Below are 126,133 nucleotides of genomic sequence, written 5' to 3'. Positions count from 1 at the left end.
CAAGATGACACGTGACTGGTCATCTCTGCTCCGTCCACAATGCAAAGAACCTGGTTTATGTTGCTTGTGTAGCTCCCATGCCCCGAAGGATGCTTGGTGCCCAGACAGCAGTCATGGGTGATTACCTCCATGACTACCATGCTAACTGAGAGCAAGGGCTGTGACTGCTGTGTCCCCCTGGCACATAATCAACCAACACTGATTGTTGAGTAAGTGCTTGCGATGTGTCTTGTTATTACTCAGTTAGAGGGTCTGATGCCACCATACCTCCTCAGGTGTGTCCCTTTAGCTTCCTAAGAATCTAGGGGTAGGGAATTAAGAGGTACAAACTATTATGTGTAAAATAATCTACAAACATGTATTGTATAGCACAGGGAACAGAGCCAATATTTTAGGATAACTATACATGGAGCGCAACTTTTAAAAATTGTGAATCACTATACTGTATACCTATAACTTATTTAATATTGTACATCAACTATACTTCAATAAAAATTTTTTTTTGTAAAGAATCTGTTTCTGGGACTTCCCTGGTGGTCCAGTGGTCCAGTGGTTAAGAATCTGCCATCCGATGCAGGGGACGCGGGTTCAATCCCTGGTCGGGGAACTAAGATCCCACATGCCGCGAGGCAACTAACCCCACGGGCCGCAACTACTGAGCTCTCTGGAGCCTGCTCACCACAACTGGAGAGAAGCCCACGTGCTGCAAGAAAGATCCTGCGTGCTGTAACTAAGACCCAACACAGCCAAAGAAATAAATTTTTTTTAATTAAAAAAAACACAATAGGTCAAATAAGAAATTAAAAAAATAATAATCTGTTTCTGTGAAAGGTAAGGGGTGTTTATTTTTAATCTCAAGCGTATCCTTGAAGGAGCCTCTAATTGATGACAGCACTGAAGGTTCCAGTTTGCTTTTATTCAGCTCTTTTCACCTACAAACTATGCATCATGCTTATCGGATGATGGCTCCTTCAGAGCCTGGGCTTTCTGGAGGAAATAGACATGTTCAGGTATGTGAGAAAATTGCATGTCCTCCATCATTTCTCCACTCTTGATTCTCCCATATAAATCCTACATCTTTTTGCTATAAAGATTTTATATAAAATGGGGAACATTGAAAACATTTTCCTGCTTAGATCCTTCCAGGTTTCAATTTTAAAATGCATTTCTAAATAAATACTTTCAACAATATGAATAAGCAGTACTCAGGCAACTCACTACTTTGTAATATATTCCAGTGCATAAATAAGATTAATCCCAGATAATAAATTTTAAAGTGCATAGGAAGTAACTATTTACGTCTAAATAATGCAGGGTTTTGCCATGGTTTAGGTTTGGAGCCCTGAAATCCTAGGAATTGGATGCAGCTGGGTTGCAGAATTCAAATCTAATTATTAATTGAGTTGTAGAAGTGACTACATTAATCTCTTTTGTAGAAAAAGAGAAAATGTCATTGCTAGAAAAACTAACATGTAGAAACGATGAAAATGCAATCCAGTGGTTTTCTCTTACCAGGCAGATTATTGAGAGTGTTTCTCAAGTGATCCAGCATATCCAGATGGCAGAGAAAGTCAGGGAGAAGTTATCATAGATAATAACCAGCTTATTATTTAATCAAAGGCTAAGCACTAGCTTTAACCTGGTCCTGCATCCTCTACCTGGGCAGATCTAAATACAGAGAGAGAGAGAGAGAAAAGAAAAAAGAAAGCTGGCTTTCTCTATAAGGACAAGAGCATTTCTTTAGATATGTCTGCAGAAAAAGCCAACTTTGTGATGTACCATCTCTAAATCACACATACACTACTTTTTATATATGTATATATACTTTTTGTTTTTTAACTAAAGGAAATGCTTAGTTGCCTGGTTGATTTGCAATCTGGTTTAAGCCCCTCAGCCATCTCCTTGCAGACTAGTAAGAACAGGTAAGTGACTGCACCGGTGGGCAGATCACATTTTAGGTGGCTCTGCTCTAGAAAAGCGTGAGCACAGATGGGAGGGTGATTAATTCTGAGGTGTGTAAACTCACTCTCTGGCATTTATGACATTTGGCCTCAGGGCAAGCCAGCATATTTCAAGAAATTGCAACCATCGAAGCCCTTTAAAATTATACGTTCCAGGACTTCCCTGCAGTGGTTAAGAATCCACTGGCCAATGCAGGGGACACAGATTTGAGCCCTGGTCCGGGAAGATCCCACACGCCGCGGAGCAACAAAGCCCATGCACCACAACTACTGAGCCTGCGTTCTAGAGCTCGTGAGTCACAACTACTGAAGCCCACGCACCTGGAGCCTGTGCTCCGCAACGAAGAGTAGCCCCCGCTCGCCACAACTAGAGAAAGCCTGTGCGCAGCAACGAAGACCAAAAAAAACAGCAGCCGTAGATAAATAAATCAATAAATATAATAAAGAAATAATTTTTTTAAAATTTTAAAATAAAATTATATGTGCACTTTAAAATTAAAACAAGCAAAATTAACCCTGCACTGCATGTTGTAAACAATAGGGAATTAATTCTTTGACAAATGAAATAAGTGTATAATAAACATAACAGTATTTTTTACTTATCAACTTTTGAGGACTAAATGACATTTTATATCAACAAGACGTTTTATCAACATCATCATCCTGTCAACATGGGCGCTACATTTACCAAGCATGGAAGTACCATCTTTTATTATATAATACAGAAGGACAAGGTTTCCACCAACTTGGCAAGACAGCCATGGCAGGCAAAGGAATGCTGCCCCAAAGATATTCCCAGATTCCCTGGCAACTGTGACTGTGTTTGCTTACTTGGTAAAATGAACTTTGCAGGGAATTCCCTGGTGGCCCAGTGGTTAGGACTCCATGCTTCCACTGCAGGGGGCATAGGTTCGATCCCTGTTTGGGGAATTATGATCCCGCAAGCTGCGAGGTGCAGCCTATATATATATATATATATATAGGGGCTTCCCTGGTGGTGCAGTGGTTGGGGGTCCGCCTGCCGATGCAGGGGACGCGGGTTCGTGCCCCGGTCCAGGGGGATCCCGCATGCCGTGGAGCGGCTGCACCCGTGAGTCATGGCCGCTGGGCCTGCGTGTCCGGAGCCTGTGCTCCGCAGCGGGAGAAGCCACAGCGGTGAGAGGCCTGCATACCACAAAAAAAAAAAAAAAAAAAAAAAAAAAAAAATATATATATATATATATATATATACACATATAAAACATGAACTTTGCAGAGGTCATTAAATTCAGGATCTCAAGATGGACAATGATCCTGGATTCTCCGGGTGGGCCCAGTGTTATCACAAGGGTCCTTGTAAGAGGGAGGCAGGAGGATCAGAGTCAGAGATGTGACAACAGAAGCAGAAGTTGGAATGATGAGCTTTGAAGATGAAGGAAAAAGCCATGAGTCAAGGAATATAGGTGACTTCTAGGACCTGGAAAAAGCAAGGCAACAGATGACATTCCCCCTTGAACCTTCTAAAGGAAATGTAGCCCTGCTGACATCTTGATTTTAGAACTTCTGACCCCCAGACCTGTAAGATCATAAATTTGGGTTGTTTTAGGCTACTAAACCTGTGGAAATTTTTACAGCAGCAATAGGAAACCAATACCAGAGGACAGGGGCTAACAGCACTGCTCAGCTAGACCCTGTTCCAAGTGCTTCCCACACAGTAACACAGCTACGTCTCACAGCCACAACATGAGTGGCTTCTATTATTAACTGCATTTTACAGAAGAAGAAACTGAGACAGAAGGAGTTAAGGTCCAAGATCCCACAGCTGGTACAGTCAGAATCAGTATGTGAAATGAGTCTCTTGGGCTTCAGAATGTGTGCACTAAACCACACACTCTATTGCTTCCTGAAAAGGTGAAAGGCTTCAGGGATGGACAGGAAGGGTTACAAGCCACATGTCACCCCTAAAGGACATTTTACTTTATAGATTTACCATTATCTTCCACAAAATTATTGTAGAAGACAAGGAAAGATGAGGACCCTCCTCTCAGTGTCTTTCTGCCCTCTGCCCAAGGGGCCGACTTACCCAGGTCACAGAATGGCCAAGTGTAAAAGAACAAACACATGGGGACAGATTACATATGAGATGGGTTATGAGCTGTTATTCAACAGAAGGTGCACACAATGTAACCCACAATAAGAGAACTTTTACATGCTCTTCATTGTCCTTTAAAATGTTTATTTCAAAGCTTGCTTAGTGAGTAATGATCACATTCTACTGTGAGAAAAAAATACTCAGATATATCACTTAGAAAATTGATGACCAGACTTCCCTGGTGGGGCAGTGGTTAAGAATCTGCCTGCCAATGCAGGGGACACGGGTTCGAGCCCTGGTCTGGGAATATCCCACATGCTGCGGAGCAACTAAGCCCATGCACCACAGCTACTGAAGCCCACACACCTAGGGCCTGTGCTCCGCAACTAGAGAAGCCACTGCAATGAGAAGCCCGCAGGCCGCAACGAAGAGTAGCCCCCGCTCGCCACAACTAGAGAAAGCCCGCTCGCAGCAGCAGAGACCCAACGCAGCCAAAAATAAATAAATAAAAGAAAGTTGATGACCATTTTAATAGGAAAAGACACACACATACACACCAGTTTAACAGAAAGTTTAGAAACTGAAGTTGAAAGAATGTCCTGGAAACTAGAACAAAAATACAAAGAAATGAAAAGTAGGAGAGGATAAGAAAGAGTGTCAAGCCAGAAGATCCAACATCCAATAATACGAATTCAAAAAAGAGTCAAGAAAATGGAAGAAAAGAAAGTGAAAAGAGATAATACAAGAGTATTTCCCAGTTTTGAGGCCTCAGGTATCTCAATTAAAAGGGTCCATTGATGGGCTTCCCTGGTGGCGCAGTGGTTGAGAGTCCGCCTGCCGATGCAGGGGACACGGGTTCGTGCCCCGGTCCGGGAGGGTCCCACATGCCGCAGAGCGGCTGGGCCCGTGAGCCATGGCCGCTGAGCCTGCGCATCCGGAGCCTGTGCTCCGCAACGGGAGAGGCCACAACAGTGAGAGGCCCACGTACCGCAAAAATACAAAAAAAAAAAAACAAAAAAAAGGGTCCATTGAGAGGTCAGGGCACTGAATGATAAATGACTCACCATGGCACACCATCATGAAATTCCAGCACTAGAAATGGAGAGGATATTCTGAAAGATTACAATAGAGGAAAAGTCAAAAGTCACACACAAAGGATTGCATTAGATTGCAATAATAACTGGATAAGAGGGCGAGAATCATAGAAGTGTCTTCAAAATTTGGAGAGAAAGCCACAAAGGGGATACAACCCAGGGGTCCATTAACTGATGAGTGGATAAATAACAGTGGTAGAGCAATACAAGGGGATATATGTGGCGATAAAAAGGAAGGAAATACTGATACACGCTACAACATGGATGAACCTTGGAAACATGATGGTAAGCCACTTACAAAAGACCATATATTGCACTTCCCTGGTGGTCCAGTGGTTAAGGGTCCGAGCTTCCACTGCGGGTAGCGGGCTTCGATCCCTGGTTGGGGAAGATCCTGCATGCTACGTGGCGCAGCCAAAAAAAAAAAAAAAAAGACCATATATTGTAGGATTCCATTTATATGGGTTGGAGGGGGGAAGTGTCTGCTAATGTGTATGGAGTTTCTTTTGGGGATGATGAAAATTTTTTCAGCTGGTGTCTTGAGGCTATTCACTGTTCCAAAATATCATTTCCACTCATTTGTCTGTTATAACTTTGCTGTTTTGTGTGCTAAAATCTCGTTTTCTAGAATCATCAGACTAAATGGAAATATCTTTTGGAATGGGTATATGTTATTATTAATTAACACATCAGTTATCAGTTAATACCTTACTAGAGTTTAGCTGCCTAATGATATATAAGAATCTCCCAGACCCAAGCTTGTCAGTCACGGATGCTTGTACCTACTCACCTGTCCTTCAAACGCCAGCTATGATAGTGGAAACAAGTCTTTCCAGGTGACCAAGGAAGGGGTCAAGACACACAAGGTAGGGAAGGCACACAACTCTCCCTGCAGTGGAGGTAACAAAGAGAACAATGTTTCTCTTGTTTATCTGTGCGTGCAAGGACATTTAAAAAATTATTTTGTTCATTTATCTACCCATCATTTTGCTTACCTGGATACAGGTATTCTGCCAGGTGCAGGAATAGAGGGGTGAACAAGACACCTTGGAGCCCGACATTATCAATCCCACTTCACAGAGGATGCATCCAGCTCCCAGAGCTTGAGGTCCTGCAGCCTTCAGTCAACAAAGAAGACATTCAGCTCCACCCTGTCCCCCTCCACCCTGGCCATTCTCTGTCTGCCACTTCACTGGGTCAGCCGGACATGAAAGATTAGAGGACCAGGAAATCAGATGGGGGGAAGTGGGATCCAAGTTGAATGTTAAAGGGTGAGATGGAGGTAGAGGGGGCCCAGAGAAACAGGTGAGAGGTCTCCTTCCTTCTCTGCTGCTCTCCGGCCATTTTCCCTAAACACTGCTCCTGGTTGGGGAAGATGAGCTCTTCAAAGAATGGAGGCTTATTATTGCACCAAGAGAAGGCGTGAATAAAACATTTGCACTGATTTTCAAGCATTTGAGAAGGGCGTGAGGCTCTCCCCTAGCCAAGCTTGCCAGCCAGGGATGCTCGTATCTCCTTGCCAGCCAGGGATGCTCGTATCTTCTTATCTGGCCTTCAAAGACCAACCACAGGTGGTGGGAAGGAATCCCAAGAAGGGAGGACAGAGGGAAAACACACAGCTCTCTCTGCACTGGAGGTAACAGAGAGGATGGGTCTCGTGTTGTGCCTGCAAACATTAATACACATTCATAAGAAGCCGGCCTTTCACAAAGTGCGAAGCCCTCAGTCTGTCATCAGCCGGGCGGGGAAACGGGGATCCCACCTGAGCCATCCTTCTTCTTCAGGATGCTTCAGCAACTGGGCCTCTGAGAACCATAAATAAAGACCACTGCGAATGGCTTTTCTGTCTGACCCTTTAACCTGAAATAAAAATAAAGCTTGGAGAATGTCATCCTGACTCGAGGTTCCTTTACGGGCTCCTCCTTCCCTTACCTGTTGACAGGTGCCTGCCAGACCTCACAGTTACCTTTGATTTAGCTGTAATGGCATCTCCACACTTAGCCAAGGTCTGCCCTGTAATCCTCTCCGGAGCTTAAGTCAATTTATATGGTAACCTGAGAGCCATTTCTTGACTCCAGATGATGTCACTGTCTGTTAACACATTACTGGAATGACCATGAAACTCATGCTTAGGGCAACAGAGAAGGAGATCACTCTCAAAGCCAGAGCTCGGTTCAAACAAATGTTAAATGAATTTTCAAAATAAAAAAGCAAGATTAGTTCCATACACCCTTTTGTAAACTTCTAAGATAGTTCAATACTTGTTTTCAGAGAAGTGGTTTTTCTGAATCGATAATCCGTACCTGAGAAGTCTAAATGCATTATGGAGATAAGGGTGGCAAATTTGAAAATGGGAGCAGAAAATTATGGACAGAAATGATCAAAACCTCCAACTGAATTTTAAACCATGTATTTGTCTCCACTCAAGCCCTAAAGTGAGTTTGCATTAATAAAAGTTACCCCCAGCATTTGTTTGAGCACAGTTCTGGCTAGAAAAGGATTCTAAGTTTATTTGTCCTTACTTTATTTGGGGTTCTGGAGGGAACAGTATAACAATTTCTTGTGTTAAACAGTATTTACTAAACATAGCAAAATTAGGATCATTTTGTTATAGGAGAGATGGACTATATTAATTAAGCCATGGACAGAGATGTGTGTGTGTGTGTGTGTGTGTTCACATTTTGCTTCGTTTTAAATGTGGGGCAATGATTAAAATAAAGAATCTCTGGCTTTACATTTTATAAATACATCTAATTCCAAAATATCAATGTTCTCCTTCCCTACTGTATGTCTCCTATTAATGCTGTAATAAATTACCACAAATTTAGTGACTTAAAGCAACACATTTTTTCTCTTACAACGCTGGAGGTCAGAAGTCTAAAACGAAGGTGTCACTAGACTTGCATTCCTCCTGGTGTTTTCAGGGGAGAATCCAGTTCTTTGCCTTTTCCAGCTTCTAGAGGTCGCTTGCATTCCTAGGCTTGCGGTCCCATCACTCCATCTTCAAAGAACATCACTCCAACCTCCGCTTCCATCTTCATGGGTTTTTTTTTTTTTTTTTTTTGACTCTGACCCTCCAGCATCCCTCTGACAAGGACCCTGGTCATTACAATGGGCCCACCTGGATAATCCAGGATAATCTCTCACCTTGAGATCCTTAATTTAATCACATTTGCAAAATCTCCTTATCATGTGAAGTAATATATTGCCATATTCTGGGAATTAGAGCCCTGGCATCTTTGCAGGGTCATTATTCATCTTATGCACCTACTATCACATGTATTTACAAACCTGTGAACTGGAAGTAGGGCTTCCAGAAGCAATAGCTAAGATGTAGACGAAGAGTTGTTTACGCACCTGGAGCGCTCTCCGTAGCTCACTGGAGGTACCGAGCTTTTCTGTCTGACCCTCAGCCCAAAGCCTTCTCCCCAGCCAGTCACCGCTGCTCTGCCCCTTGCTGTGGGATGGCCGAAAGAGATTGGACTTGGCGTGACGTTAAGTGAGACTGTTTAACAGTTTTCTGTGTAAAAGGCTAATAACGACATACACCCCACAGGGCCTCCAGCGGGTGAATGAGGTTGGTGCTAACAGTGCTTCATAAACTGTAAAGACTTTGTAAATGTGTATTTCAGTAGGACTCAGGGTATAAATTACATAACCAGAAGACTGTTAGAGGAAGAGGCTTGAGAGCCATCATTCCAAACCCTCCTGACAGATGCGACGTCTGGTGTTCGTCTGGCTTCACTGGTCACACAGGTCATTCCTGGTTGGGCTGTGGCTGGAACCCAGATATCCCAACTCTTGGCTCCATATTCTTTCCATTGCATCCTGACATCATGGTGATGTGCTCAACTCAGTACATAGCGATCCATTCACTGGGCTGCTCTCTCCAGGTTTGTCCTGTGTCCTCCTCCATTGTTACCACCAACCAGACTTCAGCCATCACCCTCCCGCTGTGTTGATCAAAGGGTAATTAAGGCGCCAGTGGGGCAGCCCCCGTGTTCTCATGTCCATGTCTTCCTCTTCTCTGTTTCTCACACCTGCTGTTTTCTTGATCATCTCTTCTCCAGCTCCCACTTTGACTATTTCAAATCCTTTACGGACTTCTTTTTTTTTTTACCATTTTCAGACTCTCCTTAGTTGTCTCTACCTCCAAACCCAGCCAACGCCACTGCATTTGTCACCTATAGGATGATTAGTTCCTAACAAACTTTGCATTTACAGAGTTCTAGTATTTACATGGCAGACTTTTTGTTTGCATTTGATTTTTTTATTAAGTGACAATTTACATACATTAAATTCACCATTTTTTTAGTGTACAGCTCCGTGAGTTTTGACAAACACAGATAGAGGTGTAACCACTACCACAGAAATAAAACCAATTCCTTCATGGATAGTGCTTTTAGTGTCTTATCCAAAAAATCTTCGCCTATCCCAAAGTAACAAAGATTTTCTTCTATATTTTTTTCTGGAAATTTTATAGTGTAAGATTTTACATGTAGGTCCATGATTCATTCTGAGTTAATTTTTGCAAGGTATAGACTGAGATTCTATTGTTGACCTTATATACTGTAATCTTGCTAAACTTATTAGTTTTGGAGCTCTTTTGTATATTCTTTTTTATTTTCTACATAGGTAATTATGTTCTTTGCAAAGAGTGACAGTTTAATTTCTTCTTTTCCAATATGTTGGGAAACATTTATTTTTCTTGACTTATTGCATTAGCTAGGACTCCAATATGACCTTGAATAGGAGTGGTGAGAGTAGACACCCTTGTCTTGTTTCCAATCTTAAGGGGAAGGCATGTAGTCCTGTACCACTGAGGATGGTATTAGCTATAGGTTTTCTGGTTGAGGAAGTTCCCTTATAATTCTAGTTTACTGAGAGTTTTTGTGAATACATGTTTAATCTTGTAAATGCTTTTTCTGCATCTATTGAAATGATGATATGTTTTTTCTTCTTTAGTCTGTTAATTTGATGAATTTATTAACTGATTTTCAAATGTTAAACTTTTCATTCCCAGAATAAACCCCATCTAGTCCTGAAGTATTATCATTTCTGAAGCATATTTTTGGATTTGATTTTCTAAAATTTTGGTGAGAATTTATGTGTCTATGCTATGTTCATGAGGGATATTCGTATGTTTTCTTTTCTTGTAAGGTCTTTATCCGGTTTTGATATAAGGATTATGTCACTTCACAAAATAAATTGGGAGATGTTTCATCCTCTTCAATTTTCTGGAAGAGTTTGTACAGAATTGATATTTTCTCCTTAAATATTTGGTAGAATTCACCAGTGAAGCCATCTGAGCCTGGAGTTTTCTTTGTGGGAAGTTTTCAGTTACACATCCAATTTCTTTAATAAATATAAAGCTATTCAGATTATTATTTCTTCATAAGTGGGTTTTAGTAGTTTGTATCTTTCAAGGAATTTGTCTATCTCTCCTAAGTTGTTAAATTTTGTGACATAAAGTTGTTCGTATTTTCTTATTATCCTTGTAATATTTCTAGGATCTGTAGTGATGGTCCCCTTCTCTCATTCCTGATATTTGTAATTTTTATCTTTCATGAATCAGGCTAGAGATTTATTAATTTTATTAATCTCCAAGAATGATTTTTGGTCTCATTGATTTTCTCTATTGTTTTTCTGTTTATTTTTGCTTTGAAATTTATTTTTTTTCCCTTTTCTCTGGTTCCTTTGACTTTGATTTGATCTTCTTTCTCTACTTTCTTAAGGTGGAAGCTGACTGCATTGATTTAGTTAGGTTGCTTGATGGAATACAGGATGCTCAGTTAAATTTTAATTTTAGATAAACAATAAATAACTTTTTAATTTATCTTAAATATTGCATGGGACATACTTATACTAAATTAAATTTTATTATTTATATAAAATTCAAATTCAACTGGGTATCCTGTATTTTTATTTGCTAAGTCTGGCAACCCTAACTTAAGACCTTTCTTCATTTCTATTATAGGTACTTAACGTTAAAAATCTCTCTCTAAGCTTTATCTGCATCATACAAATTTTGATGTTACATTTTTATTTTCATTCAGTTTAAAAATACTATCTCATTTCCCTTTTTGATGTCTTCTTGAGTTATTTAGAAGTGTGTTATTTAGTTTTTAAACAGTTGATTTGATTTCAGCTAATTTAATTCCACTGTAGTCTGAGAACATGTTTTGTATGATTTAAGTCATTTAAAGTTTCTTAAGACTTGTGTTGTGGCCCAGAACATAGCCAACCTTGGTAAATGTTCTCTGTGAATTTGAAAAGAGTGTATATTTTGCTGTTGTTGGATGGAATGTTCTATAAATGTCAAGTAGGTCAAGTTGGTAGATTGTATTGATCAAGTCTTCTATGTCCTTACTGATTTTCAGTCTCCTTGTTCTATCAGACACTGACAGAGTGTTGAAATCTCCAACTTTAACTGTAGGTTCATCTATGTCTCCTCGTATTTCTCTCAGTTTTTATTTTTGTTTTGTTTTGTTTTGTTTTGTTGCGGTACGCAGGCCTCTCACTGCTGTGGCCTCTCCTGCCACGGAGCACAGGCTCTGGACGCGCAGGCTCAGCGGCCATGGCTCACGGGCCCAGCCGCTCCGCGGCATGTGGGATCCTTCCAGACCAGGGCACAAACCCATGTCCCTTGCATCAGCAGGCAGACCCCCAACCACTGCACCACCAGGGAAGCCCTCTCAGTTTTTACTTTAGTTTTGAAGCACTGATATTAGATGCACAAACATTTAGGATTGTTCTGTGTTCTTGGTGAACTGACCTTTTCATCATTATGAAGTGACTCTCTTTATCTCTGGAATCTGAAATCTTCTTTATCTGATATTAATATAACCATACCAAACTTTTCATTTCAGTGTTAGCATGGTATATATTTTTCCATATTTTTAATTGATTGTATCTTTATATTTAAAGTGGGTTTCTTGGAGGCAACATCTAACTGCTTTTTATTCAATCGGATAGTTTCTGACTTTTCATTGTGATGTTTAGATGTTTATCCTCTATTTACATGTCAGACATTTAAAGTAGCTCTTTTGCCTGAAAGAAGGAATACCAAGATACATATATTGAACAGAAGGGCTGGTCTTGAGTACCATAAAAAAACAAAATGTTTTAAAGATCCATATTTCATTCTTGGCGTATTTATTTATTTGCATTTGTTCTCAAACTTGAATGAATAAAAAAGCACCAGGTTTTTAAATTCAATTCTTGGCTCCACTTCTGAAGGGTCTGATATGGGTCTGGGTCTGGTCCTGGAGCCTGTACTTTATGACACACACTAGCCCTCCCTCCGTCATCACCATGGTCATACCACCCATGCAGAATATTCTCGGGTCACAGCTGGAGGAAGAACACTGTGGAAAGCAGCCAGGTCCACTGAATGTACTATCATCTATTGTTCTTCTTTTGAGGTTACCAAAAATATTGAACAAATATACTAGGGTTTACCTTCTGAGACCCAGCTGTGTGACAGAATGAGCCAACTTCCATTTAACTCAAGCCAATTTCCATTGACATAAGTTGAACGTCTTAGGGAGGCAAACTTGTGCTTCCAGGCTAGATCACCATCCTTTAGCAGAACCTATGTCACCAAGAAATGGAAGAAAAGAAGGCAGCTACTAAACAAAATCTTAATCTAATGAAGACAAAAGGTTTTGACGATTTATTCAGTTGTAGCAATAAGAGCATATATAACCACCGGGAAGTATCCTGTATTCACCAACCATCTATTTTGAAACTATTCCCCCCCAACCCCCTGCTTTTTTGTTAGAAATTTTTTTGCTCATATGCTGGTTCCTTCCTCTGGAATGTCCCTTTTCTCTTCTCCCTTATCATGGCTCATCTGAATTCTGCCCATTCTTTGAGATCCAGCCTAAAAAACTCCTTTTTCACAATTCTGCCTCCCAGACTTACTATAAAGATAGGGTTGATTCAGCTAATTGGTCATTTGGTAAATTGATATTCAGCTAGTTGGGCTGCTGGGCCCATGACATTATAACAAATCAACAGTCTTAGAAACCAGATGTCAAATGAGGAGGAGAAATTTTTTTAAGTTCTCCAGTATTGGTTCCTTGGATGCTGGGATGGGTAGGAAATCCCACCTGCCAGAGCAGGTACTGAGAAGGAGCAACAGGTATAAGGAGAGAATACTGCCAAATGCAGAGCACTAAAGTTTTGTTTTTTTTTTTAAATTTCCTTGTGCTGGTAAATATATATGTAAATAAATTCAATAAGCTTTAACATTCCAGCAGCAAGGAATCATTCAGCATCTCCCACACCAGGAGTTCTCAAATATAGTCTCAGCCTATTTGGGACAGGAGTCAGGCACATAAACAGACGGTGCGGTGAAAATCCGGGGCAATTAGAGAAGGCTTCTGGGGAAGGTGGCATTTGAGCTGGGTAATCGCTAAAGAAGGAAGGATGGGCATTTGGGACAAAATGAACAACACAGAGGATTTTAAAAAAGGAAGAGACAACTGGTGAGGAAAAGGAATCGTTTTGGGGAATGAATGGAAGAGCTAGATGAAGTTGGAGAGGTGAGAGGCTGATTGGGACCAGACCAAGGAGGGCCTTACCTGTCCCAAGTTTATAATTTGTAAGAAGCCAGGATGCTTCCGGTTGGCAGTGGGAACTCTTCAACTCACTCAGGGTCTAAAGGGAGCCATACAGAGATACAGAAACAATATCTTGCGTTTGTATAGCAATTAAGTGAGAATTTGATTTTTTTTTTTTTTTAATGCCTGTTGAGGTTTCTAGGCCATTTCACCAAGGATAGGCAGTGATCCGTGCATAAACCAAGCAGGGCAAGAAGATAGATCACCCAGAGAAGGGGCTCTGTTTATCCACAAACACCCTGACAACTTGCAGTGATGGAAGAGGAGACATAGGCAAAATGTCAGGTAGAACAGGCAACAAACTGGCAATGCTTCTCATAACTCTCTCAACTTTGTTCTTTTCCTTGCCATCTCTCTGCCCCCTTGTGACTGCTCAGTTTTCTATGTGAATAACACTAATGCAGAGATCTTTTCAAAGTATTGCTTTGACCAGATGTTTATGTGCTATCAAATATAACCCAGGGAGTTTCAAATCCAGGAACAAACACAGGAAGAGAAAATAGGGATATCAGACTTTCCAAATGGTCTCGCTAAAATACGTGCCACTATGTAGCATCTCCCCAGCTGTCATTCAAACTATGCCCAATTTTTTGGTCCTCATGTAGTTCAGTGTACCTCACAAATAGTAGAGACACTCAACATTCAATAAAAATGGACTTCTCTTGGTGGTTATTTGAATCTATACTTGATATTAGGATTCTCCTCGTGGAAATGAAAAATGAGATTACGAAAGGAGCGCTGGAGAGAATGGAGCTCGCGTATTTTAAACATTGATTCAGATCATCGGTGAATAGTTTCTTTTTTAAAAAAAAAGGTTTATGAAGGCTGGTACCCAGACTGGAGGCTCTGCAGATCCCTATGCATTTATCCTCCTAGCCCCTGACCTTGTTCTCTGTTTTGTGTAGGTGCTGTTTGGGCCTGGATAAATCACAGCAGCATTAAAAGTTAGTTGGGGACATAAGTCAGTGTGACTATAAAAGAACTTGTGGGAAACTTCTGTATCTTCACCTTATGGATGTCAGTATCCTGTTGTGATATTGTGCTACAGTTTTTTGGGTTTTTAAAAGAATTTTATTTATTAATTGAAGTAGAGTTGATTTACACTGCTGTGTTAATTTCTGGTGTACAGCAAAGTGATTCAGTTATATATATATATAGTTTATTTGTTTTCTTTTTCAGATTCTTTTCCCCTATATGTTATTACAAAATATTGAGTATAAGGCTTTCCTGGTGGCGCAGTGGTTGAGAGTCCGCCTGCCGATGCAGGGGACACGGGTTCGTGCCCCGGTCCGGGAAGATCCCAAATGCCGCGGAGCGGCTGGGCCTGTGAGCCATGGCCGCTGAGCCTTCGCGTCCGGAGCCTGTGCTCCGCAACGGGAGAGGCCACGGCAGTGAGAGGCCCGCGTACCGCAAAAAAAAACAAAAAGAAAAAACAAAAACAAAACAAAACAAAAAAAATCTGTATGTGGTCAATGCTCAAACATATGACAGGGTGACCCGCTATAAGGGCACGACCAAGTTGCTTCCTTGGGTAAACTTCCTCCAACTTCTGGATAAAGTGAGTGGCAGAGGGAGACCTTAGGGAGAGCAAATTTCCTTCAGAGGAACCCTGCAGCTTCCCCAACAGGGACCAGTGTGGAGACAAGGCAGCCAGATCTGTCATCCACTCCCTTACCTCTCACACAGCTCCCCTGGACACCACCCTCATTTATTGATGGCAGCTAAAGTCCAGAGAGCTCCAAGAACGTCAGCAAGCCCACACAGCCCAGGAGATGTTGAAGCTGGCATCCAAACGGTGCTTTCTACACTTGAAAAACGAAATGTCTCAACTCTTGGAGCAAAAACATTGCCCTGTTGGCGGTACGGGGGTAGGAGGTGGGAGCACGGGGGTACATAAGGATCACACTCTCAGGTCCCCAGAAAACCATATCTACACATCAGAAAGCAATAGCGCCACGTTTCAGTCTACAATGAGTAGCTAATCACTTGAATCAGTGTCACCTTCAAATTGTAACAGCAAATATATATATATATATATATATATATATATATATATATATACATATTTTAATAGTGCTGTAACAGCAAATATTTTATTTCACAGTTGTACAGGGTAAAAAATAGAAACCTTGAGTCCTAGAGAGCCCATGTTTTTGTCTACGGACTACCACTTCCACAAAGCTACTAGTGACATCTCTGCTCTTTTCTAGGATTTCTGATTTCTAAAATTAGGATGAAAGTACTTTTGACAACCAAATTAAGAAGGGTGGGGGCAGGATTCCTGAGATAGGGGGTGAGGATTCCTGGGATAGTGGCTCTGGTTCCCTAGTGCCTCATCTCTGCTCTGCCTAATCTCTTTGAAATTAATGGGGCCTCAGGGCCTTGCAGTTGGGGGTGACACAAAGATGCACAAAGAGAGAATTTCAAATTTTACTGCGCTGTCAATGGTATGAAAACATAGGAGGCAGAAAAGATAAGAAGAAAGTTTTAAGGCTAGAAATAGTCAGTGGAAATCTCCTTTAACATTTCCCCTCAGCCTCCCAAGCCAGATAAAAGTCCTCTTTTTGCATAGGTGTATCTGTAGGACCCTCAATTTGTGGTAATCTTCATGGAGTAAGGGATAAAGAGGGGAGTTGTAACTGAGGGGTTAAATAAAATGCTGTGACTTTTACTTAAATTATAATGAAGACGATTTTCCGTAGTACAGAGATGCTGCATCTAGATTGATAACAAAAAACTTTCCACATACAACAACAACAACAAAAAATCAGAAAAGCCTCCAAAAAACTCCCAGCGTGTTTTAGAATACACAGATTTCATGGTATTTTAGAAAGAAATCACTTCATTCGGAGCTTCCTAAAGTTTTGGGAAAGGCAGCTGAAGAATGCCAGGGTGGGTTCATTAAGGAATATGGAGGGTAGATTTTCACTAGAGAGGAAGTGAGATGAGATGTCTGGTGAAAAGCAAATACTTCACACTTCAAGGTGGACTGAAATTTCTCTCTTGCCCTGCCCCTCTTCTCCCATGACCCCTAAGATCCGTGATGCACCTTAACTGAAGTACAGATCAAAGGAAGAGGGTGACTCTTGACACAAACTGAAACCATCCAGTTGCTTAATTATCTCCTGATGGGAAAGGCCAGGTCTTGCTTTGCTTGTCTATCAATGAAAGCAGGTGGTTGTCTGGTACTGGAGGCTTTAATTTCCAGGACAGGCTTATGTTACCTAACAGAGCAAAAGTGGACCAATGGGAGAAAATCTTGGACTTAATTATCCATTTTGGAATGATCCTTATGGACAAAAAAATTTTTAGGCATATATGGAATGTAGGCTCTACACTTTCAATTTAGAATCTGATTCTAGCCATGCATGTGCTTAGGTTAAAAAAAAATGCTCTAAATTAAATTGCCAAATTCCTTGCTTACTCTAAAAATAAACAGATTGTGTGGCAATGTTAAAGACATCAACCTAAAAAATTCTCTGCTAGTTCCCCTGGAGGATCCCCTTTGTGTCAACTTCAAGTTTTAGGGACATAAGGAGTTTCAGTAAAGGCAGCCCTGTTTAAGGATAAAAAGAACATTTCTACTTGCAAGGAGAGATACCCTATAAACACGGGTCCAGGTCCAAATTTAAGCCAAAGTCAGGGAGGCAATGTGGTAGCTGAAAAAAAGTGGGCTTTTAAGCCAAGCAAATCATGGGTCACTTCCTAGCTGTGTGATCTAGGGCAAGGTCCTTAAATTCTCTGGTCCTCAGTTTCTTCATCTGTAAATTTGGCATTCTGATCCATTACAGGATTGTTGTGAGGATTAGTGATAATATACATGGAATAGGCAGTGCACGATCGCTTTTTAAGTGACCTTGGGTAAAGATTATAACCACAGCATAATCTCAGAGTCACACCATATTATACCATATTATAGTTCATCAATTAGCACTATAATTATAAATGCAAGTCTGGTAAATTTGGAGATCATAAGAGTTGAGCTCTCGCATCAAATTTTGACCCACCCATTAAGTATCATGCTGTAAGTGAAGTGTGTGAAGCACTTTTAAACCCAAAGTCCCCTGCAAGTAGTAACCAAAAAAGATGACTATATTGTCAACAGTTCGTATCTCTTAGGTGAACAAGTGGGCTACTTCTGTAGCAAGGGTGGAAACTATCCCCCAACTGCTCCCTCAAATCGATCTGGTTCTATAGTTCTAGGACTATAGCAATACTGAACATATTGACATTTTGCAAGAAACCTACAAACCAATTCAAAGACAAAATCAGGTTGAAAATGAAAGATCTGCACATTAGTTGCAGTATCAGTTTAGCCAAATGATGTAGCTAAAATTTTGTTTAATTCGTGTTTTGGGAGATTCAAGGGCTTGTTATGGTAACATTTGTTTGCAACACAGAATATAAAAAAGGGAAAACTACTCTGATGATAAATAAACATGATGGTCGACATTTCATGAATGAATATACTGTGATGTGTGTGTGTATAAAGGGAGAGACAGAGAGAGAGAGAGAAAGAGAGAGAGAGTTATAAAATGCAAGTCAGAGGAACAACATTTGCTTCACAAAAGATTTCCCCATTTGTAAATCCATAGAACAACTCTTATCATTGGGGTGAATGGATGAGCCTCAGGGGCTCTGAGAACTCCTTGATGGCACAGATATGATTTTTTTTGGCATGTAAAATATACGTTTCTGGAGAAAGTGTCCATGGCTTTCATCAGATTATCAAAAAAAAAAAAAAAGGTGTGGAGGCACTGACTGTTGCATTAAACATTGAACTTTTAAAAACATTTCAGGGACTTCCCTGGTGGCGCAGTGGTTAAGAATCTGCCTGCCAATGCAGAGGACACAGGCTCGAGCCCTGGTCTGAGAAGATCCCACATGCCGCAGAGCAACTAAACCTGTGCGCCACAGCTACTGAGCCTGAAGTCTAGTGCCCGTGAGCCACAACTACTGAGCCCACGTGCCACAACTACTGAAGGCTGCACACCTACAGCCCATGCTCCACAACAAGAGAAACCACTGCAATGAGAAGCCCACGCACTGCAATGAAGAGTAGCCCCCCCTCACTGCAACTAGAGAAAGCCCGCACACAGCAACAAAGACCCAACACAGCCATAAATAAATTTTAAAAAAAAATTTCACATAGGTTTTTGTTACCTATTCAGGGGAAATGTAGTTAAAATTGACTGTTAATCATCCTTGTATTAGAGTTCATCAGAGCACCCTAATTTTAAAATCAGTAAATTTTCAGATCATATCACATTTTGACCCACCCATTGGATGCAATGTTGTAAGTGAAAAAAGAAAAAAAATAACATAAAAGTGCTTTGTGTTGTTGCTGACATGTAAGGTGATAAAAGGTGGAACAAACTCACTTTTCTCAGGCGATGCTACAGCACACTGATCAAAACCTAGAGAGTTGGGTTTAGACCCTGCCTCTGTTACTGCTGTGTGATTCTGGACCAGGGCTTGACCTTACTAGGATAATAATAGCTGGTTTTCATATGAGAGCACCAGGAGGATTAAATGGACAGTGCATGTGGATTCTTGTTTTTTTTTAATTTATTTTATTGAAGTATAGTTGATTTACATTGTGTTCATTTCTGCTGTACAGCAAAGTGATTCAGTTATACATATATGTATACATATAATCTTTTTCATATTCTTTTCCATTATGGTTTATCACAGGATATGGAATATAGTTCCCTGTGTTATACAGGACTTTGTTGTTGATCCATTCTATAACTGCGAGTTTGCATCTGCTAATCCCAAACTCCCAATCTTTCTTTTTTTTTTTTTTTTTGGCCATGCCACGTGGCATGCAGGATCTTAGTTCCCCAACCAGGGATCGAACCCAAGCCCCCTGCATTGGGATCATGGAATCTTAACCACTGCACCACCAAGGAAGTTCCCCAAATTCCCAACCCTTAACACGGTTTCTGGCTCAGAAGAAAACGCCCACAGATGTCTGCTGTGGTCTCTGTGGGGCAGGAGAGAGAAGAACCAGATGCAGAAGCAGCCGGGAATTTCCCCATTAATATTGCCCTTGAGCTCCAGGGTCTATTGAGCTGGGCGTTACCAGTTGTTTTAGGTAGAACAGGTAAAATTCACTAACTGGTATGTAAAATATAAATGTCCTTGCTAGAATGGGCACTGCCATCGGCACTCTTGGAAATGTGCCTCACTGTTGGCTTTCTCAGCTGAGGGCTGGAGCAGTGCCCCGGGCCAGCACAGAGCTGGGACCGACAACAGCTGCCAGAAGCCAGTAACTGAACTGAATTCAGTAGTGGTGCTGGAGGCCACGAAGCAGAGTGGCAAAGTCAGCCTGGGTTTGATACTCAGTGCCTCAGTTCTTTAGCTGTGCAACTTAGGGCAAGTTACTTTTTTTTTTTTTTTGGCCGAGCTGTGCGGCTTGCGGGATCTTAGTTCCCTGACCAGGGATTGAATCTGGGCCACCGCGATGAAAATGCAGAGTCCTAACCACTGGACAGCCAGAGAATTCCCAGGGCAAGTTAAGCCTTAATGTCCTCCTCTGTAGGATGGGCTTGATAATGGGAGCTCCCTCCCAAGGCTGTCGTGAGGACGAAAGGAAGTGAGACTTGCAGGGTGTTTTCAAAGTGTCTGGCACCCCATAGTAAAGGATAGATATTACGTGGCACGAGTTAAGAAGTGCTTACTGCGTGTCTGGCCCTGTGCTGAATTTTTTATCTGAATTAGCTCTTATAAAGTACCTATAGGGAATTCCCTGGCCGTCCAGTCGTTAGGACTTGGCACTTTCACTGCCACGGCTCAGGTTCAATCCCAGGTTGGGGAAAGAAGATCCCACAAGCTGCGTGGCAAGGCCAAAAAATAGAAAAACAAAATACCTGTAAATTAGGTGCTAGTAACTATGTTGCTACTTTACAAAATGAGGAATCTGGGCACAGAAAGTTTGAGAAAGTTGTCCAAGTTTAGACAGCTAGAGAAGGAGAGAGGTAGATTCATCTCCGAGCATCACCAGTGTACCCACTCCACTCCCAGTCCGGGTCCCAGTTGGCTCAAAAGAGTCCTATGTGCCCTCCACTTGCCTTGGGGTCCCCAAGTCCCCCCGCTTTTAACGTGGCGGGAAGCAGAGAGAGAGCAAATCCCTTGAGCCAGGAATCTGTCCCTAGATTACTCAGAGCTCACAAAATGTACAAAATGGACACAGAGCAGGGATATCTTAGGTTTGTTTAGCATCTTCTATGCGTGGGCACATAAAAACATGTACACAAGACATTTGTGCTCAAAAAAATATTTGTGCACATAGGTCATGATTCATTAGCCCAGTAATAGATTATTCAGTGTCTGGCTTCTAGTTATTCGGGGGCTCTGGTATTACTACGTGGGTTCAAGCCTGTGGATTGTGAGACATAAATACAAGGGACTCTGGATCCTGCAGAGTAACATTGATGAAGGATGATAAACACAGAAGGGCTTCCAAGAAGCAGCGTGCTTGGAGGAAACTAGAGAAGAGCGATGCTTTAAGCAGCTGCGGTGAGAAAGTCTTTGAGGAAAAAGAGAACCTGCAGCATTTAGGTAAGAGCCTCACTTCAGGGTATGGTTGGCCTAAGGCACTGTCTGAAGGAACTTTTGAAGGAGTTGCCTCAGAATTACAGGTCATGGGGCGGGGGAAGGGTAAGCTGGGACAAAGTGAGAGAGTGGCGTGGACATATATACACTAGCAAACGTAAAATAGATAGCTAGTGGGAATCAGTGCATAGCACAGGGAGATCAGCTCGGTGCTTTGTGACCACCTAGAGGGGTGGGATAGGGAGGGTGGGTGGGAGGGAGACGCAAGAGGGAAGAGATATGGGAACATATGTATATGTAGAGCTGATTCACTTTGCTATAAAGCAGAAACTAACACACCATTGTAAAGCAGTTATACTCCAATAAAGATGTTAAAAAAAAAAAAAAAGAATTACAGGTTAGATTCCCCACCCTGTTCTGCAGCCAGAGAGAACCTGCTTTGCCTCTCTGGCCCAACAGTGTCCTCTGAGTTAACGCTAGGGGACCTGGGCTTTGTGACACCAGCAGCCCAGCAACCCTATCTTTATGGTTATTAGTGGCAATATCAGTTTAAATGCCTTACCTAGACAGAGCCCTTCGTTTGGCCACACGGGTGGGCCTTGTCATTCCAATGAGATCAATGCTGTCAGAACTGGGGAGAAGGCTCCTGTCCCAGGGCAGTCAGGGGAGGAAGAGCATGTAATTTTAGCTGTTCACATCTCCTGGTCCTGAGAACTAAAAGAACTCACACTTCTGCAGAAACAGATCTTTTGCACGCCCTCTGATCTATTGAGTGATGTTATTTTTCTGGAAATTAACTTGACATTTAAGACTTCACAAGTAGCAAAGGAAATAGCGTTGCAGCAAGCCCTGAAACTCTCACCATCTTTATTATTTTTATTTTTTTGGCCACGCTGCGTGGCTTGCAGCATCTTACTTCCCTGACCAGGGATTGAACTCGGAGCCACGGCAGTGAAAGCACCATGTCCTAACCACTAGGCCACCAGGGAGCTCCCATCTCACCATCTTCTTTAAGTATTTATAATTTTGAAGCATACGTGATGTTGTCATGGATGGCTCTCCTCCTTCCAGCCTCAAAAAGGAAATAGCTTTAAAGGATGTGAAGACTTGACCACATTCCAAGGCCCTCCGAAGGCGTTAGAAGTTTAGAGTTCTCTGTATTCAGACATTCACATGGCTGTCTCATGGCAATTCAAACGGAACTTGGCTGATACATACTGCGGGGGATAAACTGGAAAGAAAATCAAGGGGGCCATACTCTGAAAATCAGGATATCGGTTACCTCTGTGGGGAGGGGTATCTGATCAGGAAGAACGTTGGTGGGGTGAGTCGTTTGCAGGGTTCTATTTCTTGATCTGAGTAGAGATTACATACATATGTTAGAATAATTTGTTAAATTGTCTGTGTACATTTTAAGCATTTTTCTTTATGTGAACTTTTTCACAATGAACTAAAGAAAAAGTTGCGCTACACGCACAGCCGAGCCTTCCTCCCTTTTCCACCGTTTCAGTAATTGCTGGTACCACCATCCATCCAGTTACCGAGGTCCAAGACCTGAGGGTTATTCTTGACTCTCTTTTCCTCCCTTTCCTCCACCCCTAGACCCATTCCAGCAGCAGTCTCAAAAGTTCTCTCCCTTCCCCCCAAGCCCCATACCTCCCCCATCACTACTCTGTCCCACCTCCGTCAAGTCTTTAGGGATAGCTGGACCACTTACATCCACTCTTTCTTCCCACACAAAGACCCTAAACTTTTTTTAAAAAACTGTTTATCTGAAATGATTGCAGATTCACAGGAAGTTGCAAAAACAGTACAGAGAGTTCTCTCCAGTGCCCTTCATCCAGTTGCCTCAGTGTTAACATCTTGTATAACCTATTGCGCGGTCAATACCAGGAAATTGACATGGATGTCATCCATGGAGTTTATCAAGATTTCACTAGTTTGGCCTGCACTCATTTGTGTTTCTTTTAAATTTTATTTTATCATTAAATTTTTGGCCGCTCCGCACGGCATGTGGGATCTTAGTTCCCCAACAAGGCATCGAACCCCGGCCTCCTGAAGTGACTGCCAGGGAAGTCCCGGACCGGCACTCATTTGAGTGTGGGATGTGTGTGTGAGTGGGTGGGTGGGTGTAACTCTACCACGTGTAGATTCATGTAACCACCACCACAATTAAGATATAGAACAGGTCCATCACCACAAGATCTTCCTTGTGCTATGCTTTATCGTCACACCCAGTCTTCTCCCCCTAACCCCTGGCAACCACTCTGTAATTGTCTATAACTCCATCTCTATCACGTTGTCATTTTGATAATGTTCTATGAATGGAATCATGCCGTATGTGACCCTTCGAGATCAGCTTTCCTTTTTCACTCAGCGTAATACCCTTGGGATCCATCCAAGTCATTGCGTGTATGAATAGTTGTTCCTTTGTATTCTGAGTGGTATTCCATGGTATTGATGTAACCTTTTAGAAACAGAACCTGTCACTTCCAGGTACAAGCAGGGCTTTCCCATTGCACTGAGACCAACATCTGCGTTCCTGGCTGGCAAGGCCCTCCCCGCCTGGCCGGCCTGCTGCCTTTCCCCTGCCTTCCCTTGCTACTTTCCCCTCCCTCTCACACACCATCCTTCTGTCCCTCCCAAAACCCACACAGCTTGTTTCTCTGTGCTGCTCACCTGGGATGACCTCCCCGACATCGTCTTGTCCTCCGGATCCCTGCTTAAGCGTCACCTCCCCAGAGGCCTTGCCTGCACCTTCCTGTAAAAACACTGCCCTCCTTCCCTGTTTTCCTGCTTATATCCTCCCTCGCACTAATTCTACCTGGTAACAATTGTCTTTCTTTGCTTGTTTAGTGTCTGTCGCCCACCCCCTAGCAGGGTGAGCCGTATGTAACAGACACTAACAAAGGAATGACTTGAATAAAGGAGTTCATTCGTCTCTGAGAGAGAATTCTCATCATTGATAATATACTTGTTTGTACCTGGCCTTATCCCAGAAGGATTCAGGGCGATTTGCAAAAACACAGACAACACAACAAGATACAAAATAATAAGTAGGGAAAATAAGAATAGGAAATGATGAAGCCAGGGTAGAGATGGCCCCCATCCTGCGGATGGGATGCAGAGCTGGCAGCCATGCAACATGTGAGAGAAGAAAAGAGGCACAGTCTCTCCTTATCTCTGAGCCGGGCACTGGGGCACCAAGCCCAGCAAATAAATAAATACTCCAGCAAAGGTAATTTCTGGTTGTGCTAAGGGGTAGGAAGAAAACGAGAGTTAAGCGTGGCCACAGGGTTTGCAGTGTCCGTGAAACTTAAAACAAGTCTGGTTTTGGATAAACAGCAAGGTCCTACTGTAGAGCACAGGGAGCTATATTCAATATCCTACGATAGACCATAATGGAAAAGAATATGAAAAAGAATGTGTATATATGTATAACTGAGTCCCTTTACTGTACAGTAGAAATTAACACAGCATTGGAAATCGACTATACTTCAATAACATAAATTAAAAAATAAGAAGAATAAAACAAGTCTGGCTTGTTTTCCTGAAAAACTTATTCCTGATTCTGAGGATTGAGGGAGAAATTTACCACGGGTCCTAATATTATTATTATTTTATTTTATTATTATTATTTTTTTGCGGTACGCGGGCCTCTCACTGTTGTGGCCTCTCCCGTTGCGGAGCACGGGCTCCGGACGCGCAGGCTCAGCGGCCATGGCTCACGGGCCCAGCCGCTCCGCGGCACGTGGGACCTTCCCGGACCGGGGCACGAACCCGCGTCCCCTGCATCGGCAGCTGGACTCTCAACCACTGCGCCACCAGGGAAGCCCTAATATTATTATTTTGATGTTAGTTTTTTGCTTTTTTTTGGGCGGGGGGAAACCTAGTATAGTCTGACCCTAGGGATATAATGGAGAATATAAGGATGAGGGCTTCTTGCCTTCTAGAAGTCTGTGTCATGGGGGAAACAGGTCCCAGGTACCAATGATGTCTCTCTCTCTCCCTCTCTCATCACTAGGTCCTGTTGCTTCTACCTCTCTCCTGCCCTCTGAAAGATTAAATGAGCTGCCCAGAGTGACACAGCTAGTCAGTGGCAACCGGGCCAAGAAAACAAGTGTCTGGATGGTTGGCCCACTTCCCTTCCACAGCATCCACCCCTGTCATCAAGTGTCAGAAGCTAAGCTATTCTAGGTTCAGCCTTGGCCAGCCATAGGCCCCATGTAGACCCCGCAACTTTTCCTTATCAGTTCAATTCGGCTCAGATGAACACCAAAGACAGCCTCAAATAAGGGCGATGATTCAGCAAAGACTAGCTTACCTGCTGAGGTGTGTATGTGTGTGTGTGTGTGAAGGGGAGACCCTTTCTGCTCCCACACCCCACCTGCCATCCTAGGGCTCAGCTCCTCCAGGAAGACTTTGTCACCATCGCCATCCCCATCGCACACTTATTCTGAGTTCTGAGTCCCTCCTCTGGGTTCCCGAAGGGCCCTGTGTTGGCCTTATTTCCCCGCATCGTCATTGCCTCTGGAAGATGCCTCTTCAGTGTCACTGTTTCACTAAATGCAGTTCGGGAAGCCCCTGCAACAGAATAATGTTCAAAGTGCAAGTCCCCTGGCCCTTCTCCAGTCTCCCTGAATCAAATTCTCTGGGGGTGAGTGATGCCCAGGCACCAGAATTTCTGTGAAGTTCCCCAGGCAGTTCTTAAGGACTGTGTCTTCATCTCTGTTTTATTCTCAGGTTCTGCTGGACTCTTTATATTCTCTTCATCTCTATTTGTCAAGCCATCAACTGATAATAAATAAGTAAATGTGTATGGGGGGTTATACGTGGACAATGTGTCTTGGAGTGTCATAGCTCTGAGCTGGCCCTATCATGATTTCTCTTTGCCAAGAAGCCTGTTGGAAAGTGCACAGATTTAGGCTTCAGGAAATGTCCTGGGACAGCGGAGCGGAGGGTAGATTGAGAGATCGAAACTAGAGGTTTCTTCAGCAATCCAGACGTAAAGAGCTAATGATGAGGACCAAGAAGTATTATGAGGATGGAGAGAGACGGGCAGATGGAGGGGTGGGCAGGAAGGAATGAGGTAGAAACAGTAGGACCTAGTGATGTGGGAAGAGGCAGGAGGAGGCACTGAACCAACTCTCAGGTTTCTGGTTTAGGGGACCGGTGAAGATTTTGTAGAGATCAGATGAGTCTAGGTTTGAGTCACCCACTTAGCTCTGAGACTCAGTCACTTCATCTATAAGAGAGGGCTTATTGCAAGGGCGAAAGTGCCATTAATAGGGTTACAATGCCTGTTGTAGCATCCAAGATACGTTTAGCTATGAATTTCGTTGTCATCACTACCGCTGTTAATACCAGAGAGGCACTAGCTATGGTGGGGATCGCTGAGGGAGAAGTACTCTCGGTGTGGATACGCTGAGTTGGGGGTGTCTGCCAGACATCCTCACAGAGACACCGGGAAATCTTGGATGGGGGTGTGAAGAAGATCTAAAATTTGGATTTTGGTTTCTGCTCTCACGGTCCTCATGGTGCCACCAGACGCGCCGTCAGCATGCAGAATGACACCGGCGAGTTTGTGGATCTATACGTGCAGCGAAGATGCTCTGCCAGCAACTGCGTCATCGGCGCCAAGGACCAACCGTCCATCCAGGTGAACGTGGCCGAGGTTGACAAGGTGACAAGCAGGTTCAACAGCCAGTTTAAAACCTACAGTATCTGCGTGGGCATTCACGGGGGGGGGAAGTCAGATGACTCCGTTCTTTGACTGGCCAAGGCCAAAGGCATCCTCTCAAAGAACTTCTGACTGAAGAGGATCGCGGATGTGGAATGTTTGTCATAAATAAATAGTAATAAATAAATTAATATAATGGGATTTTGTTGAGCCATTGCAATAGGTGACCGTGGTGAGGGAGCTTGAGCATAAGAGAGTGGCTGTAGTGATGGGCCATGGGGGTGAGGCCGGGAGGGGAGAGACAGAAACAGGAGGAGGCTGAAAATGACATGCGTGAGGACTGCCGTGGAATTGACGGAAAGTGCAGTGGTTTTCAAAGGAGGAGAAAGCCTGAAGGCATTGAGTTCATGGTTGGGGTGCAGTACTGGTGTTTAAGGTTTCGAAGGGGTGAGGGAAGACAGATGGAACCTTGAAGCTGACGCGGAGGAGAGGAGGACGTCACTGTGGAACGGCTGGTGCAACGCTAAGGCTGGGCTGTGGGATGGACCTTGCAGGGACCTAGAATCATGCCTGACTTGGATGGAGAGGGACAGAGAGGAAAACCTGTGCTCAAGTCTGATGGAAGTCAGGAGCTGGGCAGGTGTCTCAGGCACATTGGGGCTTTGAGAGGTAGCGCCAGGTGCTACTGACCTCAATGAGCAGGGGCCGTCTACATGGGCAGTCGACGGATGCTTCAGACACGCTATCGTGGAGCTGGGAGAAGGCCTTCCCTGCCTGGGGCTTTCTGGTACGTGAAGCCTGGAAGAATGAAAAGTCATCACTGAGGGCTTGGAGCCTGTGTCTATGATATGTTACAAATAAATATAGAGAGGAAATCTCGGAACTAAGGGTAATTTTTTTCAAGTTTTAAAACTTTTTTGGATAAATTCTTATATATATATATATATATCTGAGCTGTTTAATAAATGTTTGCTAAGTATCAGTAAATGGCATGTATCTACACACTACGCCTTGAAATTTTCTTATTTCTCTTCCTAATGTTGTTTTTGGAGTTGTCTTCTGTCTGATGTCACCAGAAGAAAGCTTCATTTATTTCTAATTATTCTCTACACCAGAGTCATGGAGACATAAGTTTACTGGACGTTGCAAAAATTCTTCATGCAAAGATATAATCAGTCATCATGGGATCCTGAAAGACTTGCCTATGGGCAAAATATTACCAAGGTCTTCCTCAGTTGTCCCCAAGCTTCAGGGCACAAAGGAATCTTCTTGAGTGCTTGTTTAACATGCTGGCTCCCATGCCCGACTCCAGCTTCCCCCATCAAATTCTGATTTGGAGGTAGGGAATGTGGTCTTGAAACTGTATTCTCAGCAATTACTTGTGACGGTCCAAGGACCACACTTTAAGATGCACCAACTTATCTTGAAAGTGTCTGTGATCAAAAAAGTCAGTCTTTTCCCCAACCTCTCGCTGCTAGGTTTGCGTTATGAAGTATGAGGGGGCTGACCTCAAGGTGACTGACCAATCTGTCAACACAATTCCTTGGGAAGATGCTCCGCTCGGCACCTCATTCCAACGTGATGGCACAAAGGCAGATCCTCTCACAGATTACACCGCCAGTGCCAGGTCAGGCAGGGAGGGGATGGGAGTGTGACTTACTGATCACCTTGCCCTTTCAACATCTAATGGCCCGACCCACCACTGACCCCAGACCCATGGCCCAAAAAGCATTTGAAGGAATTTAGGAAAGTTGACAGAGGTACAAGGAAACAAAATAAGCACTGCTAATTTGTTGCCTAACAGAAGTAACTGTTAGGCAAAGTAAGATCTTTTAGGGATAATAGTAGTCTTCTAATTCTTTGGGGGCATAGAATCGTCACCATTTCTATCTTCACCACCATCATCAACCATCACAATAATCAATACTTGCTGAGCCCTCGTAAGATACGTCTTAGATTACGTCTTAGATTTATCGTGGGAAGGAGACCCTGAGAGGTATAATTTTCCATTGCATTTCCAGGCCTTTGGGCAAAAGGATTTTATCGAGCCGTCTCTAAGGGTATCAAAATTATTCTTTAGCATCTACACAGAAATGATATCTCCTTCTCATAGACAGGAACGTCCTTCCATTTCAATTCATCTGCAGGTCTGTCGTACTTCCTTTAAAGATGTACTAGTGCTTCAATGTGGATTTATCCATATTTATTTAATCAGTCCCTGCCAATGTAGATTTCATTTGTTGCAGGTTTTTGCCATTTCAAGCAATTCCATAATGAACCAAGCCATGCCTATCTTGGCACATCTGAGTGATCATTGATGTGAGATCAACATCTAGAAGTGTAATTGCTAGGTCAAAGGGTATGGCCATTTAAACTTTTGGTAGGTACCTCTAAGAGTCTTCGAAAAAGTTGTGGTAGTTTATACTCATGACGATAGTGTATGAAGAAGTGCCTGTTTCCTCATGCCACTACTGGAGATTATACTTAAAACTTTTTCTGGCACTCTGATAGGTAGAAAACTTCATGTTTATTTGCACTCCTTTGATTTGCAGTGATGTGTTTATTAGTCATTTGTGTATTTGTATTCTGAGAAATGCCTAATCCTGTGTTAAACATAAGAAAAAATTTTAAAATATTACACAGGTTGGTTTTTATAATATTTAATTCTTAGAATAGTAAGCTTCATTACTGGGGAAAATGTATGATATGAGGGCACTGAATACCTCATTTTTCACCTATATCCCATAATCTGAGTCTTATTTTAATAGAATAGAAGCCAATAATCTGGATGAATTTTTTTTAAATGATTTGAGCACTGCTGAAATAACAATAAATTAAACAAATTAAGAATTGCAGTCTGAGCTCTTCCTGCTAGTCACCATGCTAGACATTGCTGTATGTTCTAGAATTGATGCTTCCTGACAATTCATTGATGTTGATCTGAACATTTCACCCTCACTTTAACGGAGAATTCTTTCCCTTTTCTACCGAGATTAGGGAAACACAAAGACGATTATAGTGATTCTTTCTGAGAATCCCAACCGTGGTACAGCCTGACCAAGATCCCGCTTCTGACTGGGAGAGGCAGTCTGGGAAACAGCTTGGATACTGAAACACTGGGATTTCCAATGACTTGTCAGTGACTTCCATCCAAAGACCATCAGGAACCCTCTTGGGACTGGACAAATTGGGTTCGTGTCCAGTTGCAAAGAGGGAGAAGACACACAAGGGGGAGCTGTCAGAATGGGGTGTCGGGAAGTATTGATCATAGAATTTGGGCTTGTGTTAGGTGATTTGAGGGAGGGTCCAAGGAAGCGGAGCTTTGCTCCCGATTGGACACCGTCAGGAAGCAGGTGCAACTCTATGATTGGGTATCTTGATAATTCCTGTCTATCAGGCAGGAGGATTAAGTTGAGACTAAAAAACAGGAGTCACTCATGAGCCAGGATGGAGGTGTTTGGTCAATTTTGTGTCCTGGACAGTGTTCTTGCTTTGTCTGTGTTGAAACATAATGACAGAGTGGTCTTGTTTCTGTCTTGATCCACTGTGGTCACAGGAGTCTTGTCCGATGTGTGTGTTGTGTGAAACTATTCACGTTTAACAGGAGGACGCAACAGCCCAGCCGTGGGTGCCAGCCTCCAGACCAGGGGCCGCTTTTCACTTTCTCAGGCAATTTCAGGACATTGAAAAGAATACCATCTCCTGAACTGCAGCATATAGGTTGCCCTCTTTAGAACCCCATTCTCTTTCTCTTCAGGTGTGGAGAGGCCATACAGCCCTGTAATGGAGAACGTGGACTCTGGCCCCAGGCAGCTGGGGCTGGAATCCTGCCTCTGCCACTTATTAGCCACGTGAGACCCTAAGCAAGTCACTTAACCCTTCTGTGCCTCATTTACAGAATGGGGACGGGGAATAAAAAGGATCTGTGTTGTAGGGTTATGGTGATGCTGTCAGGACAGTAACCAGCACAGAGGACGTGCTCTGTTGTTACCAGCATCCCTAACTGTCCAGCCAATTCTCTGCCCAGCCTGGCTGACTGTAGAGCCTCCAGCTGTTGTCATTTCTAGTGCTGTGTCCCATTCCCTGTCTGGGCTGCGCACGCGTCCGCGCTGGTCTCCTTAAAAAGTCCCTTTCACGGTGTTACTCTTGAGTGGCGTGTTCCACACTCTCGTTCATTGAGTGCCTCCCTGTTTGTACTATGTGTCAGGCATCGTGCTGAACAGGACCAGCACAGCATTTTACTCCTTTCTCCTGCCAGCCAGGCATTTTCAACCCCCAGCTGACCACTTGAGAATATGAGGAACTTACCCAAGGACACAAGGCTGGTAAGTGGTAGAGCTGGGATCAAACGCGAAATCATCTGACCTTTAAACTCTTTGCACTTGGCCTCCCGTCTGAAAGTCCACACTCTTTAGCGTTGTAGGCCTTCAGTGTCCTGCCCCAGCCTGCTCTTCCAGCTTGACCTTGAAAAATCCCCCAAACAACCAAAGAGAGTTGTGGAGGATCCAGCATCCACAGGTCTAGTCTGGAAGGCTGAGAGAACGTCGAGAGGCAAAAGACAGTTCAAACCTTTTGAGGAAGTGAAAAATGCATAACTGGGCTTCCCTGGTGATGCAGTGGTTGAGAGTCCGCCTGCCGATGCAGGGGACGCGGGTTCGTGCCCCGGTCCGGGAAGATCCCACATGCCGCGGAGCGGCTGGGCCCGTGAGCCATGGCCGCTGAGCCTGCGAGTCCGGAGCCTGTGCTCCGCAACGGGAGAGGCCACGGCAGTGAGAGGCCCGAGTACCGCAAAAAAAAAAAAAAAAAAAAAAAAAAGCATAACTAATGGAAATGTATCAATTAAGTGACAGATGTCTGCTGGAATGTCATAAATGTTCAGAGAAAAGGGATGTGGGCAAGCACGGGCGGACCGGAAGTGGTTCCCACCAGAGGTCAGAGAGTGGCTGAATCTTCAGAGAAGAGCCTGATTTGGGCAAAAGGAGGCTCTTCATTTAAGACTTGGTCCCATGGCCACATCTCTGCCATGTCTTCAGGCCCCGCTCTGTACCAGATGGTCCTGCCTCTGAACCCCTACATGTGCTGGTTCATTCTTCCTCCTTCCTCCCCTGACCAGGTTATAAAGTGCTAGACGGCAGGAACCTTGCGTTTGTCATCTTTTATCATCACTCCAACAACACACCCTTCCTATTACTATACACACAACAGACACACACACACACACACACACACACACACAGCGTCTAACACATGCCTCGCTCACCTAAGGCAGTCGTGTATGAAGCCAAAGGTCCTGCATTCTTATCCCAGTTTAACAATTTCCCTGGCTCTTTTGGTTTCTTTACTCAGGTACTATGCACATCCACCACTGTGTACCAATCCCAGGCTGGCCGATTGGCCGTCTGCCCTTGTACAAGTCCCTGGAAGCCTCTGGGCCTCAGCTCTCTCCTCTACAAAGAGCTGGGGGGTAGCCCAGCCAGGATTTCCTTCCAGAGGAGCATGAGAATCCTAAGAATTACCCAGGAAGCTTGCTAAAAGGTAGATTCCCAGGTTAGCTCCCTCTCCCAGAGATTCTGACACACAAGGTGGCAGCAGAAATCTGGGTTTTAATGCGCGTTCCAGGGGACTCTGAAGCAGACGGTCACGGCACTGCCCTTGGAGACCCTGTTCTGAGGCCTGGTGAAGGCATCCATGTGGGGACAGACCTCTCTGATGCACAAACACGACTTAATTTTCAGAGCTGTCCACTTGAAAGCTAATGACCCGGTTGTGAGCCCACAGGGAAAATCTAGAAGAGCCAGGCGGTGGGAGCCTCCAGCGTCCCCCCCCACCTCCCAAAGATGCTTCCGATTCCGATGAACTCCGCGGATCTGCTTTTGTTTGTTTGTTCTTTGCGCGAAGGGGTTTCTGTTTCTGCTGAGGGCCTTCCCGGCTCAGATACCCGGTTTGGGAAAAGCAGCGTTTGCTAAGCCCTCCAAGGCTCCTGGCTCCCGGAGGGGGATCAATATCCCCACCGCTCTAGGAGGAGGCCTTTGTAGTGTCGACTTGCTGTTTGTGCTTCAGGCTCTCAGGGAAGGTTTGCTCCTAATTAAAGGCGTAAATGCTTTAATCCTCGGCCTGAGGGCTTCCCAGAGCGCATTAGCCGAATTAGGAAGGAAATGGATTGTAATCCCTTTAATATCAGCCTGGAGGAACTCTAGGGCTTCTGGTTTGGGAGAAGAATTTCCTCCTGTGATTTAACAATATTAACATGCAGAATTTGCATAGACAGAAACTTGGGGCCCAGCTTTCCCTTCAGGGAAAGCCAAGAGGAGTTTCTCTCAGATGAATGAAGGTTGCAATAATTAAGCTCCTACAACATACCAGAGCATTGGGCGTGTCTTTCTCCTTTAGTTTCCCATCCAGTCTGTGAATATGTATTTTATCAGTAAGGAAATAAAGATGACTTGCAGCAACATGGATGGACCTAGAGATTATCATACTAAGTGAAGTAAGTCCGACAGAGAAAGACGGATATCATATGACATCACTTATACGTGGAATCGAAAAAAAGAAAAGATACAAATGAACTTTACAGAACAGAAATAGACTCACAGACACAGAAAACAACTCATGGTTACCCAAGGGAAAGGGGGGGGGGATGAATTGGGAATTTGGGATTAACAGATACACACGACTAAATATATATATAATAAACAACAAGGACCTACTGTATAGCACAGGGAACTATATTCAATACCTTGTAATAACCTAAAATGGAAAAGAATCTGAAAAAGAATATGCGTGTGTGTGTGTATAACTGAATCACTTTGCTGTACACCTGAAATATTGTAAATCAACTATACTTCAGAAAAAAAAAAAAGAAAGGGAAATAAAGATGTAGAGGTGAATATCCTCACGGAGGAAGGAGGCAAGGATTTTTTGAGAGCCTTTGGTGTGCCCTGTGCTTTGTATACACTATTTATTGAATCCTGTCCAGATAATCTATTTGTGTGTGCTTTTTTTTTTTTTTTTTTTTTTTTGCGGTACACGGGCCTCTCACTGTTGCGGCCCCTCCCGTTGCGGAGCACAGGCTCCAGCAACCATGGCTAGGCTCAGCGGCCATGGCTCACGGGCCCAGACGCTCCGCGGCATGTGGGATCTTCCCGGACCGGGGCACGAACCCGTGTCCCCTGCATCGGCAGGCAGACTCTCAACCACTGCGCCACCAGGGAAACCCGATGATTACCATTTTTGCCACGATACATGAGAAGGCTTTCCCTTTATAGGATCACGCTAAACACCAGTGCTTCCATAGGGAATCATGTTACAATGCAGATTCTGGTTGAGTCAAGGATGGGGAGGAGACCTGCGTTTCCAGCAAGCTCCCAGGTGAAGCCAGTGCTGCTAGGAGATAGTTCACGCTTGAGGAATGACGCTATACGCAATACTCTGCACCTTCCTTTCCACACATCATTACTTATAGATCTAATTATTTTTAATGACTGCCTGATATTCCATTGAATTGATGGATTATATTTATTAAACTATTTTCTTATTGGTGGATAGTCATGCTTTTCCAATGTCCTCCCAACAAATAATGCTGCAATAACTATTCATGAGCATGTATCTTTACAAATGATGCTTTGATTTCTGTAAGGCAGAATCATACAAGTGGGATTTCTGGGTCAAACCATATGGGTATGTAGTGTTAATAGATACCACCAGAACAGCCCCCTTCCTATCAGCAGTGAGTATGAGTGCCTCTTTTCCCATCTCCTCACCTTTGCCAATTTGATAAGATGGAAAATGGTATCTCATCATGGTTTTAATTTGGCTACTAGTGAGGTGAAGGATCTTTTTTATATCATTAGCTATCGGATCTTTCTCCCTTATCTTTTTTCCCATTAATTTACAGGAGCTTTCTGCACATTGGCCACAATAACCCTTTATCTAGCACATGCTTCAAATACGTTCTCTCTCGAGTTTTAAATATAAACATTTAAATGTGTAACCTGGATGTATTTTCCTCTAATATAAAATTCATAATACTTGCATTAGAAAATGTCGCAACGTGAAGAAAGGTTTGAAGAAGAAAAAGAAACTGCGTATAATCACACTGCTTAGTCAGTGACAACTTCTGTTGACATTTTGATGCCCAGGGTGGCAGGGTAACAGTTAAATCCTTGGGCTGTGGAGTCAGACAAAACTGGAGTTCCACCCACACCTACATTTACAACTTACCAGGTGAGGGGTATTCTAGAAAGTTATTTCATCTCTCTGAACAGCAATTTTCTTCATCTGTAAGAAGTATTAATAATGGTCACATCTTTGAGTGAACACAGCGCCTATGATATAGTTCGTGCTCTGTGAGATCTTTTATACGTATATTTTACTTATTTATATGCATATTTACAAATCATACACTGAACACATAATTGTTGCATTAACTATAAACAGTGCTACTCAACCTTAAAACCTTGTAAGTATTATTGAATGAACATACTATAATTACTGTTGTTCAACATCTGAGTTTCCAATGACGTATTTTCTCTTACAAATAAGGCTGCAGAATAAACTTTTTTTCTCCAATTAGGTAGAAAAAGAGAGATAGATCTACTGGGTCAAAGTGTATGAATAGGTTCTTGATACATATTACCGAACCGCTTTCTAAACAGGTGTATTTTTGAAATTTTATTGAAGTATAGTTGATTACAATGTGTTAATTTCTGCTGTACAGCAAAGTGATTCCATTATACATATATATACATCTTTTTTCATCTTCTTTTCCATTATGGTTTATCACAGGGTACTGAATATAGTTCCCTGTGCTCTACAGTAGGACCTTGTTGTTTATCCATCCCATATATAATAGTTTGCACTGCTAATCCCAAACTCCCAATCCATCCCTCCCCACTCCCCCAACCTCTTGACAACCACAAGTTTGTTCTCTATGTCTAAAAAGGTGTATTTTTAATATTAAGGGATCATTACTAATTTTGTTAGGTGTGATCATGGCATTTTGATTACGTGAGAGATACTTCATTTTGAAATATTTACAGGAGAGATGATATCTAAAATTTACTTTAAAATGCTCTAGCAAAAGAAACAGCATTAGTAGGATGAAGGATAATCAGTGAGACAATTTTAGTGACAAAATAAAAGTTGACCTGGGTGATGGGTGTGTGGAAGTTCATTATCCTACTCTCTCTACTTTTGTGTATGTTTGAAATTTTCCATTATAAAACATTAGATCAGAAAGGAAGGGAGGGAAGGTGGAGGAAAAGGAAGAAAAGAAAGGAAAGAAGGAAAAAAGAGGGATGCACTCCTTTTGACTACCCCTAGCCATTTATAAGTGTGTCTAATTCATAATATTCTTGTCATCCTCACTATCCTCATTAAGAAAGAAAAAGAAAGAATGAAAAAAAGAACGAAAGAAAGAATAAAAGAGAGAAAAAAGAAAGAGGAAGGAAGAAAGGGAAAGAAAAGAAGGAAGGGAGGAAGGAAAGAGAGAGGAAGACTGAAAGAAAGAATGAGAAAAAAGTCTGTTAGTTTGATAGTATAGCCTTTTTGATCTATGGTGAGGTTGAACAGTTTTGCAAATGATCTTTATCTCTTTATTGAAGTACAGTTGGTCTACAATATTATAGTTGATTTCAGGTGTACAGCATAGTGATTCAATATTTTTATAGATTAGGCTCCATTTAAAGTTATTATACAATGTTGGCTATACTCCTTGTGCTGTACATTACATCCTTGTAGCTCATTTATTTTATACATAATAGTTTGTACCTCTTAATCCCTTACTTCTGCCTCTTGCCACTCCCCCCTTCCTCTCCCCACGGGTAGCCACTAGTTTGTTCCCTATGTCTGTGTGGTGTGTGTGTATATGGATACAATGGAATATTACTCAGCCGTAAAAAAGAATGAAATTTGCCATTTGCAACAACATGGATGGACCTGGAGGGTATTATGCTTAGTGAAATAAGTCAGACAGAGAAAAACAAATACCGTATGTTATCACTTATATGTGGAATCTAAAAAATATACAAATGCATGAATATAAGAAAACAAACAGATTCACAGATCTTTATCTATCTCTTCATCAGTTGTAAAATGCTTTCTTGCCTGTGTGTTCCCATCTCCTTTATCTGTTACAATCCTTAGTGGATCTCCTTTTTTTTTTTAAACTATGCTATTTTTTTTAAATAAATTTATTTATTTATATTTTAAATTTTTTTGGCCGTGATGTATCTTCATTGCTCTGCACGGGCTTTCTCTAGTTGTGGTGAGTGGGGATTACTCTTCGTTGCAGTGTGCGGACTTCTCATTCTGGTGGCTTCTCTTGTTGTGGAGCACAGGCTCTAGGTGCCTGGGCTTCAGTAGCTGTGGCATGCGGGCTCAGTAGTTGTGGCTTGCGGGCTCCAGAGCACAGGCTCAGTAGTTGTGACGTACGGGCTTCGTTGCTCCACAGCATGTGGGATCTTCCTGGACCAGAGCTCAAACCCCTGTCCCCTGCATTGGCAGGCGGATTCTTACCACTGTGTCACCAGAGAGGTCCCTTAGTGAATCTCTTTTATCCATGGTGCCTTCCAAGATGTCCAGAAAAAAAGTATCTGTGAATGAAATTTCACTACTTCTCAATACTTGTTAATAAATAATATTTTCTTTCCAGTGTTGAGTCAGATCAGCTGACCATTTTGAAACATAGTTACTTCCACAAAATGACTTAGTTGAGGTAAAAACATTAATAACAATAGCTACCCTTTATCAATCACTTATCATACACCAGGCTCTGTGCTGCACACATCACGGGCATTATTTCATCCTCACACACAAATAAAGAAACAAAGGTTCAGGGAAGTAGGTTAAGTGCCCGGCCCAAGGCCACAATGGCAAAGCCAGAATGTGAATCCCAGATTTATCTGAGTCCAACCCCAAGGTTTCATTTTGGGAATGTCACGTGTCATTCTCTTTTTTCTGAATAAGTGATGGAAAGCCCCTTAATACCATCGTTGTTTTGCTCCTTTATGTCCAAATTTCCTTGATAAACCACCCATTGGTATGAATAACTGCCTGGACCAATAAGATGGGCCAATGCGAGTGGTCTTTCAGGAGCTCTTAATCCGAGGTGTTCAGGAGGTCATAGCCTTTATCTCAGCCTTACAAGGGGTGTGAGTGGCCGTGCTTAAGATAGAAAATGGATCACCCAGACATGCCTGGACAGCACCATGGGAGTGGAGAGGGCAAGAAGGTTAGCTGGGCCCTGGGTCCCTTGGAGCAGGAGAGGACAGTGGAGGGGAGCCCAGGAGGGATCTGCTCAAGAGACGAGGATGAGACCCCAACAGGCTGCATTTGAGGTGCTTGCCCCATCTTCCCACAGAGAGGCCCGAAGGCTGATAAACTGGTCTCTGTCTCGGCAACAGCCACTAGGGTCCCAAGATCCTGCCTCATAAATCTCTGAATTGGCCCTCTGTCCAGAGGCCACTGCAGAAGCATCCAGCTAGCACCCAGGAGCGCCCCCTGCAGGTCCTCCCCGTATTCCCCCCAGAGGAATCAAAACACACAACAGATTATTTCTCATCTCCCTGCATAACCACCCCTACGGATTGCCACTGCAAAGGCCCTTCGTATGTGGCATCAACCTTTCCAACACACACACACACACACACACACACACACACACACACACACACACTTCCCACCTCTGTGCCTTTGCATTTGCTGTCTGTCTGCTAGAAAGCCCTTCTGTTTCCCCCAGCTGCATTTCTGTCTCTTCCAAAAAGCCTGTCTTGATAATCTGCTGTCCCCATCAGTTTGGGTTCCCAAGTCCCTTCATTCCTCCATCCCTTAGAGAAGTGCTGTGAGGATTACATGAGTGAACTCCTAGAGCCTGGCAAACAGCGAAGTCTCAGTATGTAAGATATTTTTCATTTTTATTCTCTTTAGAATTGTTACTGTCTTATTTATCCCCGAGAGTATTTTATTTATCTTGGTGGCTCCTGGCACCTGGCACATAGCAGGTGCTCGATAAACATTGAAGGGATGAATGGTGGAGATGGGGCTTTCCAAGGGGAGGCACAGGAGTGAGGTGGCCCCGGGCCTGACCTCCGGGCATTTCAGCAGTTGCTCACCAACCTCTGGCCTCCAGCAGCATCAGGCTCCAGGCGAGCTTGTGCGTCCACCTTCAGCCAGGGAAGCTCTCTGCCCCTGGCCATGTCAGGTGAAGTTACCTGAGCAGACGTTCCCAAGGATGGCCCACAACTTTGCCCACTGAATTCTACTCTCTACCAATCAGAGTCATCTTTGGGAAGAGCAGATGGTGGGAACTCCAGACTGGGTTTGGTGCCCCCCTCCGCCCCCGCCCCGTGCCTTCCCAGTCCTGAAGCTAGCCTGGACTGTCTGACCAACGGACCCAGGAGAAGCCTGCTATGGGTCAACAGATATTTCAATATTCTCAGCAGAAGACTCTTAGCTCCTTGCCTAGTTATTCCTGGGGCAGAACATGCCTGGATGCCAACAGCCACCCCATCTGTCTTCATCCATCTGTGTTTTTAGAGCTCCCTGAGGTCCCTGAGCATAAGGGTAGAGCACAGAACCTGGAGCAGGGGCTCTGGAGGTACACCCAGTGTCAAGCCAGGCACATGCCCTATCTTACCAAATACCCATCATAACCATTGAGATAATCCAGCTGTGACCCCACTTTATAGACGAGGAAACTGAGGGATCAGGTGATTTTGCCAAATGTCACAGGACTTGAAGCTTGGCTTCTTTCTTCCGTGAACTCTCACTTCCATGAAAACCTTCAGTTTTCTCATCAGTAAAATGAGGATAATTACACCCATCTTACAAGATACAAATAAGAATGTACATGATAGCGCAGGGAACTATACTCAATGTCTTGCTATAATTTATAAGGGAAAATAATCTGAAAAAGAATATATATATGTATGTATAACTGAATCACTTTGCTGTACACCTGAAACTAACACAACATTGTAAGTCAGCTATATCTCAATTAAAAAAAAAATAGGGCTTCCCTGGCGGCGCAGTGGTTGAGAGTCCGCCTGCCGATGCAGGGGACGCGGGTTCGTGCCCCGGTCCGGGAGGATCCCACATGCTGCGGAGCGGCTGGGCCCGTGAGCCATGGCCGCTGAGCCTGCGCGTCCGGAGCCTGTGCTCCGCAACGGGAGAGGCCACAACAGTGAGAGGCCTGCCTACCGCAAAAAAATAAATAAATAAGCAGGTGTACTTAAGAGAAAAAAAAAGAATGTACACGAATGGACTTTTAAAATTTTTTGGTAAAAGTTAATAAAGTGTTTTGCTGCACTTGCTTGAAGACTTGCCACTGCCCGGCACTGTGTTCCCCATCCCCACCATGATGTCAACCTGATGGGATGTTTTTGTCATTCCTTGGCCTGGGGAGGGGCCCTGATCATGAGGCTGCAGAAGCAGGACTGGGAGGCTCCGAGATAATACTAACAGCCCTCACATGTGTATATTCTTCAGAGTTTACAAAACACAGCCGCAGATGCTCTCTCCTGCGATGCTCATTTCATCTCCAGGAGTTCTTACCCCCATTTCACAGAAGGATAAGTAACTAAGGCCAGGTGGGGATGCAGAGCCCAGGCTCAGATTGCCGTGTGTGCCCTCTTCTGGATCAAGTGGCCACCCACTGCTGATCGTGAACTCTGAAGACGTGCCTAGCAGGCGTTCACACCTGAGCACCTTGATAAAATGCTGATTCCTCAGCCCCACCAGGTATGGATGGAGCGCCACTGGGTCTGGAGCAAAGCCAAGCATCTGCATTTTTTCTCCAGTTCACCTGGAGGTTGGGTCGCTGGCGCTCTGAGAAGCAGCAGAAGTGGCTGCGGAGTTTCTGGAGGTCTCAGTGGCAGACAGTAGTAAACCTCTGCTGGAGATAAATCACGAAGTGGGTGTGCAGGGGTTGGCATGGAGGGGGTGGGGGTGGATCAGAGCAACACCTATTTTTTTTTTGGCTGCGCTGCCAGGCTTGTGGGATCTTTGTTCCGCCACCAGGGATTGAACCCGGGCCCTTGGCAGTGAAAACGCCAAGTCCTAACCACTGGACTGCCAGGGAAGTCCAGCACCTATTTAAATATCTCAAGAGTGTCTTGGCTAAGCAACAAGCCAGAAAGTGTGCATTAATTTCCAAACATCAAAAAATATGTATATTTCACTTATAAGAAGTACTTAGTGCAGTTAGACTCATAGAGACAGAAAGCAGTATGGTGGTTGCCCAGGGCTGGGAGAAGGCAGGAAGGTGATGATGAAAAAGTTCGAGAGACTGGGCCTTCCCTGGGGGCGCAGTGGTTGGGAGTCCGCCTGCCGATGCCGGGGACACGGGTTCGCGCCCCGGTCCGGGAAGATCCCACATGCCGCGGAGCAGCTGGGCCCGTGAGCCATGGCCGCTGAGCCTGCGCGTCTGGAGCCTGTGCTCCGCAACGGGAGAGGCCACAACAGTGAGAAGCCCGCGTACCACGAAAAAAAAAGAAAAAAAAAGTTCGAGAGATGGATGGAGGTGATGGTTGCACAAAATGTGAATATACTTAATGCTACTGAACTATACACTTAAAAGTGGGTGAAATGGTAAATTTTATGTTATGTGTATATTTCATCACACACACACACTATATATATATATATATATCTCAATATATATGAAAGGGAAGCTGTGGCATAAAACCTGGAAACTACAAATTTAAAAAATTAGCACATTGCCTACATAATAATTCAAATTTCTGCATGGGAAAAATACCATAAACAAAATCAAAAGGCAAAGAACAAACTGGGAAAATATTTGTAACACAAATGACAAAAGCATCCAAGTCCCTTACACACCAAGAAGAAAAAGGCCAACAATGCAGGAGAAAAATTATTATTATTAATTTATTTTTTATACAGCAGGTTCTTATGAGTTATCCATTTTATACATATTAGTGTCTACATGTCAATCCCAATCTCCCAATTCATTCCACACACACACCCCGTGGCTTTCCCCCCTTGGTGTCCATATGCATGCTCTCTACATCTGTGTCTCTATTTCTGCCCTGCAGACCAGTTCATCTGCACCATTTTTCTAGGTTCCACATGTATGCGTTAATATATGATATTTGGAGAAAAATGATTTTTGAAATCAAAGATTTACTCATTTAACAAATATTTTTTAACAGTATATGCTAGGCACACGTCTAAATGCTGGGAATACAGCAACAATAAAAATAATAATAAGACAAAGAGATTCCATACCAGATGGGAAAAATGACAATAAACTAAATAAGGGAAGTATATAATATGTTGGAAAGTAACAAGTGACCTGGAGAAAAGTAAAGCAAGCACAGAGGGTAGGAGGGCTGCGACCTGGGCACAGCCTAAATAGGTTCGTCAGAGCAGAGCTCACTGAGAAGGCAACTTTTGAGCAAAGCAGGAAAGAGGACAGAGACCTTCTCACGGGATGAGTGGGACCTACTGACCAGGCCAAGGCCCTGAAGGGGACGGGCCTGGGAGGCCAGTCAGGGCAGCAGAATGAGGTCAGAGAAGACACGTAGGACTGTCCACAGACCGCTGAGCCGTTGCAAAGGCTCCGAGCCTTATTCCAAACGAGCCGGGGGCCACAGGGAAGTAACGAGCAAAGGGATGACATAACCCGACTTCTGTTTTAAAAGGATGAGTTTAGGGCTTTCCCTGGCGGTCCGGTGGTTAAGACTCCGCACTCCCGATGCAGGGGGCACGGTTCGATCCCCGGTCGGGGAACTAAGATCCCGCATGCCGGCACAGAGCGGCCAAAAAAATAACAATAATAATAAAAAATAAAAGGATGACTTCGGCCGCTGGGTTGGGAAAACCCTGGGTTGGGCAAAGGCAGAAGCCGAGAAGTCGATTAGGATAATCCAGACAAGAGTTGGTGGCGACTTGGACCAGAGTGGCAGTTGCGAGGTGGGGTTGGTGGGAAGAGGTGGGTCTTGGGGGCGTGTGAAGGTCCAGCCAATGGGATTTCCAACAGATCGGGGGTGCGGAGGGCGTGTGAGAGCAGGAGAGGCAGCAGTGGGGTCTCCGGTTTTGGGTTTGTGCAAACTGGAAAGTTGAGCGGCTGCTCATTGAGTTGGAGAGGACAACAGTCAGAATGGGTTGGGAGGGAAGACCAGTTTGGCTTTGGAAATGTTAAGTTTGAAACTCCAGGAGGACATCCGATTGTGGATTTGAGGAGGTGGCTGGCTAGGCTGGAAGAGAGGTCGGCACAGAGGTCAGAGGCGGCTGGAGACAGAAACGTGGCAGTTAAGAGCCTACGGATGGTACTGCAAACCAGGGCACCTGACCCCATTGGCAAGGCATGGAAGTAGCCCAGGGACTGAGGTCTAGGTCCAGGCTGAGAAGTCACGGAGATGGGGAGGCATTGGGAGGGGGGAGGAAAACCAGGGGAGTGGGCGTTCTGTAAACCCTAAGAAGAGAGGTGTCAGGGAGAAGGGAGCTCTCAGTGGACCAGCTGGGCCAGATGCCGCCGCTGGGCCTGGAAGCATGAGGACGAAACTCTGGGCGCAGTCACAAGGTTATGGTGACCTGGCAAGGAGCCTGGGCGTGAATGGGGGAGAAGAGAGGGTGGGCAAGAGGGAATGAGGCAGAAGAAATGGGGGTGGGGGGAGATGGGCAAAGACATGGAAAGTTCACAGAAAAAGAAGTATGCATGGCTTTTAAACAATGGAAAGATACTGAACTTCATAATCAAACAACAGAGGGAATTCCCTGGTGGTCCAGTGGTAAGGACTCCGCACTTTCACTGCCGAGGGCCTGGGTTTGATTCCTGGTTGGGGAACTAAGCTCCCGCAAGCCACATGGCAAAAAACAAAAAATAAACAACGGGGGGGGGGAATTCTTTTTACATCTATCAGATCAGGAGAGATTAAAAATTGATACTATACTGTGGAAACCCAGAGAAGCCAACTGTCACCCATCGCTGTTAGGACCTGGTATTAGTACAGCCTTTCTGTTCAGTAAACTTAGACTTCAACCCAGTAATTCTGCTCCTAGGAATTTGTCCCAATGGACAGAGTCACATGGATGCTCAGTGATTATGTACAGGCATAATCACAGCATTATTATTTATAATAGCAAAGCCCTGGAAGAAATCCAAATGTCCACCAACTGGCCATCCATGGAACACAAGCTGCGATGGACTAGGAAACAGGAAAGTGAGTGCGTATCATCTCCTCCCACCCATAAGGCCTTCTTATCCTTTTGCGCTGTTGGAAATTTTAACCGCACGCAGGTACTGCCTTAAGAATTAAATTTAAAATAAAAACGTACACAGTGGGGTCACATCAGGTAGATTTGGAAGGGACTTTCAGGTCGTCTACCCCAGTGGGTCCCCCTCCCCCTGTTCCCCCACCCCCATCCACGGCTGGGCTGTATCCAGATCACCTAGGGGCTTGTTAAGACGCAGAACTGATGTGCAGAGTCAGTACCTGGGGATCTGGGTTACACTCCTCAGGCTGTTCTGAAACACAGGCAGGAGAATGCAGTGGGCAGTGGACCCACCACCGTGTACAATTCCCTGAAGAAACTGAGGGCCTTACAAGTGTCAAGCACTGTTCTGGGGGCTGTTTTCCCCACAGTGAACAGACAGGCAAGAAGGCAAAAGGATCTCAGGGGGCTTCCCTGCCCGTAAGAAGAGACACCTGATACAGTGATACAATAGCTAATATTAACTATTTTACAGAAATAACTTATGCGCTTAACAACCTTATAATGATAGGCACTATTCTTTTTTTTTATTTTTTAAGATATTCGCCATGTATTTCTTCTTTAGGTCTTTTTTTAAAAATTAATTAATTTACTTTTATATTTATTTTTGGCTGTGTTGGGTCTTCGTTTCTGTGCGAGGGCTTTCTCTAGTTGTGGCAAGCGGGGGCCACTCTCCATCGTGGTGCATGGGTCTCTCACTATCACGGCCTCTCTTTGTTGGAGCACAGGCTCCAGACGCGCAGGCTCAGTAGTTGTGGCTCACGGGCCTAGTTGCTCCAGGGCATGTGGGATCTTCCCGGACCAGGGCTTGAACCCGTGTCCCCTGCATTGGCAGGCAGATTCTCAACCACTGCGCCACCAGGGAAGCCCTAGGCACCATTCTTATCCTCATTTTATAGGCGAGAAAACAGAGACACAGAAAAGTCACACAGCCAGTGAGGGGCTGAGCTGGGACTAAACCCAGCAGTCTAACTCTTAAGGTTATAAACATGATGAAGTAGAAAGTATGTGGACTGACAGGGGCGGGGGTAGTGGGAGCACACCTCTGGGCCTGGTGCTCAGAGTGGACCCCTCTGAGACTCAAAGGACAGGAAAGACGCATGGCAAACTCAAGGCCGTCTGATGGGGAAGACAGGTGGGTGCGCTCATGGAACAGGAAGAAGGCCAGTGCGACTGTGGTGGCTGAGAATGAATAATTAGAGGACAGATGGAGTATCTGGTCACTCTAGAGCAGCACTTTTCCACTGGTGTGATTCCTTCTTCAGGTGGCAGGGAGCACACTGCCTCTTCCATTACACAACCGTTCTGTTCTTTAGGAAATCCTTCCTTGGGTTGATTTCCTCCAATAGCCATTTTCTCCTCTGTATTAACAGAGCCCCCAAGTTTTCTAGCTGGGCCACAGCCACCTAGAATAAAGACTACATTTCCCAGCTTCCCTTGGATAAAACGTGGCCCTCTGACTACATCCAGCCAATGGGCCATACCCAGAAGTGATGTGTGCATCTTCCCCTCCTCCACCCTGTAGTTTGGACAAACTGTGAGCCAGTTGGACCACGTGGGTGGGATGAGAAGGAGGCTGGATTCCTGAGGGGTACACAGCAGTCACATCAGCTCTGGAACGTCTCATGGGAAAGAAATACATCACCAATGGTTCTCCACCTTGGTTGCACATTAGAATCAAAGGTGGGGGACTTTATAAAAATACTGATGACTGCCCCCTCTTCCTCAATTTCTGATGTAATTGGTCTGGGATGTACCCTGAGCTTTCAGTATTTCAAAAAGCTCCCCAGCCAAAGTTGAGAACCCTTGTTTTATGTTGATCTGGGTTTGTGTGACACACACCTGAACCTCTATGCTGATACGTCCAAGGAGGTTTGGCTCTTAAAAGCTGTGCCGGTAAGATGGTCCCACTGCTCTCACTGGACAGGCCTTCAAATCCGAAATCAGGTGACACTCCTCCTAATGACACATGTTCAGCTCTTCGCTGGGATAAGGACTGACTAGGAGAAGAGTCATAGACTGAAATCCTGAGACTTAATCTGGGAGGAAGCCTTTCCAGGGGCCGAGGGCAGTGTGGGTGAAGGGAGCGAGGGGGTGACTAATACAGAAGCTGGGGACACAGCAGCTTGAGGGAAGCCCAGTGGTTCAGTCACTATTCCTGAACAGAGTTGGCACATGGCGGTTCTCCAGAGTTGAGGCTTAGCTGGGTCAGTGGGTGGAGGGCTTAGTATGCCAAGATCATGAGTTTGACTTTTAATGTGAGGATGCCCAAAACCTGTCAAGGATGGTAAGCAGGGAATAAATAGCATAGCCAGATTTGTGCTGTAAAACATTCTCTGTCGTGTCATCGTGAATTGGTTCAAGATTGGAGGTGGGGAGACCAATCTGGGGATCTGGTGAGAGGTGATGGAGACCAGTGAATGACGGAGACTTGAATCTGAAGTTTCGCTAGATGCCTCACACGGTTGATTTACTTTATGTTTTAATCCACCTGGAGTTCGGATTGTCTGCACTTACACTGCTTCCAGGCCAGTCCTCCCTCAGCCTATGCTTGTCCAGATTTTAGGGATCTGGACAAAGAGGTATAGCTCCCTCCAGAACTGCCTTTCCCCTGAGGAGTTGATCAGGAGATGTTGGCAGAATTAACCATGGCCCGGCTGCTTTTGATCTCGTAGGTGACAGCCCAGAGTTCCAATCTGCTCTCCAAGCTATCAGAATGAGGTCAGGCTACAGGAGGAATGTTGAAATAAATCTAAAACCTCACCCTAAAGCAACCATACTCCAATAAAAATTAATTAAAAAGAAAAACACTCACCCACATCTACCTCAAACATTAATTTGCATATGAATCACTGGGGGCTCCTGTTAAAATGTGGATTCTGATCCAGCCGGCCTGAGGTGTTGAATCTGAGATTCTGCAGTTCTGCCAATACTCCTGGGCCAGCAGCTATACTATGAGCGGCAAGGCCTGTTGTTCTCTGCCTTGGCTGCATCTGGGAATTACCTGGGAGCTTTAAAAAAAATCCTGGTGCCTGGGCCTCACAGACAGAGGGTGTGGTTTTATAGGGCTAGAGTGTGGCCTGGATATTGGTATTTTTAAAGGTCCCAGTATTCTAACCCGCTGCAAAGACGGAGAAAGCAGAGCTTTCAAAATCACCCAGGGAGTTGTTTTTTTTTTAAATGTAGGTTCTAGGATAACCACTCCTAAAGCTTTTGTTTCTTTAAATCTGGGAAAAGGCCTCCAAAGAAATGTGCATTTTAGCAAGCATCCCTAGAGATTCCGCTGCCAGTGAACAATGCTCAAACTGGAACCCTCCCCTCGCCCCCCCTCCGATGTTGCCCAAAGGCAGAGATTATCAGAATCAGATAGCTGGGATTGGACCCCCAGGCTCAGTCAATAGCTGTATAATAGCAGGTAAATCACTTTAAAAAACAAAACAAAACAAACAAAAAAGCTTTATTTGCCTTTCCCACTAAGATTAATATACTTGCGTGGTTATTTCTGTAAAATAGATTCCACAAGGGGGATTTCTGTATCAGGAGGAATTTGCTTGCAAATTTGGACAGATACCAAACATTCACTGAAATGCATTCCTCTTTGCATTCCTAACTGTGTAAAGGAGAATTCTTTTTTATTACACTTGCACCCACACAGGTAAATCTTTCAAATTCTTGCCATCTAGCAGTGAAAAAATGGGATCCCCGTTGTTGCTCTCATTTGCATTTCCCTGGTGAGCAGCGAGGTTGAGTTCTTTTCATTAATATATTTACTTTAAAATATTTACAGGGCTTCCCTGGTGGCGCAGTGGTTAAGAACCCGCCTGCCAATGCAGGGGGACACTGGTTCGAGCCCTGGTCCAGGAAGATCCCACATGCCGCGGAGCGACTAAGCCCTTGCGCCACAACTACTGAGCCTGCGCTCTAGAGCCCGCGAGCCACAACTACTGAAGCCAACGTGACACAACTACTGAAGACTCCGCGTCTGGAGCCCGTGCTCCGAAACAAGTGAAGCCACTGCAATGGGAAGCCCACGCACCGCAACAAAGGGTAGCTCCTGCTCGCCACAGCTAGAGAAAGCCCACGTGCAGACAAAAATAAAATAAGTAAAATAAATAAATGAAAAGATTTACAATTCTCCTTGCTTGCCTGATTATACCCATTAGGGCTAAATCCTCCGACTTAGTAAGTTTCAGTTTCCTCCTCTATAAAATGGAGGCGATAATATCCCCCAAGGTGGTTGTGAAGATTAGATGAGATTTCACGAATATACAGTGCCTAGGAGAGGACTTGGTATACAGCAGGCGTTCCAGAAATGTTTGCCTTTGAAACTTGCCAAAGGCGGGTCCATTTAACCCCAGGGAAGGTGGGCGGGCGGCGCCTGGTAATTCACAGCGGGTGGTGGCCCGGCTCCCCGCGCGCAGCATCCGGGCCGCATCACACCCGCGCAGCCGAGGTGCCCGCTGCCCAGTCCGTCCTCCTGCATCTGCCCCATTAAGGGACGGGCCACTGGACCCTCTCGACGACGCCCAGGCAAACCCCAAGGCCCTTGGAGCCCCCCGCCTTCCCTCGGTGTCTTGTCGCCCCCACGTGGCCAGTCGGAGCTCTTCTTTCTCCCAGACCGGTCTTTGCATCAATAATTCCTGGCGCCGCTCCCGGCTTCGCCCGAGCCAGACATCCGGCCCCGGGCCAGAGAATGATGTCTCATCCACATATCTTTGATCTCCAAACCCTCTGGCCACCCTGCGCCCCGGCTCCCCGCGGAGTCAAACGGGGAGGGGCGGGGGGGGGAGACTCGCAGGCTACCCTGTTGACCCGCAGCTTAGCGTCAAAGTCCTGAAAGAAAGGGAATTCTCAGCATCACCCCCACCTGCCCGGCCCTACACTACACCCCTCAGCTAACAAAAGACGTCTCTTGATTGCTTTAGTAATGATCATACTTTCATCTTAACCTAACACGTTACCCTCATATAATCAACTGTCAGCCTCTGGTCCTTGTCACGTGCATATTCAATGTATGTATTTTTGCCGAAACATTATAAAGTTTTATAAGCTACATATTTTGCTATGTGATCTTTCCTTCTTCCTTCACCTACTGTTTCCTTCCTTTCTACTCCTTGAGGACAGTAACAGCCAGGGGTTCTTTCTATACCTCCCCACCCCCCCATCGTGTAATCGTAGATTTGCATATATGCACATATTTGTATGACTCTTTAACCCAAATTATGTCCGTTAATCCTCACAAGGACTCTGTGACAAATTATGCCCATATTAGAGTTGAGGAAAATGAGGTTATGATTTCATTTTAAGCCTCTGTTTATTGAATGCTTACTACTTACGGGATTCTACGCTAAATGTTATTATCCCTTAATCTTCACAACGTGTTACTTGCAGTTGAGGAAACAGATTAGAGGGCTCAAGGAAAATTATAAACAAGTAAATAGTAATACAGCTGATTGTGATTCCAAAGCGCAGTGTCTTGTCACACATCACTCCTCAAAATGCCCTCTGGATTGAAGGGAATTCAGAGAAGTGAAATTGTTATGTTAAAATGGTGGTGGGATAAGTGGATTATTACGAGCTTCCTGTTATGTTACTGTGTTATTTTAATAATTGTGTTGTTTGCTTACAGATAAAACAGCAGATATTACAGATATGAAAATATCCAAGTTGCAGACCACATTACAGCCTTCTAAACTATAGAGCAGGATACAAAGATGAGATCAATTAAAATGTTGTAAATATGGTTTATTGGTTTCCTTTTTCTTGTTTTATTAATTTAATATTATTAATCCTGAGAGTAGTGTATCAGTAGTTGGAAGAGGTCAAACCATAGTGAGATGCAGGTTGGAGTTAATAATCTCCCTTGGGCTTCCCTGGTGGCACAGTGATTAAGAATCTGCCAACCAACGCAGGGGACACGGGGTCGAGCTCTAGTCCAGGAAGATCCCACATGCTTCAGAGCAACTAAGCCCGTGCGCCCCAACTACTGAGCCTGCGCTCTAGAGCCCGTGAGCCACAACTACTGAGCCTGCGAGCCACAACTACTGAAGCCCATGCGCCTAGAGCCCGTGCTCCGCAACAAGAGAAGCCACCGCAATGAGAAGCCCGCGCACCGCAACAAAGAGTAGCCCCCGCTCGCCGCAACTAGAGAAAGCCCGCATGCAGCAATGGAGACCCAACGCAGCCAAAAATAAATAATTTATGGGAAAAAAAAAAAATCTCCCTCGGCCCTCCTCTCCCACTCCTCTCTCCTAAGGTAACCGGTGTGGATATTCCTAAACTTTATGCCCATGAAAATATTTAAACAGATACAGGGAATTCCCTGGCTGTCCTGTGGTTAGGACTTTGTGCTTTTACTGCCGAGGGTGTGGGTTCAATCCCTGATCGGGGAACTAAGATCCCTCAAGGTGTGGGGTGCAGCAAAAAATAAAAATAAACAGATATAGAAGCCATTATATTTGTTTGCAATCATACTATCCCTACTCCTCTGCAACTTGCAAATTTGTCATTTATCTCCTGAATAGACATTTGAATCATTCCATGAGGCTGCTGACTCATTTGCATAATATCCAGCCATTTATCTATTCAGCCATTACTGTATTTCTTCAAAAGCTCCTTTTGGAGAGAGAACACCCTTTCCCCTTCATTACTTCTCAGTATCAAAGCCTTTCCCTGCCTCTGGACACATTTGTGACCTTTCTGGGAAGGGCAAATTCCCTCAGGCTCTTACTGGAGGCGTCTGAACTCTGGGCCAGCGAACTCTGCATTGTCTGGGTTCCTCTTCCTTGCCCACATTCTGGCTGCTAGCAAGAGATGGGCTGATCCCAACGTCACTGTCATCTTTCCTGACGTGCTCTCTAGGCGAGCTCTGAAAGCTCCCGTCTTTTCAGGAGGTAGGAGACGGGGAGGCTCGCACTGCAGCAGCCCCTGAAGAAATCCTTCCAAACTCAACACTAAAGAGTGGTGACAGAGGAGCCTCCCTTGGGCTCCTGGGGACCAGCACAGCTTTAGTCGCTGGACAGGGGATGTTTTCTGGCCCCCACTGACCAGGCTCAGGCCCTCTGCCCCTCTGCTGGGTGAAGGCCTCTCTATCTCCAGCCACCTCTGCCTTACTTGCTGCAGAGATCCTAAAATCTCATCACATCCTTCCTTGGCTCAGAAACTTTCAATGGCTTCCCATTTTCTCCCGACTAAAGCCCCAGTTTTTTAACCACAGAGACCTAGGAAATTCATCATTTTTGAAGGGTAACATCTGTCCCCAAACCACACCCTCCTTCTTCTAGATTCTATGGAAGATTCCACACCAGAAATTCAAGAGCTATCTTCTCCTTTACCTATTATTCACTGAATTCCAGTGTCCTGGCCTTCCTGCCTCAAAAATACTTCTCGGGTTGCTCTAATTCTCTCCCCTCCCACTACCGACAGCTCTCTTTCTCATTCCTACCCTTCCCCACCAAGCCTTCGCTAGGGCTGTTCCCACTGTCTTTCCCATCTTTGTTTTTTTTGTCTGTCGAAGATAATTTTATATTTTCACCAGATGAATGTTGAGCCATATTGTCTGACAGTAAATAGCAAGACATACATCTATAGAACTACTTTTGGTTCATGCTGTCAATGCCTTAATCTTTGCTATTACAGAAACACATGGATCCAATTAATTTAACTGCAGGAAATTGCAAAGAAGAACTAAAACAGTCTTATTTTATTCCACTAGAGATTATGATGTGGTTGATGAAAATATTCCTCATGACCTCCAAAGGGTTTACAAGTCCATCTCTTCTTAGCGAACCAGCCCGTGCAGGGGAATCAGAGAAGGAAGCTACTTTGCTGCTCTAAGAAGTGGCGCTGAGCCAGGGATGAGGGATGCTAAGGCTGTTGGAAGTAGCCAGGCGCATAATGCCCTAGGTTTATTGGGTTTTTTTGTTTTTTTTGTTTTGTTTTGTTTTTTGCGGTACGCGGGCCTCTCACTGTCGTGGCCTCTCCCGTTGCAGAGCACAGGCTCCGGACGTGCAGGCTCAGTGGCCATGGCTCACGGGCCCAGCCGCTCCGCGGTATGTGGGATCTTTCCGGACTGGGGCTCGAACCCGTGTCCCCTGCATTGGCAGGCGGACTCTTAACCACTGCGCCACCAGGTAAGTCCCACATGTAATTTATTGAATACAGTACTGAAGTGAAAAACAGGATGGCTGTCTCGGTACAGCACTGTTGTAAGTGTATCATCGTTTCCCTTCCTGATTGGCTGGCTGACTTCTGTTGTCCAGCATCATGATAGTTTATCTACCACTCGCCCTGGAAAAGATCAAAATTTTAAATTCGACGTACAGTTTCTACCAAATGTGTATCACTTTTGCACCACTGTAAATTCGGAAAATCATAGGTGGGGAACTTCCGTATTTACTTCTAGGGGAAAAGGCGAAAATGAGCCCCCTGGTGGCAGCTGCAGTAGTTGCAGGGCTAGAACCTGAAGCGGGAAGTCTCCTTAAGCAGTCCCGTGCAAATCTAGTTCTAGAAAGGGTAGACGTCACCAGACATAAGCCAGAAAACGTCCAGAGTTCCTGCTTCGCCCTTGACTTACTCCAGGAGTAAGACTGAGTCGCTCTATGGCCGGTGGTTGGATTGAAAGCTTGTTCTGTCCCCATTTACTTGGAGAAAGAGAATCACTTTCGGTGTAAATGCATCCAAAGTATCACTGAGAAACAATCTGGAAAAAGAAAACTGTCCGAACATCCTAAATGTCTGCTGTTCTCCTAGGAGGCAAAGGGCAGGCTTGGTTCCTGACCTCCGGACCAGCACTCCCGTGCTGCTGCCTTCCTGAATGAGGGAACCTGGAAACTAGGAGGCTCCCCCATCGGGATCTCTCCCCTGCAGGCCAGGCTGGCGGCCAGGGAAGTAACGCACTCCAGTAAAAGATGGAGAGGGAGGTAGGCTAAAGCAGACAGCATCAGACAGAGCCACATGGATGCTGAGTGTCCCAGCCCACTTCTCCTCTCATTTAAATTAAACCCTAAGGTCCCGTTCCTTTAGAAAGCTTCCAGGATTTGAGATTTTTATGTTTTTTTTTTAAATTTTTTTTAAAATTCAAAGTCACAAAAATTATAATCGTCCTCATCAGTTCACTCAGTCCCGTGTAATTAATTTTTTTATCTCGATCTTTCGTTAGCACTTTTATGAGTTCATCAGTTTTCCATTAGAGTTCTGAAAATGCTTATCCATTCAGTTCAGCAGCAGAGTCAGTTACCAGAAACCTGTACTTGTCAGTCTTTTCCATGAATTCCCTGAAGATGAAACCCCTTTATAGGAACATTTCTGCAAAAGCATCAGAGTGCACCCAGAACTGTCTGTAAATGACAAGGACTTACAAATGACCACGGTTAAAGATTTGATGAAAGTTCATAATAATTTATCTGTTTTTAACATCAGGATTGTTCAGCCATCTTTTCTCCTTCACTTTGCCAAATATTTATTGCAGCGACCGGCGCATTTCTTTTCCTCCTTATTTGGCTATTTCCTGAGGGCTGCAGCTATGTGAGTTACACGTTATGTTTTCCAAATTCAATTCGACAAATACGTAATCAAGTACCAGACATTATGGTAGATGTTACTGGGCTTACAAGAAGGTGTGTCCCTACCCTCTGGGACCTCAGCTATTTAGCAGATTGATTTGCACCAGTTACAGGCGTATCTGCGGACTGACAATGGTTAAGTGTTATTAAGTACAAAGTGTTAAAGAAAGAGGCAAGTGTGGAGGGAGGGGACTTGGAAAGATGCCAGAAAAGCAACAACTTGAAGGGAGGTAGGGTTTGGAGTCGGGAGAAAGGGCTCTGGGTGAGAACGCAGGAGACTCCATTCCGGCTACCACTGAGGAGTTCCTAGGTCCTGCTAGCCCAGCCCCTTAACTTCCCATGGCTGCTTTCATCCTAGTGGCCAGCAAAGGCACAGGCAGAATTAAAATGAAAGAAGGCCTGAATATATCATGTAAGATATTTGCAAACCTTTAGACAACTTGGTGCAAGGGAATAGACAAAACCCTGACTAGGAACTGGAATTCCTGGGATCTGATCCCAGTTCTGCTCTGATTGGCTTTGTGATCTTGGGCAAATTACACCTTTCTGGACCCGAGTTTCACCATAAGAAGAATGGCAATAATAACACCCATCACGGCGTTATTGTAACATTTTCATAGCTAGCTGTCAGGGTGGTCGTGAGGGTCAAAGGGTCCACAGCTGGGACTGAGTGGGCAGACTGGGAAGAAATCAACAGGATCCCTCGCTGGGGTGAAGAGGAAAAAGGTAACTGAAGCAGGCCGACCAAGAGATGAAGAAGAGAGATGGGCTGGCCAGGAGCCAAGCAGGATGGGGAAGAAAGACAAAGTTAGAGACCCACCGCAAAGTGAGAGTAAGGATAGAGCACACAAAGATCTGCGACAGGCGCGTCCGGCTTAAAGACTGCTCAAACTTTGTGGGTCAGACATTACGCATCTGTAAGATGGAAATAATCATGCATTTGACCCTTAAAAGTTGTGTCTAGCTGGTTTGTGCCCTCATGCCACACGCCTCCCCATGGTACACGTCAGACATGCTGTGATCCCAACACAACTGGCATCGCCGGAGCCTTTGCTCTTCGAGGTCTCCCTTTAGGGCAGGGTGTCTTTATGTCCCTGCCACCGAGTAGGAACTGAGCTAATGTCTCTGGATTATGAGCCCAGTGAACTGTGAAAAGGACTTGGTCCTGTCAAGTCCTTGGGAAATGACGAGAAGACGCCTGTTTAGACCAGGTTAGGAGTAAGCTTTCTTGAGAGTAGGGTTATGACTGTTCTTAGACCTATGATCCCATTTTATAAATCTGAAAAACTACCATTTCAGGGCTAGTTCCCCCCAAAATAACAATCAACCATAAATCATTTTTTAAAGTTTTATTAAATCATTTAGACTTGAAAGAAGTCACAATAGTTAACACACTTAAGTGCGTTCTATACACCACCAACCCAAATGGATTGAGTTCAGAATTTTTATAAATAAAAAATAAACATATTTACAGTGGAAAATAAAAACATGTTAGCAAGTTAGATGATTAAACTGTTATCTACAGTCAGTTTTGGGAAAAAAACCAACCTACAGTATTATATTTAAGACACTTAAGATTTCGTTAGATTTTAAAAGTCCATAATTGAAGAAGTTAGTTGTAATATAGGATTCATTTCTTACTACGGCTTTTTTCCTCCCCAAACCAGAACTTTTGACCAATTTACACAAAAAGCTTCATTTTCCCTTTACTGGAGGTAAAAGTACAAAAAGCTCTTAAACGCTCCCTAGAACCATCTAAGGAATAAAGCTATTTAATGCTACAAACGTCACTAGAAAACTAGCTATGGACATAAACCACTATACAATTTGTGCCACCTGTCCTCCAAAATAATGCAGATTCCTTTTACCCACCAGGGACAAAAATGGAGTCAGCTTTTTTGGAAATCAGTTTCAAAATCACCACTGTTCTCTCTAGAAAGTGTATTTCTACAACAGTATAGTTACTACATGTAGGGACTTTCATTTTTCTGTACTACAAAAATATTTCCATTTTATAATTCTCTCTATACATTTTAGGGGTTGCTTCCACCTCCTTAGACAAAACGTGAGGGCTACGATGCTTGGCCAGCCGATTTCAAGAGACCAACGAAGGAAAAGGACCACGTGTGATTTAGTGACAGCCCTCTCCTTGAGCAGAGCAAAAATCAAGAGTTGGCTCAAAGGTCTGAGCTCCAACATCCAGTTTAACTTTGATTTACGAAAAGTAGTCCAAAATGAAATCGAGTAAAGAACGAAATTTTCAAGGTCACGATTTTGGAAAAATCAACAATCCTTCGAAGTGGGCTATTCCGTGTCACCTGTTAGGGAGGCGAGCAGAGCTTAAGGCTAATTGCTTGGCAAAGGGCTGTGGGAGCTGCTGGAGTGTCTTGACTGTTTTGTTCCTGATGAGCTCATGGAGCGAGACCTCTGTCTGAGAACTGTTTTTCCTGGAAACTCCAAGTCCTCGAATATAGCATTTTCAATAATGTTTGCAGCTTCAGGCCGGTCCGTAGGGGATGGGGAGAGCATGTCTTGCACCATTACATACTGAAAGATAAAAACTGTTTTGTAATAAAAGGGCCACTAGCCAGCTGCCTAATTGAGAAGTCAGCCAAATGTTTCTATAGCTATACTAAGTTTCCGAGCCAGTTTCTGACACAACTTCTCCACTCAGCTACTGAAATACAAAAGCAGCCACAGACCCTATATAAACAGGTGGGCCTGGCTGTTCCCATAAAACTTTATTACCAAAATAGGCAGCAGGCTGGATTTGGTCTGTGGGTCATAGTTTGCCCAACTCCTGCCCCAAATATACATGGACCATTTTGGGGTAATTGGTTGTTTTCCAACATATAATAAAAGGTCTTCAGTCACATCTTTGAAACGCAGGCATACTCTGACTTTTAAAATAAATTCATCTTACAATTGTATGTGAATGTACAATTATCTCAAAGATTTCAATTAAAAAATAACCATGCCAGTGATCAGTACCTGGCCCTTTTTACTGATTTTTTGAACCCCTTTAATGTAACACAGATTCTGATGAGCGCCCCCAGGGATTGAATCATCGACTTTGCAAAATACATAACAGAATCGCTTTTGTAAAATATATTTCACTTTAGGCCGGCATATCTCTATATTGTTATAAAGTTCATTTTTAACGCAACCCTTCGTTATAATACTGAAAGATTAGACTTTTTCCAACTTGATGACTAGCCACACAGTCTAATTTACCTAAACTTAATTTACTAAGAAAATTCAAGATTTATCAACACATAAATTTTAAAGTGATATGTTTGTGGACGTATTATGAAATAAACAAAAGCTGCAAAAAGAAACTTCAAAAATTCATTACACACAGTTCTCACCATCAAGACCAGCTTAATTTTCCCTTCCCACTCTTCTGGACTATGTCACTCTGAGGGGCATAACTCCAACACACAGAATCAGTGGAAATTAGTGACATTTTTTAAAAAAGAAGCCAGTTTTTAAGATCTCTCCCAAATTCACTAAGATAAAGAAATTAATGGCATGATCATAATGGCAACTCTACGGCTGTGAGGGTGAGCTAGGAGTTCAGCCTTATCGAAACGCAAGGTTGCTACAGTTCCCAGGTGGGGTGTCATGCAGCTTGGAGCACAGAGCACTAGGCCCAGGACCTGGGACCGAGTCACAGCCTTTGGTTTTAACAAGGTGTGTGTTCTTGGGATCAGGTCCCTTTCCTCTCTAGGCCTTAGGCTTCCTCATCTGTAAAACGGGGAAACTGATGAGCTGACTGCTAAGGACGCTTCAGGTTCTAAGTAAGATTCTAAAGAAAATAAAAGATGAGAATTAATACCAACCTCACGAGGATATTTCTGAGTAAATAGTGGTGGAAATTTGAGATCTCTTACATCAGTTAAGATCTGAAAAGAAAGAAAAGTGTTACTTATCTTTAAATCTATTTTGATATGTGGATCTATTTAAACATAGAGAGATTTTTTTTAAATTTATTTATTTTATTTATTTTTGGCTGCGTTGGGTCTTAGTTGCTGTGCACGGGCTTTCTCTAGTTGTGAGCGGGGGCTACTCTTCGTTGCGGTGTGCGGGCTTCTCACTGCAGTGGCTTCTCTTGTTGCGGAGCGCGGGCTCTAGGCATGTGGGCTTCAGTAGTTGTGGCACGCGGGCTCAGTAGTTGTGGCTCACGGGCTCTAGAGTGCAGGCTCAGTAGTTGTGCTGCACGGGCTTAGCTGCTACGTGGCATGTGGGATCTTCCTGGACCAGGGCTCAAGCCTGGGTCCCCTGCACTGGCAGGTGGATTCTTAACCACTGCGCCACCAGGGAAGCCCACATTTGTGTTCTTAAGTGGGTAACTTTTTCTACTAGTCACTAACCTCTTGTATTTGATATAAAAAGACATGGATTTTTTGTGTGTGTGTGGTATGCTGGCCTCTCACTGTTGTGGCCTCTCCCGTTGCGGAGTACAGGCTCCGGACGCGCAGGCTCAGTGGCCATGGCTCACGGGCCCAGCCGCTCCGCGGCATGTGGCATCTTCCCGGACTGGGGCGCGAACCCGTGTCCCCTGCATCGGCAGGCGGACTCTCAACCACTGTGCCACCAGGAAAGCCCTCTTTTTGTTTGTTTTTTTTTTTTTTGAGTGAAGAAAACCAAGTCAATTATGCTAAATTCTGAATATAAAATTAAACTAGTTATTTGGGAAATGTTCATGCAAACAGGATAACAGGGCCGTGTGTGACTGCTCTGAGGCTTAAATGAGGTAATTCAGGCAAACTACTTAGCGCAGTGCCTGACGTTCCTTTTGTAATGATGATAAAAACCAGTTTTGAGAAATGAAATAAATTAAATATGTCTTCATATTTCTTGAGAAATAAGCTGGAGTGTACTTGAACAAAAATATGAACTGGGTTGGCATTTGTCACTTCCCACTAAAGGGAAACAGATACTTCACTAGAAGAATCTATGCTGCAGGCCCTAGAATGGAGGGTTTCACCTGCTAATAGGTAGGTCGTACCAAACTAAGTGCAGATAAATGCTTGAGTCTGGACTCGCGGAATTAATTTTTAATCCCATAACATTCTTAAAGTTTTTATTTTATAACTTAGAATTTAAAAGAGACCTTGGCCATAACTCAATGGGGAAACAGAGAGTCTTTTCAACAAAAAGCATAAGCATAAAAGAAAAGAATGGTAGGCTGAACTTTAAAATTAAAATCTGCTACCCTGTGAAAGACACCATTAAGAAAATGAAATGGCAAGCCACAGACTGGAATAAATTAGTCACAATACATATACTTGGCAAAGGACTTGAAAAGACTGTCAAGGTCATTAGTTATCAGACAAATGCAAACTTAAACCACAGTATGACTCCATTATACCCCTATTAGAATGTCTAAAAATGTAAAGACTGAAACATAAGTGTTGAGTATGTGGAGGACCTAGGTCTCTCCTACGCTGCTGGTGAGGATATAAAATGACACTTTCTTATAAAGTTAAACCACTTACCACAGAGCTTATCAATCCTACCTCGTAATTACCCGAGACTAAGGATACATATGTATGTCTACAAAGAGACTTGTTCACAAATGTTCACAGCAACTTTAGTCGTAAATGTTTCTCAACAGGTAACTGGACACATGAACTGTGGTATATATACCATGGAATATTAATAAAAAGGAAGGAACTACTGACTTTATAGTGAGTCAAAGAAGGCAGACACAAAAGAGAATAGACATGTATGATTCAATTTATACGAAACTTTAGAAAAGACAGAACACAGATCAGCAGTTGCCTGGGATCCAGGTGGAGCCTGGAAAGACAGGGGACTGACTGGGAAGGAGCAAAAGGCAACTTTCTGGGGTGATACAAATGTTCTATATTTTGAATGTAGTGGTGATTATGTGGATGTATAAATGTGTCAAAACTCATAAAAATGTACAAAGTGGGTATGTTGTATGTATGTAAATTATATCTCAATAAAATTAATTAAAAAAAAAGATCTTGGTCAAATCATTGAATAGTCTCTTTTACATTTACCAATGGAATTTCAGAGGGGTTCTGGCTACACATGGCAGGTTTTCTACTATATTCCTAGCAAGCATTTTCACTAAAACAAGTGTCAAGGAAGGTAAAATGTACTGTAAGTCTATAAGGATGACTGCAATGGAAGAACAGATTACATTTTTGAGAGAGAGAAAGCAGTGGAAGCATAGCAGTTTCTTTAGCAGAACAGAGGAAGGTAAACCAGGCTGCCTGTGAGGGATAAAGCCAACAAAGAGGGAACTGATTAGCTGAGCAGAACCTGCTGGGCATGGGGGTGAGGCTCAAGGATGGCAGCAGGAGAGCCGTCGAAAGGTCTGTATACGGACGGAGTGATTTATCCCCAGATAACACATAAGGTGCACGGCTTGCAGGAATCTTGGTTCCCCGACCAGGGATCGAACCCGGGACCCGGGAGGGAAAGCGCCGAGTCCTAACCACTGGACCACGAGGGAATTCTCCAAGAGCCCTATTCTTAAATATGAATGGACAGCTAAGGATTATCAGCATGAGAAACACACACACACAAATCATTAAAAGACTCAGAGATGCTGGTAGGGAGGGAAGTAAGTGTGACTATAAGGGGGTAGCAAGACGGAGTTTCCTGTGTTGATGTGACAGTTCTGTATCTGGATTGCAGTGGTGGTTACACAAACCTGTACTGAAATAAAATAACATGGAACTACATACATACACTGTACCAATGTCAAGTTTTTGTTGTACTGTAATTATGTCAAATGTAACTGTCAGCAGAAAGTGGGTGGAGGGTATCTCTCTGTCTTTGCAACTTCCTGTGGATCTATAATAATTTCAAAACAGAAAGTTAAAAAAAAAATACCCAGAGGAAAGAGACAATATAGGGGGAAGAAAACTTAAAATATATACATACATGTAATTGAGATTCTCAGCAATGTGAAGATACTGACTTCATGTAAACAGAGCGAAATACTATAAAAACAGTACAATCTCGGACAATAAAAATTAGACTTTCAAAATAAAGGACTTAGGAAAGTCAGAATAACAAGTTAAGGAACTCCTGCAAAAAATAGTACAGTGCTTCCTTGGTGGCGCAGTGATTTAAGAATCCACCTGCCAATGCAGGGGACACGGGTTCAAGCCCTGGTCCGGGAAGATCCCACATGCCACGGAGCAACTAAGCCCGTGCGCCACAACTACTGAGCCTGCGCTCTAGAGCCCACGAGCCACAACTACCGAGCACTGATAAAACTAAAGCCCTAAAGATTCCAGAAACGAAACTGTAACAGGTCCAAGATACCCAATATTAAAAAATCAGGCATCAGAATGGTATCTGCTTTTCAACAGCAGCGCTGGAAGCTGTAAGGAAATGGGGCAATGCTCTCAAGGTTCTGAAGGAAAGTTATCTTCCATCTAGAATCGGAACCTGGCCAATTTATCAGTTACGTATGAAAATGGAAAAAAAGGTACTTTTTCAGATACCTGAGGACTCTAAAAATTTCTTTCTCATACATTGTTTCTGAGGAATTTACTGCAGAATGTGCTCCAGCAAAATAAAAGAATAGTGCACGAAAATAAAACAGAGCAAAACATGGAAGCTAGGAAACAAGGGATCCAAGCCAGGGGAGTAGGGAAGTGCATCCTTGGATGACAGCTTACAGAAGGTCTAGGGGGCAACTGGTCCAGACTGGAGAACAAAGCTTTGAGAAGAAAGACTCCAGGGGAAAACAAATTAAATCTATCTATCTATCTATCTAGATAAGCTATACTGAAGCACAGAGAAAATATTGTTTGATATGTGACAGACTTTTGCACATTTGTTAAAAATTACGGCAAAAGTTCATAGAAAACTAAGCAATTGAGAAAAGGCAATTCTGAAAAAAAGGATTGTATCAGAAAGAAAAGAAAGTCAGGGTACATTATTTGGTCTAGCATAGAACAATATGTGCATGGCTTAGTTTAACCAAAAAGTTTTTACATAACTACGTATTTTCGAAAATGTGTTTATTGAAATAAAATTCACATAAATAAAATTCACCATTTTAACCATTTTAAAGTGTATGAGTCTGTGATTTTTATTCTATTCAAAATGTTGTACAACCATCACCACTCTCTAATTCCGGAACATTTTCATCACCCAAAGAAAAGCCTTGTACTTATTAAGCAATCACTCTCCATCCCCTTCTACCCCCAGCTCCTGGCAACTACTAATCTACCTTGTCTCTATGGATTTGCCTATTCCGGACATTTTGCATAAATGGAATCATACAGTATGTGGTCTTTTATGTCCGCTTCTTTCACTTAGTGTGATGTTTCCAAGGTTCACCTGTGCTGTAGTATGTATCAGTATTTCGTTCCTTTTTCATGGCTGAATAATATTTCACTGTATGGGTCGACCACATTTGCTTTGCCATTCATGAGCTGATTGACATTTGGGCTGTTTCTACTTTCTGGCTCTTATGAAAATGCTACTATGAACATTTGTGTACAAGTTTTTGTGTGGACCTATGTTTTCATTTCTCTTGGGTATATACCTAGGAGTAGAACTGCTGGGTCATATGGTAATTCCATGTTTAGCTTTTTGAGGAACTGTCAAACTGTTTTCCACAGTGGCATCATTTTACATTCTTACCAGCAATGCATGAGGGTTCTAATTTCTCCATCTCCTCGGCAACACTTCTTTTCCGTTTTTGTTTTGTTTTGTTTTATTCTAGCCATCCTAGATGGTGTGAATGGTATCTCACTGTGATTTTGATTGGCATTTCCCTGATGAATAATGGTGTTGTGCTTATTGGTCATTTGTAATCTTCTGCAGAGAAATGTCTGTTCAAGTCCTTTGCCCATTTTTTAATGGGGTTGTCTTTTTGTTGTTGAACTGTAACAGTTCTGTATATATTCTGGATATTAGAACCTTATCAGATACATGATTCACAAATATTTTCTGTGGGTTGTATTTTCACTTTCTTTTTTAAAATAAATATATTTATTTTAATTATTTATTTTTGGCTGCGTTGGGTCTTCGTTGCTGAGCGAGGTCTTTCTCTAGTTGTGGTGAGCGGGGGCTACTCTTTGTTCCGGTGTGCGGGCTTCTCATTGCAGTGGCTTCTCTTGTTACGGAGCATGGGCTCTAGGCGCACAGGCTTCAGTAGTTGTGGCTCGCGGGCTCTAGAATGCAGGCTCAGTAGTTGTGGCACATGGGCTTAGCTGCTCCGTGGCATGTGGGATCTTCCCAGACCAAGGCTCGAACCCATGTCCCCTGCATTGGCAGGCGGATTCTTTTTTTTTTTTGGCAGGCGGATTCTTAACCACTGCACCACCAGGGCCGCCCTATTTTCACTTTCTTGATAGTGTCTTTTGATGTCCTTATAACTACACACATTTTTTAAAAAATACTTTGTTTTTTTAAATTTATTTTATTTATTTTTGGCCACACCGTGAGGCATGTGGGATCTCAGTTCCCTGACCAGGGATCAAAATCGAACCCGTGTCCCCTACAGTGGAAGCGCGGAGTCCTAACCACCGGACCACCACAGAATTCCCCATAACTACTTAAATTTTGATGCCATATGATTCCCGATCCTTTAACATACGTTGGGCCTGTTTTATTTTCCTTTCTGGAAGCTTTTAGTGCCTTTACCTCTGGTATTCTGAAATTTAGCCACTTTGATTTTTAAATTATTTTCTTTTTTTCCTATTTATTGTATAGAACACTTGGTAGGTCCTTTTAGTTCTATGTGAGAACTACATCCTGTTCTACCGTGGCCAGGAGTCAACAGATAAGGTCTAACACTGATAAATTAAGAAATGGTGATAAGGACATAAACTTTGGAAATACGGAAGTAAGTACAGGGACAACAGCTGGAAAAGTGGAGGGTAACCACTTATGAAGTACGGGGAAGAATGCGACAGAGGTCTACTTTTAAAAGACTTTCAGTACTGTTTTCCTTAAAGGCCATCACCTTGGTTTATTCTGAGAGGGGCAAAAAAAAACCTAATCATGCTTTAGTTTGCCACCTTTTAAGTATGTGAGTGTATGGCCACTTGTCCTCTGGAAAATTCTTCTCTGACCAACCAACACCGTCACCCTCACTCCCTTACTCTGTGCGTTGCACTTATTACAAATTTAAGGAACAGACAACTCGACTCAACAGTTTTTGAAGACTGAGCTTTCTGTGGACGCAAATAGTCTACAAATCCTTTCTGCGTCACTCACGTGACCTCTTCTACGTCAACCAGTCTGCTGGTATTAGGAGTAAGTTACTCTTCTTCTAAAACTCTTTCTTTTGTGAATTTAAGATTTAATATTTTCTTTTTCTACCTTTTTTGAGGGGGGAACACTTACCCTGACCCTCTCCATATGAGTGCCGAATGGGTACAGCAATTCAAATAGAATGAGGCCTAAAGAAAAGATGTCCACTTTATGAGAGTAGTTGTTGCCATGAATCTGAAATCCCAAATAAAGAAGAAATATTAGGAAAACATTCACGGAGATAGTACAACGGATAATACGGCATCAGGGCATCTAAGTGTACGTAGAAATGTTAGCAAAGAGTTAATCATCTCTCAAGCCTCTTTTCTTCAACTCACCACAGCAAGAGTAATTAAAGTACTCAGCATTACAGAAGGAAGCCCAGGTATAGCTCTGAGATATGTATCAGTAAAATAGGCCCAGCGGAAACCTGGAGCCAGGAGCCCGGAAAAGCTGCTCCCCCCACCCCTGGGGTGAAGTTTTTCAAAGCCAGCACTATCTAAAGCAAATCTCTCATTTCTAACCAACTTAGTCCTCACCTATTTTTATGAGAAAATCTTCATTACTCCAAACCACTAATCAACCGTGGTTAGCCCTCATTACGGCACTTAATTATGGACTTCACTGCATTCTTGGTTTTATTTTTCATGTGTGTTATTTCTTATTCTTCACAACTAGATTATAAAGTCCTGGAGGGAAGGGAACTGCTTCTTTTGAATTCTCACCATCCAGCACTGGGCTAAGTACAGAGAAGGCCCTCGATAAATACTTACTTGTTAAAATGAACAAATGAATTACAACCCAACTACTCTATTAAACAAAGCCTCATTCAAATTAAAAGTGACCTCCTGCGGACTCAGAAGAACCCTTTTATTTGGGAAAATGACTCCAGGCACATAACGACACTTGGCAAAGGCCAAGGAAGCCCTCCCTTTGGGGGATCACAAGGTATTTGTCAGGGATGAGGAACCCTTTACAACCTCCTCCCTAAACTACACTTGATACCTGTCTCCCTGGTTCCTTCTGAGACCCAGCCTGCCTTTCTGCTTATAGACTATCAGGTGGGAAGTTCCAGTGACTGCAACAGGCTACACCATCTTCCTCCCTTCCCTTAGCTGTTACTGGGGTCTGGGAAGTATTCAAAGAAAATATGTTCAAAACAGAGTTTACAGGGGTACAGTGAAAAGGACACCTCATACACTATCTGGAGAATATTAATGAACACACCTTCATGAAAGCAACCTGGCAATAAGGGGTTACTACCACTTAATGGTTCTATTTAAATTTCATCCACCCCAGGGTAGATGGAAATGCAGACAGAGATTTGTACACAGGGATGGTTATCACAGTGATATTCCTAACAGCAAAATGGCTAAGTCACTAAAACATCCAAAACAAACGTTTCCCTTCTTAAACTCACTTTTAATAGGTAACACATTCACATGATTCAAAAAGAAGTATACAGTCAAGCTTCCCTCCTGTCCATCCCTCATCTGCCCAGTTCCCACCAGTCACTTCCCCTCTACCTACCGCCCCCAAAACTATTTGTTTCCTGTACATCCTTCGAGAGCTCTTTATATAAACATAAGCAAATATATAGCTATCTTTCCCCCCTTTACACACTATACACACATTTCTGCCCCTGGCTTTTTTCACTTAGGAGATTCTTTTTTAACTCTTACCTATCTAAAAATGCCTAATTTCTTTTATATGAATAACTTTATGGCCAGAAGCATGATTTGTGGGTCACAGCTATTTTTCATCCAAACTGTAAATGTTGATTTATTGTCCTCCGGGGTTGAGTGTTATAGAAAACAAGCTCTTTAAGCTGTAATGTGCTTTTTTATCGTACCTAAATACTTACACTATTTTTCCCTTATCTTGAAATTCAAGATGTCTAAGTACAGGGTTCTATTAAAAAATTTCTTTAATTAAATAAAAAAATAAAATTTACGCATAAAAAAGAAAACGCTTGAATAATGCAAACAACTCAAGAAGTCTAAAAGGATACTGTACAACAGTAAAATAAAGGCCAGTTCCTATGACTGGTCTCTGATATGACCTTCCAAAGATAAACTAATCCATCAGTTCTCAAAGTGTGGTCTATGGATCCCTGGGGACTCCAACACCATTTCAGGAGGTCTACAAAGTCAAGACTGTTTTCATAATAATTCTGAGACATGATTTGTCTTTTCACTGTGTTGACATTTGCACTGCTGAACCTTAGCATGAACCAAGGCAGCAGCACCAAACCATACTAGTAGTAATTATGTTCTTCAATGAAAGGAAGGAAGAAAGGGAGGGAGGGAGGGAGGCAGGAAGGAAGGGAAAAAGGAAGGGAGGAAGGAAGACAGTTTCACTTAAAATGTCCTTGCTGAAGCAGCAAAAATTATTAATTTTATTATATCTTCCCCCTTAGGTATGCATTTTTTAAATATTCTGTGTGACAAAATGGGCAGTATTCATAAAGCATTTCTGCTCCACACCGAAGTACAATGGTTGTCTCAAGAGAAAGCATTTGTGCAATTGTTTGAGTTACTATATGAACCAGATGCTCTTTTCATAGAGCTCCATTTTGACTTGAAAGAACAACTGGTAGACAAACTGTGGTTATTCATACTTGGATACCTGACAGATATTTTCTTAAAGATGAACAAAGTGAGAATGGAACTTCAAGGAAGACTGACAGCATTCGTTGCCAAAAATAAAAGTTGAGCTTGGAAATGAATGTCAGAATTTTGGAAAATTTGTGTCCATCACTGGGAACCTGACAGCTTCCTAATACTTAAAGCCTTTTCTGGTGCGACTGGTGGTGATATTAACCAGAGTGATTTTTTTAATACTGTATAGTGAATTGTGACAACTTTTGGAAAAGATGCATAACTTAGGGAACCAACAGTTTCCAAATGACCAATGCACAATTTTATAAAATCATGCGTGGGTCAAAGGTCCATTCAATGTGCAAAGTGGACCAACGTATGTTAAAGTAACAGAATACAAAATGTTCACTGCTATGGTTTTAGATTCAGGGCAAATGACTCTTCAGAAACTTTTGCTTATTGTATTTTGATATGCTGTCAAAGAAGAATGCCCACAACTACCTGAAATTGGTATTAAAATATTCCTCCTTTTCCAACTGCCTATCTATGCGAAGTCAGATTTTCTTCATATACTTCAACCAAAATAACATAGTGCAAGGGATTAAATGGAAAAGCAGATATGAAATCTCTTTTAAGTCAGACAGTAAAGAGCTTTACAAAAATGTAAGTAAATGCCACTCTTCTCACTAGTTTTCTTTCGGAAAATATTTATTTTTCAGAAAATATCTTGAAGATGTGACTGATTTAATACTGTCATTTTTAACTGAATTAAAAAGTTTACAAATTTCTGTTTTAATCTCTAATATGGCAAATACTGATGGATAAAATTCCTTAATTCTTGAGCTCTCTATCACGTTTACAGGTATGAACAGGCATTGATCAGAAAGTCTGAGAACCGCCGATCTAAGCATATGTAAGCTTGTGAATACCATCAGCGTAGTGGTGGCCAGGGATGCTGTGCTGAAGCTCCCAGGATGCCTTGCTCCCACCACTCTTCCAGTCTCTGTTCAGTTTATGGAGCTTTTCCTTGGAAGACTAAGCATCCCACAAGGCAACATAGCTCAGCCTGTCCACCTTTATTTCCTGCCATGGTACGTTCTGGAAGCTGCCTGTGGATTATTGTAGAGAATAGCTTAGAGCACTACCTCCAGCTGGCTCTGAAAACAGTTCCTGCATAGTTCACACAGGGTGAATGACAATTAAGTTTGGGAGGAGGACATTCAAAATCTCATTCTAAGTTTCTGGTTGCTGTCAGGTTCCGGTTCAGAGGGTGAGCACATTTCATGCATTTTTAGTAATTTTCTTCCTCCACACGCCAATTCACGTTGTGGAACTGTACCCTAGCTGTGTTGCCTGTGGAACACTTCTGCCAGTTTTCATCATTTTCAGCTTTTATTTTATTGGGTATTTTAAACACAGCACGGATGGAGATTCATGGCGCACATCTAGCTTGTTGCCACCCTAATTAAAAATCTCTTTATTCCTCAGAAAGAAATCGAAAGGCTCACCTGTTCTGGGCTCATATACAGCTTGGTCCCCACTTGTCCTGTGTGTCTGGCGTACCCTGGCATTGGGGTCAGAACCAGCTGGTCTTCTTCATCCTGGTCCATTGCAGTCACCAATCCAAAGTCTCCAACCTTGACCACATCATCCATTGTAAAGAATATGTTGGAAGGCTGGAAAAAGATGAAACAGACAAAAGCGTGGTGGGTGTGTATGGAGAAGGAAAGTGAAGAGAATTATTTAAATGACTACAGAAAATAAATACAAGACACTAGATATTCCCAAGCATGTTTCTCTTTACAATGGGCTAATATGAAAATAAAAACAATCCTTCAATGCTAGACAAGTACTGTGAGTAAAGAAGAGGCAAGGGTAGCAAAGGGAGTGAATATTTATTGAACATCTATTTATTTATTTAAATTTTATTTATTAATTTTTTGGCTGTGTTGGGTCTTTGTTGCTGTGCACGGGCATTCTCTAGTTGCGGTGAGCATGGGCTACTCTTTGTAGTGGTGCCGGGCTTCTCACTGCGGTGGCTTCTCTCGTTGCGGCTCTAGGCTCTAGGCACAAGGACTTCAGTAGCTGTGGCTCGTGGGATCTAGAGCGCAGGCTCAGTAGTTGTGGCGCACGGGCTTAGCTGCTCCACGGCATGTGGGATCTTCCCGGACCAGGGCTCAAACCCATGTCCCCTGCATTGGCAGGTGAATTCTTAACCACCGCGCCACCAGGGAAGTCCCTGAACATCTATTTAAATAAAGCCTTAGAGATTCACATTCCCTAGGGTCTACGGTACTTAAACCTCAATCTCATTATTCTATATACTCTCCCTTGGCAAGCTCCTCTACATTTATGACCTAAGCCATGATAATAATAATAATAGCAAATGCATATATAGCACTTGCAATGAGCCAGAAGCTGATCTAAGTAGTTCATTACTATTAACTCATGTAATACAATGCTTTTAGTCCTATTGGTCCCTCATTTCACAGATGTGAAAACTGAGGCCCAGAGAAGTTAGGTAAGTTGCCCAAGGTTACCCAGCTAGTAAGGGGTGGAGCAGGGATTCAAACCCAGGCAGTCTGGCTCCGTGAGAAAAGGACTTCTGCTCCACTGCCATGGGTCCAATTCTTGCCCAACGGTAGCTAATCACTACTATTTGGTGAATGAACGAAACAGACCGATCTTCGGGCTTGTGTCTGAGAGGGGAATGTAGGCTGTCAAGGAGAATAAGAGCTCTTAACTACAACCTTGTGTTGCCTCTTCTAATACTCACAGGCTCCCATATACCCCACAACCCCCGTCCCGAGTTCTAAACTCTCATATGCAACTGTTCATAAGATACATCTAACCACGGGCTCCTCAAACCCCAAATCCCCTGCATGAAATACATCGTCTTTCCCTAGAGCCTACTCTCAGCCCACATGACCACCATTCATAGCCCTTGAAATAAGGGAAAAGGAAGCCATTTAGCTCATAAAATTGACTTTCACTGGGCTTCAAATACTGCCAGATGAAAAACATTTTACTGCAAAACTCCAAAGTGCCATCATACAGTATGGACTTTGAAACAATGAAGTTATTGCATATAACCAACATCTACGGTGATACCCTCCTACTTTCCCTCAAATAACCTTGTAAGAGAGACAGGCCTTAAATTTCATCTTTCCTCCCCTCTCCGTGCTCTGCTGTCAGCTGTTATCTACCCAACACTAACAGACTTTTTTTTTTTTTTTTTTTTTTGGTTCTCCAGCATCTTTCCATTGCCCTACGCTTCCACCAAAAGTATCCTGATGTGACTTCGGGAACTCTCTTCTTCTGGGCAGCAAGTCCATGGCTCATACGGGATGTTATCTGGAGGTTGCATCCAGAACTTGCATCCACCAATCAGCATAATCCCAGCCTCTGGCCAGGCGACTGGTTTAGGGACGCATATGTGTTCCTGGCTTATCGATTAGAAGAAAACCAGGTAAATCAACTATACTCCAATAAAAATTAATTTTAAAAAAAGGCTCATTTAAATGAAAAAAAAAAAAAAAAAAGAAAACCCAGGACTTCTGATCAATAGCAGGGGAAAGTGATACTTTTCTCCCCAACACCTCCAAAAGACTTTTCCTGAGAACTTCTGGCAGCTGTGTTGAGACTGATACGTGACAAACACGTGACCAAAATACAAAAAGGTTAGAGGGCCTAGAAGGTTTAACATTAGGCTCAATGATAGGTCAGAATGAGCACAATACATAGCTTTTCAACTGGGAATATGTATATATATAAAGAACTCAGTCACTTTGCTGTTCACCTGAAACTAACACAACACTGTAAATCAACCGTACTTCAATAAAAATAAGTAAATAAATAAAATAAATGACTTTAATAGAAAAAAAAAACACATTGAAACCCTTGGGTGATGTTCCACAAAAACAGACCTTGAGGTCCCTGTGCATGAGCCCTTTGCCGTGCAGAAACTCCACCGCCTCCGCGATCTGCAGGAAGATGTGCAGACACACGCTCCTCTCTCTTTCCTCAATGGTGCAGCGGCTGTTCAACCAGTCTTTGAGGTTTTCCTTTCTGCACAGCTGCATCTGGATGTAAAGATACACCTTTGGTGAACTGGGTTGGAGTTTTTCCACAGAGTTTTTAGTGAGATCTAAACTTAAAGTGGTTGGTCTTGAAGGAGAAATAGACAAAGTAGGTTCCGAGGAAGACTTGCTACTGGAATGCTGGACTGCAGTTAGTTTATCAGCACAATGGTTGCCCACAGGCGGTCGGTTCGTTTTGGGCTCTTTGCTGGATGCGTTATCACAGCCGGAATCTTCAAATACTATAGAAGAGGAGGTTCGCTCCCTTGACCTTACGTAAGGGGAAGCTTCAGAAGGACAAAGTTCAAAAGAGTGTCCCTCATCATTGCCATCCCTAGTACCGTCTTCCCCCTCGCAGTCTGTAATGCAGCTGTCCTGGAGGTTGCACACCGCGTCCACCGACTCACTCGTGTCTCTGTGGTCCATTCCGGAAAATTCCAGTGGAGAGAACTGGCTCTTGGATGAACCTGTCTGGCCACAGGAAATCCCGACCGAAAAAGACCTACTGCTTCTTGGAGAAGGGGCTATGATTTCAATGCGTTCCTTTGTAGAGAAAGGATCCATTCTGCATATTTTAACGGACGGCGCATCCGCGGGACTAGGAGAGGTGAGCGGCCAGTCTGTGCTAAGAGTGGGAGAAGTACAAAGGGATGAGAGTGAATACGTGTTGATTAAACTATGTGAACTACATCCTTTGTTTGCTTATTTATTGACTGATGTATTTTCAATGAAGTACAGTTGACTTACAGTGTTGAAACTACATGCTTTGTCTCCAAAGCTTCAACTATAATAAAGCCAGTTACCAAGTGACAACATGGAAATTCAATGAAAACATGCCACACGAGACAAAGAACATCACAGCCCATCCATTCCTGAATTGGAACTCTTGCTTTTAAACTGGAAACAGTTATCTGGGACTGTCATGCCCAGAGCAGCCAAGGCCTATGTGCCAAACACAAAGCACAGAGGAAGACCAAGGGCAGAACCCCTTGGTGGCTGTGATTCGGAAGCCCCCATCCCAATTAGGGCTTGAGACGCAGGGTCACTTCACCTGGTCCTTCTGTGGTTTGGCTACTGGCTGTGTATATAAGTGTCATTGTAACTAGGTACCTCATGTGGATCTAGGGCTGTGTTTGGTACTTTTAGGCAGGAATTTTACTCCAGCTCTTTACTAAATAGTCTATTTGTAGCCTGCTCCCTTTTTGTTCTCATCGAGTAGTGTTTAAAAGTGCCTTCCTTCCTAGAGAACAGCATATTTAACGTGGGAATTATCTTCAGGCTGCCCAAGTTCATGGTTTTGTTTGCTTTTTGGTTTTTGGCCTCACCGTGCGGCTTGCGAGATCTTAGTTTCCCGACCAGGGATCGAACCTGCGCCCTTGGCAGTGAAAGTGAGGAGTCCTAACCACTGGACCACCAGGGAATTCCCATAAGTTCATGTATTTTTTTTTTTGTTGATGTGGACCATTTTTTAAAGTCTTTATTGAATTTGTTACAATATTGCTGCTGTTTTATGTTTTTTGGGGTTTTTTTTTTTGACTGCGAGGCATGTGGAATCTTAGCTCCCGGACCAGGGATTGAACCCACACCTCCTGCATTGGAAGGCAAAGTCTTAACCACTGGACCACCAGGGAAGTCCCAAGTGCTTGTAGTTTTAACTGCAAATAGTTTAAAACTGCTTTAGAAAGGAGTTGGAAATTGCTAACTACTAAGAAAGTAAATGAAAATTTAAAATAAAAAATGGAGGGCTTCCCTGGTGGCGCACTGGTTGAGAGTCCGCCTGCCGATGCAGGGGACACGGGTTCGTGCCCCGGTCCGGGAAGATCCCACATGCCGCAGAGCGGCTGGGCCCGTGAGCCATGGCCGCTGAGCCTGCGCATCCGGAGCCTGTGCTCCACCAACGGGAGAGGCCACAACAGCAAGAGGTCCGGGTACCGCAACAACAACAACAACAACAACAACAAAAATGGAGACAAAAGCAGACAATATCTCTTATTGAGAAAGACCGCTGTAAATCCTTCAGTGAATTATAAGTCATAGAGCTCTATCTACCAATGATTTTAGAAATTCATGTTCTGGACAGAAAAGAAAAAAAAGTTCATGTTCTAAAAACTAAATCAACCTTTCACTGAACAAGCGACTAGAGAATGTTCCAAAACATGATGACAGAAACAGTAATCTGCTGTTATTTTTCTTTAAAAAAAATCATCTCTAAAGTTATAGAAAGGATATTTTGTTCATGTAAGCCAAAAACTAGCCTGAAATAAATACTAGTTTTTAAGTCTATGTCTAACCAAGTTACCTTTCATCTTTCAGCCAAATTTCATCCATTTTCTCTTGCCACTTCTCTGGTGGTGCTTCCAACCAAGCATTGAAATATCTAACAATTCCTGGGTGTTCAAGCTTGGCTAAGGCTTTAACTTCTCGCATGACCTTTTCCCGAGCTAATTCCCTGAAACAGAGAAACAATGAAGACACTGAAGGTTGCTCTGATCTGAAGAAGCAATCATATCCAAAGACAGTACAAAACAATAAAATAAAATTCTCCCTTGTTCTAAAATGGGGAACAGACGAGTCAGCCTAGCGGCATAATTCTAAGAAGCCAAAGAGTAAATAAGTCTTTATTAGAAAAAAATATGTATTTCTAGTATTTCTTTTTTCTTCCAGAAATAAATGCTTACAAGTACATCTATCCATTCAAATAAAGAGTTCTTAGCTGACTAAAAATGAATGACTAAAGACCCTTGAAGATAATTGCTTAATGCTTGTTAATTAATAGGGGGATGAATAGGTGGAAGTGAAGTATTCAGAAAAGAGAGCTCAGCCTGGCAGCTCCGGAGGATGGAGAAGGACCAGCCCGACAAGGTACATACAACAATCCAAAAGGCTTGTACGAGCACCTTTGTCTGTTTAAAGCCTCAACTACTGAATATCATAGGCAATGATGTTTAACCAGAAAAGCATCTGGATTTGATCTTCTGCTTTGACAGCTTTTCTGATGGATCTAAGCTCACATTCTAGGGATCCCACCATCACCTGAAACAACATAATAAATATAAGTTATATCCTCTTCCGTCCCCAAGAGACAGTCAGCTACTCCCACTTTTCTCTCTGTGTTTCATTACTGTTAATGGTCCCACCCTGAGAATCCTGGTAGGTTTCTGGATTTTCCATATTCAGTGACCAAATCCTATCAGTTTCTCCTTTTTAACTCCGGATACTCATTCCTTCCTCATCCATCTCCACTTCTGCTGCACTAATGCTCTGTATCTTAGGACTGAACTTCTGCAAAAAAAAAAAAAAAAAAATCTCCTAATGAACACTCCTGTCTCTTACTACATACCACCTCCACTTTGATCACGTCATTCTTCTGCCCAAAGGCACAACTGTCTATGGAATAAAATCTAAACTCCTCTGCTTGGCATTTAAGATGCTGGAACCCATCTTTGCCATCTTTCTTCCATACTCCCCTTCATTCTCTTTTTTTTTTTTTTTTTTGGGCTGCACAGTGTGGCTTGTGGGATCTTAGCTCCCCAACCAGGGACTGAACCCATGCCCGCTGTGTTGGAAGGGCAGTCTTAACCACTGGACCGCCAGGGAAGTCCCTCCCCTCCATTCTTACCCTTGCTCCACTTGTGCCAGAATCCTCAACTAACCTCTACATCCCCTGCAAATGTTTGCCTAGAGCCTATGCTCAGGCCATTTCAGGTACTTGGCCATCCCTCCCCTACATGTGTGTCCACCAAGGGACAGGTTACCCCTGAACATGGCGCAGACAACACTACCACCACGAGGCTTGCCTTCCTTGACTGCCTTTCGGCTACCTCTGCACTTTCTTCATGAGAAGCTGTTTACTAAATTAAATCACAAGTCACAATCTTCCTGGCTTTGCAGTTATTTGAGTATATATACAAAGGTCTCAAATAGTTATAGACTCTTGAGGGCAGAAGCCTTTCTTAATTTTATATCCTATGTGGTACTTTGTACACGTGAATATTTAAACTACTCAAAACTTATACACCAAAGAAAAGAATTAGTCCCATAGTACTCAGACTGTCCCATTCCTATGTCCCTATCTGTTGGACAGCATGTTTAACTGCTAATTAGGAAGACAGCCCAGAAATTAGTGCACATTCAATCAAGAATCCAGAGGAGGCTTCCACAATAGATGAAAAGGACGGTGTAACTGAAAGCCCATCATCTTAAGCATCACGCTGTTCTGAGCCCCAAATTCTACTTCTAGGAATCTATCCTAAGGAAACAGACGTGACCAAAATTTTATATAAAAGATGAACAATGCCAAGTTGTTTTTTTTTTTTTTTGGCCGTGCCGAGAGGCATGCGGGATCTTAGTTCCCTGACCAGGGATCAAACCCAGGCCCCCTGCAGTGGAAGCACGGAGTCCTAACTAACGGACTGCCAGGGAAGTCCCCAAAGTTATTTTTAATTGCAACAAGTTGGAAACTTAAATATTTAAAAATAAGAAATGGTTAAATGAGACATGGCACAAGTATTAATTGGACTATTTTCCAGTCACAAAACACTTTCAGTATATTTTAGCATTTCGATGACATACTCTTAATAGCAAGGAAAACACTGAGAATACAATGAAGGAAGCAACAGATAAAACTGTATTGTACTGATATCTGTGCTACGAACTAGGTAAATTTATGACAGAAAAAAAAAAAATCAAAAGAAAATACCCTAAAATGTTAAAAGTGTTTATTACTAGGTAGAGTACACATGGATTGTTTTTTGTTTTAATACTATTCCCTTATTTTCCACAATAAATATAGATTATTTTTAAATGGTGCTATGTATTAAATTCTACAGTTATTAAAATTCACTATGGGAATGCCCTGAGTTGTCAGGAATCAAAAACAAGGGCATATTTTTTAAGTAGATACAAAGCGGTCAAAGTAGATGACATTTTTAAAAGATAGCTAGTTACCTGGTAGTACTGAGAACATAAGATTCAGAAGGTCAGAAACTCTGTTTTCTATAGTCTCTATGGAGTATAGTAAGGACATATTGCCTATGAGATTAGATAATACAGTCCTAACTCCAAGTTTACTAAAAGTACCATCCATTACCTGTTGGGGAGACGGATTCTCTTGATAGCATAATTGCAGTCATCAACTTTGTTTCTAGCTTCAAAGACAACTCCAAACCCTCCACGACCCATGCACTGAATTGGTTCAAAATCTGTTAGATAGCTTAAAAAAAAAAAGTAAATTTTAAAAAGTTTGTAATAGTTTTAAATTTTGTACTAATAGTTCAGTCTTATTTTACGATATGTAAAAATGTATAAACTAAGTTTCCTAGAACTTATTTTAGTAGAGTGCAGTTTAAATTCTAATAGCATTCTTTGCTTTTCTGTCTGTATAAATGAAGCAAACACATTTTAATTTTGCCCCTGGGAATTTTATTACAAATTTTAAAACTTCTGCTTAATGGGGAATCACTTGTTAATCACTTATTCTTACAGCAATTTTAGTACTGTTCTGTCCTATCCAATACTTTCCATCATCCATCAAAACAGTTTATCCTTAATTCTCTAAACTTATACCTCCTGTGGCATTCTGTATTCAAGTAGAAAATATGTTTTAATCTTATGTCAGTGCCTGTATATTTTATGGAAAAGATTTAATCAGTCCCATTACATTTATGTATGTTTTTAGCCAGAAACCTTCTCTAGGAACCAGAGCTAACTGAAATTCGCTGGGGTGCCTCAGGAGTCAGTGTGCTCATCACCCAAGGTATCCGGACAGAAGCTAACTCACCATCTGGCACTTACAGATGGACCTCCACTTTGTAGCCCATTTCCCCTGTTGACCTCTCTGATCTGCTCTGTATATTCCAGCCAACTTGCACCGGGCTCTCTCACAACTTCAGAGCTTTTGCTTCTGCTATTTGCTCCAGGGGGATGCCCTACTTCTTTGGACTTGATAAAAAAACTCTGTTTTTCTTTCATTCTGCTCATCTCACCACCTCTATAAGGCCTTCCTAGACCCCTATCTTAATGTTCTTATAGCGCTTTGCACATACTACTTGGAACTGTTTAAACTTAGTCTCAATATTTTGCAGTCATTTATAAGCAGCTTTCTCTCTCCACTACTACCGAATTGTAGGGACCTTGACTGCAGGAGAGAATTCTTTTTTCTCTTTGTACTTCCAAAGCCTGGGCTCACCTGGCAAATAGAAGGTCTAACAAATATCTATCGAATAATGCATGAGCTAATAAATGAATGAATGCACACATGCGTGCTGTGGAAGACATTCTTCCAGCCGTGTGAGGGGGAGTTGAATTAGATGATCTTTGGTGTCCCTTATAAGGCTAACTTTATTACTTTATGACTTGCACACTCATATTAATTTAGCGGTTGGCTCAGCTTTAGAGCATGGTGTTAAGGAGGAGAGACAATAGATCCCAACCCTCCATGGGCCAATTACCTTCACAGAGAATGAAGAGTAATGATCTGTGTCCCTAAGAATAGCTAGGCAAGGTACTTGAGTACAAATCCATCTCCCCAACTGCAAAAGCCCATGAAGTTCTTGTCCTACTCCTGGAGAGCCAACTGAATTATCTTCCTACATTAAAGAAAACACTCATATGAAAATGGATATATCTTTTGAAAGGAGAAACATCTTATATCTGATTACAGCTTTTATAAATATAAGTATCATCTTGCCTCAGGTCCCAACTTAGGACTTAAATTCATGACTGAATCCACAGCTCATGTTCTTAATAATGCCTAGAACATAGTAGGCACTCAATAGACATCAGGTATTATACAGAGATCCTGTATTTTTAAAAACAATCAGCTGTTCTCTTCATAGTGAATAAAATGGAAGGAAAATTGAGTCTAATTCAATTTTAGAGTACATTATTCCAATTCTCTTCACAACAGCCTTACAAATATATGCTTAATCACCATACCCCACTCACCCTCCCTTCTCCACCTGTCTCTTACTCATGACTTATTATGACGCCCTCTTGAATCATCACAGCCAGAGTCAGTTACTTATAGCTCATGGCTTTTTTCCTTATATGTTTATGTTTTCTCTAGTATCACCTTCCCCGGTAGACTTGAAGCTCCTCCAGGGGATAGGACCAGTCTTTTTATTTCTCCCAAAGCCTGAGGTACTGCACACAGTCGTTCAGAAAGATGCTGAATGAACAATGAATGGCTTAGGTACTGAACTGCCCATGGAGTTGACGGGCCCCTCTCCTCTCCCTCACTGTAAGTCAGCATTTTTATTAGCAAGGGTATTAAAGCCCTTACCACTTGCTAGTCACCTACTACGTTTTGCTAAAACATATGGATTACAGCCAATTCTCAACTTTTGAGAAGATGGTATGAATGCAGCTTAGATTAGGTCCATAGATAATCAAAATAACCCACATTTTAGCTGTAATTTTCCAACTTTTCTGTCATAAAGCCATTTCCCTAGATATTTATTAAGCAGTAAGTTTCATATAGAGCTTCTCCTTGTCCCTGTATCATGAAAGTGCTAAGCATGATATCAAAACGAAGGGGAAAAGTAGCAATAATCCATGTAAGAAAATTGAACCGCAGCACCATTTCTTGTCCCACAAAGCATCAAAATCCGTACACCTGACAGATCTGCTTACAGATTTTCTACTTTTATTTTACTTTCAAATTATCTGAATTGGCTGCTTTTTAAGTAACCCAACTCCCTCTTCTGTTTTTAAAAATGATCTATTCTATTGGTGTATTTCTCCCCAGTTTTCTGCTTCTTATTTTAGACAGAATAAGGATGAAATAAATAACTGAGGATTAAGTAACATAGGAGATTTATGCCATATTCCAATAACATAAAAATTATTGTTTGGTATTAATGCCAAGCCCAGTACATGGTAGACCCTCAATAACTATGTCATCTGAATAACAACTCAGTTCGGCGGCTGTAATTCTTTTTTTTCTTTTCCTTCCAGTTTTATTGAGAAATAATTGACATACGTGGTGGCTATAATTCTAAACTTTTATAACACTCTATTTCTATCCCTCTTCTGTACCACCTTGAATCAGTTTAAGTAACTTGAGGGATGTGTCTGTTTTATTTACCTAGTCATACATTTTTTTTTTTAAAAATTAAACAATATCTTAGTTTAGAGGTTGTTTCTTCTTTCTTAAGTGAAATACAGTCGGCATACAATATTATGTAAGTTTCGGGTGTACTACATAATGATTTGACATTTGTATACGTTACGAAATGACCACGACAAGTCTAGTAGTCATCTGTCCCCACAGAAGTTACTGCAATATTATTAACCATATTCCTTATGTTGTATATTACAATCCCTGCGGTTTATCATGTAACGGGGGGTTTAGAAGCCAATGTTGAGTGAACAACTATTCTGTTCTTCGTCCATTTCACCCACCACTCCCCCTCTCCCTTCTGAACCACCCATTCATTCTCTGTACCTAAGGCCATTTCTTCCTGGGTTTGAACAGTTAGCGCCAGAAGCTACAGCACACATACATTTTATGAAAGGACTCATACCGTGATACATATCCAGAATTTTTTATGTCATTCCGGCTACTGTCATTAGCTTCTCCACTGACAGAATCATATTTATTTTCAGTTTGACACTGAGTTTCAGATTCTTTCCTTTGCTGATGAGGTGGGGGAGAAAAAAAATCCCTCTCAGTACAAAGCTGAATTGAGGTTAGCTGACAATATTAGGCTATAAAATAACACTGAAGAATAAATAATATTGAGAAAAATAAATGCATTATAAGAACATAAAACAACAGCATTTCCTTTGTCAAAGGGAAAGGGAATGATCAGGGTGGAGCCAGACTGCAATGGGTTGAGGAGCGAAGGGGACAAGGACGTGGAGGCAAGAGTATGGGCAACAATGATTTTAGGGTAAAACTTAAGGAAGTGGACCCCTTGCTCCTCACATGCACACACGCACACGCGCACCCCCCCCCCCAAGTTTTCTATAGTCCCAACACTTTGAAAAAGATGAGATTCTAAAAAATGTCTTACTCTGTGAGGATGAGGATGGAAGAGTCTGCGCACAATGAAAGTTGTTGCTACGATACAAAACAGAATGGTTCCAACTATTTCTTTCCACCAGTGTAAGAGGAGAACGGGATCCTTTTTGCGGATACTCTTGCTGTAATTCGGGTTGTCGAGAAATCGGACTGTGATCTGTGTGCTCCGTTTGTTCCTTTCCCTCTTGTAGTATGGCAGGTAATAACCATTATCTTCAACAACAAACATTAAAAGTGTTTTTTTTTAAAAAGATAAACCAATATAGCTCCACCTTTAATTGCTAAAAATTATCTAATTTCCTACGACTTTTAACACTAATTCCTTTTTCTAAAGTTTCATCTCCTCTTTAGCACATCTTTCTATTGAATAATAAGACTAAAAACAACCCTTAAGGGCTACTCCATTCATTATCTCATTAATAATTCAATCCTTTAAATGCAAAAAAGAAAAAAAATTAGACAGTACTCAAACCTCCTTTGCGGATTTGAAACTTTACTTTCATTTAGCATCAATAAAATATCAAATTTTACCATGACGAGGAGAACATCTCCACATGCTCTCTGGTTCCTTTCAGGCTGTCAAAATGAATTTGTCCTAGAAAGCAGCCTGTCCTTTTTACCTTCTATTTTATACCACATGGGCAGATTACACAATTCTCTTTTACCTTGCATTTTGATCAATATCAGATAGACAGCTGTCTGTAGTTCAGAGCTCTCTGATTTTTGTTAAATCAATTTAAATTCTACAATAATTTCCCAGGTTCATCATCTAGGGTAAATTATGAGGAGTCTATGTTTTTGCCTAATGCAGATCTAAGCAATTTTCTTTTTCATATCCAACTGTTCAAAAAACTTTCATATCTGAATATATCCTAACTTTAAATACACAGGAATGTGTTTCACGTCAAATGTCACCTATTCTTGACTTTTGTACTAATTTTCCTCGTCTGAAAACAAAATTAAAATAACCCCATTTTATAGCATTTTCACATAGCTCTATGGGAAACACCAATCTTCTTCATTATACAGACTGATATTATATAGACTATATTATATAAGCTCATAATTAAGTAAGAGCTAATAACAAGAACTAATGCTTATTGAACACTATTATTTGCCAGGCATGGTGCTAATTAAGACTGTGCATTATCTCATTTAGACCTTACCACAACCCAATAAATAGATATTAGGATTACTATACTTTTGTTTTACAGATGAAGAAACAGAGACACAGGTAAGTTAGGTGTGTCCAGCCTAGCATGTGGCAAAACCCTGGCAATCTGGGTTTTGAAGCCTTGTACCCTTGGCCACCATTCACCGTATCTGCCTCCCAAGATATTTATTTTCTACCCTCCAACTGGCTACTTTGCATTTGAATTCTATTAATTAATTTCAAATTGATAAATTAAAATAAACAGAAAAATAAAAACAGCATTTTCAATCCAAGTGGAATCACACTTACCATATGGATACTGCAAGATTGAAAGCGCACCATTACTGTACTCTTCGTGAGAAAACTTATCATTACTAAGACATTTGTCAAATTCATCAGACCCCACCAAGACAGGAGTTCTGGAAGGAGAATCTAAAAGAAAATGGTAAAATCTTAACTGTTATGACTTTAATGAAAATGTGTGTGCCTCATTCATCCAAAAAACAGATATTCAAATAGCACAGCTCGGTTCAAATATGTAAGTCAAACAAATGGCCCAACGTTCTTTCTCTTGAAAAGCAGTCTTATAGAGAGATGAGTCATTTAAATGAGTAATTAAAATATGATGTGATATATGTGATAAAAAACATATACAAGGTACAGAAAGACAGCTGAAGGAAACAGATGGTTTAGTATTTGAATTCAACTCAATTTGAGTGTCTCAAAGAACATGATGTGATAACCAGATGTTTCATAAATATTCTTTTTTTTTTTTAATAAATTTATTTATTTTAGGCTGCTTTTGGTCTCCATTGCTGCGCGCAGGCTTTCTCTAGTTGCAGTGAGCAGGGGGCTACTCTTCACTGCAGTGCACGAGCTTCTCATTGTGGTGGCTTCTCTTGTTACTGAGCATGGACTCGAGGCGCGCAGGCTTCAACAGTTGTGGCACGTGGGCTCAGTAGTTGTGGCTCATGGGCTTAGTTGCTCCGTGGCATGTGGGATCTTCCCGGACCAGGGCTCAAGCCTGTGTCCCCTGAATTGGCAGGCAGATTCTTAACCACTGCGCCATCAGGGAAGTCCCATAAATATTCTTAATATAAATATGTTAAGAGCTAAATGATATCAAGGCGTGGTCAGAGAATGGTTAAAGAGTTTTTCGAAGCTGTCTAGAGAAATACTTTATTGACATTGATTTCTATAGAAGTAGCTGCTGTTTCAATGAAATCATGTTCTAAAGGATAATTAAAATTCATTAGCGTCTAAATACCTTCCCAGTTTATCAGAAAATATAGAGTATATAATAGCTGTGATCTCTGTGATATTCAAAACTAGGGCAAAGCCCATGATTAGGCCTCTGAACATCTGAATAACATTTATAAAAGTTCATAATTCACTTACGAATTAAGGGTTTCCATTTGATTGTTGGCAAAGGAATAATTGCATTTTCACTGTTGACAGATTCCAAGGCCTTGGGACTCGTAGGAAACTTTTCTGAAATTCTGACTGATGACTGCAGATACAGCTGGCCTCTGTACATTCCTGAATCAACCAGAACACTGTCAGTTAGGTTTAGAATCAAGCACTGATGATTTTTTTTTTTTAAAAAAGGTTCACTTTGATTTAATAAAATTAGATGAATTCCAGTTATTTATTCATGTGCTACATAGCTCTTTTCAAAGAATCACGCCTGAAGCACTCAAATTTGACCCAAAGGTTATTCAACAACAACAGGGGAGGAAAGTTACACACAAGTTACAATGTTTCTCACTATATAATTTTTGGTAATTACTGAAAAACTCTTCCAGTAGGAAAATTCAAACAAAAGAAATCGTTGTACTCTTATGAAAGTAACAGCTTAGATGAGGTAACCTTTTCCTTAAGAAAACCTAAACACCTATCATTCAAGAGATACTGCTAACAATTCAATTAAATACTATCATAACACGTGTGATATGTTATTTCAAATTCTTGCATTTCACTGAGATTGAGGGGCAGGTAGCACATTGACAGAGCTTAAAGAATTTTATGTGTATCTGACCACAAAACTAGTTCAAATAATTAGATTTGAGGGTTTTCAAAATGTAGAACATTGACGGCTTTCAACCGCCAAGCAGCACACCAGAATTTTGTTTTAATTTTTCAGATAAGTTGTGTAGATGCATAGAAAAAAATAAACATACCTTTACGGGGGCGCAAACTGATACAGATGCAAATACAAATGTAGAAAGTTTTAGACTCTGAAGATACATAAGTAATGTGAAATCATGCTATGTAATGGCAACATTTTTAAGCCTTTTAAATATAGGTCTCAGAGAAAAAGAACCCGCTATAGTAATTAAAAGTTTCAGAATTGGATAAATGAAAGAAAATTGCAGGAATAGAAATCAAAGTACAAATCTTAAGGCCAGAGAGTGTACTTAGGAATTGAAACTACTACAGGCACACCTGAAGTAGGGAGAGACAATGTAGGAATAAAATCTAGATGTCAACATGTACTATTGCTAGATAAGAGATATCCACTCACCCAAGTAAACACTGTTTTCTGTGGCTCCTCGGGCGGCTTCTACGATGTCTTCTTCATCCTCTAAAACTCCGTCATTAGTGGTGTAACTTGTATCATCAAAAAGACTGATGGGAATGACTTTGCCGTCCTTAACCAACCAGGCAGATGCAATGGGAGTACAAAACTAAACAAAAATGGAAAGGAAATTTTAAACAATTTCAAGCAGTATTTCTATGTATCCCAACTCCTGAAATACCCTTTAAAGCCACATATTTCTTTACAAATTTTCACTTTTCCAGCTTTACTGAGGTATAATTGACGAATAAAAAATGTATTTATGGTGTACAGTGTGATATTTTGATATATGTATACATTGTGAAATAATTAGCACAATCAAGCGAATTCATATATCCATCATCTCACGGTTATTTTGTATGTATGTGTTTTAAGAACATTTAAGATCTATTCTCTTCATTTCTGTTTAATATTCTGAGGAAACTCCATGATGTTTTCCGTAACATCTATGCCAATTTACATTCTCGCCAACACTGCACGAAGATACACTGTTGTACACTGTTCACCAACATCTTCACCAACCTTTTGACTTTTTCTTAATAGTCATTCTAACAGATGTAAAATCACAAATTTCTTAGAGCACAGAGAACAAGCTGAAAATCCAAAATGGCAGTCACTTCCTTCTACCCAACATGTTTGGTCAAACTGAGAAGGAAAGGAACATATTTATAAATTCTCAGTGGTTCTAGGTACCTGGTATTCCCACTCCAGACGTCCTCCTTTCTTACTAAAGGCCATAACTTTCCAATCAGCAACGGAGACCTTTATCACTGTGTCCCTCACGGCAGCTTCCTGTTCTTCCACGTCTGAAATAATTTTAGGCTGTTCTTTGTTTCCACTGGGCTTTAAGGTGCTTTCAATAAATCCGGCTCTAGTTTCCATGTCTGGAATATACCGAAGTTCAAAGTGGCCAACACTGAAATTCCACCTTAAATTTACAAAGGTGTGTTTTAGAAATTTACATTTAAATAGAGGACCAAATAATTAAGAACTCTTCTAGAGTGAAGAAGCAAATACTAAAATTTTGTGATGAGAAAGGGAACAACTCAACACAATCTTCTGGAAAGGAGCATGCTTGCTGATTTATGCCGCAAGAGGGCATAACTTGGTCCTGACCCTTTAGAAACAGTGGTTCTGAGAGTTGTGACCTGACAACGGCTACAGGACAGATTTTTCTCTTGAAATTAACAAATGTTCACATTTCCAAATCAGGGTAATTTTCTCAAAATACATCAGTCACCCTAAAATAAGGTAGCTTGCAGTCTGCCTTACTTCTTAATTAAAGCCTGACACATTTTGTTCAAGTGCAGAGAAATTAACACATCCCAATAAACCAATGCAAAAGGCAAGACGAAAGCTACTGATTTTAGATTTTTATGAAAATACAGCCTCGAGAGGCAATGTGACCCAGTATACCAAGCCTGAAGGTCATACCACCTCAGCTTCAATCTCAAATCTCTACTGACTGAGATCTGGCCAGTCATTTAACCTTTTCTGAGTTTCAGTGTCCATATCCATAAAGTGGTATTAGCAATGTCTCCTCTATAACTAATACATAGGAAAATCACTTATCTGTTGACACTATAATGGTCTTGACACTAACATATAAAATGGCCCTAGAATTCCGACATCTGTTGAAAAATAGATACTTAAGGAATATGGATCTTAGATGCCAGGCTCTTCCCATTCTGATAACTCAAATTCTGTTAAGTTGAACATCTGCTCCTATGGTAGCTGAGCACCCAGCAAGCACTCAAACACTTAAGGAAACAAAATCCCATCAGGACAAAGAAGGTTGGGTTGCCAGCAGATGCAAAGTCCAGGGAATGTGGAAAGAATACATTCTTCACTGAATTTGAGAAAACAGTTTTCAGGAAAGGAAACTGAATTATACTGCATCAGATTAGACAACATCTGAAAGTCTGCTTCACTTTCAAAAGATAAAGATGGGATCTCAAATTCTTTTTACTGCGCAGCAATTTAAAATTTAAATATTAGGTTTTGAAAAGTCAAGCGTGTGATTTACCACCAGTATATCTAATTCAATCACATTACTTTAAATGTAAAAATTTACATTATTTGAAAAAGGAAACGAAACAGTATTTGACCAAATAAATTAGGCTTTAACACTTTAAGAAAATACACTAAAATATTATTTTATAATTGAGGTGGTGGCCACACAAACCATGAAACTACCTACTAGAGAGAACTGCAGGGTCAAACAGACCCAAGTGAAACAAAGCACATCAGCTTTGTCTTAAGAGTTTTCTGCATTCTGCAAAGAACCTGGGTCAGTGAGATTGCTATGAAAAATGTCATTAACCTAAGACTAAGCTAATACATAGTCACTGTATGGGACTCCTCTTCGTTACCATATCCTGAAGCACATGGTGAGAAGTTCACTTCAGGATCTGCTAATAATCATGAAGCTGTTTTAAATTTAGGGGCTTCATTTCTCTTAAAAGAGTAGTATGCCTTTGGGGAAACAAAATAGTTCAGAAAATCTCCACAAAGAAAAAGCTGATGAATTCTGGTCTTGTTGTACTTCTAAACACCAACAGCAACATTATCTGAATACACACTTCTCACTGCCACTACGAGGGCCGACGGCTCTAACGGTTTTCTGGGTGCGCTGCAGAAGCAGGATATCTTCTTCTTGTTCCATTTCATCATTATCCCATTGGCGACAACCCAAAGCTGAACAGATGTACCTCACCTGAAAAGACAGATGTAAAATTAGTAAAGAGAACAAGTTACAGGAGATCAGAGACAGTAAAAGACTCTCAACAGTTTTATAAAAAGTAAAAGGAAATTGAGGAAATGTGTAAAAAGTAGCCAAGCATTAAGAAGCAACAGCTAGGGGGCTTCCCTGGTGGCTCAGTGGTTAAGAATCCACCTGCCAATGCAGGGGACACGGGTTGGAGCCCTGGTCCGGGAAGATCCCACTTGCCGCAGAGCAACTAAGCCCGTGAGCCACAACTACTGAGCCTGTGCTCTAGAGCCCCCGAGCCACAACTACTGAGCCTGCGTGCTGCAACTACTGAAGCCCACGTGCCTAGAGCCCGTGCTCCACAACAAGAGAAGCCACCGCAATGAGAAGCCCGTGCACTGCAACAAAGAGCAGCCCCCGCTCGCTGCAACTAGAGAAAGCCCGCGTGCAGCAAGCAACAAAGACCCAATGCAGCCAAAAATAAATAAATAAAATTAAAAATACACAGTTTCTGTCAAAAAAAAAAGGAAGCAACAGCTATACTATATAGCAAAGGGAACGCCACTCAATACTCTGTAATGGCCTATGTGGGAAAAGAATCTAAAAAAGAGTGGATATATGTGTATGTATCACTGATTCACTTTGCTGTACACCAGAAACTAACAAAACATTGTAAATCAACTGTACTGCAATGAAAGTTTTTAAAATAAATAACCTGAAAAAGAAAAAAAAGCAACAGCTAGATTACCACCAACTCCTAAAATGAAACATTTAGAACCATAAAAGTACCAATGAATATTTATTTCTGAGAATAAGTCTTACTTTGAGCATTTCCATGGAAGAAATGGATAACTAGTTGTGATCTCTTAGGAATAATATCATTAATAAAATTCTAGGTGAATTTAAAAAATAAACACCTCAGAATTTCCATATGACGGAAATATTTAGTTTTTAAAAATCTGAACCTTTTCTAACAGCTGCCATATTTTCAAGTACTTCTTTGAAAACTTCACTCAAAGGAAAAGGAAGATTCTTTGGAATGATGTGACCAAATCCTCACAGAAAGAAGCATACCTGCTAGAATACCAGAATTTTGGAGGAGCACATCAAATCAGAGACCCAGGTGACGGGGTTCAATCCCATTGTTTTACTGATGAGAATACTGAAGGAAACAAAGGATCACAAGGCCGCCTCAATACAATTGCAGGTGGCTGGAGAGGGCAGAGAAGCTTGCAAAGGGCCTATGCTAACACTCAGACAAGGGATCCTTAAAGTTTGAAAAACTTGAGGGCCAAAGATCTTTTTTCTATTCTTCCTTATTTTCGTCTTAAGTCTATATACAAATATTCAAGTGTCAACGTATTAAGGGGTTAAAAAGAGATTTTTACCTTTCCAAAAAGCATGGTTTTAATTAGTTATTCCCCATAATGGAGTTTTAAGACCCAATCTTAGAAGCAGATCATCTCCTAAGAGCTAATAATGGAGAAAGTCTAGGTCATTAACAGTATGACTTTTTCTTCACACAGATCTAAGTCAAATCTGACCTTGGCAGTTTCCGAACCTTTGAAAGTCTTGGTTTTCTCATCTGTAAAATGAGTACAAACTTGCCTCTTGCATCCTCTTACGATAGGCTCAAACTAGAGAAATAAGTAGTAGCAATTATTCTTATCATCAGGATTATTATTATTCTTTGGAGGGTTCCTCATCTATCCAAATGAAAATTGTAAAATGTAACCATTAGAAATATTGTGATGATTTCAAAATAAGGCATGAAGAATGCACCTGACATACAGTAGACCACCGTTATTCATTCTCTTCCCCCTGCCATTCCTGGCTCTGCTGTTCATTCTGTTATCTTGGATAAATTTAGTTTCTCTTAATAATATTCCCCCTTTCTACTTCACAGTTCTTTTATCAAGAGAAATGATAGCCTCAGGGGAAAATTATTACAAAGCTCAACCAGTAATAGTATAGTTTAAGAAATTATCTCTTCTATTCCTATTTATTTTGATTTCTCCCCAAACAAACTGAACATTTTTACTCACCTTTCCGCTATATGCACTGAGTCCATATGTAGTGAGAGACTTTCCTCCAACCAAGACAACATCATCTCCAAATTTATAAGAAGATTCAAGAAGCGATTCAACTGTAAACGGAACTGTTTCCATGCTCTCACGGTCCCGGTCCCACTGGAAGAGGTCTCCATCCAGGGAAGGAATGATCATCTTATTTCCAAATACCTAAAATAAAAAGCTAACTTTTAAAAGGATTTTATGAATGGATAAAAAAGATGTGGGTCATGTAAACAATAGAATACTACTCAGCCATAAAAAGAATGAAATACTGCCATTGCAGCAACATGGATGGACCCAGAGATTAACATACTAAGCGAAGTAAGTCAGACAGAGAAAGACAAATACCATATGATATCGCTTATATGCGGAATCGAAAACACGACACAAATGAACTTATCTACGAAACAGAAACAGACTCGCAGACATAGAGAATAGACTTGTGGTTGCCAAGGGGGAGAGTGGGTGGGGAGGAATGTTTTTGGGAGTTTGGAATTAGCAAATGCAAACTAGTATATATAGGATGGATAAACAACAAGGTCCCACTGTATAACACAGGGAACTATATTCAATACCCTGTGATAAACCACAGTGGAAGAGAATATGAAAAAGAATACATATATGTATAACTGAATCACTTGGCTGTATAGCAGAAATTAACACAACATTGTAAATCAACTATACTTCAATAAAATAAATCTTAAAAAATAAATTAATAAAAGGATCTGAACTGTAAGAGTAGGAACTAAAAGCCGTAGTCTCTCACCGGAGGTACTCAGGCCTCCTGAGCAGCATACGAAACGGCACAATTCATCCACCAAAAGCAACTTAAAAGAACCACCCATCTCTCCTGGGACCCACAGGTACACTCCAGTCTGGTTTTCCTCAAACTCTGTTTGCCACGAGCCAAGCGTGTTCCATAACAATAAGGGAATTACTAAGGAGAGTTCTGTGACCAAGTGAGTTCAAGAAGAGGTTACTGGGCTTCCCTGGTGGCGCAGTGGTTGAGAATCCGCCTGCCGATGCAGGGGACATGGGTTCGTGCCCCGGTCCGGGAGGATCCCACATGCCGCGGAGCAGCTGGGCCCGTGAGCCATGGCCACTGAGCCTGCACGTCCGGAGCCTGTGCTCCGCAATGGGAGAGGCCACAACAGTGAGAGGCCCGTGTACCAAAAAAAAAAGAAAAGAAGAGGTTACTGTGGGAGTTCTTATAGTGATTACTATGTTAACGTATAATATGATTTTCTAGTAAAGGGATAGTTTATGCAGCACTTTCCAAGTCTATTTTATCCAGGCCAATTACCATCATAGGTTCAGATCCAAGGAACATCCCATTCTTTCTTTTATTCACTTTCTCAGATCTGCTATGAGCTAGAAGCCTGGTAACCAAGCTTACTGATTTAATGCTCTTAGCTGTCCTTCCTTCTTTTATCAATGTTAACTGAGGGCCTACTACATGCTAGGGACTATTCTGTTGCTTAGGATACACCAGGGAGCAAAACAAATTAAAAAAACAAAACAAACCCTGCCATTGTGGAGCTCAAACTCTGGTATCGGGAGATAAACAACGTAATAAATAATTACAGAGTATGTTAGGTGTTAAATGCCATAGTGAAAAAAATAGAACAAGATAAAGGGGGAATGGATAAATGTGTGCATGGGAGGGGACAGGACTTGTCAGTAATGGTTAAGTTCAGGGTAGGTCCCATTGAGAAAGTAATATTTGAGCAAAATCTAAACATAAGCGTTAACCCTGCTGATACCTGCGGAACAGCCTTTGCAAAGGCCTTAAGGGGGAAGTGCACTGTGAGGAGGAAAGGAAACAGGTTGTAGAGGCAAGGATGGAGGTGGGGAGAGCAAGCAGAAGGCCGGAGATGATAATGGTGGTGCTGGTGGTGGGCTACAGTGCAGCTGTTGCCTGCGGTGAGATTTGGGATATAACTGGAAGGTAAAGCCAACAGGATTTCATGGTGGATTCCCTGTACGGAATGAGCGGAAGAAAAGCGCTCAGGATGACTCTAAAGATTTTGGCCAAGAAAATCTTGTTTCTTGAGAAAGAGTTAAATTAGTACACGACTTTGTGACACTGGCCTTCTGGCATTTCAAAATAGACACAACTCGGGAATTCCCTAGTGATCCAGTGGTTAGGGCTCGGCACTGTCACTGCGGTGGCCCGGGTTCAATCCCTGGTCGAGGAACTGAGATCCCGCAAGCCGCACAGCGCGCCAAAAAAACACAAAAAAACAAAACAGACACAACTTGACTTATTTCAGCTAATGACACGATTATTTTCCTGATCGTCAAGGCTCAAAAATCTGGAAAAAGAGACTATGAAAGAAGCATGAGTTTAAAAACCGGAAAACCTCCAGACAAATGTCGATTTGCTTTTTTAAACAAAATTTCTCTATGGACTTCTTTGTTCCTTAAGCAGCAGAATTCCTTTCTTTAAAGGGGTACTTACGGGGATATTTTAAAGAGATCCTTTTCAGTCACAAAGTGTTCTCCGTTGATGCTCAGCTAATATATCCCTCCCCCCCTCCCCCACCCCAGCTGTGCCCCACACCCCTGGGGTTCTAGAAGACAGGTTGAAAAACACGACTCTAATCCACTTCTTTCCTTCATTTTGTAGTTCAAATCCTCTATCTCCTGCCTGAACTATTATAACAGCCTCTTTACAGTTCTTAACTGGAAATTCCCTCAATCTAATCTCTGCATATCTTCTAGATTAATCCCTGAATCAGACTTAAGCTTGTTATGACACTATTCAAAAATCCTGGACAGCTCTCCATTATCTTCTTACTAAAGACCCCAATTCCTAACTCTGACATACATTCAAAGTCCTCTAAACGTGACCTCAAACAACCTTTTCCTTGTTGTCTTTCACTTTTCCCCACGTGGGTGGAAATCAGGTGTCATTACTTAAGCAGGATGTTTAATGTTTTTACTGTTATTGTTCAGTTATGTCATTGTCAATGTCATTTCTTCTCCCTGGAACATCCTCCTGTACCAACCCTGCCCACTGAAACCCTATCTGGCCTTCAAGCTAGCATCACTTACGTTTTTGCTGTGAAATCCAAGAAAATTGTAGCAGCGTAAGTTCTCTGACAAAAGCCTTAATACTGCACTTTTTGCTGTAACTGTAAACTGAGACACCATTACAGTCTCAAAAATTGTTTATTGTACCTCTAACAAATATTTATCAGGTATACTAACGTGTATACATTTATGTTTATTCAGTGGCTGTAAAAGTAATGCACTCAAACCTAGTGCCCAGATTTTGTTATCTAATTCCATTCCCCACCGAAAGAACAAAGGCTCCTGAGAGAAACGGCTGCCTCCAGGGCGGGGCAGGGCAGGTACAAGATGAGCCTTTAACATCTTATTAGTCTAAAAAGTAAAGATATGCACAAAAAAAGACGGAAACATGTCACTGACCACATCTGGAATTTAAGCACCAGAATGATTAAGTACTGAATTATAAAACATTGGAAAAAAAATAAGGAATTTATGCATCCGCACTGATAACAAATAGATAAAATAAACAACATATGGGGGAGAAGAGAGGGCTTTTACTGCAATGAAATGCCAAATGTCTACTGGTAAATATGAAGGGAGGCCTGGAGTTGGAAAAATTAGCATCTTGCAGACATCATAGTAAAGACTGCAACAGGCAAAAATCAGCCATGGTGTTAAATCTCGGTGAAAATTTGGATGAGGAGCAGGATATTTGCACTGTCTTAAAGTATCTTCCCACAGGGCTTCCCTGGTGGCGCAGTGGTTGAGAGTCCGCCTGCCGATGCAGGGGACACGGGTTCGTGCCCCGGTCCGGGAAGATCCCACATGCCGCGGAGCGGCTGGGCCCGTGAGCCATGGCCGCTGAGCCTGCGCGTCCGGAGCCTGCGCTCCGCAACGGGAGAGGCCACGACAGTGAGAGGCCCGCGTACAGCAAAAAAAAAAAAAAGTATCTTCCCACAGACTGCTTATTAGTTACAAAAAGTTAAGAAAAACAAAACAGAAACAGTCATTATATAGTGGAGAATTCAGACAATACCTTGACTGGATGATCAAATGAGTGACAGACATGATACCCTGAGAGAGGATGCAACACCAGCCATGCAGCGTTCTGAGCCAAGCATACACAGCCTGGATCTAATCACCGGGAAACATCAGACAAGCACAAAATGAGGAAAGTTCTATTTTTTTTAAATATCAGTAAAAGATAAGAGAGGCTATATTCTTCAAAAATGTCAATGTCCCTATATACACTACCAAATGTAAAATAGATAGCTAGTGGGAAGCAGCCACATAGCACAGGGATATCAGCTCGGTGCTTTGTGACGATCTAGAGGGGTGGGACAGGGAGGGTGGGAGGGAGGCTCAAGAGGGAGGGGATATGGGGATATATATATATACATATAGCTGATTCACTTTGTTATACAGCAGAAACTAACACAGCATTGTAAAGCAATTATACTCCAATAAAGATGTTAAAAAAAAAATGTCAACGTCATACAAGATAAAGTCTGTGGGGAAAAAAATCCAGATTAAAAGAGGTTAATGTAACAAGTAAATGTATTACCTGACCCTAGACTAGATGCTGTACTGGGAGTGGAGAACGCTATAAAAGACATTATTTAGGTCAACTGATGAAACTGGAATATGGACGGTAAAGTGTCCATATAAATTTATGAAGTTGATAGCTGTACTGTGATTATGTAAGAGAATCGAGAAATTTCCTATTTCTATTAGGAAATGCACACTGAAGCATTTAGGAGTAAAGGGCTACAATGGATATTTATCTTTAGATGTTTCAAGAAAAAAAGAGTATGTATGGGGGATGTGGAGATAAGAGAGAGAGAGACAGAACTCAAATGATAAAGCAAACACGTTTTTAGCAGATAAATCTGGGTATATAAGGGTTGGGTTTTTTTCATACCAAAAAGAGTGCAACTTTTTGTAGTGTGAAATTATTTCCAAATAAGAGGTTAAAAAGAAAAGAAAGATACTCAAGAGCCTTGAAGGGGCTCTGTAGCTAAACTCGGAAGGCTAGACCATTAAACTGAAGGCTCATCATAATTCTGGATATTTAAAGATCTCCAACTACTACTTTTATTAAAAAAAATTTGATTTTTAGTAAGCTCTCAAATGACATCAGTATGTATGTATACCATACATACATATGTATACCACCTCATATTATCTTAGAATTTTAACATTACTATTTTATTCTTTGCTTTCTTATATTTCTTGATAACAACAAATAAAAGATATTTTCAAAAATTAAAACTTTTTATTTTTATCTTCTGTAGAATGTCCAACTTGAGGCTGTCATTAAGAACAGATTTAGGTCATAGTTTATATACCCTACAGTAACAGTATTGTAGTATTTAGCCAATGTGATCTCTCATTTTAAGTTACATATCAGTTAGAAAATCAAGTGTTTACTGTTCTCTACCTCCCATATTATGTTAGGTATTCTCTATTCCATTTACTAGAACAATAAATTCAAATTGTGATAAAATTAAAAAATAGGTATTGTCTGGTAATGTCAACAGTACTACTGGCTGAGTACAAATAGGGAGAGCAGGTGTGCATCACTACAAGAAAGAGGAAGAGGGGTTAGTGGGTCTCTAGTAAACAAATAACATTTATTTTTACTTGTTTCCTTTTCCATTAAACAACTTCTTTTCCCCTAAAGAAGAAGCAGGTCCTTAGGGACCACAATGGCTTCTAAGTGCAACCGCCCCCAATCCCCCCAACAAAAAAACAAACCAGAAAATCCATCAAACAAATAGGAGCTAAAATTCATCATTGCTTCCAAATGTAAAAGAAAGCAAACTTATTTGCAATTAAAAATATGGCTTAAACAACCTAGAAGATTTCACGTGATTGACCATGTTGAGAAAAACTGCCTTATTTTAAAAGAAGAGTGCAAAACCCAAAACAAAAAAGCATTATGATTCAATACTCAATCATGTCATATTCCTGGACTGTGATTTTAAAGTTCACTTTTAAGTAGCTGCTCTTCACTAATTGGCTGCTTATGACTCATACCCATGGCTGCTAACCTCGGCACCAATCGCTGTGAAGTCTTTCAGGCTGCATCTGTGAAAGCAGATGGTGTGTTTTCCTTGAGAGCCACAAGAAGAGATATATGCCTGCAGTTCAGGTAGAGAGATGACATCACCCCTCAGAAGAGCATTACCTCACCCTCCCAGCATAGGAATGAGTCACCCGGAGAGTCAACTGCAAATCTCTTGGTATAAAAAAATGTAGGTTATGGTGATGCATTTTCCCATTCCACTGATTTGCCTCTGGAAGCTGCTATTTGTTCTGATTCGCTGCTCTGCATCTCAAACTAATTATGTGACTTGCTTCCCACTTCAGTCATTTTTAAAAATACAAATGCTTGTTATTTGGGGTTTTTTCCTCTATTTGTTTTTCCCTGTTAATAATTTCAAAATAAAAGGTTTGTCAAATCAGCTGGCAAACTCGGTACCTAAGATCCAATCAAGGTCTTTAACCACAAAGCAGTTTAGTAAAGTAATTCAATTACCGTTTCTGAACAATCTCTAACTGGCATAATGAATACCAGTGGCACATGTAATCAAGGACTCTATTTGAAATCAGAATGTGAGATAAGAACTCTATTTTCAAGTGGCAGAAGGAACTTCAGCTGAGAAAATAAAGGAAGTACTACTACTAAAATGAATATAACCAGCAATAAAAACAAAAATTCTTCTAATATGCAAAAATATATTTTCATTCAGTTCTTCCTTCTTTTTCTATGCAACTACCTCCCCACCCACCCATCTGCAACCTCCCACCATCAACACATACACTTTTGGGGGTATATTCAACTTTATTTTAACTTAATATGAAAGTTTTGAAACATAAAATGTAAAGAGATGAATATAATAAACCCCCATGTATCTTGTCGCCCAGTTTCAACAATCATCGACATTTTGCTACTCTCCACCCATCCACTACATATATTTGTTAATGAGAGTATTTTAAAGTCAATCACAGGCATCATGTCATTTCACCTATACATACTTCAGTATTCATTGCTGAGAAGCAACTACCATGCCAATGTTACATCTAACAGAAATAAGAGTAATTCCTTAAAATGATCTAATATTCAAATTTCCCTGATATTGCAAGGCATACTATATAATTGGTTTGCTTCAACAAGGAACTTAAACTCCACATATTATATTTGATTCTTTTTTTCCCCCATAAGGGCCCCTTTCACTCCTTTTTCCGTGCATTGATTTACTTGAGAAACCAGATTATTCACCCTACAGAATGTCCCACAGTTTGGATTTTGCATGTCACTTAACTTGTTCCTTTATTCCCTGTATTTTCTAAAAAAGTGTAATTACGACTGGAGCTCTGATCTGATGCAGGTTTGATTTTTTTGGACAAGACGACTTCACAGGTGGTGCTATATACTTCCTATTATAACAGAAGTCAGCAAACGACAGCTCTCGGGCCAAATTTGACCCAGTACGTGTTTCTGTAAGCAAAGTTTTATTGGAACACAGGCGTGCTCATTCATTCCTGTATTGTCTATGACTGCTTTCCCACTACAACTACAGAGACCATATGGCCCGCAAAGCCCAAGATATTTACTATCTAGCCCTTTACAGAAAAAGTTTGCCAACCCGAGTTGTCGTATTTGTTACTATTAATCAGTGGATGTAAGGGAGTCAGCCTGACCCCCCCACTTTAAAGTGTCCCACCAACTTTTCACCATTTTAGTATCAATTGATGATCTACTACTTCAGTAAAATAATAAAATAATGACTTCTAATTCTATCATTCTTTCCACATTTATTAGCTAGAATTTTTCTATGAAGAAGAACTTTCCTCATTCGGCTGTGGAAGCTGGATTTGTATACACTAGCATTTTCTCAAGTAGTGACTCAAATTAAACACTTTCAAATCCACAAAGTTGTATCCAGTGTGTAACCCTAACCAAGAAAGAGGGAAAACGATCACGCTGGCTGGCCCTGACGGTTAGAAAAGCCAAGTCCCAAATACGAGCTCAGCAGCAGTAAGAGTTAAAAGAGAGGAAGGGGGAAGAAAGAGAGTGAAAAAGCACGTGGAGAGATGCAGATTCATGAGACAGAGATAGGGAAAAATGGAGACAGACTATCTGGGAAAAGGATGGAAAAAACCAACTACTCTAGGATATTCATGAAAGGGACACCCTTTCTCCCTCCTACCTCAGGAACTCCAAGCATCCCTGGTATAATACAACAAATGATGCTTCCAATGATGAGCTCAGGACTTAGTTAAAAGATAAAAGTCACCAAGATTGGGAAGATGTAAAATACATGAAAAACATTCACTGAAAGTGTTAAATTGTTGACTTTTTTTTTGATACCTGGAAATCCCCTTTGCCCAGAACAATTACTTTCCTTGCCACGCTAGCTGTTTTGGAAACCGAGGTAGGGCGAGGCAACAGCAGGCACCCAACGTATGAAATGGAAACGTGTCCACGGGGAGGTGACTGCGGCTCATCCAGCCCCATCCCTGGGTCCCTGACTCCACCAGCCACTCACTAATGTGACCTTGGACAAAAACTAACACTCTACTCTTTTACAAAATGCCTCAAATTAACTTACTGCACTGGATCCTCAAAAGCACTCTCCACAGCTTTTTGAAAAGGTATGTCTTCTGATCCCTAAACTACCAATGACTGTTTCTACCACTCTGGGGATCCATAGGCCTCCTGCTTTTCTCACTCCTTCCCCTGTCCCCCTCAATTCTTCCAGAGTCAAAACAGAAAGGGTTTTTAACATTTTCTTTTGCTGTAAGACTTTCAATGAGACTTTGATGAATCACAGGGTTCTCCTAATGAGGCATCTGCATTGTTAATTATCTGTATTTAGAAAATATTCATAAAGAATTCACACCAACTAACCATTGGGGAAATGTGGAAGAAAGCAGGAAAATCCCTAAAATCCTACTAAAGCCAATCTCTCCTTGAAACCCTTTCTTCTCTCTGATTCATCGCTCTCTACCTGAATTTTAAAATGTTAGGGAGGGACGTCCCTGGTGGTGCAGTGGTCAAGAATCCGCCTGCCAATGCAGGAGACATGGGTTCAAGCCCTGATCTGGGAAGATCCCACATGCTGCGGAGCAACTAAGCCCGTGCGCCACAACTACTGAAGCCCACGCGCCTAGAGCCCGTGCTCTGCGACAAGAGAAGCCACCACAATGAGAAGCCCGCGCACCACAACGAAGAGTAGCCCTGCTCGCCACAACTAGAGAAAGCCCGCGCGGCAACCAAGAACCAACGCAGCCATAAATAAATAAAGACAGATAGATAAATATCCTTTAAAAATTTTTTTTTAAATGTTAGGGATTCTGAAAATTTGGTTGGAGGTCATCTTCTCACCCTACTCTCCTTCCAGGTGATTGCTCCTCTCAGCTCCCAGGACACGAACACTTCTAACTTTTCTCTTCAGCCCAGACTTTTCCTCTGAGAGCACCAGACCCACATATGCACAGGCTTTCTCAACATCTCTGTTAAGGTCACTCAAGGTCAAGGTCACTCGGCACTCACCACATCTAAACAAATTTATTTTCTCCCTCTCTACACCTGTTCCTTTTCTTTTTTCTTTTTTTTAAAGGGGCCGGGGAGCAGTCTCGGAGGACACTTTTATTTTTATTTACTTATATTTTTTTGGCCGCACCAGCGGCTTGTGGGATCTTAGTTGCCTGACCAGGGATTGAAGCCGGGGCCCTCGGCAGTGAAAGGATGGAGTCCTAACCACTGGACTGCCAGAGAATTCCCCCACCTGTTCTTAATTTACTACTAATTTCTCCTTTGGTCTTTTCATTTCATAAAGACGTCCCTCCTTAAACTTCTCTTCAATCCATCACTTCACTCCCCTCACTTCCCCGGTCACCTTATCATCCCCATCTGTACTAGACCTGGTCTCTTAACTAGTCTCCCCACTTCTGCTCTTCTTCCTCTTCCAGTCCATTCTCTACGGTCAGTAGAGACTGACTATATAAGTGGTCAGTAGTCAGTAGACTACAGGAGAGATTGATACTAGAAGGATTTTAGGGATTCACCTGCTTTCTCCCAGATTGATCATTCCTGCTGCAAGGCCTTGATGCCAGCTGTTTCCTCTCCCAGAGCAGTCCTTCCCAGCCTCTCTACCCATTTCTTGCAGCTCTTTCTCCTCATAGGATCTCAGTCGTAAACACAATTTCTTCTGAGAAGCCTTCTCTGACTTCTCTGACTGACTTCCCAGCTGGGAGGTCAGGTATCCTTGCTAAGTCTCTCTTAGTTCTACCTGTCCTTGTGACAGTTACCACAACTCAATTATGATACTGACATTATAATCATTTCATATCCGGCTCCACAGAGTGTCATGTAAATTCCATGATGGCAAGGATCTCATCTGTCTTGGGCATTGCTGTACCCCAGCGCACAGCCCTGCAGGATTCCCTGTCTCCTTAAACACCAGTTCAGTTCTGGATGTGGTAAGCTCAAGTGCTTTGAGCCTCTCACTAGGGTTAAGAAGCAGTTAAGTGCTCACAATGTGCTCAGCGCCATGCTAAAGTCTGCTCTCTATATGAGGTCTTTGAGTGATTATTCCTGATAAAGCACATTAAGAATTATAATGATTAGAGCAGAAAATGCAAACGCATTGGTAAGTATTGAGGCATTTCAAAAGGCATGAAATATTGGAAAGGGGGCAAGAAATAAGCACAAGGATCTAGGGTTGAGTCTCCGTTTTACTACATCAGACAAACCTCTGAATCATTTGGAGCCCCAATTTTCTCACCTGGAAAATGGGGGTTAATAAGAGTATTTTATAAGGCTATGTTAAGGAATAAATAAGAATGGATTTGATGTCACTTTGCAAACTCTAAAGTGCTAGTCAAGCAATACTTGTCAAGTAGATGTAATGATCCAGGGCTGCTATTTTGAACCTCTAAGGTAATTCGTGTGTGAGCACATATATACATATACTTGTTAAAGAAAAAAGTTAAAAACGAAAATACAAACTCTTAATCTATCTATAAATTCAGCATAAGCCTTCTTTTATTCTCAATAAGGAAACTTCAGAAATGACTATGGTTCATTAACACTAAATTTCACATATTGCAAAAAAGCTTTTAGAATTCAAATAGTCACTCCAAAAGTAAATTCAAGGAGAGAGCAGAAAGCTTAATTATGCCATGTCAGTAACAGTTGGCCCTTGAATGTGCGTTTGCACCGCATGAATCCACTTACAAGTGAATTTTTGTCACTAAGTACATACTCCAGTACTCCACGATCCACGGTTGAATTTGCGAACATGGAACCGTGGATACAGAGGCCCACGGAGAAGTTATGTAGGATCTTCCACTGCATGAAGGGTTGGCACCCCTATCCCCAAAGTTGTACAAGAGCCAACTGTATCTCTTTCCCAATCCTGAATTCACAACACCCATCTAAAAACAAAGTCTTAAAACTATATAAAGGTGAGTTTGATATAAGAATTAAATACATCAAACTGTGACCAGTCTTTGACTCACCAGAAATCTCTATCAGCCCTAAAATTCTCCTTTGAATACAGAAGTTCTGAAGGTTCATAAAGTACTTTATTGGCCAAAAAGATAAACAATATTAAAGAGAAGTTAACAGGCATATTTTTGTGTATTTTAGTTCTTCAAAAATGTTGTGCTATATATCGAACACAAAATAGTAACTCTTAAAGTAAAATGAGCAACTGACCAGACTACTAGTTGACAAAATTGACTGTTTGTGACTTTATGAGAGAAAAAAAAAGATGTTCCAACACTGTTGTGTTGAGGAAACAATTTTTTAAACATTTCCCTAGATTTCAAGGAAAACATTGAAATTACCATGATGGGGAAAGTAAAGGAAGCTTATCTGCTGAAAGTAAAGTGTTCCCAGGAATCATACCTCAAAGACTAAGGAGGAGGCATCATGGTTTACAACTAGTTACGTGATCTAAACGTGAGGGATTATGAGATCTTTCAGTAGATCTGGATATTAGTCGAAGAAGGCATCCCATGTGACACGCTTAAAAGGAAATGTAGGTTAAAAAAAAAAAAAGAAAGAAAATGCAGAAGAAAAAAGAAATCCTGAAGTGAGCTGGTATTTATGATCATCAAAGATTGTGAATTATTGACCAAGAGCAGTGAGATACCAAGTAGATAGTTATTATTTCATTCTTTCTTTCCTTAACCTATAGTCAACCTACAAAACAAAATACCTCCAGGAAAACAACCAGGTTAATTTTTGAAGTATACTTTTTGCATTCACGGTGAAAAATACAGATTTAAGTACCTATCTTTGCCTTCACTTAGATTACTATTCATTCATAAAGGAGATAAATAATGTGCACAAGAAGTCAATTTCCTACAAAACAGAGTCAAATCAATGTCTCACTTGGCAACATGTGTGCTGGAATAAATCGATTTAGTTCACAGCACTGTTTTCAGCCGTGCTAAGGGATTAATAAAACAAAATTAAATCAAAAAATTGTTTCATTTCTATAATTAAAAGAAAAGCAATTAACCTAAGCAATTATTTAAATATTGGCTTGCTCCGTGATTGACAGTGACTTTTCCAAATAAGCCACCATCTTAGATGGTGCTCATCTAAGGCTCAAATTGTGCTAGTTTATGTACAGATGAAAGACTGCCAAATGACCAGACATCTTTCAGTATAGACTATCTTTAAAACAGATTACAGATCCTCTTTTAATAAAGCAATACTCAAAACGGTCTACTAATGGACCCTTGGTGAACAAATCAAGTAGCCATTAAAAATGTACTCTTTTCAAAAGATCCCCCCCCAACCTATGAAGGCCCTTCTTCATGACTGCAGTCTGACTCTACAGTGCGCAGGCTGGAAAGCTTCAGCATCATAGTTGTCTGTTTCTGCACCTGTCTGAAACAGAAAGGCGGTGTGTCCCTTGGGGAGAAACATGCCTAAAATAAAATAAAACAAAACCCCAGACTCTAACTATAGACTTATAAGAGAGTTGTTTGTTCAAGAGGGAAAAAAAAAAAAGGACATTTTAACAGAAAACTGAAGCAAAAAACAAATATGGTATCTCTAAATAAGGAAAAGGTAAAGGTATTGTCTAAGGACAGACTAGTTATATATACACAATTATAATATGCATTCTAAATACAGATAAGGAAGAAGGTCTTTGTATTTATAAATGTGTTCCAAAACACAGAGAAGCAGACAGTTCAAGGATATTATGTCTACTTAGATTTGGTGAACTGTGATCCAAATGCCACCCAGAGGGCTTCCCTGGTGGCGCAGTGGTTGAGTCCGCCTGCCGATGCAGGGGACGCGGGTTCGTGCCCCGGTCCGGGAAGATCCCACATGCCGCGTGCCCGGTCCGGGAAGATCCCACATGCCGCGGAGCGGCTGGGCCCGTGAGCCATGGCCGCTGAGCCTGCGCGTCCGGAGCCTGTGCTCCGCAACGGGAGAGGCCACGACAGTGAGAGGCCCGCGTACCGCAAAAACAAAACAAACAAACAAACAAATGCCACCCAGAGACCCCAAAGAAAAACTATGCTAATATGTCACAAAACAGAATTTTAAGACAATCAATGAGGAACCACTGCCAAATCTCCTTAGTGCTTTTTCAAGGCTGAATCTGCATATAAATTAACAGTGGAAAGCAAATCAGATTTTACCTCAGGTGGTCCTTCTGAAAATTAAAAACAAAATTCTTAGCTATGATCAAAAGTATTAGATGTAGAACCTAGGGGCACATGTTAAAGGTAACAGAGTAAACCTTAGGTTCATCATTTATTCTAACACACACACACACACACACACACACAGTTTTAGCTTGGTTTGTTCAGTATTCTTTTGAGGAAGCTTATAAATACCTAGTCAAGAGGAAAGAGCGGCAAGTCAGATCTGTGTCCCATGGCAACCTTCCTGCAGCATGCAATGCATAACGGAACTGTCAATCTCCCTTATCCTCTGGGAACTTATTTTTTCCTTAACATAATCAAAACATGACTAAAGCAAAATAAACTATTTTATATGCTTTTTGATCAGAAAAGGTTAAGGATATCATGAAAGCAGGCTGACAGGCAATGAGATATGTACCTAACGGTAATGGATTTGTGCCATTTTTAAAAGAATCCTTAAATGTAGTAAAAGGGGAAGTTAAAAAATTCCTCTAGATAATTTATATGGGTGTTTCATGTGTTTGATGGTACCTGAGTCCTGAAGTTAGGACAATCTTTAGAAATTTAGTCCCTGGGGCTTCCCTGGTGGCGCAGTGGTTGAGGGTCTGCCTGCTGATGCAGGGGACACGGGTTCGTGCCCCGGTCTGGGAAGATCCCACATGCCGCGGAGCGGCTGGGCCCGTGAGCCATGGCCGCTGAGCCTGCGCGTCCGGAGCCTGTGCTCCGCAACGGGAGAGGCCACAACAGTGAGAGGCCCGCATACCGCAAAAAAAAAAAAAAAGAAAAGAAATTTAGTCCCTGGTGGTCCAGTGATTAAAACTCTGCGCTTCCGCCGTAGGGTCATGGGTTCGATCCCTGGTCAAGGAACTAAGATCCCACATGCTGCACAGCGCAGCCAAAAAATTTTAAAAAACAAGAAGAAGAAATTTAGCCCAATCCATAATTTTACAGAGAAGGAAATTAAAGCTCTACTGAAATAATCAGCCGGGTCACAGAGCCAGTCAACAGCAGCATCAATACTAGAACTGAAGCCTCTGAATCCCAGTGCCTCCTCCACACCACACGGCCTACAAAGTTCCTGTGATGCTTTTACTTTATTATTCTAGCAAAAGTACATGTGATCCATAACCAATTCCTCTATCATTAATAACTTAAAAATTATTATACAGTCTATCAAATCCTTTAGCCTTCAGCTTCTCATTAGATAAGTCACTTTAAGAATCAATGCACAGAGAATACATCTTCCCTGGTCTTCTGAGTTTAATTGGTTTCATCTTTGTACCACTCTTGATGAAAGGGTGGAGAAACTGACATTCTAATAGAGGAGCCTCCAATTGTCACCTGGGTGGTTCCTGCTACACCTCCCCACCAGTTCCTGCCTGCTGTACCCAGCTCTCCTCTGCACACTACCTATCCTAGCAAACGCTGAGCTTCAGACAGAGAAAATTAACTATTTCTCCCAAAAAGTTAGGGACCATCATAAAATTGTCTATCAGATGCATTTAGAAGTGTACTGCATCCAATCTGGGGCATTTCAAATAGCAGTTTTTGTTCCTCTTTTGGTGGTGTTTTGTCCAGCTTCTGAACATAACTTCTAGATACTGAGCAATACACACCTTGCTGAATAACAGGTGACCCAAGCTCGAAACAAGTCCTCTCTCCTTGTTAATGTTTATAACCTTACGAATACTCTCATAATGGTGATATTTCTATTATATACTAGATCAGTCGTTGTCAAAATGTGGTCTGTGGATTCTGTTTGAGGTGCAGAGGGTCAAATGGTTTTCATAAGAAGGTGCTATTTGCCTTTCCCTGGGGTGCTATTTGCTTTGATGGTATAAAAGCAACGGTGACTAAAGCATGAATAAGGTACCAAACTCAGAGTCCTGGCATCTTCACTGTCACACACTCGCAGCAAAAAAAAAAGAAAAAAGTTTCACTCGAGAATGTTCTGATGAAACAATAAAAGTTAATTTCATTAAACTCTGACCTGAGTACATATATTTTTACTATTCTGCCTGACTAACCAGGAGGTGTGCATTAAGGACTTCTGCCACAAACTGAAGCATGTTTTGAGGAAAAGCACCTGTGTGACTGAGTTTTGAGCTGAAACTAGTGGCATTGCTCACAAAGCTCTATTTGTACTTGAAAAATTGAGAGAAAAGCAGCAGTGATGAGACTTGGGTATTTGGCAGACGTTTTCTCAAAAATAAAGTGAACCTCTCACTTCAAGGAAAACAACTGACTGTGTTAATGATAAAATCCAAGTTTTCAAGCGAAAATGAGAATTTTGGAATAGCTGTATCTACCCATGTGAGCTTGACAGCTTCCCAGTTCTGGAAGACTCTTCTGATGAGATCAGTGGTGACAGTAAAAAAATTTGAGTTTACAAAATATTCTATAAGGAAATATGTCAACATTTGGAAGATCTGTGTAACTCAGTGAATCAATATTTTCCAAATGATGTTAGAAAATCATGCAGGAGTAAAAGGCAAGACAGACCAATGGATGTTACTGGCACAGAGCACAACAGTCCGATGATATGGTTTCAGATTCCGCGGGGCAACTCACCTTTCAGAAACTTCCACTTGTTCTCGTGTAGAACCAAAAAAGAATGATCGCAATCAACTGAAAAGGCTACTAAAATACTCCCTTTCTCCCCCCTACATACGGATTTTATTCTTCATACAGTTCAACCAAAACAACAACGCAACATATCGAACCCAGAAGCATATAGGAAAATCAAGTTGTCTTCTATTAAACTGGAAATTAAAGAGATTTGCAAAAATATAAAACAATGCCACTTTTCTCATTGAATTATTTTTTGGGGAAATACACTTTTTCTTTCCTTTTTTTCTAAAGATTTTTTGATGTGGACCATTTTTAAAGTCTTCATTGAATTTGTTACAATATGGCTTCTGTTCTGGTTTTCTGGCCCCAAGGCATGTGGGATCTTAGCTCCCTGACCAGAGATCAAACCCACACTCCCTGCACTGGAAGGTGAATTCTTAACCACTGGACCACCAAGGAAGTCCCCACTTATTCTTCATAAAAATATATTATTTATGCTACGTGCAGTGCAATGGGGTTCATTTTTTTTTTTTTTTTTTTTTTTGGCAGTACGCGGGCCTCTCACTGCTCTGGCCTCTCCCATTGCAGAGCACAGGCTCCGGACGCGCAGGCTCTGTGGCCATGGCTCACGGGCCCAGCCGCTCCACGGCATGTGGGATCTTCCCGGACCGGGGCCCGAACCCGTGTCCCCTGCATTGGCAGGCGGACTTTCAACCACTGTGCCACCAGGGAAGTCCTGTTTTAATTTTTAATATGGCTTAAGTTTAGATAGATATAACCCATGGGGAAGAAAGCTCTTTGGATCTCTTCGTAATTTTTAAGAATGTAAAGGGTCCTGAAACCATAAAGTTTGAGATCCACTGTACTGGATGAACAGCCTGAGTTGTAAAGGGGAGGAACATACAAGATGTAGAAAGAGCTCCAGAGCAGGTGGAGTGGAGTACAGTCAGGCAAGCCTGGCTTAATCCCAGCTCTACCACGTAGTCGGTCTGTGACTTAAAGCAAATAACTTCTCTGAGCTTTGTATTCCTCTTCTGTAAAATGACACCAGCATATCAACCTCAGGAGGATGGCTGTGAGGATTACACGGTGTGTAAAGTACATTGTGTGTATATTACAGCTCTGGGAACAATGCTGTCATTAGCATATCTACACAGTAAACACACAGTCTCAAGAAATGGTCCCAAGAACTTAGGGCAGTAGTGATCTAGTAAAATTTTTTGTGTGTAAAGTAGGAAATTAAAACCTAGATAATGCAAAGAGGTCTCAGAATTCTTTCCCTGAAATGGAAAGTGGTCAGTGAGCTTTGCATTTATTGTGTAAAGGTGACACAAACTTTTAAAATATGCTTGCAATTCAACATTTCAAAGCATTCTACCCAAAGGATCAAGGGTTGGGGGTGAGTGGGAAGAAGGATACTTAAAACAAAAGAGCCCTAACAAACCACAGAAAATGGTAAGGACTGGGGATGGTGAGAATATTCAACTGTAGTTTAAAAAACAGCTAATATAATTGCTATTGTAAGAAAATCTGCAAGCTCGACTAGCTGCTTATAATTTAAACACACTCAATGGCACTCAGGTTATTACGACTATTTGTCATATCATGCAGTTTATGTTTCTGTGAGTGTGCATACTTTAGTTTATAGAAACACACATGCTTTGCACCACTACAACACACTATAATGTTACCTCAGATGTAAACAGCTTACAATCTTCTGATTTTGCTCATCACCTTTCGTGTCTAGTTTGAAAATAAAGCAAAATGTGCATACCCAAGCATAACCTCAGGAGGACACAAATAAATGAATATTCAGGTCTGAGTAGTAATTCATTTGACTATGACATCCAATTCAAACTTTTTAAGGCAATTTGCAATCAAAGTGTTATTTATATTAATAATTCACAAGTTCACAATTCTCAACAGATGTTTCCGGTATACTGTCCGGTAAGCAACAGGCACTCTGAAAGTCTAGTCAAAGCTTAGCACACAGCGAGTGTGGAGGCTAGGCATTGCCACCGCCCTAAGTACCTGCCCGGGTGCCCCAGAAAGGAATCCAGGCTGGATTTTCTAGAGAGCAGCAGGGTCACTGGGAGCAGTTTTCCCATCAGAAAATTCCATCATCACTAATCAGGTCATTCTCAAGCCCCGCATGTTAGGTTTTGTCTTTTCCAAACTTGATACCAGCTAAGAAGCTTTTTGAAAGGGAAAGATTGATGATGAAAGGGAAAAAAAAGAGTACCCTAGGGAGTATCCCATAGGGACAAGGTAGAAGGCTGAGGGTATTCTGGAAAACAGGTGACTGCTTCCACGTCAGCAGTCGTAACTCTAAAGAGGGACTTATTTTAAATGATTTAAACAAGAGGGTAAAGCTCCAGAAAAGGAGAGAGATTTAATCTATTAGAGTCTAGACAAAAGGTCAGGTTGCGGGCTGTGTTTAAATGAGGGGAGTCTAGACTTCCCTCATTTAAACACAGCCCCGGGCTTCCCTGGCGGCGCAGTGGTTAAGAATCCGCCTGCCAATGCAGGGGACACGGGTTGGGTTCGAGCCCTGGTCCGGGAAGATCCCACAGGCAGCAGAGCAGCTAAGCCCGTGCGCCACAACTACTGAGCCTGCGCTCTGGAGCCCGCGTGCCTAGAGCCCGTGCTCCAAAACAAAGAGAGGCCACTGCAGTGAGAAGCCTGTGCACCGCAGCGAAGAGTGGTCCCCGCTCGCTGCAACTAGAGAAAGCCTGTGCGCAGCAACGAAGACCCAACACAGCCCAAAATAAATAAATTAATTAATTAAAAATAAATAAATAAACACAGCCCCCAACCTGCCCCTCATCAAGGTGGGCAGCGTCCTTACTTTGCTGATGGTGACACTGAAGTTCTGAGGGGCTAAGTCACCTGCCCACGTTTTGGAGTCATACGTCAGAGTAGTTTTGGAAGCAAGGTCTCTTTTTTTTGCAAATAATCCATTTTGTCTAAAATTACGCGCCAAGGAAACTTCAGATGAGTTATGTCTACAATTAGGATGTACAACTGAGGGAAAATGTAGTGAATAATTCATGGGGTTTTGCAGCATGCATCCCTAACTATTAAAACCCAGCTATTTATGTTTGTTTTATGATGTCTAGGGGCCCTGTGATGATGACGACGACAGCAGGAAGACGAAGAACTTATGACCATGTTCGAGCTCAGATAATGAGATTTACTGACATAACAGATAGTATCCTCAATTACTCATTTACATAATTAACTCACTCCATATGCCCAAAACAACCCTAAGAAGTAGGTGACATTACCCACCTCATTTTACAGGAGGGAAACTGAGGAATAGAAAAGCTAAGTAAATGCCCCAACGGGACATAGCTTGTCAGAGACAGACATGCCCTACACGTAGGCAATCGGACCCTGAGCCACAGCTCTCTAAGCAAATACCTGCTATTAATAATAATTGATGATTTGAACTAAGTTTTCCGGTCAACATATAACAAAAATTCTCACCTCCGGTTTGCTAAGGCTGGATGACACCAAGGAACCGGATCCCACGTCCAAATCCCACTGCTTTTGACCATGGTTCTCAGGATCCAAGGCAGCAATTCGGCCATCTAAAGTGCTGATAATCACTAAGGATCTGTAAATTTAAAAAATAATAGGACAGAGTTGAAAAGATATCGAAGACATACACTCAAAAGGAACCAGCCTCTCCCCAGGCCTCTATCTGTAGTGGGGGAGCACCTCCTCAGGACACTTGCAGCCTTTCCGCCACTCTCTACCTTGAGCCCTCCAAGACAACTGCTGCACTATGCCCTTTATGGGTTTGTTCCACTTATGAGGTCACCCCTCCTTCCCACACTCTAATCCCCCACATGGAATTCGACATGCCCTGCTCTGTCCTCTTCCATTTCCCCACCTCCTAAAGCCTTCGCCCTGAAACAGCGTCCCCTGAATGTTCACTTACCTCCTTGCTCTGACAGAAACCTGGCTCTCCCTGAGCACACTGCTTCAGAAGCTATGAGAATTTTCTTCTCCATAACCCTTACCAGGCCCAGTGATGGTGTAGGCACACTCCTTGCGCCTCGCTACCATTTCTGAACTATTTACTTTCTCTTCTCTCTAAAAATCCTCAGGTTCAGGTCATTCCATCCATTACTCCTCCTAATAATTGTCTACTGACCTTGGGTCACTAGCCCCATCCCTTGAGGATTCTGGCTCCTGGTTCACTGTCACTATTAACATGTTCTGTGGGTTTTCATTATCTGTCTACCTCGCCTCAGTCCCTAAGCCCTCGTCATTACCAATCACAACTTCCCTGTCCCACTGAAATTTCAAGCATTCCAACCCCAGTCACCAACCCCTCTTTTCCAGCTCACCTCCTCTACTTCCTTGACTCCAAAAAACCTCTGACCCCACCAGAACCCTATCAGCCATTGATCCTACCACTGTTCCCCTGAACTTGACTACCATTAGGCCTTCACTTCTTTCTTATCCAGTTTAAATTCCATAGTCCTTCTTTTTTTTTTTTTTTACTTTTTGGCTGCACCGTGCAGCATGTGGGATCTTAGTTCCCCGACCGGGGATCGAACTCGCGCCCCCCTGCAGTGGAAACCCGGAGTGTTAACCACTGGACCACCAGGGAAGTTCCCATAGTTCTTCATTTTAAGCACTTCCTTGCTCACGCCCTCAACTCCCTAACCGCTCTCTTACATGTCACACTGAACTAGCAGAACTCCAACCCTGGTTCAATGAAACTTCCTGCCTTCGCTCAATCTTGCATCTGTGCGGTTGAAGAAAAATATAACCATGCTGACTGGTGTTACTCTACTCATGGCCGTCAACAGCTAAAGGGCTCGAATGATGCTCCACAATCATAGCGCGTTTCCCTAGTCTACCCGCTCTCCCACTGTCCCAGGTTAACTATTTCATTTTGCCTTTGCCCTCAAACTTCCTACCCTAGCTCTTCCAAGCTCGTGCATCTCAGGGACTATGCTTCCTAGATAGGTGTTTACTAAGGAAAACAGAAATAATCAAAAGAGATCCCACCATCCCATCTCTCCATGTAACAGCACCTGGACCCATGAAATCTACCTCCCCTCCTCTTACTGCAGGTGAATTGTCCAGGACTCCATCCACTACCAACACTCCCCTTAGGCAATAGGTATCTCCCTGTGCATACATAGGGACTCACTCCTCAAAAACCTCTCCTCTTGCTCTCCCATCAATTATTCCCCCCTCCACCACAGCATTCCTCTCAGCCTTCAAACCTGCCATTATATCCCCCAACTTAAAAACCAAACCAGATTAAATATAATGATCCATTCTCCCCACTCCAGCTTCCAATCCCTTTCTCGGCCCCCTTTGGAACAAAACTCCTTGAAAGAGTTGTAATGTAGTCTGGGTCTCCAAATCCTCTCCCACTTTCTGTGCTGAACTATTTCTAGTCAAGTTCTTCCCTCCACCCCTTCATGGACAGGCTCCTGTGATACTCACCACTGACCTTCACACTGACAAATCCCATTCACCTGACCATCCAGTGACATGTGATCAGCTACTTCTCCTGCTCTCCATCAACTACTCTTTTTTTTCTATTTTATTGATGTTTTTTCACTTAAGTTTTTTTTTTTTTTTTTTTTTTGCGGTACGCGGGCCTCTCACTGTTGTGGCCTCTCCCGTTGCGGAGCACAGGCTCCGGACACACAGGCTCAGCGGCCATGGCCCACGGAACCAGCCGCTCCGCGGCATGTGGGATCTTCCCGGACTGGGGCACTAACCCACGTCCCCTGCATCGGCAGGCGGACTCTCAACCACTGCGCCACCAGGGAAGCCCCTAAGTTGTTTTTTTTTTTAATTTAAGTACAGTTGATTTACAGTGTTGTGTTAGTCTCTGGCGTACACCAAAATGATTCAGTTATACATACGTGTGTGTCTGTGTATGTTCTTTTTCATATTCTTTTCCAATATGGTTTATTACAGGATACTGAATATAGTTCCCTGTGCTCTACAGTAGGACCTTGTTGTTTATCCTCTATCAACCACTCTTCACGCGGCTTCCAGGGCACCATCTTCTCCTGATTATTTGTTCTTAGTTCTATGCTTCCTTGTCTCAGTTTCATTTCCTGGTCCCTCCTCACCTCTCCTATCTCTGAAAATATTCTCTACCTACACGTACTTTTCTTTGGTGGTCTCATAGATGAAAATATCATCTATATACTGGCAACTTCCAAATTTGTATCTCTGGTTCCAGGCCCCTTCCCCGAACTCTGGGCATACATATGTAACTGCCTGCCAGATTTCTTTTTCTAATAAATTTATTTATTTTATTTATTTATTTTTGGCTGTGTTGGGTCTTCGTTGCTGCACGCGGGCTTTCTCTATTGGTGGCGAGCGGGGGCTACTCTTCGTTGCAGTGCGCAGGCTTCTGCAGTGCATTGCGGTGGCTTCTCTTGTTGTAGAGCACGGGTTCTAGGTGCACGGGCTTCAGTAGTTGTGGCACGTGGGCTCAGTAGTTGTGGCGCATGGGCTTAGCTGCTCCACGGCATGTGGGATCTTCACGGACCAAGGCTCGAACCCATGTCCCCTGCATTGACAGGCAGATTCTTAACCACTGCGCCACCAGGTAAGTCCCACTGCCTGCCAGATTCAGATTGTCCTACAGGCTTCTCAAAGTGCATGTATCCAAAATCAATATCCCCAGACTGATACCCCCAATTCCTCAAACACATCATGCATGATTTTTCCTCAGGGACTTTGCAGCTACTGTTCCTTTGCATCCTGGAACATATACCCCAGATACACGACAAGCTCTCAATAAATATTTGTGGAATGAAAGGGTTTGTTGAATAATTGTTCTAGGAATTTGTTAGGTATACCGGTCTGCTTCTGAAAGACCATGCAAATTCCAAGCACATATAGTTATGTTCCTGGTTCAGCGTATAAAATGTAACTTTTATCTATCCTACTTCATATACAATACATACAAATTCAAAGTAAAGCTACAAGTCGATTAAGACAAACCAGTTCAAGTACACTCATGTGAAATGTGAAACCTTTCAAAGAACTTAATTGTTTAGCAAATGAATACACTTATCAAGTGAATAAAAGTGTCAGTTTAGTTCCCCAACTATACACTAATTCTCGCTTTGAATTTTTCAAATGGTAACTCAGTCTCAACCGTGAAAATAAAGATCTTTTACCACACTACAAACTAGTAATTTTCAATAACACAACAAAAGAAAAGTAACAACTCAACTCCTTTCCCCATGCATTACCCTGCATTCTCAAGAGATCTACTGGGAGTTGGATGAGGAGAATATGAGCCAAAAAATTATGTTATGATGAAGGTATAAAAAAATTCATACCTGACAAGCCAGAATGCAAAAGAATATGAAAAGAAGATATACGTGTGTGTGTGTACATATACATATATATATACACACACACACATCTGAGTCATTTTGGTATACAGAAGAAATTAATATAGCATTGTATATCAACTATACTTCAATAAAATTTCCAAAGAAAAACCTCATACCTTAGATGTGTCAATTTACAAATAAAAGCAATAGACTCTAATTCAGTTAGAGATCAAGGGTTCGGAGCCAAGTCAACTCTTTCCTAGTCCTACTGCAGAAAGATCCAACTTTTCTGTTCAATAATCATTAACCATAAATAAATGGTAGAATGAAAAACCCTCTAATTGAGACAAAACTTAGTATACGCAAAGTGTAACCCATGAAGAATTAAGGAGACCATTGGAACACTTCAGATGCTATTTTTTTTAAATTCAGAACCAGTGTTGTTCATTTAATCATGCTAGGCATTCCACTGTTAACAACAACGAAAAAGCTACACTTTTTCTGAATGTGTAGTTATTTGTGCTAGAGGTTTATACAGAGAAAAATGGTAAAATTTTAACTTTCATTTTCAAAACAAAGAAATACCCAACAATAAAGTATGCATATGTCTTATGTATATATAAAACACATTTTAATAAGTAATTTGGAGTTTAATATCTAACTATCACTGAAAACCTATAATGCGAGGTGCGTTGAACTGAGCCAGAGATTCTGCTTTTTAAAGTAAACAAGAAAATTTCAGATGATGAGCTACTATATTTAGAGAATATGTGTGAATTCTAGCAATAACTGAAAGAAAGACAAACACGTGGGCAGGAACAATTAAGTACATCACCCTCTTAACTGCTATTGATATTTAGTATAATCTGATTCTTTGATTTGAATGGCGCATCCTTAATTCTTTTCACCTCTTTTAATGGGAATAACAGAAACTCCCATAACAAACCCTGTCAGGTATCAAAAAAAAAATTCTTCATTCTCCTCTGCTACAAGTTATGGGTTCTGTCCCAAGCACGTCTCTGGAAGGGAGTTTCCCCCTCTGCCGTGGCTGGAACTGGGCAGCACCACTCGGCCAAGGAGATATGTAACGATTTAGACTGTCAGACCTTATCACATTCTTGGAGAGAGAAGCATCAAGGAGACAGACTCTGCTGAAAAACAAAGTCCTCGGGGTGTATGCAGGACAGTCAGAGGTGGCAATAAGATATGGCATTTAGAACAAACATCAGTGAGAGCTGAATAATGAGCCTGCCACCGCCCCCCACCAAAAATCAGGGAGAATCTAAGGCCCTTTATCTCCCCACGATCCACTCACCCTATTTGGAGGTTTCTATGAGCAAGATGAAAAACTCTTAACTTATTTAAAGATCAAAGGAACTGCAGAAGCAGCATTTCCTGTGGAAAGAATCAGAGCTTTGAAGTCAGCCCTGTGTGCCCAGCCCCATGGCTCTGCTCTTGTTCTGCTCATGGCTCCATTCGAATTGCTTTTTCATGGGTAAAACAGGACTATTTCACTCAGCTCAGCGTAACTCAAATTTGCCTGATTATCAAAATAATCTGGAGTGCTTGTTAAAAACCAGTAAAGGTAGGGCTTCCCTGGTGGCGCAGTGGTTGAGAGTCCGCCTGCCGATGCAGGGGACACGGGTTCGTGCCCCGGTCCGGGAAGATCCCACATGCCGCGGAGCAGCTGGGCCCGTGAGCCATGGCCGCTGAGCCTGCGCGTCCGGAGCCTGTGCTCCGCAACGGGAGAGGCCACAACAGTGAGAGGCCCGCGTACCGCAAAAAAAAAAAAAACAACCAGTAAAGGTTCACAGGTCCCCTCCCCAGAACAGGGTTGGGAGACAACAGCTTAACAAGTACCTGAGGTGAGTCTCAGGATAAGGTCAGTCTGGCAAAGAGCGATTTATCTCAAAGGGCTATTGCCTAGGAGTAAAAAAAATCATCCATTACCTGGATGAAGACGGCCTGTTGATCAACTCTGTCAGCAAACCCTTTTGAAACTTCTCTCACTTAACACGTTGCTTCGGTTTACAAAGGCATTTGTTTCGATGATTCAACAGCAAGCACCGTTCTCTCACCCATAACCCCGTTCTTCAAAGATCCTCTCAAGAAAGGTTTGCAATGACCTCATCCGATGGCCAGGTTCATCCCCTCGTCAGGCATCCCTGCAGTGGCAGCTGGGACACTGGCTGCCTCCCATTCTGGCCCAGTCCTCGCCCCTCCTCACCTGCCATCCCGACAGCTCTCAATCTCTAACAAGCGGGCCGAGGAGTTCCAGCTTTATCCAAAGCCTGCTGTTTACTCTATGTGTAATCTGACAGCTACTTATAACCAAATACAAAAGCTGCATTTTTTCTGAATATGTCGTAACTTGTGCTAGAGGTATATACAGAGAAGAACAGTAAACTTCTAACTTTCATTTTCAAAACAAAGAAAAAATCCAACAATAAAATATGTGTATGTCTTATGTACATATAAGAACACTAGCTCTGCATTTTCAGCAGGGCATCACCACAAAGCCTTCAGAAAACTTCCCTTCCCTCTCCCAGCTTTCTGCATCCATCCCATCACTGAATATCTAAATCAGAAATCAGATCCGCCCTTGCTCTACATTTAGACAACAGTCACGTACTCTGGGTTCTACTTCTATAGCTTCCTTTAAATCTTTTCATTCTTCTTCAGTCTCACTGCCCTTGTCCTACAACAAATTCACATGTCTCATTAGAACATCTTCAGAAAGACTTTCTGCCGGGCTTCCCTGGTGTCTCAGTGGTTGGGAATCCGCCTGCCAATGCAGGGGATACGGTTTCGATCCCTGGTCCTGGAAGATCCCACGTGCCGCAGAGCAACTAAGCCCGTGCGCCACAACTACTGAGCCTGCGCTCTAGAGCCTGTGAGCCACAGCTACTGAGCTCGTGTGCACAACTACTGAAGCCTGTGCACCAAGAGCCCATGCTCCACAACAAGAGAAGCCACCACAATGAGAAGCCTGCACGACGTAACAAAGAGTAGCCCCCGCTCGCCGCAACTAGAGAAAGCCCGCGTGCAGCAATGAAGACCCAGTGCAGCCAAAAATAATAAATTAATTAACTAATTAATTAAAAAAAAAAAAGACTTTCTGCCCCTGGTCTCGTACCCCTTGCTCTTCCGACCGTTTGTTTGTTTTTTTCCCAACAGTTTTGTTTCTATAATAGAGATCTGATAAACTTCCGAAGTTCCCTGTGCCCAGTGAATAAAGGCCACACTGTTTGGTATAGCACATAATCTGGCGTAACTTAGGTTTCTAACCTTTTGAACAAAGTTCCCTTGTTAATTTGGTTTTTGTTGCATGTCTTCAATGATTTCATGTGCCCCTAAAACATCACTTCTAATGAATTCCCCCCATCTTTAGAGGAACTATTTAAGTACCAATCAAAATATTCAAGGCTTCTGGAAAGAAGTAGCTAAAATTACTAATTAAGTTTGGTATAATTCCAGTTCAAAACTGAGAAACTTGACTTTTTAATTAGCCTTCTCCTCAGTGAATGTCCAATTTCCATTAGGTTATTTGGAAAATAAGGACGATCTCATGGATCCCGCACAGGCCGGTGCATAGGGGTCTAGGAGCCCTGGCTCAGAAACCACTGCTCTGAGCCCTTGCTCACGTCATCCCTGCAGCCGAGACTGTCCTTGACACTTCACTTTCAAGGACTCACTCACTTGACGTCTCCATTCTCTTCACTCTCAAACTCTTCTTATGTCACTTTTCATCCATTCTAGTACAGCTAATTCTTTAACACATGTACCTCCCTCTCAGACCTGGGACTCAAGGACAGCCCAGGACCTAACAGTGCAGAGCCCCTAATAAAATGCAATAAATGTTGGTTGAATGAATAACTCTTGCTAGGGCAGATACCACTATTCACATAAAACAAGAACAAAAAAGAAGCTGAGAAAGATGTGAAAAGATGCACTTGCCTAAGGCACCAAAAGAAGAGGTTTTGGACAGAATTCTGAAGCATAAACTTCAGGGTTTTTAACTCTATCGTTCTGTTAGCTATATGTCTGCATAAGTGGCAACTCCTATATTACTATAATGTACAGCTTTTATTCCTTCCAGAAGTCTCATCAAGATGCCACATATCCTGTTACTGCTTTGATTTTGCCCTTAACCGAGCAGAGATGACCTTAGGCCACAATGAATACCCAATTTTTAAAAAAATTTTGTTTGCTCTGACTTCTGTCATCCAGAATACCTGGCTATTTACAATTAAGTTTATCTGAGTCTGATAAGTAAATGCTGAATTCCTTCATACAGTAACTTTGAAGGGGTCTTAATGCCTGTATAAATTTCCCAGGTGAAACAGACGCAGGTGACAGTAGAAGACTGTATCAATTAAATGGTTTCTACAGTAACAACTGCTTATTTTAAAATTGTACATTTCCTGTTGTGGGGAAGAAGAAGTCACAAAGTTAAAAATGTGATTGGGTTAAATCTGCTCTTTTGATGTAACCAAGAATCCTCTTCCTAAAATACATGCTGTCACTCAAGGAAGCATATATTCTTGTTGAAAAACAAACATACTAATTGGACTTTACTTCTTAGTCCTCACCTACTAAGTAAATCTTCGAATCAAACTTCCTTTATTTAAACCTGTCACAAGACTAGCCATGCCCCAAATCCAAACATAGTGCCGAAACTTACTAACTATATAACTTTGGCATATCACCTAAACCTTAAAGAAATACAATCTAAGTTTTCAATGTTATAAACCACATGAGAGCGGCAGATATCCTTTTCCAGTTAGATTAAAACATTTTTCGAAGCACTTTTTCTACTTTATCCTAGAAAACCTTTTAAATAAAATGGTTAGTGACAGAGCAGGGTGAAAAAAAATTAATCTCCCCTCTCACATTTAGTTCTGAAACCTACCAGCTCTCCTTTCTGTATTTTAAAACGTTTTGTAATAAAAATGTACAGGCAGCTCCTCTCTTACAAAAAAAGGAAAAAAAGCAGATGGAGTTTCCAGGCAGTATCTAGGAAATGAAGGAACATGTGGAAGCCACAGCTCACAGCAGCTGATAAAGACAGGTCGCCTTCTGCGCCCAGGAGTGTGAACACAGAACCGTTTCCTCAATCCTGTCACATATCATATCCAGAGTCCAGGTGTCAGTTAAGCTAAAAAGACAATTATAGGGGCTTCCCTGGTGGCGCAGTGGTTAAGAATCTGCCTACCAATGCAGGGGACATGGGTTCGATCCCTGGTCCGGGAAAAGCCCACATGCCACAGAGCAGCTAAGTTCATGTGCCACAACTACTGAACCTGTGCTCTAGAGCCCGTGAGCCACAACTACTGAGCCTGCATTCTAGAGCCCGCAAGCCACAACTACTGAAGCCCGTGCACCTAGAGCCCGTGCTCTGCCACAAGAGAAGCCACGGCACCGCAACAAAGAGTAGACCCCACTCGCGGCAACTAGAGAAGAGCCCATGCACAGCAATGGAGAACCAACGCAGCCAAAAACTTTAAAAAAATTTTAAAAAAAAAGACAATTATAGACAGGAAGGCTAATCCATCACTCACCTAAAGCATGTTTATTTTGGCTTACAGCCTGCCTTGATACTTATGCACAAATTCTTTTTTCAGTGTGATTTGTAGTCAACTTTAAAAGTCTGGGGTCAGAAAAGTGAGCAGATAACTGAGCTCCCTTTCAACAGTGTATCCTAAGACTCTATTATTCAATAGTCATTTTAGTTTTAAAAAAAAAAGACTTGATTATGAATCTGAAGATCTGAGGAAGACCACAGATTTCTGTACCGCTGATTCAGATCAGATCAATTTGTAAAAGGACAGAGAGGAGAAAGAAATAAAAGGGAATTCTATGGAGAACAGTATGGAGGTTCCTTAAAAAACTAAAAATAGAATTACCATATGACCCAGCAATCTCACTACTGGGCATATACCCTGAGAAAATCATAGTTCAAAAAGACACATGCAGGGCTTCGCTGGTGGCGCAGTGGTTGAGAGTCCGCCTGCCGATGCAGGGGACACGGGTTTGTGCCCCGGTCCGGGAAGATCCCACATGCTGCGGAGCGGCTGGGCCCGTGAGCCATGGCCGCTGAGCCTGCGCGTCCGGAGCCTGTGCTCTGCAACGGGAGAGGCCACAGCAGTGAGAGGCCCGCGTACCGCCAAAAAAAAAAAAAAAAAAAAAGACGCACGCACCCCAATGTTTGCTGCAGCACTATTTACAATAGCCAGGTCATGGAAGCAAGCTCTATGCCCATCAGCACACGAATGGATAAAGAAGATGTGGTACATATATACAATAGAATATTACTCAGCCATAAAAAGGAACAAAACTGGGTCATTTGTAGAGACGTGGATAGACCTAGAGACTGTCATACAGAGTGAAGTAAGTCAGAAAGAGAAAAACAAATATCATATATTAACGCATACATGTGGAATCTAGAAATATGGTACAGATGAGCCAGTTTGCAAGGCAGAAATAGAGACACAGATGTAGAGAACAAACGTATGGACACCAAGGGGGGAAAAGTGGCGGGGGCGGGTGGTGGGATGAACCGACATATATACACTAATATGTATAAAATAGATAACTAATAAGAACCTGCTGTATAAAAAATAAATAAAGGGGCTTCCCTGGTGGCGCAGTGGTTGAGAGTCCTCCTGCTGATGCGGGGGACGCGGGTTCGTGCCCCGGTCCGGGAGGATCCCACATGCCGTGGAGCGGCTGGGCCCATGAGCCATGGCCGCTGAGCCTGTGCGTCCGGAGCCTGTGCTCCGCAACGGGAGAGGCTGCAGCAGTGAGAGACCTGCGTACCCCCCCAAAATAAATAAATAAATAAATAAATAAATAAAATTAAATCATCTTACATTTGCAAAGTATTTTCAGGTTACAACTCATTAAATCCAAAAATTTCAGTTTACAGATGCACAAATTAAAGAAGCACCATTAGATGAATGTGAAACTTAGTAATACTTTTGTTAGAAGGAACTCAGAGGCAAAAGGAACACATATTTTACAAATTAGTGTCATAGTTAAAACTAGTGCTTTACAACTTCCGGGGCTGTCAGATGTCAATATGAAGATGCTCATCCCATCACAAGAACCCCAAGTGACACTTTGCAGCTTGTTATTTGTGCTGAAGTCGGAAAACTGGTAATTCACAACTTATGCCAATGTGCGTGCATAAAACCAAACAGTGAGGTGAGATTTTGACTTTCTTCCCCATTTTCTGCACTGACCATCTCATTTAAATTTCAACTAAATGTAATATTTAACATGACAAGCACTGACAAGACTGCTACCAGAAAAACAAGTTTACTTTAGCTACTTTTTAAAGGGGAAAAAAGTAGTTTACTCACTCATTCACGTTTGAGATGCAGAGTAAGCATTTAGACTGAAACCAATGAAAATTTCATCAAGATAAAAAAAAATAAACTAGCGAGACACATTCTGCTTCTTGGCATCAAAAGACAACATGCAAAAACAAAGATCTTCATTCCCCATCTCCCTCTTTTAAAAAGTTTTGCAAGGACCATGGTTTTTCACAGCTGTTTGCAATAAAGGCTTGGTTAATCCAAATTTGTTCCCCTAATCTTCCTTCTTTAAATAAACAGGATATTGGTCTATTATTATAGAGCTGATATTCTCTTTTTTTTTTACTTTTTTCTGAAGAGCACTTAAAAACAAAAGTTTTACAAACATTGCATACTTATCTCTTGTTGATTCTGCCAATCTACTTACTCAAGATTTCTCAGGCTTCCCTGGTGGTGCAGGGAAAGAGTCTGCCTGCCGATGCAGGGGACACGGGTTCGTGCCCCGGTCCGGGAAGATCCCACATGCCGCGGAGCCTGCGCGTCCGGAGCCTGTGCTCCGCAACGGGAGAGGCCGCAGCAGTGAGAGGCCCGCGTACCGCAAAAAAAAAAAAAAAAAAAAGATTTCTCAAACTTTCCACACTATCTTAAGTTACCAGGAAGACCCTCAAACCCTGGCCTATCTCTTCCCAGCCAATTCTGTTTGCCAAAGATCACTTACTCTCTGGCAGGCAAAATTCCTCTATTTTCACTCTTCTTTCTGAGAAACAAGTGGTCCTCTTGCTTGCCAACTACCTTCGCCTCCTCTTCTATTCCTTTCTTTTTCAACGTGCCTGTATAGGCTCCCACCCTCTGAATGTATAAAGATCAGAGGCAGAGGTCCCATCAGGTTTAACAGTGAGGGACTAAGGAAGTGGAGCCAAAAAGGATGAATCTTTTTTTTTTTTTTTTTCTGCTACAGAGCGTGGCTTGGAGGATCTTAGTTCCCTGGGCAGTAGAAGCGCAGAGTCCTAACCACTGGACCACCAGGGAATTCCCCAAAAGGATGACTCTTTAACTCCTATAATTGTGCTCATCCCAAATCCCTCATCTTCTCAGTCCTCACCCTACGCCTCCAGCCTAGCCAGCTGTATCTTTGTCTCCTTTGCCGGCTCATCTTCTCTAAAACATAAGGCATTTCCTGAGATTTTTATCCTGAGTCTCCTCTTCACACAGTTTCAACCATTTACCCTGACATCTCTCCAACTGCAGTCGCTTGTTTCCTACCTAATCTCTCCCTCTGGATGTCCTGCCAGCACCTCCAAGTCACCACGTCCAACACCAAACCCCTTACCTTTTCCTCCCTGCTCCCCTAAATCTTTCCACTTTCCCACCTGTGCTCTCACCTTTTAGCCACCCTGTTCTCCATCTTCAGACGGCGGTACCCAGGGAGGAGGAATCAATTCATTTGCCAGGAACCAAGGTTCTGCTTCCGATCTCTCAAATCTACCCCTTCTGTTCTATATCCACTGGACAGTACATCTCTCATCGGCACCGCTATAACACGCTCCTTTTGGTATCCTTTCCTCAAGTTTTCAGTACACAGCATTGCTGGAGAAATATTCCTTACGCACAAACTTCAATCAGGTCTGGCATTCGAGATACTCTACACCAAGACTTCTCAAACTGTAGTGTGTATGTGAATTGACGCTGATCTTGTTAAAACGCAGATACTCTTTCAGTGGATCTGGGCGGTGCCTGATTCTGGATCTCTAACATGTTCCCAAGTGATGACGATGTTACTAGCATATGGCTGTATACATACAATGTGCCCCAACCTATTTTTCTAGCCTTATCTTCTATCCCTCGCTGCCCAGCACACATATGTCTGTATCTCTCTCGTATGCACAGGTCTCTCTCTCTCACTCACACACACACACACACACACACACACACGAGAGATGCATACAAACAAAATAATGTTCCCTAAACATAATTCCCAGCTTTTGCACCTCTTGCTGTCTCCTCAAGTCCAGCCTCTGCCCATCACAGTTCTACCCACTTTTCAGGAAACAACTCATTCTGCCACAACATTTTCTCATCTTCTCTTCTACCTCACCTGGGTACCCCACCCACTGAACACTACAAAAACCCTGGGACACTGATGGCACGTAATTTGCATGGCTTCTGCCCTGTACAGTCATTATGGGTCCCCTTATTTAATCCTCACTGCTGAACTGCACTTCCTCTTGGAGGACAGGGGCTATCTGCCTAACCACTGTAACCCCAGGGCATCCTGGGGGCCTCTTAAGTGCCAATAAACACCTGCTGCAGTGGATGTGTATTTTAAGAAAAATGAAACATGTTTCTCTACTTCATGTAACTTACTTTGAGCAAGTGCTTCAGAAGTTCCTTTAAGAGAAACAAAAACACTCTTTCTGGATAGCTAACTCATTAGCAAAACCTATGAAAATTTTGCCAGACGTTTGCCACTTTAAAAACACCCACATATAAACATTCAAGGGGTGCTTCTAGAATTTTAGTACGCATCCTAGTTATGGTAGTCTCCAGGCAAAATATCAAGGTTCTGATATTTAACTGAAAAATTAAACCTAATTTGTCATAATCTAGTAATTACCACATTGTAAATTTACGATACATTCTAATCCAGATTCGGGATTAATTTATCTAATGCTCCTGTTATCATTGCATTTATTAAATCACTTTCCCCCTGGGTGTGCTAAGATTAGCCATCTGCAAAATATTTTACCATTAAAATGCCTTACATTTGTGTCCAGACTTTGAAAAGTGCTTTAAAACATGTATCTTGAAATAACGTTTTTAAGGAGATGAAGCAACTCAACCAAGACAGCCCTATATTAAATGTTTATATAGTAAACCCTATAAATATCAAAGAACTACCAAAATTCAAGAACACACCCATAGCTCCTAAACTTTAGTGTGTTCAAGAATTGTCTGGAGTGCATGTTAAATTTGCAGATTCCAGGTTCTTACCCTGAGAAAGTCTAATTCAGTAAATCTGGAGTCGGACTTAGAAAACTGTACAGTTAACCAGCATCCCCAGGTGCTTCTGATGCAGGTGTTCCGCAGAACTCAATTACAGAAATACTGACCTCAACCCTGGTCCGTGGGCACTACAGGGATATGTTTAAAGGGAAACGTTGAAATCTCTTTGTGAAGTCCTTTCCCCAAACAGCTGTCACACCAGCACAGACATAAGGTAATTCACGAAAGAAAAAAAATGGGGTCTGTAAGTCCCTTGGGGTACTAGTAAAGCTCGAAAGCAATGCAAGATCCGGAAAGTGACGTTTCTCTCCCACCTCGACCTCCATTCTCCGAGCATCCTCCAGGTACCTTGGAGGATGCTGCTTGCGCCCGGGAGCTAGAATCGGGCGCCGGGGAGCGGAGCGAGGCCAGTCTCCGGTCCAGGGGCTGGCAAGGCGGCCCCGCGCTCTCCCCCAGGTCAGCAGCAGTCCTCCGCCAGCGAGAGGCCGTGGCCGAGGGGGGACCGCGGCCACCAGATCCTCTGCGGCGCACGCGCATAAACAAGTAGACTCCCGGGGTCAGCGGTCCGGGTGCTCTGCCCGCGCCCCTCACCTGCGGCACGGCCGAAGATCGGCCTCGTCGTCCGGTTCCGGCTCCCGCGGCTCCTGCTCCCCCGCGGCCGCCGGCAGCGCCTCGGCGTCCTCCACAGTCACCTCCGCCGCAGTCACGGCGCCCGCCGCCTGCACCCGCACGGCCGACGTTGGAGCGGCCGCGGCCCCCAGGCCGAACGCCGCCTCCACTGTCGATGCGGGGAAGTCGGAAGCGCGCCGCGCGGCCACCGTCCCCGTCACGAGCCCCAGCTGTAGCGGTGGCAGTAGCAGTAGCAGCAGCAGCAGCAGCAGCAGCAGCAGCGCCCGTGCCAGCGACCCCGGGCGGGCGGCGCGCTCCATCAGCGGCCCGCCCCGCGCGCGGGCATGGAGGTGCAGCCGCCGGCGCCCGCCTCTCCCGCCGCTCGGAGCCCCGGACCAGGGCGAGGACGTGCTAGGGACCCCAGCCGCCGCCCCGACGGTCAGGACGTCCAGCCGCGTTTCTCAGGCCACGTCTTAACCCGGCCTCAGCCACCGCCACCTGAGTGACAGCCTCCCTCGGACATCGCCCATTGAGCAAACGTTCCGCGCATCTGCTCTTTGATTGGCTGCGGCCTCTGCCACTCTGGGCTCCCAGGCTAGTCCTGTTGGAGAAGGTGGGCTTTCCCTGGTTGTCAACAGCACGCCTGCCAATCAAGTTGTATTTCCTTAGCCCGAGGCCCGGCCCTCTTCCGGCGCGGTTACCAATGAGAAACGCTCCTCCCGGCAACCTTCTTACCTGATTGATGAGCTCCGCAGTTCCCAGAATACCTTTCCCCAGAGCAGATTGGCCATTGTGCTGGTTGGCCTCGCCCCTCAAAGCGAGGCACTAGAGAACACTTGAAGATCACTGGTGGAAGCGGATGCCCCTCAAAAGTCTGAGATAACTTCTTCTTGATTGGTTGGAAGCGGCACTTAATACGTGGCGGATTCTGAATGTGGAGAGGAAAGTCCCAAGTGAAAGGAAGAGTGGGAGGCTAGTCCCTAGTGGCGGGGAGGCGGCTGACCTTCAAGGGGTTACCGCTGTAAAACCTGGTTCTTTTGGATAGGCAAAAGAAGAGCAGGAAAAATGAGTGACCGCACAAAACATGTAGTTCCTGAAAGTGGAAGGGGTAACGTGAGTTGGGGAGACGATCCTGCGTGTGTCCGCGACGGTGTTGAGAATTACGGCTGGTTAGAGATGCGGGTGACCTACGTGATCCAGTCTACCCGACACGCCCCTTCGTCATTATAAAGGACAAGGAGCCCTGGCCCGGGGCACTTACGTCATTTTTCTAAAGTCACATAGCTAGTTATTTACAGAACCGTGACTTTCATCCAAGCCTTCTGATCCTGGTCTGCCATGCTTTGTACCTCACTATAGAGCAAAGAAAGAGTTAAAACCGCAAAAGGCCAAACTGGAGAAGATTTGAATGTTCGGCTAAGGCTTTAGAACTTTTCATGCAGTTAAGGACACCGTGAAGATTTTTGAGTGAAGTGATAAAGAGTTGTGGTTTACGAACAACCAACTGCTGTGGATTCTTCAGCAGTGTTTTCAAAAGAAGAGCATCAAAGATTAGAAGACTTGTTGGGCAGCTATAGCTGGGAGGCTATGACCCCATCAGAATTCTGAAGATTTTTTTTTTTAAGATACCGGCATACAGACGTGCTCTTAATTTCTTGTGTCCAAAAGCAAAAGAAGCAAAACCCCCCACTTCGCCTAACACCTCCCACATTTCATTGTTGCTCAGTACAGCGAAACTCTGAACTCTTTGTCTTTAATTCCTCTTCTCTCCTTGTCAAACACACTACAATCGGGCTTTGGGGCACACAACTCCACCAAACTGCTCTAGCTGTGGCCACCATTGCTAAATTCAAAAGACAATTCTCCATCTTCATTTTATCAGCTATAGTTAACCCAGCACATCAGTCTTTCCTGTATAAAAACACTTTTCACTGGTTTTCCTGCTTCCACGTGGGCCAAATCATAACTCTCATTACCACCCCCATTTTAACTTAATCTCCTCTTTGAAAGGCTTCTCTCCAAATAAGGTTACATTCGGAGGTACTGGGGGTAAGGACTTGAACATATGAATTTGAGGGAGGACACAATTCAGCCCGTAACACCCAGATACTCGTGAGACCTGTTCCCTCACTTCCTTCAAGGCTCTGTTACCTTCCGAGTGAAGACTCTCAGGACCACCCTTCCTAAACTCCTCCCCTGCTTTATTTCTCTCCTTAAATCTTAAAAACTCTACATACTTGTTTACTGTCTGTCTCTCTCCACTCCTATATAAATTCCATGAACATTTTACTCATTGATGTATTCAAAGAGCCTAAAAACAATACAAAGTGTTTAGTAAGTGTTTAATAAATATTTGTTGAATGAATGAATATCTGAGGACAGAAGGGAAAGGGATAAATGGAAGAGATTGTAGTTGCTGTAGATAGAAGGGGGCAATTAAGGAAGCAAGATCCCAGAGTATCTGGAGAAAACAGAGACTGCTATGCCTTCCATGTTGAAAGTGGAGATTAGAGAGTACCCCTAGAGAATAAATTACTTTGCAATGAAGAGAAAATAGATGAGAGAGCTCAAACTAGTTGATCACTATCTACTCAACAAAACAGGAGATAAGATCTCCTAAGTAAGAGGTTATAAGAGGGATGTGTCAGAAAATTAACCTGAGGTGAAAAATGATTGTTGACCACTTGTAATGGCTCATTTGAAATTAGCTAGTATTGATATATATATTTTAGTGGACCTAGTCCTCACGGTTTTGTAACTTTTTCAAAAAATGATCATGTCATGAGCAATAATCTGAGCTAATGAATTAGGGATCTGCTTGCCACCTGTAAATGATGTGGAAGTTTTGTTCATTCATGTATTCACTTACCATTCAGGGAGTACCATGTAGCCACCTGCATGTAATGGGAATAAAGATGTGAACAAAACAGGCATGGTCCTTGCCCTTCTGAAGCTTAATATCTATCTAGTTAGGGAGACAGACACTAATAATATATTATTAAAACCAAGACAAGTGCTATGATGAAAAGGGCACAGGCAGAAGAGCAGTGGTGGAAAATGTCAGGAGAGTCAAGCTTCATACTCAGAAAAAAAAAAACATGCAAAAATTTCCATTTTGGAAAAAGAAGAAGGTCCTGAGTCATGGTCATCTGAGTGGGAAAAAAATAACTGGGAGGGGAAAGAGAATCTGCGAGTTTTAGAACAGCGTGCAGAGCCACAGTGACTGCATGGGAGCTCTGGAAAGTGAGTCTGAGCACCTCAGGGAAGTGTATGAAAAGTTGGGACCAGGCGTGATGCTGATCCATGAGTCTGAGCCAGGAAAAGA

General features: G+C 42.4%; 1 protein-coding gene and 2 pseudogenes across 3 annotated transcripts; 2 read left to right on the top strand and 1 right to left on the bottom strand.

Moving 5' to 3' along the window:
• The first annotated feature begins 26,054 nt into the window (after positions 1–26,054).
• Positions 26,055–28,178, top strand: LOC149747689 (small ribosomal subunit protein eS21 pseudogene; annotated as a pseudogene).
• Positions 28,179–55,122: 26,944 nt separating this feature from the next.
• EIF2AK3 (eukaryotic translation initiation factor 2 alpha kinase 3) lies at positions 55,123–123,309 on the bottom strand. Of its 3 annotated transcripts, none has more exons than XM_022598936.2 (18): positions 122,791–123,308; positions 108,027–108,156; positions 88,239–88,433; positions 87,738–87,830; positions 86,066–86,199; positions 84,177–84,411; positions 83,430–83,592; positions 82,304–82,444; positions 81,215–81,337; positions 79,745–79,965; positions 79,253–79,365; positions 75,817–75,939; positions 73,027–73,176; positions 70,575–71,352; positions 68,157–68,324; positions 64,142–64,243; positions 57,631–57,693; positions 55,123–56,335 (listed from the first exon to the last, which is right to left on the bottom strand). In XM_022598936.2, the coding sequence occupies exons 1-18, from the start codon at positions 123,126–123,128 to the stop codon at positions 56,135–56,137; spliced, it is 3,471 nt and encodes a 1,156-aa protein (XP_022454644.2). In that variant the 5' UTR covers positions 123,129–123,308; the 3' UTR covers positions 55,123–56,134. The 3 variants fall into 3 exon arrangements, with proteins under 3 accessions (XP_022454644.2, XP_022454645.2, XP_089778959.1); XM_089922833.1 differs by having other exon boundaries at positions 56,218–56,349; positions 122,791–123,309; XM_022598937.3 differs by lacking the exon at positions 87,738–87,830 and having other exon boundaries at positions 122,791–123,306.
• A 2,726-nt stretch (positions 123,310–126,035) lies between these two features.
• LOC149747688 (eukaryotic translation initiation factor 4B pseudogene) overlaps positions 126,036–126,133 on the top strand; it is a 12,367-nt pseudogene continuing 12,269 nt past the window's right edge.

Source organism: Delphinapterus leucas, chromosome 13, assembly GCF_059928025.1.
Source record: "Delphinapterus leucas isolate spDelLeu-1000000601 "Yukka" chromosome 13, BTC_Dleu_Yukka2, whole genome shotgun sequence".
Taxonomy (NCBI): Eukaryota; Metazoa; Chordata; class Mammalia; order Artiodactyla; family Monodontidae; genus Delphinapterus; species Delphinapterus leucas.
This window is presented reverse-complemented; position numbering and strand designations above follow the sequence as displayed.

Coding starts and splice junctions, on each gene's coding strand:
- EIF2AK3 (XM_022598936.2), bottom strand. CDS start 123,128: ATGGAGCGCGCCGCCCGCCCGGGGTCGCTGGCACGGGCGCTGCTGCTG. Junction 79,966..81,214: donor AATCTTGCAGTATCCATATG/GTAAGTGTGATT, acceptor TTGTTGTTGAAG/ATAATGGTTATTACCTGCCA. Junction 75,940..79,252: donor AATTCTGGATATGTATCACG/GTATGAGTCCTT, acceptor TTTTTTTTTAAG/CTATCTAACAGATTTTGAAC.